The sequence below is a fragment of the Podarcis gaigeae genome (assembly GCF_964106915.1).
Source record: "Podarcis gaigeae genome assembly, chromosome: 10".
In the NCBI taxonomy this organism is placed as follows: Eukaryota; Metazoa; Chordata; class Lepidosauria; order Squamata; family Lacertidae; genus Podarcis; species Podarcis gaigeae.
In genome coordinates, this window is record NC_139686.1 from 22,982,102 (window position 1) to 23,100,717 (window position 118,616).

The window sequence follows — 118,616 nt, forward strand, 5'->3', positions numbered from 1 at the left end:
AAAGCATATATATATATATATAAATATTTCCCACACCTTTCCCCCCCCTTCTCTCCTCCCACAAATATCAGGAATAGATATTTTGAATAATTTAAAACTATCCTACTGAGGATTCTATACCCATTTTAATTTCTTTCAGAGAAGCAAAACTTATATATTTTATTTATACCACAGTCTTGTGTGTGCATAAAAAGTCACATAGGCAGGATTTTGACGTTACTATCTTGAACAGCAATTAAGTGTGTCACGCAAGGTATTTTATCAAACACACAACAGGAAGAAAGAACCCGTAATTAAAGTAAATGCACATTAAGAGTGCTATATACCACCCAACTGGAATGTATGGTGAAAGGTTTATTAACTCTACTCCAGACAGCTAAACCAACTTAGGACCAACTGATCACCCACTTTGTGGATGTCAAAGCAAAGTCCTTTCATCCTTGTTATATACTTAGTGTGCATGAGTATCTAGCCTGAGCTGACTTTGTGATATATATTAAAATACACTATAGGATAATGACACCTCTTTGCTAGCCACTTCCATGCTAACTGATGGGATTCACCTTAGCATATTGTCACAAACTGACTTTGGCCACATCTGTATATTTGTCTGTGGCTGTGCCTATGGCTCTTCCCTCCATCCATTGCATACCAGCTTCAGCACAGAGAGCCTGGTTTGCATCATCAGCATTTCCCTTTACCTAAGAACCAAGGAACTTAGGGCTAAGATTAGTTAACAAACCAAGATAATAAGCTTAATACCAGCAAGGATCTTCATGCCAAGACTGGAACATGACCAGCAGAGAGGAGAGTCAAGGAAGGAGAGATGGCTATCCATGCTTTCATTACCATGGGTTATGAAGTTGCGCCTGTGTTGCCATTGACTTAAAATTACTTTTTGCATGCTTTTGATAATATTGGATATTAATACGATTACAGCCTTGGCTTCTTGTGCCTGTTCTTCATTCTATACATCTATTTTCAACCTATGATGAATCAGCCCCTCTTAGGCAACAGGATCAGGGCTGTCTTACCTATAGGCGCTAGGGATGCGAGGCACCAGAGGGCGCCGGGCTGAGAGTCCAGGGCCTGAGAGTCGAGTCCTGGGAGGAGCCTGCCTGTTGGTTGGAGTCCCACGCGTTCGGAGGCAACCGAGCCAGCGAGACACTGAGGTGGTTGGCAGGCTCCGCCCTCCTGCGCGCCTAGGACTGAGCAACCTTGTGGGGGCGGCGGCCAGGCGGATCTTTGCACCCCGGCGCCACATATGCTTAAGACAGCCCTGAATAGCATTTTCATCAAAGAGCTCAGCAACCTCAATTTCCCCAGTCTACAGATTGGTATTTGTCACGTGGATCTCATAGCTTGTGTAGAGGGCCCCAATGGTATCCATGGGAAAAGAACCAAATCTACCAGCAAAAGATATGTGAATCAGCTCCTTCTGTTTGATTGAACCAAGATGCACTGGCACTCTTGCTCCAAACACATTAGTGGAGGGTGTGTGTGTCAAAGTATACAATGTGGAGTGCGTTTTCAAAAATCAACAAAGCAAGGTTAAACACACTGGTGAATCAAGCAAGGGGGTAGACCATCAGTTCATTCATTAATACCTTAAGACAGTAAATGCAATGAAGCCACACCTCCACACAAATAACTGCTTTCGACTGTCTTTGTGCCACTGCTTTAGCTTTAATTTAGTCTAAGTTAAAAAACAAAAACGGGAAAAAATACACTCCAACAAATAAAATAATTTAGTTAGAATTTCCACTCGTTATTATTACGCAGGTTACAATTAAGCAATGGCTGTAGGACAGTAAATTACACCTCACAACTAGCAATAAAATTAAAATTCTGTAAAAACTAGTGCCTGGATGGCATGTACCGTCGTTATCAGTAGGAACACGTACAAATGCAGAGGTTGCATCTAATGGTGAAATCTAAGCTTTTGTTATTCTAAAATGGTCCTTTTTTTCATCACAAGGTTAACACTTTATTTGTAGGCTTTATCAAGAACCCAAATGCAGAGGGTGGTTTATGACAAACTAGTGCTGGTGTTGTGATATCATCCTGGTTGGCCTCTCCTGCTCGTCTCATTTCAAACTACAGACTTGCCGCTTTTAAGTCTCATAAGAAAAGCGGCACTTCTGCATTCGTGACCTTTTGGCAAATTAACACAAAAGCTTAATCTACCACCCCCTCCTCCCCAGCTTAAACACAAAGGGAGTTTTCACAAGTGATGTTAAGACTGCCTTTCAAGGCCAATTTGCATGTTACTATCAGTCGGGGCTGGTGCCCATTTTGGTGGGTAGGGTGGAAGGCTGGGAGACCACCAGTAGGTGGAGCCAGAGCCAACGACAGGCGGAGCAAAACTAATTCCGGTTTTGTCCCCATCCTCTTCCCTGCTGAGTTCCGCAAGAGCAACACTGACTCTATAGAGGATGAAGATAACAGGCAGTGCTACCTTCTGGGCTGGTTTGCAAGTAAGAAGGCAAGCAGGGGCTGACTGAGAGCAGACTGAGGTTGGTGGGGCAGTGCCCCATTTGCCCTAACAGATCAGCCTCAACTAACATTGCATTTCAAATGAATACCTAACATGTCTAAAGAATACACTTTAAAAATACAGTGTGTGGGAAATGACTTTTTTAAGGGAAGAAATGAATGAAGTGAATGAAGCATGTCTGGTACCATGTATACCTTACATTTCACTAACCTGAGAACCAAGATCAGCTTTAGCTCCCCATCAATTGTATACCTGGTTGCACACGTCGGCTGGCTCTCGTGTAAACTGCAGAAAAGCCCTCTGCCTCTTTCCTGCCACGTGAATGCTGTCCACTGGCTTACCGTGTCCTAGAGGATGCTCATTTTAAAATTGAGGCACCAATGAGGAAGTGGATTGACATTCCCATCCAGTGTTTCATAGCTAGTTGGGTCAGCCGTGGACAAATATAATCTTGAACAGACTTGTCTCCACCCTTTCTGAAGCTGAAGCAATTAACTAGGCTCACCCCTTGGGGGTATGTGCAGCATCTGAAAGATGGTGCATTTGCTTCTCTCTTTTTAAATGGTAATGATCAGTACTATTTTTCTAGAAAAAGAGGAGCTGGAATACACTATGAACACCTCCCTTGTCCTCTTAGAATGGCAATGGTGCCCACCTGAGAGGTGCCGGAACTGAGCTCCAATGAGTTCTGGATGCAAGTATGCCCTGGTAATAATGATGAGAATTAGGAGTGGAGAAATGCTTCAATATGAAAGGCTCTTGGTTTTCTGCAGCAGAGGATGGGGCCAAAGGGAAGGTGACCTACTTGAAATAGCATGGAGGCACATTAAATGTACACATTCCATGTTCTCCCCTTGTTGGCATACACCTTTCGGGTTAGAAGCAGAAGAAGAGGAGGAGGAGGAGGAGTTGGAGTTTGGATTTGATATCCCACTTTAACACTTCCCTAAGGAGTCTCAAAGCGGCTAACAATCTCCTTTCCCTTCCTCCCCCTCAACAAACACTCTGTGAGGTGAGTGGGGCTGAGAGACTTCAGAGAAGTGTGACTGGCCCAAGGTCACCCTGCAGCTGCATGTGGAGGAGCGGGGAAGCAAACCCGGTTCACCAGATTACGAGTCCACTGCTCTTGACCAATACACCACACCGGCTCCCACTGTAAGGTGGGGAGGAGGCAGAAAAATGGAATGGCAATGGGCTAGCTAGGGGCTCTCTGATGTTCTTTCATCACAAAACTGGAGCCAGTTGTGTTTATTTAAAGCATTTGTACATCACCTTTCCCCCACTGCCTGAGGTGTAATTTCAGTGTCATTAATGCAGGTGTTGAGATGTCCTCACCATGTAGAATCGTGTATTCATGTCACTTGTGAAACTGCCTTAAAACATTTCCATCCCCTCCTATTTCCACCTATCAATTATGAATACCAAGTAAGTCTTTACTTTCTTTTTTAAAAAAAGGAGAATGTTTTTTCTCTCTCAGCCTGAATGAATACAAATGATTATATCCTTGGTTTTTTTTGTTAGTTAGTTAGTTAGGGTTTTGTTTTTGTTTTATAAAAGGCCATCATTTCAACTTTGCGAACATCAGGATGAAGAGACATTTTGAAGCTTCAGCACCAGAAGAACAACAAGGGAGAGTGCAGAGAACGGCTCCATTTGGAAGCACAGAGCAATATTTAACAACAACTATTATTGTTCCTGTTTGTTAACAGGTGGCTCCAAGTCTTTTATTTGTGGAGTCTTAACAATGGTTTCTTTAAAGTAATTGCTTGCACAGGATCAACACGGCTTCTTGTGTATTCAAAGTGACACTTATCAGCAGCGCACACGGCCCACCTTCTTGGGGGTGTTTGAAACCATCAGACTCTTGCAGTCTCTCATGAGAAAACAGCTATAACTCCATCTTGCAAACTTTCCTTCCTCAAACATGGAGTCTCGTGCATTGCTCTGTTAGGGGATGGCTTTGCCATCTCTTGCAGCGCTTGGCTTCTAGACCAGAACTGTCATCGAAACAGTTCCAACCAAAGATCCCAATCAAAGACACACAAGCCCAATGCTTGTTACATCTTCCCAGGTTTCTCTCACCCTCAAGATCGAATTTCTCTCTTGTGCTGCCGCCAATTCTGCAGAGTTCTTTCTCACTGTGCCCCAATTCTCTTGTATTGTACACACTCATTCCTCTGACAGAAGAACAGGGCTCCTGCTGATTTCCTGTGAGTCTAGCTTCCACGGGAAGCAGATACACTTGGCAGATTTGCAGCGACATGGCAAATCAGCTGTGGAAGTTCTGCACAACGGTCTGTTTCTGAGAGAGGCGGAGGAGCTCCTCTCGGATTGCTTTGATGAGAGAGGCCGAAGAGTGACCCGGCTGCAGGTCCTCAGTGGAGCTGGTGTTGTAGCAGAGCCCCGGGGCCTGGTGGTTGCTGTGTGGAAGCTGCACAGGAGGAGCTGAGGGCTGTCGGGCCGAAGTCCTCGGCATCTGGAATACTGGTGAGGAGGAATATTCTTGATGTCCAGGCGTATGTGTCTGGGGGAAAGGCACAAAGGGTTACTGCGTTTTCTGTTTGGGAAGCGTAGGTGAAAAGATGAGGAGGCAGTAGACCAAACAAACAAAAACCAAGGCAGAGAAGAAAGCAAGTGAGTTTCTCTTGGATCTGAAACGCAAAACTGGAAAAGTTTGAACGCATGCAATTATTTGGGAGGAATGTTGGCGCTCCTGGAGTCTCAGGGCTGCTCTACAAGCAACTGTTAAAACACAGCTTCCAGAGAGGAGCTGTAATAGCCTGTTGCAGTAAAAAGAAAGGAAAAAAACCAGAGTCTTGTGGCACTTTTAAGACTAAAACATGTTAGGAAGGATGGTGTAAGTTTTCATGGACTAGAGTCTGCTTCATCAGATGCATATACAAAGTCAGCAGGTATGTATAATGACAGCAAGCTAACTGAGAGAACAAAATTAGAATGAACTGTTGTAGTTCTATGAAAAACACAATTATCATCATCACCACTCCCATTATTACCTGCTCTTTAACAGGAGGTCCTGATGTCAAAGCCCAGGGGGGGTGTATGTATAGATAGACAGATAGAGACAAACACTTTTTGAAAAAAGGCCTTCTTCAGTGGTCACTAATGTATGGGTGTGTGCATAAGTGTGCCAGCCTGGCATATGCACAAATAATAAACGCAAAAATATTTCCAACAACCAATCTAAAGTATTTAAAATAAATCAGATGTAATAACACCCAGCTGGACTGACTATAATAATACATTTAAGGCCAAATACTTGCCTCGTAGATATCAAGACTGACTCTGAAGCAAAGCTCAGTCAGTACAACATGAGACTCTTAACCTCAAGGTTGTAGGTTCAAGCCCCACTGGGCTGGGCAAAAGATTCAGGCAATGCCAGGGACTGGACTATTGACCCTCATGGTCCTTTTCCATTTCTACAATTCTATACCCTCCAGGATGAAACATGTATCTGCTGTGGCCCAACTGACGAGACAGCAAGGAGTGTTGTGTTTCCCACAGTCAGTACTGATTCATGATGTACATGCGTGGATGCAGAGGGGAGGCATTAAGAAGTGATCGCTGTACTTACGTTACATGTATGTAGGCTTATTTTGCATACTGTCTACATTTTTTGTGCTTTGCTTCTCTCTGACCTCATTGCTCACTCCCCCCACCCCGCTACAACTGTGTGTTTGTGTGATTTTATACACACACCCCAAATTAGGATTAAAACATTCATAAATCTGATGAAGTGGATTCTAGTCCACAATTGCTTATCCCATAATAATGCTAACCTCCAAGGTGTGCCAAAAGGCCCTGGGGTTTGGTGCGGGGCTTGTTTTCAGTGACCTGGAGATTAATGGCCGTGCAGTGGGTCGGAAAGCACCATCTATTTGTATCAGGAATTTAATACCTAGACTGTTTTCACATCTGCTTTGAGACCACAAAAAGGCGACCACGTCAAGGTGCATGCCTGTTATGTATTTTTGCAGCAGGGCTGACAGCGTCAATTTATAACACGCCATCTGGCTTGTCTAAAAAGAGCCACAGACTCGAACTTGGGAAGAGGGGAATTAATTTGCTCTGAAAAGCATGAAGGTGAGTAAGATGAAGGGAAGTCATAACAAAAGGACGGTCGTTGGGTTGTAATAAGTAGCCTTACCAAAATACATTTAAATGGGCGATGCATGCACTGATCATCAAAATTAAACAATGTTTGCACACCAACCGCGTCCGCTTCAGGTCAGAATACTCCCCTGTGCTCTTGAAAGGAGAGCACACACAAACCCAAACTGTAAGAAGTTGCAAAAACTTGCCCAGTACAGGAAAAATAGGCCAAAGGAAGAAAGAACCAACAAAGGGCTGCAAAGCAACACTGAACCAACAATATTAGCAATGGCAGGGCATGCAAAAGCAGCAGAAATTCAGCTAATTGCTGTGGCAAACAAGTACAGAGGAGTTTAACCCAGTTAGAACCAGCAGGTGGTAGAGAGAGAGAGAGAGAGAGAGAGAGAGAGAGAGAGAGAGAGAGAGATACTCAATTATGTGTTTCTGAGGACAGTACAAATATATGGATGTTTGGACCTTGGTATCAGAGGCTGTGGGGCTCAAACCAGGCTGCCTATAGCGCTGACAAGCGAAGTTTCGCAGATGTCACACAGGAAACCAGAATCCTCCTGGGCCACAAAGTCAGGTGATGTCACAAAGCCAATCCAGTGCCGCCACCTGATCTAAAGCTTTCAGATAAATTGATTTCCCTGAACTGGAGGGAAGCCACCAGGTTATCTTCTTGCACCGCACCAGTCTTGGGCCTGCCCATCGCCTACCTCCTGCCCTCATCCGCCCAGAGCACTTGCCCACCTTTCGGCACCAGCTGGGCAGCTATGGTTTTACATGGTGATAAGGAAACTATACAGGGCACAGGAGAATGCGTGTTCCCCAAGGCCTGCTGCACGTTTCCTTGTAGAATAGCTCCGGTGCACCTAAAGCCACCATCGTGTCTGCTGAAATAACAGGTCTCTCACAAGCGTCTTCTCCCAAAATAGGAGTCGTGTCACCTGCAGGGTTAATACAAAACATACTAAAGGGAGAGACGGTGGGACAGATGGCCAAATTTGTCTGGGGTGTTCCAAATCTCTTCCCTTCCCCCTTCGTTGCTTTGAGGCAACCGTGTAATGTTGCACGAAATGGCAAGATTGTAGGGTTACAGAGCAGAGGAACCTGTCTTATACCAAGTCAGATCATCTGGTCTATTTAGCTCAATACTGCCTGCACTGACTGACAGCAGTTGCCCTGGCGATACCAGGGATTGAACCTGGGACCTTCTGCATGCAAAGCAGGTGCTCTGCCACTGAGCTATGGCCCTTCCACAAAGGCCTCAGTTTCACTATGGTTATTGTGGTACACCACTTACTAGAAGTTTGCCTCCATGACCCAATAATAGGGACCAATTGCCCATCCCTAGCTAACGTCATGTCTGATCAGCAGCAGTGTTGAGAGTTCCAACTTTTCCTTTGGGAAGCCAGGAATGCATTGTGATTTATTCTTTTTCTGAGTCTCTTTAAAAGTTATTTCTCCATTTTGGGGCTCAGATAGGGTGGGTGGAATGGGGACACCATTATTGCTTGCAATAATGCACTTCAGGCGGTACTGCGTCTTCCTTCAATGAAGGAAGGAGCTGAAGAGACAAGACAAGAGAGAGTTGGGAGAACTCACTAGTGAGCTACGGCTGATTACAAAAAGGAAACAAGCAATGTTTTGGGGTCTTCTCCAAAAGGTGAAGGTAGCATGACAAAGACAGCATTGACCGTGTTGTGCAGATTAATCCCACTATTACTCAAGTAGGTTCAAGTGGGCTTTGATCATACTTAAAAACTTTAAACAAAAAACAAACCACCCCATGTGACCCACCTTTTTTAGGTTTCTTAATTTCAATGGGTCTGCTCTTGAGAAAAACTTAAGGCCACCCCATGTTCTAGAAGTAGTGTCTTGCCCAACTGGTTTCTAAAACTACAACATCCCTGTGCAAACACATGGCATTTTGTTTTGCTGTGCTCAAGGCAACTTCAACTCTCTAGCCGATGTTAGGAACTGACAAGGCTCCATTAACATCAGTGAGACGATCTGTGTCTTTGTTGCTGTTGCTGTTGTTGTTAGTGCTCTCTACCTACAGTGGTCTCATGAGACGATTTCAGGGGAGCAGAGCCCACCGAGAGCATGGATCAGGGGTGGGGGACCTGCGGCCATCCAGATGGTACGTAAGAACGTAAGAAGAGCCTGCTGGGTCAGGCCTTTCTCACAGTGGCCAAGCCAATGCCTAAGGGAGGCCAGCAAGCTGGACACGGGTTCCACAGCGCTCTCTTCCCACCTGCGATTCCCAGCATTCAAATCTTGCTCGAACGCAACTGGTTTGTTAAACATCCCTGGTGTTGGACTGCAACTCCCATCATCCCTCACCACTGGCCATGCTGACTGGGGCTGATGGGAGCTGGAGTCCGGGCAACATCTGGAGGGCCACAGGCTCTCCATCCTCTGGGCGCAGAGGAGATAAGCCACGGGTGATAATGAAGAAGAGAGAGAAGCAGAGTTTGGGGGCTGGAATGCGAAAGTGACAAAAGCAGCGGGCTGAGGTCAGAGGAGCAGGTAGAGATGTCTTGAGAGGAATTTCCCCAAGCAGCACAGGATGGAAAAAGGGGGGGAAGAAACAGCTGAACAGAACACTGCTTCGGAAACTATTCAAACATGAAGCACAGTACTCACTGCTTCTCTCCTAGCATATTCATCCTCTCCACGATACGGGGGCCACCCGGGTTCCCCCAGCTGGCCATGCCCTGCTCTGCCTGAGGGGATCTCCACTTGTTGACCTCCGATCCTGCTAGCAATTCCCACCTGAGTGAGGTGCTGTATCTGAGAACCTTAAAAGCAAATATTTGTTTGTTTTCTGTTTTGTCTTTCCATGCAGCAACAGAAGGGTGAAGGGCAAATGAAAACTGGCAGCAGCAGGGGATCAAAACAAGTATATGGGGGGGCGGGGAGTGGCGTGTGAGGAAAAGGAAAGTCTGACTTCATTTAATCAAACTAAAGCTTTTTTTCGTTCTTTTAAAAAAAGCTCCCAAAGGAAGGACAACAAAAGGACCCATTTGCATGCATGTCCTTTTTTTTCCTTTTTTCTTTTGCAAATGGGAAGGTGTTTCTGTGTGGTAAAACATTAGGGTTCTGTTAGGCATGGTGGAGGTAGACAGGTAAGGAACAGACCAGGTAATACCTCTGGCCCACTGACCCTATAAATACTGCAAGTATTATTAATGTGTAATTGAAAAGAATGTGTGTGTGTTTTAAGGTTTGCATGCTAGTGATTTGCCCTTAGTGGAAGAGCAGAAATATTTGCTTACTGCAAGACACTTAGCTCTACAGACGTAACACCAGTTTGCCTATAACTCCTGGCTAGTTGTGAAGTTGAGACCAGTATCCTGGAGATGTCCTCAAGCCTGCTTCAAATACTGGAATCAGTTATGAAATGTGTACATTTCCTCTTTAAACGAAACAACCTCCCTTTAGAACACATAGAAACTGTTGTGTTTACAAGTTCCACATAACGTTCATTGCACATTTGCAAGGAGCCGATCTTTGAGTGTGGCAGCAATGGGTGCTTTGGAAGTCCCTGCCTATTGAATTTAGGCAGGTGCCCTCACTATATCATTTTAGATGCCCACTGAAAGCCACCCAGATGTGTAACTTAGTATTTAGAACATAAGATAAGCCTGTTGGATCAGGACATTAGCCCATCTAGCTGAGCATCCTGTTCTCACAGTGGCCAACCAGACACCTGTGGGAAGCCTGCAAGATGGGCATGAGCTCAAGAGCAGTTTGCCCACCTGCGATTCCCAGCAGCTAGTATTCAGAGGCATAATGTCTCTGGCAGTGGAAGTAGAACGCACATATATATGTGCACTGTAACTGTGCTCAGCTAAGAATGCATTATGTTAGGTACCGTACCATTCCTTTTATTAGGAGACCAATGAGCACCTTCTATAAGTAGCTTGATCCATCCTGTTCCTCCCTAGGTCCATGCACACAGGATGCACATGCTCAGAGTTGAAGGGGACTTCATTGGACTAGATGACTCTTGGGTCACTTCTAACACTACAATTCTCTTGGTTCTATTATTCTAGCAAGCTCCTTGTTTGCATTCTAGATGCAGCCACATCTGCTCACAATAAATGCTTGAGTTGTGGAATGGGGCCAGCTGCTTATGAGAGAGTCACTGCAAGTGCGCCATAGCTTAAGGAACATTCAAGTACCTGCAGTGCTTCCAACTGGTCGCGGCCGGGCCACGGATGGCATTTCCTCCGGGTAGATCCCCCTTGTGGAATACTGAACATCAGAAGGCTGCTGGTCTGGGTGCATTAATTCGACCGGGGGAAGGAAACCTGGGCCCAGGTTTTGCCTGTTGGTAGATCAAGAACAAAAGAACAATCCCAGAATGACTGACCTCCGGAGACAGCAGCATTCCATATTCCAACCATGCAATGTACCACTGCTTGCTTTACTGTGTGCAGCTCTCTGTCCACTAAGGACTCTTTAAAACACTGTGTGTGTGCAGCTTCTATAGCTCTGCCCCATGTAAACACAGAGCTATGGCTGCTTCACATGCATTACATCCTCTGCTTTAGCCTGAAAGATCTAGCCAGAAGTCCTTTAGGCTTAGAAAAGATTGGAAACAACACACAAAGCTGACAGATACTGTTCCTGGCAACCCTGAGATCACTGTTTTTCATAATTTTTTAATAAAAAATATAGAACTGCTTTTAGCTGTTGGTTTTTAAATGTTTTAAATGTTTTATGATTGCTGTGTCTAAGCTCCTTCTGGGGGAATGGTGGAATATAAATTTTAAAAAATAAAACAATGATATATAGAGCAAGCCTCCATTGTAGTGCCACTTCTCGACTGAAAACATCCCGTAGCCTTTTAAGGACAGAGGAAAGGGAAGAAGTGTGTTGTAGAGCTGCCACAGTTGTGGCCAAAGCCTGCACAGGCTGGGAGTGGTCTCTAATAATTATTCACAAACTTTAAATATGTGCTATGGTACGTATTTGTACATTTTGCCTAGCTGCTGAGGAAACCTGCAACCCAATGTATTATTGAATAAAACAATGGAGATTATGTGGGAGATAGGGCTTTCCATTCACTGCAAGATGGAGTAGGTTCTCAATTTTCAAATCAAACTCCAGATTTAAACATGCTTGCAAAACATAGTCCCTAATTCAAGTGTTTTTAACATTCCCAGTTATGGACACCGCTGCTGTATTAAATGCATAAACTATTAAATAAGATTTACAGCTATTGCCTGACAACTGGCTAATTCAACTTTTTAGAGTCCGTCAAAATCAAATTTTAAGATCTGAAAATGACAGCATTTGGTATTTGGGCAAATGTGATCAATTTTTTGCGCAAACTGGGTATTTTAGCTCTTATTCGTCTGTTGTGCTTCTGACAAAGAAAATTCCATTCATTCATTCCACTGATTTTTCTATTCCATTTTTCATTAATGATGATGGTGACTTCTTCCCTCCTAACATTATTGCTTGTTTTGAATTTGCCTCTTTGAAATTTGACTGAGCCAAGTTCTAGGAGAAACACAACAATTAAGAGCTATGCAATAAGCATGTATTTACCATTTTTCAAATTTCAGAACTTTGATTTCTGCTTGCACAATCAGAAAGTTTAAATGCAGAATATCGACACTCCCCCCACCCTGGTAGTCCGCTCCCAATTTTGCATTGCATTTCAGTTAAGTGCTGTCTAGGTGTTGGAGCTTCTCTGTCTTACCATACTGGAAAGGAGTTACATGAGCAATACATGCAGAACCCAGCTTGGTTCCAGCCCACTGATAATCTTAATTACATTACTGCAGAGAAAAAGACCAATTTGTTTTTCCAGTCACTGTTCCAAGAACTGGTTATTTGAACCACTTGACTGTGACATTGATTAACAGTTTGGTATCACGGCAACTTTTCTTCCTCCAACCCTAAAGTTCACCAACTCCATTAAATTCAATGGGGCTTCCACACCAAAAATGAATGGGGTTCAGATAACCAGACAGCATTCATAAGATAATGACTGAAAGGGCTTGCTCACTTTCTCTTTTCAGTAATGAAGAATAAATCGCCATCCAAATTGCCTAATCCAGAAATAGCTGCCTACTCTGAAAGAAGAAAATCTGAGGGCTGTTAAGTGTTTTATCGCAATTGTGGCTGGTGCAGTTTAGGACAAAAGGATGCTACGCTGCCTTGTTATGAGAACAGCAGAAAATTTGATTTTACTCCCGCATGCTGTCTCAGTGTCATGTGTGAAAAAGAAAGCAGCTTGTGAATGTTTGACACAAGCACAAAAGCAAACCATGCAGTATCTCACATGATGGTCAGGATGCAATTAGTCCAGGGGTCACCAAACTTATTGCGCCTTGGGCTGGTGTCTCCAGCGCCGATCGTGCGGCAGGCCAGAGGGTGGGGGAGTGCGTGCCCATACGCGTGCGCAAACGCTATTTCTGGTGCACTTGGGTTGGAGGAACACTGGAAATAGCTTGTGTGCATGTGCACGGGCCTCCTCCACCCGGGATGTGCACCAGAAATAATGTTTGCACATGTGCAAATAACATTTGTGCATGTGCACAAGCTATTTCCAGTGCTCCTCTGACCCAGAAGTGGGCAGTCGCACAGAGCAGTGCGGCGGCAGCAGGGGTCACCGCGGGCCAGATAAACGATTCCCTCAGGCCTTATCTGGCCCGCGGGCCTTAGTTTGGGGACCCCTGAATTAGTCATTACACAATGCACAAACCTAAGTTGCCACACGGGGCGCTCCCTTATTTCTGCCACAGATCACTGGCCACCATTGGGAAGGGCACAGCCTAACGACATCACATGAGATGCTGTGTAAAACCAGACATCAGCAGGAAAAGGGACTGAACCATGCAGCACCTGTGTCCCCCATCATAATGTCTAGTTAGTACCTCAAAATCTGGCACAAGATCAGGAAGAAAGAAGCATCTGTAGTAACCATCTCCCACAGTTGCTGACGATTTCTGGTCTACTTGGAATAAAAACATCAACTAGCAGAAACGCATGAATCAAACAAACTGTCAGGGAACTACCTCTGTAGCAGGCCTGGAGCTGTTGGAGGGGTCATTCCAAATTCCATGTATCTCTGGAAAAAGACCATGCATCAGAAAAAAAAAAACATTTTAAAGAGGGATTTAAAATTAAAACGATCCATGGCTCTAAGTTTCTGAACATTTCTGAACAAATGGAGATTAAAAACCACTTATTGATACATCACAATGGCTGCATTCAGACATACCACTAAAACATGGCTCAGTGATATCAGTGTGCCTAACCTCCTCCCAGGATCTGCCAAGAGATTGGTCAGAAGCATTTGCTTTCCCTTAACCCAGGCATAGGCAAACTCTGGCCCTCCAGGTGTTTGGGACTACAATTCCCATCATTCCTAGCTAACAGGACCAGTGGTCAGGGATGATGGGAATTGTAGTCCCAAACATCTGGAGGGCCGGAGTTTGTCTATGCCTGCTTTAACCCCTACTTCTTCTGTCATCCAAACAGGGGAATGCAGTTTAACATTAACTAGGGTTAGTTTTAAATCATGGCAACTTCAAACCTTAGGTAATGAAGCTGGCTTGTTGAAACCAACCAGTTACTACTAGCTAAAACCCCTGTTTGAATGGCATGGGAACTCACAATTAAGTAAAACGGACAGGGAGAATTTCTAAACACCCTCTCTCAGCAGTACTGGAGGGGATTAATCAGCCCATAAACAAGTAATCTTGTTTTTAGAAAGATGCGCTCTGAATTCTATTTGCACAACATTCACTCATAGTAATATATCTGAATTTTCTGGATTCATAAGCCGTTACATTATTTGCAGGGCTGTAGGTCTCTTCACCCATACAGCAAATCAGCAGCATTCAGCAAAGCGGGGCAAGGTGGGGGGTGCTGTTCACATGGCTTCCCAATGTTAGGATCACTGTCGCTCACTGAGACGGAGGTGGGTGAGGCAGCAGGGAAGTCAGCATGGTGCAGGCGCGATGGCGGAGCCAATCTGACTCTCCCACGGCTGTGCCTGCACTGCACCTCACTGCATCGGCCCTGCTTGCAAATTTTCTGCTAACTGAGCGTGGCTACACTTGCTTGCCCGCCTCACCTTTGTCACCACTAACAACAGAATTAGTTTTATTTCATAAAAATTTATATGCCACTTGTAAAAAAAGCTCAAAGTTAGCTGTGGTAAGGTCTACAAACAGTGGGTTCCCCCTGCTTGTAGCACCCTTATACAGAATGCATGCCTGGAGTAAAATATATATATATATATATATATATATATATATATATATATATATATATACACCAAGATTCAAGAGTGCTGGAAATCCATGCATACACAGTAGAATTATACCTAAACCACCCCAAATCTTGGGGAGGGAATGGGCTAGGTATCTGAAGAGATAAAAACCATGAAAGCACAATGGCCAAAGTAAGGATAGGCTCTAAACCTGCACAGAGGAGTCTTGAAATGACCACCAACTGGGCTGCTTACTGTGTGTGTTTGACTGTATGGTGACCCCCACTGGCTGCTGGGAGTGTCCCTCGCTGCTCGAACAGGAGTGTTTGTGGGCTGCCCCGCTGACCCTCCGGAGTGCGTGATGGCAGCAGAATTGGATGCTTGGCTACTCGGGGCCACCAGGGCGAAGGCATCATCCAGGAGAGAGTGCATTGTCTGCCGGGCCTCTTCAATGGATGGCTGAGGAGGGATGTATTGGGCAGGGTGCGGGGGGAGGCCTGAGTACTTCCCCAAATCAGTTGAAGAAGGCGTCTGGGGTTCGGCAGGAAGGTCAGGATCAGACTGCAAAGGTAACAGGAAGATGGCAGCATAAGGAGGAAAGCACGGCCTGAACAGCTGTTATACTGTCAAAGTTCCCAGTGTTTCAAGAATGGTTTTACGTGTTGCAATGATGCCGTCTGTGTGTGGCATTTTGCACATCTACCTGCAGACATTACAAGATATGCATGCAAATCATTAATAGAGCATCCCTTTGGTGGTGAGTTGTGCATAATCCAGGAACCACTGATGCCAACAAGAAACTGCAAACCTCTCGCTCAACTTTGGGTTTGCAGAGTGAATTGGTCCACACTGAATGAAGACTTCTTGAGTAGCCAGTTACACCTGCCCTACTACTACTACTACTACTTTTATTATTTATACTCCGCCCATCTGGCTGGGTTGCCCCGGCCACTCTGGGCAGGTATACTAGATAATGGATTTGAGAAAGGGCTATGCAGAAGACGTTTGTTGTGAAAGCTCATGGTTGCACAAGGCCGTAATTCACAGTGGGTTCTTGCATTATTCAGACTCAAGCCAGCAAGGCTAGTGCTTCCTGAAAGCCTTTCCCACAACCCGCAACTTATCATACAAGCAGAAAGAAAATGTTGCCTTCCAAAAGGTTTTAAACATACAATATATGCAGAGTTGTTGACTCCTGGAGGTCTCTTGTAAGTCCCATCGCTGTCAGTTGTAATTAGCCGGTCCTTGTCAGCATCCATGGGACTTCCATTAAGCTGATGCCTCCGACGCTGCTTCGGAGAACGTTTGGCTCGAGAACTAGGTAAAAATAAAAAGAAGGAAAAAGCAAAACATCTTAGGGCTTCCTAGGAGTATCCCAGTTGGGGGCAGGGCAGTTCTGAGCCTTTTTTCAAGATAGCATCTTTCATAAATTTCAGAGTCTTTGTAGAATCTGAACCAAATAAAAGCTTTTTGATTTGCTGAGTCTTTATAGCCTTTTCAGTTTCCATTTGTCTCTGGAAGCTCTATGCGGGGACTTTTAATCCACTGTTGCTGTTTATTGCTTTTATTTGTTGTGTTGCATTGCTTTTATTGGTGCAATTGGCTCTGAGAGTTTTGGCCAAATCTAAATAAATAGATAAATATCACTGACAAATAGCAAGCAAAGGGATAAAAGAGCCACATCACACGGAGCTGTCACCGGTCAAACTATAAAGCTGAATTAATGGTGTAAGTTTATCTTAGTCAGCTAATCAGTAATCTGGACACAAAGGCATCATTTGCACATAACAGAAAAACATGATTTAGTAGGTGTGTCCCCACCAGGGATCCCACATTAAACCAAACTGGTTAGTTTAATGTTAAGTCAACTTAAAACATTGGCTTTTGCAGTTGGGATATTACGTTAACCAGTATGTTTTCTTTTTAATAAATATTTTTTATTAAATATTTCTTAGTTTACAAAAATTCTCCTACTTAGTCTTTAAGCTCCTGTTTGTTTGTAGCATGCCGAAGGGGCGTTAACCAGTACGTTTTAAACAGAATTCCTAAGTTGAAATTAGGAATTTCAACAAGCTGAAATTCTGAAACTAAACTCAGATGTCCTTCTCCTGCCGATTCAGGAAGCGAGGGGAATGTGGAGTGTGCAAACCTTACATTATGAAGGTTTGCTCATGTAGTACATTGGTGGGGAACCACTAGCCCACGGGTCATTTTCAGCCAGCCACACCCGCCTGTCACTTACCTGCCACTTACATGACATTAGGTGTGGGACAGGTAAGGCCACAGTTGCAAAGGAACATTCAGGCGCTTAGGGGTTGCGTCCTATTGTTCCTTTGCAATCACGTCTTGCTGTGAGACCATCCTGGCTACGAGTCCTGGAAGACCCGCTCCCAGCCTTGTAGGTCTTTTCCCACCTGGCCTGGGAGAGCAGGGCCCTGACTGACTCCAGCTACAAAAGCTGAGGCCGCTGAAGAGGCCAGAGACCACCTTGGCTGTCTCTTAGTGCAGACCCAGGTCCTCAAGCCTGAACTTCCACAACAGCCGCCCACCATGAACAGGGCTGGAAGCCACAGTAGCAGTTATGTTCTATGGTTGTGATAATACTTTTATCCTCTTGCTAATTATGCTGTTTTAAATGAGCATTTTATATTTGACTTCCTTTAAACGTTTACAATAAAAAAGTACCGTATTTTTTGTTAAATGTGCATTCTGTGGTTGACTTCCTGTCCAATCTCCACATCCTTTTGTAAAGCAGCATGCTTACCTTGTTATCTTTTATGACAAGCATTTGCACACATTCACATTTAACAGAGAAAGAATTCCATCCCCGGTTGTCTCTGTGTTGCTGTTACCTCTTTCTGTGTTCTATGAAGACAGTAGGCATATTGCCTCCAGGGTCCAAGATCTTGTCTATCTGCATCTGCGCCTTGCGGTACATTCTCTGCTGCTCTTTGGTGTCGATGATAACCATATCATCCACGATCGGAAACTCATAGTGTCCTTTGCGCTTGGCTCGAAGTCTGATCTTGTTGCGATGATGCTCAATTTCAGATTTATGCCTCAGAGCTGTTTGTATCTTAAAAAAAGAAAGAGAGGAGCATAAACGTTTTGGGACGCACAACTTCTCTCTGCTTTGATGGAAAGTGACTGTGTAGAGCTTGGAAGCAAAATGCTGAATGGACCTCCAGCTTACACCTCATTCTCCAGCTTGCAATTCATTCACACTCATTCCAGGTAGAAGAATTTTTACATACTGCATAATGATTAACACAGCATGGGTAATTAAGAGACAGAGGGGAGGAACACACAATGCTAATAAAAATGTTTGACAAGCTGCAAATTATACTTCCTGCAGGTTGCCATAAAAGCCCAGCAGCAAGGAAATTGGAAGAGATCTATGCTACAGTTATCTGTGAAGCTTACACAGTGAAAAATGTGTGGGTGTGCATGCATGCATGTGTGAATGCATGCTTACAGATTAAAATTAGAGACTTTGCTTCTGCTTAGGGGCTGTTATAAGACCAAACAATCTCATGGTTGGCACATTCCCACTAAATAGAGGAGTTTATTTTGCAACATTCACGAATATTTGGTATGTCTGGTAGAAATATGAACCTTGTATTCCACTGTATTTAAAGCCATTCATTCTTTTTAATGATTTCTATTATTGTTTTATTATCTTGTAATCTTATTCTTCCTGTTTTTAAATATAGATGGGGTGAACCTACAGAATCAGTTGCTTGCTGCAATCAGCCCTTTGGAACTTTCTTCTCTGTTAGGGTGGTTTACTTTTAAGGAAAGGGCTGCTGTTGTGACGTTTTTAATGTAGCAATGTGTATGTGATTTTTAAAATATGTACTGTATATATTTTAACTGTACTAAAGCCTAAGTGTTTAAATAAAATATACTGCCTCTGACAGCGGAAATGGGGTGTGGGTGGGAATTAAGAGACACAACTCAGAATACTTCCTTTTTTTGTGCGTAACAGTAAGAACTATCCAACCCGGAGGAAAACACCTCTACTCTGCACTAGACCTGACTTCTCAGGGTGCAATTCTTCTGTGTCTGTTTTGGGACTGACTTGTCACATGATCTATACTGCAGAGATTCAGAATTATCTACCCCAGTGGAAGCTGAATGGAAGGAGGCAAAATCAAAGCATACAGAGAGGCCAGGTTCATCCATTTCCCCTCTTCCCCCATTTTTAATCTTCTCCTTTCATCAGTGTCTGGACAAAGGCTTGCCGAGGGTTTATAGCACTTCAGATTTGTCTCTCTGTCTGCTGTTAGTAGGGACTGGCAAACGTTCCCCCTCTCCTGGCTGAACATGGGCACACACAATAATAAATATCTGCTTTCCCTGCCCTTCCCTTTCAACCATCCCCTGCAGAACTGGGATTTACGCTAAGGAATTGTTGCATGGAAGAAACTGCTCTTAGAATGGAAGAAGCTTACTTCCCTCTGCTGTTCACACTCCTGTTTCCCTAAGAACCCACACACTTGCATGGCTTAGTTCAGCAAGGTAAGGCTGTGGTCACATTCAAGAGTAGGATTACTAAAACACAGGTGCCCAGGTTTGAAAGAGGAGGGCCTGTGAGCCCTGAGATTCCCCAGCTGAGCTCTAGACACTCCAAGTGACACTCAGAAGGTATATCATGGCTTGCAGCAAACAATTCTGAGAACTGTGGTTCAGTGAACCTATTAAGTCATTCCCTTTCCTCAGGGAATCTTGGGAACTGTAGTTCTAAGTGGGAACTAGGGATCTTTATTAAATGACTTTTATTATGTCACACCCACACCATACATTTAAAATGCTCTTGTGCCGCTTTAACAGTCATGACTTCCTCAAAAGAAGCCTGGGGACTGTAATACATTAAGGCTGCTGGGAAATGTAACCCTGTGGGAGGTCTCACCAGCCTTAAGAAACTATTGCTCCCTGGTTCTTTGGGGGAAGCCATGACTGTGAGAAGATGCATAAAAGTGCTTTACTTGTATGGTGTGAAAACAGTATTTTCTATATGTCCATGGTGTATCTATGCTCTTAGTGCAGGGCGCTTTCACAGGCTGTAAGGCAGTTTACTGAAGGGATTGATTACCTCCTTGTTAATCTTGTTGGTCTCTGCTACTCGGTCAGCAAGTGGCTGGTTCTGAATTGGAGGTGCTGCGATTGGCTGCATGGCAATCAACTGGATCTTGCTAGGAACCCTTCGGCTGACCTCTGAGGAACGTGACATTCTGTCCACATGCTCAAAGATGGAGGCTGAAGAGTGTTGCTCTGTTCCATTGCTGATCTGCGGAGGGCCTGAATTTTTAAAAGTATGAATGAAAGGTAGTAAATATTGTTTCAAGCCCCAAAGAATGGAAGGTTTTTGGGGGGGGGGGAAATCGGCATCAAGAGATTGGCTCACCATCTGAATTACACCTTTTGAACAAAAGCAAATTACCACAACACTAATAACATGAGTGTACAGGGTTGTCACACACACACGAGAGAGAGAGAGAGAGAGAGAGAGAGAGAGAGAGAGAGAGAGAGAGATTGTAAGAAGACAGGCAAGGCCTTTAGATCATTGTTCTGTTCTCTGTGCTCATTCTTTGCTTAGAAGTTGCTTGTAATGTTTTGAACTGTTCAGCGATTCTCTTGTTTTCCTGTACTGTACACCAATTTGGGGGCCCTTGTTTAGGGCACAACAGCAGTCTAGAAAGGCCCTTAAAAATAAAAAATAAACGGCTTTGTTTTCCTCTGGGCGACTCACACTGTTACTTGAATATTTTGAAGCTAGTTCTGCAGTGCTTTCAACATCTCTCAGTCTCTCTGTCTCAATCTGTCTGTCTGTCTGTTTCTCTGTGTTTGTATCACCCTTGCAGCTACAGGTTTAAGTGTGGTGTGGGGTAGAGGAGAGCTGAGAGCAGGAAACTCTTCTATTTTGTGGATGGAAAAGGGCCTACAATAAATACACCGAGAAAGACAAATAGAGGGCAGTTCAAACGCCGCACACAGTACAAGTTAATTAATTCCTAGAAGGTTTATCCACTACAGCCAGAATCGCTCCTTATGCCAAAAATAGTTTCACTGCACTTTCCAGGGCTTAAAAGGTTTTCCTTATAGAAGCCACATGATAGTTCTCAATGAACAGCCCATTTAATCTTCGACAAATTGAGACGATGATGAGATTCAAAAAGGCTGGAAAAGGCTAAACTGAGATGGACAATACAATGCTAAATGTATTACATGAATGAGTCTTGTGTTCTTTCCTGCTTTGATGTGGTTTAAGGGCTAAATATGTGCATATAACAATGCCCCAGAGTTGTTGTTGTCATTTTAAGGAGCACAGCAAAGCCTTCTTTAGAAATAGGTAACCACACACATGAAATTCTGTAGGGGGGTGAAAGAAGCATTTGGAAATACCAGGAGGGAAAACAGTTCAATCACTTCTGGCTACCCCATTCTATTTTTCCCTTCTCAAACAGGACTTGTTTATGAACAGTGGGGCACGATTACACCCATTAACATGCATCCTATAGAAGGGAGAGGAACAGTTCAGCAACCGAGCCCATGTTTTGCATGCAGAAGGCCGAGATTCAGTTCCTGTCGTCTCCAGTTGAATAGTCAGGTAGCAAGTGATATGAAAGATGCCAACAAGAGAGTCGCTTTCAGCCAAGAATAGGTAAAACAGAAGCAACTTCCTATGTGCATATAATTAGTTTATCCTTTACTGGCAGATGGGATGCCTTTAATGGTTCCCATTGGCTATAACATGAGGAAACATCCAAAAGCCAGCCCTAGCTATTAGGCACTGAAAGCCAAGCCCTCTCCACACACATTTACAATTAAGACTCTCTCATCTTAGGCTTATTGCACATTTTTAGGGGAAACTTACCCACTCGGTTTACTCCTGGAGCATCAAGAGAAAGATAAAAAACAGTGTCATTATATTTCAGAAAGTAGTGACAGAAGGAGAGCCAGATGCTCCCAAAAAGAACACAGGTATGTCAATTTCCAAATTTCAACAAAAGGGAGTTGATTCAAATGTTTAAAAAAACAAATGGCACAAGGTTTTTATGAGTGCACACTACCAATGCAGAAAGAATGCATGCTTCAATGATGCTTCACTGTGAGATGCACAGGGGTTTTTTTGAGTTGTGACTGCTTTAAACCACCTTTCACCACCACCGCCACCTGCATTCTGGAGAAATGCACTGCATGTTGTTTTTAAGGACTGAAACAGATCTGAATGACTACAGCACTGGGATAGAATACCACACAATTGTACAGACATCATGGCCTAAAACTCTGTAAGCTGTCTGTTGAGTGTGGCTTTATTCAACTGCATCATTTAAATGTATTTATCTGTTCTGTGATGTCAATTTGCCTTCTAGCCGTGTGGTATATATTATTAATAATAATAATAATGGATGCATTTCAAGCTGCGCCCAGACAAATGACTCAGCAGATTCCCTATTCCTGGCACACCTGTGTGAATGGAGACAGGAAGAAGAGTGTGGTGCGTGAGGAGGCAACATACCAGACTTGTTGACTCTGTGTGGCTTCACTTCATTTGCAGCTATCTGTGGTCTTGCAGGCCCTTCTCCTGTTTCTCGGCCACTGGACTGCTCACTTGCTGTGGAGTCAGCATCTGATGGGGAAACTCTGCAGGCATCAGATCCCAAACAAACAAACAAACAAACAAACAAACAAACAAACAAACAAACAAACATTAAAATGGCTGTATATTATTTTGCATGTATAGATTTTACCTTTCTTCCATGACAGAACCCGAGGCGGTACACAGTGTGTTCTCAGGTGGCTTCTCATTCAGACACAAGACCAGACACAAGACTTGTTTAGCCTCTGTAAGCTTTCTATTCCTCTGCATTGTGTTTTTAACTGATTTAATGCTATGCAGCCTGCTTTCTGTTTTCTGACTCTATAGTTCTGTTTTATTAATTTATGTTGTTGCATTTTTACTGTGGTGGTGATTTTTTTTAAAAAAATTGTTCTTGTTTATAATATAAGCCACTTCTATACCTTGGTTGTATGCAAGCCTATAAATAGTATCAATCCATCCATAAACTAAAATGGACCCTCCATATACGGAGGCAGCCAACCTCTAGGAACTGGGCTCCCTGTAGCTCCCTCCACATGCTAAACATGCACTGGCTAGTGCTGCTCTCAAGACTTCCATGTGCTGAGCGCATGTGACTCTTAGCAGATACCCACCCTGAGAGCATAGGCATTTGGGGGGAAGAGCTGAGCCAGCACAAAGGTGTGGGGCCAGGAAGCACTTTCTCTTAATGGCACAAAGGGGGCTTTTGTGGCTTGCTAGTCTTATGGTCTCCATGAGCAATCCAATTTGGAATTGAAATGAGCATTTAAGAGGTGAACAAGGCAGGGATTGAAAAAAATCACCTTGGACTTTAACTATGAATTGACTTCTGTCAGTTTACCCACCAGGTTGTAAAGGCTAGAAAGATCAGACAGTTTAGCTGTGCAATCACGTTTAGTGCCCACATGCCCACTGCCTATCCTGGCTCATCTCATACTTCTAAGTGAAAAATCACTACAATTAAGAAGCGCAGCAGAAGAATCTAAAAAAGGAACGAGACACAAATCCTGGTGGATTAATGTAAAAGGCAACTTCCTGAGCAAAGGCTATTCAAACTGAGAAATAAAAGCCCTTATGAAGCAAAAATAATCCCCCATAACTAATTAACTTTAATCCATGCCAAGCAGTTTCTCATCAACTGAACTGACCTCCCTCTGTGTCGGACATTCTTGGATGGCTTTGAAGAGATCTTTGCTTTGGGGCTCGGCAGGTCACCGTTTTCGGAGGGTGTGGTGTCCTTAATTGGTCCCGGTAGAGGAGTTGGCTCATGTATGATCAGGATGTCATCTTTGTTGTGCTGCCCTAAATGCTGCTTTGCAAAATCAAAGCCCTTCACACTGGGGGCTTGCAGCTAGAGTGTTAAAAAAAAAATTAAAAAGGGAAGACAAAAAATAATAATGAGCCAACATGGTAAAACATGCAAACTAAAATCTGGCTGGTAAGTCCTGCAGGATGACATAATACCACGAAAACAGAACAGAAATACATGAACTACCAGGGGTGGGGGGTAGGGAGAGACACCCTGAAAGTATGGGTGTGATCTGGATTTTTGTTACACAAAGTGAAACCACTTCTGCTGTCCAAAATCAATATCTTGTGAAAGAGGTCCTGAACCGCCTCTTTGAACAATGTCCAGAAGCAAAGCCCTAAAAAAGGGACAAACCCCACAATGAAATACAAAGTGTGTGTCTACAATGTGCAGAGGCACCTCTCTCACACAAAAATAGCTGGAGAACACGTTCCCTAAAAGGCAAATTGTGGGGAAAGGAGGAAGATATGAGAAGGTGCTACAGAGATGCCCAGAGGCTTGAGAGGCCATTGGGCACCATTGCCTCCTCCTGCAATTTGGCATTTCTGCTTTGGGCACACCTTCCATTTGCTCATAATGAACTAGTTTGCATATCACACTAAGATACACTTTCTTCTGAACCACAGCTTAAACTCAAACAAGCCTCCATGTTCATGGTACAAGCGACATTACAGCACAACATGCTGCCTTGTATGAAGCTGGATTGTGGTTTGTTTGAAACAAGTGCTAGTGCAAGAATGGTTGACCACAGGGGAGGAGAATGGAAAGAAACTATGCGACTATGGGGCGCGGTGCTCATCTTGCTTTCAGGCCAAGGGAACTGGCGTTTGTCCACAGACAACTTTCCGGGTCATGTGGCCAGCATGACTAAACCCCTTCTGGCGCAATGGAACACCGTGACGGAAACCAGAGCACCCAGAAACATCGTTTGTCTTCCCACCACAGCAGTACCTATTTATCTACTTGCACTGGTGTGCTTTCGGACCGCTAGGTTGGCAGGAGCTGGGACAGAGCAATGGGAGCCCACCCTGTCGTGCAGATTCAAACTGCGGACCTTCTGATTGGCAAGCCCAAAAGACTCAGTGGTTTAGACCACAGCACCACCCGCATCCTATAGACTGGAAAGAAGGGCAGAGTTAAAGTGAGTGGCAGGTAGAAACTACCAGTTTTTAAAAAATGGCAGTTGGGGTGAGGAGTGGTTGTGAGAGACAAAGTGAGAGGCAATGGAAATCTATGTAGAAAGCTTTAAACTCTGTATATACTACATTCCTTAGTAAGATATATGTTTACATTACAGTGGTACCTCTGGATGCAAATGGGATCCGTTCCGGAGCCCCGTTTGCATCCTGAAGTGAACGCAACCCGCGTCTGCGTGTCGCGATTCGCCGCTTCCACGCATGCATGTGACGTCATGTTGACCGTCTGCGCATGCGCAAGCGGCGAAACCTGGAAGTAACACACTCTGTTACTGCTGGGTTGCCGTGGAGCTCAACCGGAAAATACTCATCCCGAGGCTACTTCAACCTGAGGTATGACGGTATAACATTGCATTCTGGTCAAGGTAGATGTTAGGTAAGCCTATTTCACCACAATGTCTTGTGTATTTGAGTAAGAATATAAAGAGTGAGCCCTACAGCTCTCTATAAAGTCACTTACATGGTGTTACCAAGTATTTTAAGAGAAGTCTGGGCACAGCAGAGTAGCTGCGGGACTGACCTTTGTGACCACCTGAGGACAGGACATTGTAGGGGACCCCAGGAACTTCACATAAACAAACCACGATCCGGGTTGACCCGTCACAGCAAACCAGACTATGATGTTGCTGTGCCACATGCAGCACCCAGACGAGTAAGGGAAGCCACACACGATGTGGGAAGCATGTTCATGATTAACAAACTGTGCCTTACGAGTGCAAGAGTGCAAAAACAGTTCATTCTCATTTATTAAATTAAGCGGGGGGGGGGGTGTCGTTCTTAATGCAAACCTGAGATTTCCAGAAATGCAAACATGTACACATAAATCAAATACACAGAAATGTCATTCACGTGTTCTATTAGTTATGTTTGTGAAAAATAGCATGGAATCTTTATTTTTTTCAGCCACACAACATTAAACAAAACGAGTTGCTTACTGCTGAACGGTATGGTGTTCCTCCTACCTTGTCTGTATTGCATAACAGGTTGGAGAAAGCTGCACTCTCAATCTCAACCAGCAGATGGGGATAATAAGCATTAAAGGCAAATATGCTTTCTGTCTACTTCCTTGCATATTATGCAGACAGCTAATGCAATCAGGCTTTCGGGTCAATAGTACAGACACAAGTGGCACCCTGCAACAAAAATCTCCATCCCTTAACAGGAGTGTTCCTCTTCAGGATCCCAGCCAGCTAGACATATTTTCCTGTAGGAAATTACAAGCTCTTAGGGAAATGGTGGAGAACCTGTGGCCTGCAAGATGTTGTTAGATTTCTAACTCCCATCAGCCCCAGCCAGTATAGCCAGTGGCTGGGAATGATGGGAGCTGCACCTTGAGAGCCACAGATTTCTCACTCCTGTCTTAGGGACTTAAAAAAGTCAATTTACTCTTCTCCATCCCAATTTCCCATTCTTCTTTTCCAGCCGACACCATGAGAGCACTAAGCATGCACAGTCCTTATGGATGGCGGCTAGCAGATTGAGGTTGATCCTGACAAGACAGAAGTACTGTTTTAGGGGGACAGGAGGCGGGCAGCTGTGGAGGACTCCCTGGTCCTGAATGGGGTAACTGTGCCCCTGAAGGACCAGGTGCGCAGCCTGGGAGTCATTTTGGACTCGCAGCTGTCCATGGAGGTGCAGGTCAATTTTGTGTCCAGGGCAGCTGTTTACCAGCTCCATCAGGTATGCAGGCTGAGACCCTATCTGCCCATGGACTGTCTCGCCAGAGTGGTGCATGCTCTGGTTATCTCTCGCTTGGACTACTGCAATGTGCTCACCTTTGAAGGTGACCTGGAAACTACAACTAATCCAGAATGCGGCAGTTAGACTGGTGACTGGGAGCGGCTGCCAAGACCACATAACACTGTCTTGAAAGACCTACATTGGCTCCCAGTACGTTTCTGAGCACAATTCAAAGTGTTGGTGCTGACCTTTAAAGCCCTAAACAGCCTCGGTCCAGTATACGTGAAGGAGCATCTTCACCCCTATCATTCTACCCGGACACTGAGGTCCAGCGCTGAGGGCCTTCTGGAGGTTCCCTCATTGCGAGAAGCAAAGCTACAGGGAACCAGGCAGAGGGCCTTCTCGGTAGTGGCACCTGCCCTGTAGAACCCCCCCACCAGATGTCATTTAGAACAATAACTACCACTTTTCTAAAATGTCAGGTGTCTTCTAAATCTGAAGGCAGCCCTATTTAGGGAAGCTTTTAATGTTTGATGGATTACTGTATTTTAATACTTTGTTGGAAGCCGCCCAGAGTGGCTGGGGAAACCCAGCCAGATGGGTGGGGTATAAACAATAAATTCTTCTTCTTCTTCTTCTTCTTCTTCTTCTTCTTCTTCTTCTTCTTCTTCTTCTTCTTCTTCACTGGGTTTGTTTTCCTTGTGGGAGGTTGCTCTTTTTTGTTTTTTTAAAAAAGTACTTCTGCATATCCTAAGATCCACCCCACCGTGCTGATACATCCGTCATGCTTGTCAGTGGGTCACAATTTGCTATGAAAATGTGCCATTACCTCCACTTCCTCTTTTCACACTAACTTAATGTCACATTCAAAGTGTGCTTTTCCAAATTTACACCCACAATTTCCTGACTTGATTCTAGGAAACTTGCAATTTTGATGATAAAAATTATCTTATCTGTTATACCCAATCCCTTCATTGCTTTTATTAAAAAACCAAAAACCTGTGCTTTTTGTGACTGTTAATGTGTTCAACTAAGACAGGGAGACCTGGATTTGAATCGCCACTTAAACACCAAGAGACATTGAGAGAATCATGCTATCCTATTTCACAGGCTTGGTGTGAGGGTAAAGAGGCAGGAACCCGTATACACTACCCTAACCTTTTTTTTGAGACATGATAAACATGTGATAAATAACAGAAGTGAGGGCCGTGGCAAAACATTGCACTGTGATGTTCTTCTGTTTGGAACCCACAGATTCCAATCTGTTTCTTCCTCCCATAAGAATGGCCTGCAGGGTCAGTGGCCACGCAGATGTCTACGGGAAGCGAACAAGCAGGGAACAAGTTCAGTTGGTAGCGCATTGCAGGGAGTTGGACTACATGACCCTCGTGGTCCCCTTCCAACTCTGCCATTCTGTGAGTCTGTGTGCAAATAGCACACACGTTTAAGGTTCTGGTTTTGACCTTTAAAGCCCTATGCAGCCTAGGACCCACGTACATACGGGACCACCTCTCCTGGTATGCCCCGCGGAGGACCTTAAGGTCCACAAATAACACTTTGGAGGTCCCAGGTCAACTAGGGCCAGGGCCTTTTCAGTACTGGCCCCGACTTGGTGGAACGCTCCGTCACAAGAGACTAGGGCCCTGCGGGACTTGACATCTTTCTGCAGGGCCTGCAAGACAGAGCTGTTCCGCCTGGCCTTTGGTTTGGACTCAGTCTGAACCTTATGTTTCCCTCCCCTTATGGTCTTGATTTATCGGCTACTTTTAAAATGAGGCTGCATTTTAAGTTGCATTTTAACTGGAGAACTGGGGGTGCCATTGGTACATATGGCTCTGACCACAGCACCCTGAGAACCTCTGAATGCCATCACTGTTTTCAAACTCATCTGCTGCTTTGAAAGCTTACAGACTACTTCTGGTTTCCCTTCAGACTGGATCAGGCTACTGAGCTTCATCTTCTCTTCCCTATTAATTGGTTTCGCTTCTCGCAGGAGCGGCTGTGCAAACACTGGACTGGTGCCTGGGTGCCATGGTGGGCTGGAAGAGGGGAAAGGGAAAATAAACTGAGCTTGAATCCTGGCAAGGCAAGAGGCTCTGTGGGTTTGTGGTTCTTGTATCGGATAATCTGGGTCAATTGCCTACCATGGAGCAGGTACATAGTCTGGAGGTTCTCCTGAATTCAGGTTTGTCACTGGACTTCCAGATGGCCTCACGGTTTGGGAGCATCTTTAACCAGCTTTGGCTGATAAAACAGCTGTGATCATTCCTGGAACAGCTTGACCAGTTTAGCCCAGGCAATAACCTCTGTTTTAGCGGTTAAGACTACCGCTGTTCTTTTTGTTCCTTCAACCAAGCCTTTGGATAATTAATATTCTACAACCTTTTAAATATGTTTGTGCTATTGTTTTGTTCTTTTTGTTTTAACTATTTATTTGTGTTTTTATCTTGCGAGACGCCCTGAGATCTTTTGATGAAGGGCGGTTTATAAATCTAATAAATAATAATAATAATAATTTAAAAATTCTTATTTTTGTTCGCTGCTTTGAGTAACAACACCTTTGTGTAAAGGAAAAGCAGGATTTATATATTAATCCTGTACTCAAGTATTGGTACAATACGTAGGCAATAACTGTGTAAGATAATTTACTTATTTTCCTGTAGATATAGGTAAATGAACATGTGCTATCTACGCAAGTATTATTTATATACGCGCTCCCACGTGCAAAACACCCTTTTGTTCTGCTTAGGATATGTACAAACTGATATGGAAGCTGCCAAAGCACACTGCTTAATGAGTAAGGACCCATATCTGATCCCAGGAATAATAATATTTCAGCTTTGGCAGCTAATCTGTGAGCAGCTCTGGAGACCCTGTAAAAACGTCTTGGTGAATTATGACCTGGCAAAAATGCTAGTGTACACAGTTCTGAAAAACTGGTGGTGGTGGGAAATAGGAAACACACCCACCCACAAAACGGAGCTTGAAGAAATGCTTTGAATCCAGTTGTCTTTTAAAAAATCTGTAGGAAATTAAAAGCCAATAAGCAAAGCACTTGTGCGGAAATGACTTCAGTTTAGGGTCAGCAGAAACTCAGCCGCAGACTTTATATCCCAGCCTGATCTTCAAAGTGTGATAATAGATGCATGCTGCTATTCATCAAGGCAACAGAGAGAATGATAAAGGACGAATAAATAACAAAATATCTACATCTTTGCATTCCTAGCGGCATCTGCAAAGGAATATATTTTACCATGAAGCACAATGTTGAGTCTTTGGTCAAGATACAAAAATCTCATTTGTGCCACAATCCTATGCATTTTCACTTGTAAGTAAACCCTACAGTTCAAATGCATTCATTCAATCATGAGAGTTGGAAAATGGCTTAGGAAGGGAAGGAAGCATTCCAACAAGGACCCTGAAGGTCAGGCCTGGGGCTGTGGGTGCCGTGAGGGCTGTAGCACCACCAGTGTCGACCTTCGTTGAGGAAGAAGAAACAGAGGGGGAAGGACTGACTGAATTGTGAGAACCTGGATTGGAAGGAGGGGATCTCCACTTTCCACCCCAACTTCAACCTTGGGGGAAGTGGGAGCAGGGATGCCAACCTTCTTCCACAGCATAGAGCCTCAGTGGAGGCTGGGGAGGGTCTGATCAGCCATCAGGGGTGAGTGAACAGCAACTGAACTAGAGCCAGAACAGCCTAGAACCAGATGCCACCTTCACAGACCCACCTGCTGCAATGGATCACACCCTCGCAATCTCGTTTTTCCTGCAAGGCAAGTACTGTGAGTGACCACGCTACACCTAATCTTTTAAAGCTTGGTAGGGGAGACAGGGAAACTTGTTGAGACATCTCCATTGCTTCTGTCCATTTCTGAACTTCTTGCCTTGCTCTCGGACTCCCAACCCATCACTCCTGAACACTGCATCTCCTGCCAACTCTGGGCAGTTGCTTGCCTGACTAAAGATCTCATTCTTAATTACAAGCAAGACTGTCTCTCTGTGTTGGATGGAAGCAAGGGGGTGGGTTGCTCAGCCCTGATACAGAGTCATGTCTGCATATCAGCAGAACATATTTGGCAATTCTCATATGTGACTGATTTGGGATGAAGCTTCATCAACTCAGAAAAAATCATTTCATCTGAAAACTTTTGTGTGTGCGTGCACATGCACACGCACCGTTGCCATTTAAGAATATTCATCTAGTTAAGGAAATGACATATTTCCAGGCTGAAAATAGGAGAGGCAAAAACTGAAGTGATTTATAAATGTCACCGCTGATTTAATTTTATTTCTCAAGGAAATGAAATCCTTATCCAACATGACAAAACAGATCACATCAAGGTGAAGTTCTTAAAATGCATGGTGACTTACAGAGTGGATCTTTAATATTTTACGTAGCTCTTGGAGCTAAAAAGGCTGCTGTGTCTCAGAATCTACTGGAGCAGTAAGGGCTGAGATTTGCCCACCTTTCAAAGCACCCATGTCAGAAACTCACAGCTAGTTTTATTATACTGTTCCACCTACCTACAAATAGATTCTTTATAGGGTACATGAAGGTAGCTGTTGAAAACACTGGCTCCTTTTGCACTATGCAAGAGAAAGGCTATGACATGAATTATCGTGTTTTACTCAATATGAATGTTAAGGGATAGTTGGACAATAATTAGTGATAATTAGTAATAATTTAGTAATAATTTATGAGAGAATATTGTGGCTCTTCAAGGTACTTCATGTTTAATACTCACATTCTACAGATCACAGAGTCTACACTTATAGAAAAAGCCACAAGTCTATGCTAATATCCAAACGAAGAATTTTACAGATGCACTGAAGGAAAGGAGAAAAAAGTATATAGCATTCCAAAGCAAGAAAGAATAAAAGAGTGAAAAATGAACAAAGCTGATTCAACTATTTCTGGTCCATTTGTAAATGCGAAAGATCTCTGAAGCATGAAAATCCGTTAGCAGTTGGTGAACCTAAGCCTAAAATAGTATATTGTTCCAGGAGGAACCAATTTTCTTGAAGCCTGAGTTGACAGAGTACTTTGGGGATCTGAATGGAAGTGGTTTTGGACACTGATGATAATACAGGAAGAGTGGGCTCTCCTTCCTAAATCTAAGCCTTATGAGGAACGGTTGAAGTAGCTGGACATGTTTAGCCCGGAAAAGAGGAGACTGAGAGGAGATATGATAGCCATCTTCAAATATCTCGCAAGGAAGATGGAGCCAGCTTGTTTTCTCCTGCTTAGGAGGGTAGGACTCAAACCAAGGGCTTCAAGTTACAAGAAAGGAGATTCTGACTAAAATCAGGAAGAACTTTCTGACAGTAAGAGCTGTTCAACAGTGGAATCTCCCTCGGGAGATTGTGGACTCCCTTCCTTGGAGGTTTAAAGCAGAAATTAGATGGCTATCTGTCATGGATGCCTGAGTTGAGGTTCCTGCATTGCGGTTCTATGATTCTAACACACACATCTTCTCCTGGAAAAGATGTGCAAGTCCCTGCTCCAGACAGGTACCTTATTTTTCGCCCTATAGGACACACTTTTTCCCCTCCAAAAATGAAGGGGAAATCTGTGTGCATCCTATGGGGCGAATGCAGGCTTTCGCTGAAGCTTGGAGAGCGAGAGAGGTCGGTGCGCACCGACCCCTCTCGCTCTCCAGGCTTCAGGAAGCTATCAGCAAGCCTGGGGAGCCCGCGGGAGTTCCCGCAGGGCTCCCTAGGCTGCGGATAGCAGCCTGCTGCCCGGAGTGCGGGGCACACTGAAGCAGAGCGCCCCGCGCTTCGGGCAGATATCTGCAGCCTAGGGAGCCCCTGGGGGGGGAATAAATTTTTTTTCCTTTATTTCCCCCCCAAAAAACTAGGTGCATCCTATGGGCCGGTGAGTCCTATAGGGCAAAAAATACGGTATATATGAAGACGGAAATTTATCTATTTGTGCGATTTCATTTATGCTATAATTTGCAGGTATCACAAACACTTTCAAATTGATCAGGATGTCCCCTTTCCACTTGTTTACAGGACTGGCACTATGGTCTTAATGCATGTAACACATGTATTCAACTCAAAGCTTCCTAGGTGAATTCTGTAGTTTGCATTTAAAGGAGCTACTTCTTTTTATTTATTTTTAAAAGCCCTTATCCAAAGCACTGCAACTGGTTTCAATATGTGATGGCATTTAGAACTCAAACCGTACGCCTGCCTCTCCCAGGCGGAATTCTGCCTTGAATTATCAACACAGACAAAGGAAAGCAGAGAACACAGAAGTCACTGGTTCAGAAGTTCGTCGAAGGTTATAACTGTGACTGACCTCAATTCCACCATTCAGACTCAACAACGAAGAGAGAAGTGCGGGCTGTCGTTCATTTGTTCTGGTGACTTCACAACAGTAAACACTTTCTACCTCTCTCATCTTTCACATGATTAATTAAGGACAGCAGAGAGTACGGCACATAGCGCAGGACTCCTGCAGCCTACCAGTCTCTGGGCACAAGAAGACTGCGATGTTATGACTGCAACTCACACAAAGAGCTGACAATCATGAGTACTGTGGTCAGTGCTTGGATCTATTCTCCGCAACCAGGGTGGGGAACTGCCCGGAATGTTTGCCTAACACAGCCTAAATAGCTGGAGCTTCTGCCGCACTGCTGTATGTTGCAATCACATTCACCTAATTGTGGCCCAGAGCTCGTGTATGTTTTGTACACATATTTTTTCCAATTCGCCCAACAATCTAAACAGCTGTGTCAGAAATATTTCCTCAGAAGTGGCTTCTGGTCTCAGTAACTCTCACACTAACAAACACATGCTCAGTGAAAAGGTATCACTCTAATCCAGTTTTTCCTCTCAGACATGGAGAGATATATCGTCTATAAAGCCGCTACTTATCTTATTTATTACCGTATTTTTTGCTCTATAGGACGCACTTTTTCCCCTTCAAATACGAAGGGGAAATGTGTGTGCGTCCTATGGAGCGAAGACGCCATAGCCCCGCGACCCTCTCCCAGCTGGAGAAGTGACACATGGCTATGGCAGCAGCATCTCTGCTGCGCCTTTTCGCTGCTCCGTGACCTGCTCTTTGGGGCTGGTGGTGGGCTTCCCCCCGCCAGCCCCAAAGAGCAGGTCGAAAGGAACCTGAAGCCTAGAGAGCGAGAGGGGTCAGTGTGCACCGACCCCTCTCGCTCTCCAGGCTTCTGAGGTAGCCACCTGAACACACCTTAAACAGCACCTTGTTTTAGAGTGGGAAAACAAGAGGGGGAAAATTCTCCCCCTCTCTGCGCAGCACCTCCTGCCGCTTCGCTGAAGGGGCGCTGGGCAAAGAGGGGGAGAATTTTTTTTCTTGTTCTCCCCCCTCTAAAACAAGGTGCATCCTATTGTCCGGTGCGTCCTATGGTGCGAAAAATACGGTAACTATGGCAACCAAGTCGAACAACAGTTGTTTTCTTGCTCTCTCTTTCTCAAAAGTATCATATGGGGAAATATATTTCAATATTTTAGTGACATATAGTTTCAAAATGATGTTGACGGGGTTCCCTGGTCATGGGGAGCATCCTTCAATTCCCCAAAGACAGTTTGTCCTGAGGTAATACATCAGAGGAGTTTCCCCTCCAATCTGTTGCCCAACAGCCTTGATAACTCTAGTTTCCCCAGAAGAAGGCGCTGGAGACGTGGAAAGAAGCGTTTATCACATTGATACCAAAATCCGAAACTGAAAAGGCACAACTTAAGAACTACCGCCCCATCTCTCTTTTAAATGTGGATTATAAAATATTTGCAGATATTTTAGCAAGTAGATTCAAAAAAGTTTTAAATGAAGTAATTCATAAGGACCAGGCAGGCTTTCTTCCTGGAAGACATTTGTTTGCTAATACAAGGAATATTATTGATATTTTGGAACTTTTACCAACAAACATTAATACAAAAGCAGTATTAATTTTTATAGACGCGGAGAAGGCCTTTGACAACATCTCTTGGAAATTTATGAAGAAAAATTTGGAAGGAATGGGAGTGGGCCGGGGTTTTGAAAATGGGATAGAAGCAATTTATTGAGAACAAAAGGCTAAATTGATAGTTAACAATGTGATTACGGAAGAGTTCAAAATTGAAAAAGGAACACGACAAGGCTGCCCTATCTCCCCATTGTTATTTATTTCGGTCCTGGAGGTGCTCTTGAACATGTTTAGAGGAGACCGGATGGTCGAAGGAATTCAGGTCAGAGCGAAACAATATAAATTGAAAGCGTTTGCAGATGACCTAGTTTTGACCCTACAGAAGCCAGAGGCCAGTACGAAAAAAGCACTACAACTTATTCAAGAATTTGGTCGGGTGGCGGGATTCAAATTAAACAAGCAGAAAACTAAAGTATTGGGGAAAAACTTGACAGATGCAGAGTCAGAATGGTTTCAGAAAGAAACAGAGTTAAATGTTGTGAAAAAAGCAAAATACCTAGGGGTAAATATAACATCAAAAAATCTAAATCTATTTGAGGATAATTATGAGAAATGCTGGTCAGAAATTAAGAGAGATTTAGAAAGTTGGACTAGATTGAAACTTTCTTTGTTAGGCCGAATCGCCGCTGTAAAGATGAATGTATTGCCAAAAATGCTGTTTTTGTTTCAAACACTACAGATTGTGGACAAAACAGAGTGCTTCCGGAAGTGGCAGAGAGATATTTCCAAATTTGTCGGGCAGGGCAAAAAGCCCAGAATTAAGTTTAAGATACTAACTGATGCGAAAGAAAGAGGGGGCTTTGCCCTGCCAGACTTAAGGTTGTACTATGAATCAGCAGCTTTTTGCTGGTTAAAAGATTGGCTACTTCTGGAGGACACTGATGTATTGGATTTGGAAGGTTTTAACAATGCGTTTGGCTGGCATGCATACTTATGGTATGACAAGGTTAAGATTCATAAGGCTTTCAAGAATCATATTGTCAGAAAAGCAGTGTTTAATGTCTGGACAAAATACAAAGACTTATTGGAAAATAAAACTCCATGGTGGCTTTCACCACTGGAAGCTAAGGCCCGGAAAAGGCTCAATATGGAGGCCAAATGGCCAAAGTATTGGGAAATATTAGAAAAAGATGGGGACAATTGGAAATTGCAGAGTCAGGAGAAAATGAAAGACCGAGATTGGTTACATTATGCCCAGATTAAAGAAGTTTTTAAACTAGACAAAAAGTTAGGTTTCCAGGTGGAAAAATCGAAGTTAGAAACAGAACTGTTAGAGCCTAAGACTAAAGTACTTTCAAGAATGTATAACTTGCTGTTGAAATGGAACACACAAGATGAAACGGTTAAATCGGCAATGATAAAGTGGGCACAGGACATTGGGTATAATATTATGTTTGAGGACTGGGAAAAGTTGTGGAATACTGGGCTGAACTTTACTGCATGTAATGCTCTGAAAGAAAATGTAATGAAAATGATATACAGATGGTACATGACCCCAGTCAAACTTGCAAAAATATACCACTTGTCTGATAATAAATGTTGGAAATGTAAAGAAAATGAAGGAACATTCTTTCACCTTTGGTGGACCTGCCCTAGAGTGAAGGCTTTCTGGGAAATGATATATAATGAGCTGAAAAAGGTATTTAAGTATACCTTTCTTAAGAAACCAGAGGCCTTCCTTTTGGGTATTGTCGGCCAAGGGGTGTTAAAGAAGGATTGAACTTTTTTTATGTATGCAACAACAGCAGCAAGGATACTTGTCGCAAAGCACTGGAAAACCCAAGATCTACCCACACTGGAAGAATGGCAGATGCAACTGATAAACTACATGGAACTGGCCGAGATGACTGGCAGAATTCGAGACCTGGGAGAAGAAATCGTAGAAGAGGACTGGAAAAAATTCAAGATTTATTTGCAAAAATATTGTAAACTGTATGAATGTTAAGCAGGATGCTTGTTTTTAGACAAATTGGCACCACTAAAACAGACGAAGTAAACTATGAAGATAAGATAAACATAAGGAAAAAAACAATTTTTTAGATAATTATTAGGTTAAGTTTAATTTTTTTCTTTAAGGATTGGAATAAATATATCTAAAATTTGAAACATATTATTGAAAATCAGATAGTAAGGATGGAGACAAGGGAATAAATTGTTGTTTTAATTTTATTAAATTAGAACATAGGAGCGCGAGATGTGAGGAAGTCCAGAAGCGATAAGAAAATGTGTCAGCATATGCAATGTTTTTGTTTATCTGTTTGTTGTAATTGAAAAACCGTTAATAAATATTTTAAAAAAAAGATAACTCTAGTTTCCCCAGAACGTTCTCACCCATGTCTGGCGCTGTTATGTACTGAGTTGAATAGGATCCAAAATGCAGCAGTCTTATTGGTCCTAGAACAATAGGATCCAAAATGCAGCAGTCTGGTTGGTCTCAGAACAATAGGATTCAGAATGCAGCAGTCTGATTGGTCCCAGAACAATAGGATTCAGAATGCAGCAGTCTGATTGGTCCTAGAACAATGCAGCAGTATGATTGGTCTGCAGGAGCCACCCAATCCAGCTCCAGATGGAAGTGAATCCACAACCTGATTGGCCTACAGGAGAATTCCGGAATTAGCCAATCACGTGCAGCCCATTGTGTAAATAATGTATATAAAGCAGATACTTTGAGGGGACTTTCATTCCTCCTCACCACTATGAGCTGAATAAAGAGCATGAAATCCACTCTCGACTCTGAGTATATTTCAGGCGCCATTACCTTCTGTCTTTGCTGAATGTTGCTCATGGTGTCCGGCTGAAATTCCAGCTTGTCAGAGCGGCAGAGCTTCCAGTATAAAATAATGATGATCAGCAACACCACAGCTACTGGGACTGCAACACCAACAATAATCCAGAGGTTGTTCTGCGACTCTGGAGGTGACTCTTTGACTCTGTCCACAGCTGCAAAAGTAAGGGTGGAAAGCGTTAGAATACCCTAGTGGTGTGTGATCATAAGATCTCATAACATCTAATGTATGTTGATTTTTTTAAAAAGTAATGGAGACATGGATGTTCTTCCCACATAATCCTCATGTGGTCACTAAATGTTTGGTGGGGAGAGAAAAGACTTTACATACTCAGGAAAAAGACTTTTTTTTGCATGCAATTATACCTGCCAACCTAGCAGTTCGAAAGCACCTCAAAGTGCAAGTAGATAAATAGGAGGGGAGGTAAACGGCGTTTCCGCGTGCTGCTCTGGTTCGCCAGAAGCGGCTTAGTCATGCTGGCCACATGACCCGGAAGCTGTACGCCGGCTCCCTCGGCCAATAGAGATGAACGCCGCAACCCCAGAGTTGGCCACGACTGGCCCTAATGATCAGGGGTCCCTTTACCCTTTACCTTATTACTTGAGTGAGACAGAGCATGTCTTTGCTGCTGTGTTTTGCTTTTGGGTGGGCATGCTATTGCCATGTGACAGCTACATTAAAATACTGGCTTTCTCACTTATTTTATCTGGGAAACATGTCACATTTTTGCCATGTAAAATGAAAAAAGCAAAAAGCTTCAGAATGAACCAAGCAGACCTCTTTCATTGTATTGAATTGAGAGGGAGAAACACATGCACCAAGACTAACCCCTAGACAACTTCAAAATGACCCAGGAAGTTCCTTCTCTTGATAATGCAGAGGGGGCTTCCTGGCTTATTTTGAAGCTATTTTTCTGTCTCCCCATTCATGTCTAAATTTCTCTCTAGCAGTCATCAACCATAACACTCACTTTACTTACTGGCTAAAATCACTGAAAGGCAAGCTCATATCTCACAAATGTGTGCTTGCACATTTTGCTTCGTAACTTTCATTTTAAAGGAGCTAGACATTTTAAAAAATGATAGAAAGCTTAGATTCTGCTCCCCACCTACTGGTTCTGGATCTGGGACAGATGTACACTCTGTATCACTCACTCAGTAGTCTTAGAAGCAATTGAATTGAAAATCAGGTATGATCTTGATTACAGATCTTATGCATTTACATGTATGGAGCTCACATTCACCTTGAGCAAATCACATGGAGATCGAGAAACAGGGAGAGCTGATGCACAGAGATTGAAGCTATCCAGTGTGACACCAGCCAATGTGTGAAGATTACTTGAGAAAAGGCTACAGTGATAGGTTTCTAGGCCCGCCATTCCTAGCACTGAATCCTGAACCTCTGAACTGTTGCAAGACATCTGACAAATGTCGCTTCTCTACTCACAGTAATGGGGCAAGAGAAAACAACAAGCACACAGCTATTAACAGGACAGAGATGGCTGAGTGCTACATTGAAAAAGACAAGGAGGGAAGGGAAACACCAGCAGCAGAGGAGAGAGAAGAGTTTTAGCAATGTGATTGGATGGCCAAATGGACAGATGTTGTTCAATGTGGTGTGTGTATATGACTGGAGAGGTCCATGCCTTTAGGGCGTTGAGAATTTTCACAGGCATCAATGGCCGCTGCTGGAGGATTTCAATGCAGCTAGTCTAGAAAAACTGTCTTCTGGGCTGCATGTTGACATGCTTTCTTGATTTTTTAAGCTCTTATCATCTTTAAGAATTTACTGAAAGGGATATTTATTTGAATAGCAAATAATATGATTACAAAAATACAATAAAATTAAATTAAGCTTCTTCTGTAAGTCAATGCAACCGCTACCTCTTCTAGAACTCTGAATAAGGTATCAAAATATATTAATAAACAGCTTAATAACAAGCTTAAAGGCTTAGTCGTCTTCCCTATAGCTACTCTTACAAATGTAGGATGCGGAGCAAGACAAATCCTTCACAGTTTTATATAATAAAATTGTTGTCTTTAGACATATTTAAACTATAATCTGTTTTCATCCAAACAAAAAAATATTCTACTGCCTGTGAAGGGAAATAAAGCCACTTGTAAATATCCACAAATCCTTATAATTTGTGCAGGCATTACTTGTCAGAGAAACAAATATAATACTGCCTCTCTAATATCCCAACTCCTCTGGAAGGAGTGATGGGAGCCAATAATCTGAGGCTGAATTCTGAGGCTGTGGGTAAGTGGCTCCTATATCTGGGAATAAGGCCTGCAACTCAATGGCTAGAAGTGCTTTTAACCAACTGTGGCTGCTTTGAAAGCTATGGCCATTCTTGGACCTGAAAAGCCTTGCCACAGTAGTTTGTGCGTTGGGTTACTTGAAGAATGGATTGCTGAGGTGCTCTTATGTGGGGCTTCCCTCGCAGGGCTTCAACTTCAGCTATGAAGTTCACTAATGATAACGGGCCACTCACTATTTCTCACAGCACTCACAAGGTTGCTGTGATAAGATGAGAGAGGGAAAACCACGTATTCCACCATGGAGGTCCCTGGAGGAAGGGCAGAATACAACTGCAATCAGTAAATAAAATAAAAAACAAACCTTCTCCCAATGCTGCTTGCCCTGCAGGAAAAAGCACAGTTCCCGATGGAACTTTCTTGAAAGAAAAGCAGGACGCATAAGGAAAAAAATAAATAAGCAAACCAAAAAAGGGAAATGCATTTTATGTGAAGATGGTTACATAACCAAACCCACACATAATTAAGCCTTGTGAGCCTTAGGGGTACTGAATCCTCCAATGTAGTTTACATATCCCTGCTGTTTAAAGCTATTTTTAATGTGAGGACAGCTCAGCTTCACACTGTTGTATACGCTCTCCTCTCCTCTTTCTGATATTAACTGGAATCACTAATTAATCATGACGCACAGCTGATATACGTAAGCTAGATTGACTGATATGTAGAAAAGCTTCAGCCCTATGAATAATGTTTGAAAATCAAGGGAAATAAGTTGTAATATATGTTTCCCCAACTAATTTTGCCTGAAGTCACGTCTGTTATAATTTCTTCAAGGGGCATTCATATCTTATTCCTGCGCCCCCCTAAAGCAGTTCCCTCTTTTTTGTTGTGATGGCAGATTTTACATACAACCAATGAGATACTCTGCTTTATGTTACCTTAATTCCAGTCTCCATAAAAGGTAAAGGTGAAGGACCCCTGACAGTTAAGTCCAGTCTCAGATGACTCTGGGGTTGTGGCGCTCATCTCGCTTTACAGGCCAAGGGAGCCGGCGTTTGTCCGCAGACAGTTTTTCCGGGTCATGTGGCCAGCATGACTTAGCCGCTTCTGGCGCAACGGGACACCAAAACCAGAGCAGAGCACAGAAATGCCGGAGTGGTACCTATTTATCTACTTGCACATTCTGGCGTGCTTTTGAACTGCTAGGTTGGCAGGAGCTAGGATGGGGCAATGGGAGCTCACTCCATCACGGCGATTCGAACCGCCGACCTTCTGATCAGCAAGCCCAAGAGGCTCAGTGGTTTAGACCACAGCGCCACCCGCATCCTTTCCAGTTTCCATAAGCAAACCCCAAAAAAGTAGCATAACAGGCGAATGAAGACAACCGTTCAGATATCACACTTAGTTTAGTGGGGCAAGAACGGACCACGGAGAGTCTCAGGCTCCCCCCACCCCTGGCATGGTGACAAGGGGTGACAAATGGTTGCATGTGTCGACCCCAGCTTCTTTGAAAAATGCTGAACGGATCACTTATCACTGTGTTTCTTAGGAAGACTCACGCTGGGCCACTGGGCCTTGAATGCGGTATCCTAGAATGATGGCAGCCCTCTGAATATCGACTCTGTTAATCAGGTCAGATGTCTTCACAGCACCAAGCCTTTCTCCATCTTGGTCCTCCACAAAATACACCAGCATAACTGGGCTGTCGGCTTCCTCTATGCGTGACACGTTCACGATCTGAAATGGCACATCAACACACACATCAACATGCACAGAGAGCCAGTGTGGTGTAGTGGTTAAGAGCTGTAGACTCATAATCTGGAGACCCAGGTTCGATTCCCTGCTCCTCCACATGCAGCTGCTGGGTGACCTTGGGCTAGTCACACATCTCTGAAGTCTCTCAGCCTCACTCACCTCACAGAGTGTTTGTTGTGGGGGAGGAAGGGAAAGGAGAATGTTAGCCGCTTTGAGACTCCTTCGGGTAGTGATAAAGCGGGATCACATGACTGACATTACTACACAGAGTACTGATATAAGAGTAAGAAAGTATCGGTACCTGATCTGCTTATTCTCCCCAACTCACTGCTTTTGTATTTTGGTACAGTCATACCTCATGTTGCGTTAGATTCATGTTGCATCTTTTTGGCTTGTGAACGTGTCAAACCCCGAAGTCTATACTTCCGAGTTTTGCCGCATGTGTGTGTGCAGAAGTGTTCTGTGCGCTTCGCGCATGCACAGAAGTGCTCTATCACACTCTGTGTTTGCACAGAAGCGCCGCTTTAGTTGTGGAATTTTCGGGGTGCGAATGGCACCCCGGAACGGATCGTGTCTGCAACTAGAGGTACCACTGTATTTCCAATTGCAAAGACAAATTCTAAACTGTAAATTGCCTTGAGTGTTATAGTTCATCTTGCCAGCCAGACCATATTGTCTGCCTCTGGCCATTTCAATCTTTGTTTGCCTTTTCTGGAAGCTGCCTACTAGTTTCTTTGGATCACAACATTTGCCTCTGATGCCAATGGGCCTTGAAAATGCCCTGTATTTATCATAAAATGGCATATATAGCTTAAATTATGTATCAAGATTTACTCATTTTACAGCTCTATACCTGGCTGCGTTATAAGACACAACTTTGATGCAGAGTTACGGTCATGATTAATCCACAGCCTATGTGTGCAACGACATCAACTTTCAATATATTTCTTAAGAGATGCCCATATAAAATTGCAAATAAGACTTTCCATTCTTTCTGCTTTTGTAAAATTAAATCTAAAAAAGACATTAAGATACTGGACATTTAAATGGGTGGGTTTTGTTTAGAAGCAGAAGAGGAAAATTCTGTATCAAAAACCTGACAAAAGATGTTGCTGTATGGGAAAAACAACAAAGTCTAGAGACTGTATCCAACAGTGCCTTTGTGGTATGTGTTTCCACTTGAACAAGTTGGGACACAACTTCTCTCTGACTCCCTCCCCACTTATTTAAGTCCCCTGTCCCCCCCTCCCGCGCGCAAAAAAATCCCTGTTTCTTAGTATGAGGTACCTTCTGAAACAGAATGAATTATAGCACAGGGTTGCAATGGGGGACAGGGGATAAGCGGCAAAATTTGGGTGCCACTATTTGTACTTTTGTGCTGGGAAAACCCTTCTCACTAAGTAAAAATCACAACTGGATATAATATTAACAAATGCATTATGGTATAAGTTTTAGTGGACTGGTTATGAATGAGATATAACAATTACTGAAAAAGCATTGAAGATTCCAAAGGCACCTTATAGAATGACAAATTTATTGTGCCATAAACTTGCATGGGCCAGAGACCATTTCACTGGACACATGATGTAATCTCATGAATTAGAGGGGGTGGGTGGGAGGGGGGAGGAAACTGAGCAAAGTGTTATCAATGGTTCAAAGCTGTATGAACTTGTGTGGCATTACATAGCACAAGGTCAGTTCTATGTTAATTTCAGTAGAAAATTATTTTTGATATGCCTTTTCAACAAAGCTAGCTATTCTGCTATCAAAATCTAAACACAAGAAGAATGCATGTTGTCTATGAAATTATTTTCAGTTAGCAATGTTATTTACAGCACTGGTAACATTTCTCGAAATGTCAAATTTACAATGGGATCACTGACAAACCTTTAGTTATGGCAGTGCTTCTGGGCTTTGCTGTAAATATCAGCTCCACAAACTTTGTGTAACAGGCTCTAACCATAAAAAGCAATAGGATTCTAAATTCTAGAAATTATGCTTCTTCGGAAATACATTTGGGGTAGCTATTTATTATCTGATTTCCTCTCCACCGTGCCAAACTCTCTTCCCCATACCAACTGAAGCTCAAACCCTAAAATGTAATTGAGGATGAAGGAAAGTACATTTGTACATTTAAGTGAAGATAGCTAGGGTACTATTATATATAGTTTGTGACAGCTCTGTCGTTTCTGGTTATCATCACTGCACATTTAGGTCTATGAATATTGCCATGAAAAATATATTTGAGTGCTTCAGACAGGTATATAGATATAAAAGATTCTCTTGTCATTTTACTACTAGTAGTACATTCCCTCCAGGTTGCTAGCATAGGGTATAGAACAGATTCACCTTCCAATTTATTAATTTTCATATCTATACCCCACTACATGACCAAAACAGGCTAAACTAATTGTTGTTATATCTGAACAGAGCCAAACTGGCAAGTTTAAACTATGTTTTATTGAAACAAGCCAAGATAAAATGGTGTTTTCTGACCCTGGTTTCAGTAAACTATAATTTAAAGTACAAGCAGTCCCTGGTTTAGGTGCAATGACAAACTGTGGTTTGTTTCAACCTAGAAACAGATGCTTCCAGTTTCTTCCTCACAGTTGTTCTGGAGGCAGCGTGTGTGAGCACTCAAGCACAAGGCATGAACAGGCTTAGAATCACAGAATTATAGAGTTGGAAGGGACCCGAGGGTCATCTAGTCCAAACCCCTGTAATGCAGGAATCTCAACATACAGTCCCCCCTCCAATTGAAAACCATTCCAGATCCTGCTTAGCTTTGCAAATGAGCTAGCAGTTTTATGGTCCGCTTACCTCATGTTCTGTAACACTAAACTATGGTTTAGCACCACATCCAAACCAGAACACATTACTCAATTAATATATAGGACATAACACAGAAGCAGAATGATAAATCTCAAAACTGGGATTAGAACAGAAGCCATTTATTTCTTGCCACTTTTCCATAAAATGCTCAGGGTGACTCACACAAAATTCTAATATAACTTCAGCACTTGAGGGAACATATCACCAAATCTCAAAACAAAACTGTGAACAGCAAACCAATAAAGACACCAAGAAATTAATAATGGTTAAAAGTCAGAATAGATTTAAAACTCAACAGTCTCATCAGCGTGGAAACACCTTTCAAAAGCAATAATTTAAGAATTCCAGCCTCTTATAAAAACGGGTTAGGGCATATGAAGAATGATTTGGGGCACGAAGCTGCAGTCTATAAAGAGTCCACTACTGGTCATCCTAATGGACATGCATTCGCAGATAGAAATTTTAATTGCCTATCTCTGCTGCTCTTCCTCCAAACAACTTTCCCGTGTTTGAAATGTGGTTTGTATTCAGATATTGCTCCTGTGTAGAGGAGCATGTGACAAAAGCTTTAAGAGCGTTAACTGCACCTGTACACAAACTTATCCCTACCTCTCCCATCTCTCTTCCTCCACTACCCACTGTCTGTTTTGGATTGTAAATTCCTTAGGAAAAGGTCTACTGATGTCGATTTAACACTGTAAGGCACTGGGCACACTGATGCCACTGCTGTGTAAGGAAAAAATTAAATATCCTGGAGCAAACATAATTAAAATACAGACGGCAACCATTTTGCACACGTCCTATTGATGTATGGCCTCTCCCACACGTGCGCCACTTTCAACCCCAGAAGGGGGCGGAGGAGGAACAGGGGAGGAACGGGATTATGTGCAACCACTGAATGTAACCCCCATGCAAACGGGGAGTTGCGCGTACCAGCTAGAAAATGTGGCTGAAGGTAACAGGCCCAGAGTGTAGGCAGCACGCTTAGCAAGTTAGTGGAGGTTGGGTGGGAAATCTTATTTATTTGATTTTAACAGAGGTCCTAATAACCTGAAGCTGAGACCTATGAACTTTTTCCAGCCCTGAGCAGAACAACTCTGTGCCTCTGTTTCATCATCCATTGAATAAAAGGTCACCAATTTGCTACTTATATCTAAGGATGCTGGAGAATGTCAACCAAAATGGAAAGGGGAGCAGAAACTGCCAATGTTTGCTTATCTGCCCAATGTCAGGAATGGAAATCAATCCAATGAATATAAGCAGCATTTGCAGTTATTGCAGCTTTTCCATCCGCAAACAATATGAAATTGATTAGGTTTCCCCTGGCCCACTATCTGCTTTGTGTTTCCTTTGAAATGACTGGAAGGGAGTAACACAATGACAACATCATTCACACAATTTCTGTAACTAGCTATGCAAGTTACTTGATTTCACCGCAGCAGGCAATTGAGATAATGTAGCTATTGGCAGAAGATGAAATGCAGCAGAACAGAAACAGGGCTCCATGTGACAAACAGAGGGCAGAACAGAAAGCGATGCCTTCTTACATTCCCGACTAATATATGAGGTGAAATAACTTGCAGCCAAATTACACAGAATATAGCAAAAAGGGAGGAGGAGGGGAAAGAAGTTTAAACTTCTGAAGAATCTGGCATCTCTCTGAAGTATTCTGTTAAGTTACATACCGATTCGTGACCATCTGTTTCACCATTCAAGGAAACATTAACAGGGCAATGTTTTCTAGCTTCAGCTTGACATGTGTTAGGAAGAAAACAACCCCTGATATTTTCTATGTTTGGAGAATGAGGAGGAGTTGGAGACTGATGGAGCACAGGAGAGGAAGGAGAAGAAAAGTAGCAAAAATGTCATCTATTTGAAGCAAGAGTGAAAGAAAGGGAGTAAGCAAAACCCCCACTCAGTACAATTAATTAAAATTCTGCTTATGCAAGCCAAAGTGAGGAACGAAACTCCGCATTAAGCCTCAACGAATTAAAAGATAGAAGCGCCAATAAAATGTAATTCTGAGGGTTGTTTGTGGTGTTCAGATCAACAACTCCTGTATGATTTATGCTTTCTCCCCCATGTTAGGTTTCCATTTCAATTAACTTTAATACCTGCACAACGTTGTTCCCAGCAAAAGTTGCCCTTTTCCATATCCGCCCTCTGCCCAAGGCCTCACTTAACAACTGGGCTAACTTCCGCTCCATCTCAGCCTGGAAAACTTCCTCTTGAATTTTCTGGTTGACGACACCAAGGACAACTACATTGAAACAAACGTTCAGGGAGAAAATAAATATACAGGAATAATGGCAGTGAACATCAAGCTTCACATCATAGGCAATTTCTTGTTAACAGAACACCATGGTGAAGCAAGGATCTGATATCCTTGGGGTGTTGGGAAGCCTTAGAAGGATGCATCATTGCTAACTGATGTTCTGTGATGTGTATCATTTACATATAAGTCTGGAATCTGGTTAGCCAAAGTTCTTCCTTTTTAGTCACACTTGATCTTTTTTTCTCACTCCAAAAGAATAACCTAGTCCTTGGCATCTACCCTTTGTCTTCGTGTTCCTTCAAAAATAACCTGGCCTCTGACACAGCAACCAAAGAAACAGTTACAGGCAAACTAAATATACAAAGAGAAGAATGGCAATTCCTATTCTTGTATCTAGGAAACTAGGGTCTCCTCAGAGGACTAGTAGAGGGAGAAGACCCCACCCCCACCCCACAGCAGATCTCTGCGCTGTCAGTGTCTCTAAGAAGCCCAACCCTTTCTGCCTTAGACTGGAGTTCTCCACATCAATGGCTGCAGTTCTTTGCTGGTTCTCAGATGCCCTTCCTTGTCACCCCTAGGGCCACAGGAACCACCTGCACTGACTCTGCTCACCCCGGTTAAGTTCCCCATGAGACGAGGCCTTGGGGGGGGCCCTTTTGAGGGCGCTTTGTGAGGATGGGGGTTAATCTGCTCCTTGCCATGCAAAACCGCAGCCACCATTTTTAAAATTTAAAGGAACTTTAATGATGGGTTCTTTATCTTATCTGGCTAAGACCTTCCAACAGCTTGACTTCACCCCCAGATGGCATGTGCCTCCGTTGTCTCCCGAGACAGACAGATGCCAAACAGAGGTTATCAGTTGAAGCTATTTAGTCTTACAGTTGTACTTACCTGTTCTTACCCAGGAAGATTTCATCAAGTGAGTTGTGTTCAACTGAGGGTAATAAACAGCTGGAGGGGAAGAGGGGGGGAAACAAGGGGAATGGGTGAAGAAACATGTATTAAAAAGACCCAGAAATCTAACAGACTGGAATCAAGGGGCTATTTTATAATTCATACTGAGACAGTCAAATAAATTGGCCAAGGTCCTGGGGAAAATCAATTGGCCAAGATAATAATCACTGCCAGCTCTACATTCTGACCATTAAACTAAATTAATTAAATTCCCACAGAGCTATTATATGCTTGCATAATGGGAGGAGGGGAAGGAAGCTAAAGCACAAAATTAGAAAGCTTGTTATTTTATTTGCAAAGTAGTGAAGCCTCCTGCTTGGATATACACAGTGGCAACCCTAGAGCACCACCTTCGGGAATAAGGTATCTCAAGGCAATAGAAAAGCAGCAGCAACAACAACAAATCTTATGTTTTTCTTTGCATAAAACGAGAACTGCTTCTGCTTCTAACCGTAAATTTCTACAGTGGAATAATTTACTCTTTATTCCTTCCCTTCCGAAATGAAACTTCACTGTTCTATTCCCCAGAGCAGGGCCCCAGCACACTTTAAGACTGTGGAGTCTCAGTGAATTTACAGGCAAACTAGACCCGATTGTGGAAGCCCCACGGCTGCTTTTTCTCCTGCTGTTTTTTTAAAGAGTTTAATAGCACCCAGAAGGCTGAATCCCCGAGCACTTCCAAGCGGCAGTTTACTGTGGGCTCAGGGCTACTCATTTCCAGACTTTTTTTTTGCTTAACATCCACACAAAGTTCGAAGTCAAACAAAATACCAGCTCACACTTTTAATTAGTTCAACCCTGATTTCCCCTTACTGAGAAAAAATCCGGTAAGAAAAAAATAACCTTTTATACATCTGCAGTCACAACTGGCACTGGAAGCTCCTTAGTGCGTTGTTGTTTTTTAGTAGATGTGACATGTGTGGTGACTTTTCAAGGAGTGCCCTTCCTACTTCCATTTACTTCTCACATGCGCAGATTTGCACAAGTCATGTGCATTGCTTAGTGCGCTGAGTGGAGGTCGGAGTGGGGGTGTACATGTGTGCCAGGCTTTCTGCAAATTAAGACAATCCCTCTCTTCAAGCCTCCTTCAAGTGACCTTCAGCTTCAGCTTAAAACACCTCAAAATCTTGTTGGTAATACAGCAAAGGAAAGGAGCCTCTTATTGCTGTTTTTTTCCCAATCCTCCTCAAGAGACTCCTCCAGCAGGAAGCCCCTTGTCACCTCTTTTCTCCCCCAATATTTCTGATGCTTAATTTACTAGAAAGATCAGCACACGCACACACACACTCAGAGCACTAAGCAGCCCCAGTTTAACTATTAAAGATCTTGCCATATCAGAATTGTGCAATCAGAATTTTCATCAGTTTAATCCTGTAATCTAAGGGGAAGGGACTGATTGGAAGATAATGCCTCCTTATTGGACATGGTCCTTATGGGAACCATGACGCTGGAGAGGAAGGGACAGTAATTTTTTAAAGAAAAAACCATTTTAATATTGAAGACGTTAAAAAGATGGGATGATTATGATAATAATACTAATAATAATCATAATACTAATCATAATCATAATAAACATGTTAAAGAAATAAGCAATAAGGGTCAACAGGAAAACAAGATTTTGCTGTTTTACGTGAATACTCACGTTCTGCAATCTGTTGCACAGGGAAGCCCATGTAGAAACTGAACTCCACCACAGAGAGGTTCCTTAGCAGCTCACTGACTTCGGACCCATTCAAGAATCTGTGTTTCTCTTGGATGGCAAAGACAATTTGCACAGGGCCCTGCCGAAACACTGCTCTAGATTTACCCAGGGTTATATTCAGTATCTGAAAAGACCGGGTAAGAGCAAAGCAAAAAAACATTAGCCCTGCTCCTCTTTCTTTGATCCACCATTCTAAAAATACAATAGTATAAGGCAGCCAATAAATCATTAAAACTGTAAAATTAGAGTCCAGGAAGGCTAAAAAACCTACTTAAAATCTTAATTGAAGGCAGGCGAACCTGACTATGCTGCTATCTCCGTCGCCATCTTACCGGAAGTCAATAGTCACAAAGGACATAAGTTAAACAAAAGTTAATGGAATTTTCTGTCTGGCTGAGACAGGGTTACTCTGATACATCACACCTATAGCTGCTTGATATACTTCTGGATTCTAGCATAGTGATTGTTCCAAAAGCAGTATTCAGAATTTTCTTTTCTTACTGTCTAGGCAAAATTATAAAGTATCTACTTTGTCTAAATATTCTATATGCTAGTTTAGTGCAATGGCTAAAAAGCTGATGTGTGAAATCAGAAAGGCACCAACTCAAGTCTCGGTTCTGTCATGAATGGCCTTAGAACAACCATTCATCTGCTGGGAATAACTGCAGTAATAAGAACCAACATCACTGTCGTCATCTTACCTGAACACTGAAGTTGGAAATACCCTGGTGATGTTTTCTCACCTCCCCAAATGCAATTGTCAGCCCTTTTTCAATGTGCTGGCTGAAGTTACAGAACCTAACGTCAACACTTTGAGGCACAAACTGAAGCACTAGGAGTAGAAAACAAATATTTGTGTTACTAGATGTAAGGTTAGCTCGAGAATTACAGGATACTCCAATGCCCCCCCCCAATCCCAAACAGTCACAAACACAAATCCTGTTCCTACCCACCAAAAATCTCATGCCAAGTTCAATGAACTTGCCTGATTCCCATCAGTACCATATATTTTCTTGATTATTTATTATGCTATACAGTACCTGAATGATGGAATACTTTGGCACTATGTTTGTACACTTTCCTTTGCTTTTGGCCATTGTTTATCCTTCTGCTCTTATTTATCAACACTAAAACCTGTATTTACACCATTCAAGCACTCAAAGTACTTCTCCACACAGTGCATATTTAAACTATAGAATTTGCTACCACAAGAGGAACAGGTGGCCACCAACTCGGATGGCTTTAAAAGAGGATTAGACAAATTCATGGAGGATAAGGCGATCAGTGGCTACAAGCCATGATGGCAATGTACTGTGTTCAGTGCTGGAGGAGGCAGCATGCTGCCTGGGAGTCACAAACGGGGAGAGCGCTGCTCACAGATCAGGTCCTGACTTCAGGATTCCCATCTGGTTCACCACTCTGAGAACACTGTGAAAAGCCAAAGGCAGGCAGGCAGGTGGAACTTGATGAGGATAATGGGATCTTTGCTGTGCTGGGGTGGGGCAAGAGAGGGCATTTGGGGAAATGAGTGAGGATTATGGGATGGAAGGAGGGAGGAGAGGAATGGGCATGGAAATGGGGGTAAGGATGCAAAGGGGGACTGAAAAATAGAAGCTTCAGAAACGTGCTGTGAAGGTGAAAAGGAGAATGTCTAAGGCAGACTTCCTCAACCTCGGCCCTCCAGGTGTTTTTGGCCTACAACTCCCATGATCCCTAGCTAGCAGGACCAGTGGTCAGGGATGATGGGAATTGTAGTCTCAAAAACATCTGGAGGGCTGAGGCTGAGGAAGCCTGGTCTAAGGGGTGGGGCTGGCCAGATATCAAGGGAGGGTATTGGCTAAGGGATGGAGCTGATGGGTAGGAGGGATTGGCGAGTGAAGTGAGCAGGAACACTGGCCTTTAGTAGCATGAGAGAGATATAACACACACACACACACACACACACACACACACAAACTAAACCATATAACTTGGGGAAAGAGCCCATGTTTGTCCCACAACAGATCTCGAATCAATAATATGCCAAGTGATTCTTTTCTTGTGCGCAGCGCAAAAACACAAGGGTGATACAGCTCAGCTTACCAGTCTGCACGTGAAACTTGCGGTCTGGAACAGGGAAAGAAGGTTGTAGCGATGAGATGAGAGGTACCTGCCCGCGTAGAAGGCTGCTGTCCATAAGAGCATTGATGACAGCAATTGCCGTGTAAACAAAAGGACCTGAGGTCACCAGAAACGAGAATTTGGGAGAAAATCTATAAACCTATTAAAAAGAAAGAGGGGGAAATGAGAATTCCAAAAATCCCAGAAGGAGCATTATTTATTGCACTACAAAACAGAAAGATTGTATGGGGTGGGTGTGCTGTTCAGCAATGACGAGGTTACACAGGAGGGGTACAGTGCTGAATCAAAACCAAGTCAGTTGCACTTAAATCCTGCTGCAATAAATGGGACTGAAGTCAGAACTAATTTTCATATTGATTTCAACAGAACCTGAGTGCAATGGGGCCCTAGTATTTTCGCATTGTGATAAAGGAATGGAATCAGTTACAGATTCAAGGGCTGAAGCCTCCTTGTAATTGCCTTTCTTTAATTTCTACCCCCTCCTTGGCAGCATCTAACCCAGTCCCCACAGTTCTATCACAATCTACCCCCCCCCCTCAAAAAAAATTAATGATAGAGCACAGGCTTTACATGCAAAAGGTCTCGGGTTCAATTTCTGGTATATGCAGATGGGGTTGGAAAAGACTCTGATCTAAAAACCTGGAAAGAGGGGCGGCCCATTATTATTATTATTATTATTATTATTATTATTATTATTATTGACACCTCTCTTTGTGCAAACTCAGTCCAAGCTTAGTCATAGTCATAATTAAGACCTTTGTAGGGCTAAAAGGTGTGAACCCCCTTTCGCTGCCAGAAGATGTTAAAATGAAAGCATTATCACTTTACATCATCATCATCATCTCTCATATTGTTGAGCCATGAATGTTAAATTACAACCACACACCTCAGTTTTCTGAAGTGTACTTTGCCATGGTGCTGCATTTAAGAGAACTACCCTCTGCACAACACATCATAAAAATGAAACATCTGTGAGCAGTAAATGCAAGATGTAAGGAAAGAAAAACCTGGAACGCACATTATTTACCTGTGGTTTCCCTGTTCATAAACCTGTTTATGTGCCGAGCCTTACAGTAAAGTCAAATCTGTTAGCAGGGAGCAAGTTTCACACTAGGGAATGCATTTCCAAGATCTCTGACAACAATTCATTAGTGTAGGTTATTAAGCTGCACAGCAGTCAATTTCAAGATAGCAACCTTGGCAGTATTCCATCACAAGCCATGGGTCTTTTTTCTTGAGGGAGGTGAGAACACCCCAGACATTAACGTTGCAGTTCGGAAATAAAGCTGCCCTCCCAAGATGGCGAGCCAGCAATGGCGTCGTCCAATCGCAACAGAAACAGGAATAAGTGCACAGAAATAGGTCCTCTCTTTTTAGCATTATAAGGGATTGCCAGGAGATGAACCCAAGTTTGGAAGGTTCTGTGGATCATTCTCCAAAGAAGAACAATTTTAAACCACAGTTTGCATTGTAAATGAATGGGAAATTGCTCATACTTTAAAAAGCAGCATATTCATAATATCGTGACCCAGTGAGACAAATGGATTGAAGGCCTTGTCCTGGGACTTCCTGGACTGGCAAATGAGGACAGTGCATGCCAGTTATTATATCAATGCATCACAGCCACAGCATTACACTGGCGCTGCAGAAAAATGCAACAGCACTATCGCTGAGGAACAAGATACCAGTTAAGTGGACGATATATCCAGTTACACCCATATCTCTCAAGTATTCCTGTGATGCTGTATGATGAAACAAATTATCTGAATAATTAAACAAATTATTAATAGCAGCCACGCAGCACACTGTGTGTTTGATATTGCTTACCTCCAGTTCAAGAAGCCTCCTAAATTCAGCTCTCAGGATTTCTTTGATGGATTCGCTGATGTTTTCTACTATAGGTTTCCGAGCTAGAACTAGAAATTTGAATCAATGAATATATATATTATTTGTTTAAACCATGCGCATACAGATCTAAAAAAAGTGATTGCAGAGAACTACAGGGAGCTGGAATTTCCACCCTTATCCATATTTCATTTTCAGTCAGAAACGCTAATAGGTATTTTGAAACATAGCAGCCCATCAATCCTGCATAAATAAGAAGCATAAATAAGCATAAATAAGACCTGTGTTGGTTTTTTTTAAAAAAGTTTCACCTCATAGAGCTTCAATTCCCATTGTTCCCTGGAAAGAGGAATTGATTTTTAAACCACTCTGGGAATTGCAGCTCTGTGAGGGGATTAGGCAGTCTCCTAACAACTCTCAGCACCCTGAACAAAGTTCCCAAGATTCTTGGAGGCAGTGGTTAAAGATGATGGGAGTTACAGTGGTACCTCAGGTTACAGACACTTTGGGTTACAAACTCCGCTAACCAGGAAGTGGTTGTTCCAGGTTAAGAACTTTGCCCCAGAAATCGCACGTCAGCAGTGCAGTGGCGGCAGGAGGCCCCATTAGCGAAAGCGCGCCTCAGGTTAAGAACCGTTTCAGGTTAAGAATGGACCTCTGGAACGAATTAAGTTCTTAACCCAAGGTACCACTGTATAGTCCAGCAACATCTGGAAGGCTACTACACTCTACCTATTTGCACCACTCCTGGCCTGAGACAGAAAACATTAGTATTCAGTAAAGAATTGAACTGAAAGGCAGCGTATGAAATATTTTAAATGAATAATATTAGTACTGCTGTGCAAAATAAACAGTATATGACATTCACAACCTGGAAGGACACCAGTAGTTCACGTTCCTTGAGCAAAATGGCATGAATTTGTGGATTTTAAGGAACAACTTTTAATAACACAAGAACAACAACAGATCTGGGTGGGGTGGGAAGTCTTACCGGCTTTCACTATATATTTATCAGGGACCGTGATGTCACAAACGTAGGGCTGTCTGGTTGCTGGAATGGTAGCTGGAATGGTTGCCACTGTAACTTCTGGAGTCGTGACCAGTGCAGAAGTGGTAGATGCTGTAGATGATCTTGGTGTACTGCTGGTAGTTGTCAAAAGGCCTATTGTGCTGCTAAAGGTGGTGGCAGTAGAGATTGTCATGCTGGTAAACTCAGTTACACTAGTAGTTCTGGTTGGAGGTCCAGATTCAAGAGAGGTCATCACAGATGGAGGCGTCACTGTAGGTGCAGATGAAGACACCATGGCCACTGATTCAGTAGCAGAAGCGGTACTGCTCGCACCCGTAGCCAACGGTGGCATATAAGGGGTAGTTCTAAAAAACATTGTGGTCTCAGTTGCCTCAGTAAATGGGGAAACCGAGGCAAGGTTAGCAGTAGCACCAGCATCCTCAACAGTAGTTGTGGTAATAGTAGATAAAAGGGATGAGGATGTCAAGATGGGGGTTGCCTGCAGTGAGGTGAACCACGAGGTCACATGCGTTTCATCCTCCAATATATTGCTGGTGAAAACAGGCTCTGGGACAGAGGTGGGAAGCACCAGTGTAGGGACGGTTGCATCGATAGCTATGGGTGATGACTCAAACTGAGAGGTAGCTTGTGTGGAAGGTGAGGTAAAATAAAATTCAGATTCCATCACTAAGATTGATGTTGGTTCCAGTAACCTAGAGCTCGTATAGAGACTTGATGATGGCACAGTTGTAGAACTATGTGGGACTGAAACGGAAGATGAGTTCAAATTAAAAAATGAAGTTTGCCATGAAGAAGTCTGGGGTGCCTCTATGCTTGTGATGTCAACAGCTGGGAGCTCAGCTGAAGCCCAGCTAGAAGAATTGTCGAGAAACACAGATGACGGAAGGAATGTCGGCGAAACATGAGGTAAAGATGTTGTCAAATCACTTGGCATTATCAAGAATGATGTGGCTCTAGCAGATGACAAATGTGAGAAGCCATTTGGCTCAGAGGGAAAAGGTGTTGATGGAAGGCTGGATGGAATGTCTGATCTATTTACAACAGGCTCTTCTGTGGGAAAACCCACGAGTGTTTTGCTAAGGAAAACAGTAGATTCTGATGGCATTAATTCGGATATTTCCAGACTTGAGTTCCTGATTGTCATGGATGGTGTGTTCACATTTTCGGTGAAGGCAGATTCAAGGGGAACCGTGGCAAGGAGAGAGGATAGTTCTACAGCACTAGACATAACCATTTCAGTTACAGAGTAGGGAAAGCTGACAGGATCACTCTCCAGTGATGTTATTTCATAAGACCGGCCATAGGAAGGGAAAACTGATGTAAATATTATGTTTTTAAGGCTAATGTCCACAGCATTTGACATGGAGATTTCTGTAAACCTTGAAGAGAATGATACAACAGGTCTTGAGGGGAAAGTAGTATCGAAGACTTCAGGAGGCGGCTCTTGCAGGTCATAAAAGTCACTAACTACGGATGTAGGTGGAGCAACACCGTTTACCTCAGAGGCCGTGAATGACGGTGTCTCAACATAATCACCTGAGCCCACATCATTTTCTGAAGGTGCCACTGAAAAGACTGGCTCTGAGAGAACTGAGGTGAAGTCACAGTAAGAACATGAAGCATATGGTCTAGTGGAAGGCACTGGGCTTGCGATGTCACTGAAGAACTCAGCTTGAGTTTGTTTCTCTGAACCGTCAGGCAAAACTGATGCTGTACTTCTGGATAATTGAAAGGAAAGCTCGTGTGTAAACAATTCCTCATTAAAAGAACTACTGGAGGCAGTCAAAAGTGTAGCTGGGGAAGCAGGGGGAGAAACAAAAGGAAGCAGAGCTGAAAACGTATCAGTCCCTGTGTTAGTTAACAAAACAGGAATTTCATTCAAAACGTTCAGGACAGACGAGCTTCTTAGAGTTCCTGTAACACTACTGCTATTAATACTATAGCGAGCTTCTGTGTGTGTGTCAGTACTTGTCAAAATGTCTGGCATAATTTGGGCAACCTCACCGAGCTGTCTCAGGAATAAGGATGACCCTTTCGCAGTAGCATCCGAAAGCAAAGATGCTGAGGATTGCGCAGAAAACAACAAACTCTCTCCAACCGTTGCATCCACTGCCTCAGATGCAACAGAACTTAAGTACGTAGAGGACATCAGCAAGTCTCTGCTCGGAGTCAGAGTTACATCTGCCATGTCAAAAGGCCTTGAAGAGGGCAGAGGAACATGGGGGACAGAGGCAGCCCTTTGCAATGTTGTTTGCAGTGTTTCCAGGTAGTCCAGTGAGGAGATGGCAGGTAATGAAGGCGCTAACAGCAAAGTTTGCAAGGATTCTTTTGTTGCTTTCACTGGGAAGGAACCTGAATGATAGTCCTCTGTAAAAGATTTCAATGAAGGGGTCTGTTGTGCATTTGGAAAGGAGCTGATCAATCTATCATTACTTAAGACGGCTTCGTTGCTTGTTACCGAAGTATCCAACAGTGGTACATTTTGTCCAGCTGAGACTCTGCTTGTTCCTTCTTGGTCCGATGAGGTCACCTCAGGAGAGGTTACAGGTGACAACAACCCCTCAGGAAACACACTATTTGCCTTGGGATCCGTTGTGCTTTTTGTTAAGGCTTCGTGAGTCATACTGCCCATGGTGCTTTGACTCGGCAAAAGAGAAGAAATATTCTGCTGTTCCAAATATATGTCATCTATTAAAAAAAAATTGAAAGGCAAAGGTAAGTTGTTCATGTTAAGCAAAATTACTATTACTGTAATACACTGAAATGTCAAAATGCAAAAATCAGTGCAGAGGACATTCCCAGAGACATAACATTTTTTTTTATTAAGAAAGGGTGGAGTGTTTGACCGTAATACACTTACCCGTGGGTTGTGTTTTAAAGTGCTTTAAAACTTTTTATTTCTGTAAACTGTATTGTGAATGCTTTCCCTTTTTAGCCTTACCCATATATTTTACTGAAGACTCAGCCTAGCAGCAAGTAGATCAGATTGCCATAAGATTTTATATCTCCTTAGTAGACTTTGCCACAGTCCAGATGTGAATACTAGTCAACAATCATTTATTCAAAGGCCAAAGTATTCCAAGTGCTGGAGGACATGAATGCAAGAACACTTCACATTTATGAAAAGGCAACTCATAAAGCTAGGAAAACAGAAAGCAACTGCGTAGTACATACTCAACTGTTGTAAAGAACTGCACTTCATACTTCAAAATTGTAGCTTTTACTTGGGGCATTTTTGCTTTTTGGCATTTAGCTGTACAGTGGTGCCCCGCAAGACGAATGCCTCGCTAAACGAAAAACCCGCAAGACGAAAGGGTTTTCCGATTTTTTAGCGGCTTCGCAAGACGAATTTCCCTATGGGCTTGCTTCGCAAGACGAAAGCCCATAGGGAAATCTCCGGGGACAGTGGGGAAGCGCAGCGCGCCTTCTCCTCTGTTCCCGGACCTGTCCTAAGGCTTGCGGTGGGAGGTCCGGGAACAGAGGGGAAGGCGCGAAGGGCTTCTCCTCTGTTCCCGGGGCTTGCGGTGGGAGGAGGGTTTTTCCTCCCCACCGCCAACATTCAGAACAGCATTCTGAATGTTGGCGGTGGGGAGGAAAGCCCTCCTCCCACTGCAAGCCTTCAGGACAGGTCCGGGAACAGAGGGGAAGGTGCGCAGCGCTTCTCCTCTGTTCCCGGGGCTTGCGGTGGGAGGAGGGTTTTTCCTCCCCACCGCCAACATTCAGAACAGCATTCTGAATGTTGGCGGTGGGGAGGAAAGCCCTCCTCCCACTGCAAGCCTTCAGGACAGGTCCGGGAACAGAGGGGAAGGTGCGCAGCCTGCTGCCCCGCGCGAGGGGCGCTCTTAAGCAGAGCGCCCCTCGCGTGGGGCCGACATTCGCCGCTTGGAGAGCCCTGCGGGGAAGTCCTGCAGGGTTCCCCAAGCGGCGAATGTCTGCGCCGCGCGAGGGGCGCTCTTCTTAAGAGCGCCCCTCGCGCGGGGCAGCAGGCTGCTATCCGTAGCTTGGAGAGCCCTGCGGGGAAGTCCTGCAGGGTTCCCCAAGCTGCGAATGTCTGCGCCGCGTGAGGGGCGCTCTTCTTAAGAGCGCCCCTCGCGCGGGGCAGCAGGCTGCTATCCGCAGCTTGGAGAGCCCTGCGGGGAAGTCCTGCAGGGTTCCCCAAGCTGCGAATGTCTGCGCCGCGCGAGGGGCGCTCTGCTTAAGAGCGCCCCTCGCGCGGGGCAGCAGGCTGCTATCTGCAGCTTGGAGAGCCCTGCGGGGAAGTCCTGCAGGGTTCCCCAAGCTGCGAATGTCTGCGCCGCGCGAGGGGCGCTCTTCTTAAGAGCGCCCCTCGCGCGGGGCAGCAGGCTGCTATCCGCAGCTTGGAGAGCCCTGCGGGGAAGTCCTGCAGGGTTCCCCAAGCTGCGAATGTCTGCGCCGCGCGCGGGGCGCTCTGCTTAAGAGCGCCCCTCGCGCGCGGGGCAGCAGGCTGCTATCCGCAGCTTGGAGAGCCCTCTGGACCTCTTCTGAAGGCGGGTGGGGGGCAAAAGTCTTTGTCCCCCCTGCCTGCCTTCCCGGGGGATTTTAAAATGCTGGCGGGCGGCAGCGCTGCCGCCCGCCAGCATTTTAAGATCGCCCCGGACAGCGGAGAAGTCTCCGCTGTCCCGGGAAGGGGGGGGAAAGCAAAGACTTTCGCCCCCCCACGTCGGCCTTCAGAAGAGGTCGGGGGACAGACTGTCCCCAAACCTGGTCTGAAGGCGGTTTCCATAGGAACGCATTGATTGATTTTCAATGCATTCCTATGGGAAACCGTGCTTCGCAAGACGAAAAACTCGCAAGACGAAAAGACTTGCGGAACGAATTAATTTCGTCTTGCGAGGCACCACTGTATATGGTAACGCAGGAGCCATGTGTGGCAGCAGGAATAAGCCAACAGTACTCACAAACATTCATTTCAAAAACACTATTGATTTGATCACCTTGCTAATTACTTAAAACAACGTAGGCCCTTATATATCAAGGAAGGGAAACTTGTAGCCCTCAAGTTGTTGTCAGATTCCATCTCCCATCATTCCTGAGCAGTGGCCATGATGTGGCTAAAGAGCCACAGGTTCCACACCCCTGGACTCACTCCAAGCAAGAGTGCCTTCAGGCAATTCTCTGGGGTAAAGCTAGTCTTCCCGTTTGGACTAAACTTTCAAGATACACATTCTTTTTTTGGTTAGCTATTCTGACTATAAATGAAGTTGATGCACGCCCATTTTAGGTTCGTGGTCTGACTGTATCTTGGGTTCCCTAGAACAAAGCACTGAATCGGTGAGCCACTGAATTGCAGGTTGCAGCATCTACATAGGCCAGAGGTAGGGAACCTGTGGCCCTTCAGATGTAGTTTGACTACAACTCCCATTATCCCTGACCAAAGGCCATGCTGGCTGGGGATAGTAAAGGTAAAGGGGCCCCTGACCATTAGGTCCAGTCGTGGCTGACTCTGGGGTTGCGACGCTCATCCTGCTTTACTGGCCGAGGGAGCCGGCGTACAGCTTTTGGGTCATGTGTCCAGCATGACTAAGCCGCTTCTGGCGAACCAGAGCAGCACACGGAAACACCGTTTACCTTCCTGCCGGAGCGGTACCTATTTATCTGCTTGCACTTTGACATGCTTTCGAACTGCTAGGTGGGCAGGAGCAGGGACCGAGCAACGGGAGCTCACCCCGTCGATAGTTTCAGAAGGGCCACAGGTCCCCTAGCCCCTGGCCTACACAGAGTCCAAGACCCCATTTGTCCAGGCTGATCACTGGACTCTCCTGGACAGGCAAGAGCACATGGGCTTCCTTTTTCAAGCTTACCCAAGCAATAAGACCTTCCCAAGCTGTATGTTATTCTGGTATCTTTTGGTTGTTCTTCGGTCCTGACCTTTGGCTTGGTCTGTGTGCTGGTTTGTCCTTTAGCCCTGACTTGCTCTCCTAACTTGGAGCTTTAACACACACACACACACACACACACACACACACACACCCTGATTCCGATCTCTTGGAACAACTCTTGTCTCTTGGTCATTTCAAACTGCTGACCATTGCTCAGCCCTGATAAGACTTGAGTAGAGAATGGATGCAGCTGACTGAACTCCAATATACGAATGCAAGAGAGCAGCAAAACTCTTTTCTGAACAACCTACTGGGCTATTTAAAATAGAATTTCCCCTTATATCCTAGTAACCTAGTTATCCACAGGGAAGCTTTTCGCTGACATAAAGCCTTAACACAGGCAAAAGAAACAACCACCACCATCACCTTTCACTGCTCTTCAAATTGTTCAAGTCAACACAGCTTTTGGTACCAATTATCCAGTCTCCCTAGACATTAAATGTCAGGATCTTGTAAAATAAAAATAAAATCGGCATCCTAGAGCTTCAAGGATTGTTCAAGCTGAAATCCTTTATGCACTTGTTTGAAAATAAGCAGTGTGGCCTACTTCTAGGTGAACAATTTATTTATTATTACATTTATACCCCAACATACACAGCACTGCATATGAATATAAACAAATTTAATTCAGATATTAGTGAGGCTTTAAAGGAAGTTCACTTCAAAGGAAATGTCTGCCTGCTTCACAACGTAAAAGCATGCACACAACCAATGTACGGATTAAAAAAAACACAAACTGGTCTAAATTTGACTCTTAGTATCCTCAATCCTGAATCTTGGTTTTTACAAAATCATGTTGTGATGGGATAATGAGCTGCTTGTGCGTAAAAGCTTGATCCCGCTGGGGTTTGGCCGGTCATCCAAACCCAGGCACTAACGGAGCCCCCAAAAGCATGACTCCGTCAGTCGCTGGTAGAATCTGACAGTGGGCGTCTACGGAACTTACGCCAACATAAAAGCTGTTTGACGGACATGCGCTTTCGTGACTCTCTGCGTGACAGTTTCCGGCGAAGGGAGGGAATTCCTAAAGGGGGTCTAGTTACCTCTTCACTATTCTCACTAGAAGCGTCTGAGAGCCTCCCCTCCGCTGTAACTCCTGCACTCCCCCTGCTGGTTCCTGCTTCTGCTGCAGAGTCTCTCCTACTCTGCTGGAGCCTGTCCAGCACCTCTAACTCCGATGGCAGTTCCCTGACATCCACCTCCCCCCCAGGCCCCCCTTCACCCCCTCCCGCCTCCTCTCCCACTGGCGGTGAGGGCGGAAAGCCCCTGAAAGAGCAATCCTCGTCATCAGAGGATTCAAACACTTCTAGCCACGGCGTCCCATCTCTCTCCCCGTCTTCTTCTTCTTCGTCGGAGGCAGCTTCCTCACCCACCCCTGACTCTGGGAACCCTTCAAACTCTCCCTCCTCATCGGTGGTCCCAAAGTGTTCCCTTCTAAATCGTGCCACGGGTTGCGGTTTTCTTGGGAAACGCTGATGAAATGTTTCTATTAAGATCTCGTCATTCACTACCTCTGCTGGCACCCAAGTGTTTTCCGACTCTACTTCCCCCTCCCATTCTACCAGATATTCCACCTGATTCCCCTTCCACCTGGAATCAATGATTCCTGCCACGTTCATGTCGCGCTCTCTCTCTTCTATCACGAGCGTTTGGGTGGCCTCTCTCTCACGCTCCCCCCACTCACGTCCCTCTCGGTACGGCGACAGTAATGACCTGTGAAATACTGGGTGTAATTTCATGTGACTGGGCAGTCTGAGTTTGAATGCTACTGGGTTGACCTGCTGTATGACCTCAAAGGGTCCCAATTTCTTGGGTCTCAATTTCTTACTCCCACCCTTGAACGGTAGTCCTTGGGTGGACAACCACACTCGGTCTCCCACCCTTATGATTTCACCTTCCCTCCTATTTCTGTCTGCTTGCTTCTTATATTCTTCCTTGGCTCTCTCTAAGTTAAGTTGAAGCTGACGGTGGATCGCTTCCATCTCTTCAAAAAAATGTTCCGCTGCCGGCACGCTCCATCTCTCCCCCCCCTCTCCTGGGAATGCCCGGGGATGGCACCCATAGTTTGCCAGGAAAGGACTCATCCCTGTGGACACATTCTCCGCGTTGTTGTAGGCAAATTCGGCCAGCGGTAGCTTATCTACCCAATCATTTTCTCTGTCCTTTACATAACACCTCAGGTATTGTTGCAAAATGCCGTTTGCCCTTTCCGCTTGCCCATTAGTTTCTGGGTGTCGGGCAGTGGAGAAATTGAGTTCTACTTGCAGTAAGCTCATAAGTTTCCTCCAGAACCTGGAAGTAAATTGTTTGCCTCTGTCACTGACCACCCTCAAGGGGGCGCCATGCAACCTGAAAATATGCTCTACAAACAACTTGGCGGTCTCCTCCGCTGTAACCGCATGTGAACAGGCTATAAAATGACACATTTTGGTTAATAGATCTACCACCACCATAACAGCTGTTTTGCCTTTGGATTTTGGCAGGTCCGTCATAAAATCTATGGATACTGCCTCCCAAGGCCTTTCTGGCGTGGGTAAGGGTTGTAATAGCCCCGCTGGCGCCACCCTCTCTCCTTTTGCTCGCTGACACCTGTCGCAACCCCTAACATATTCCCGCACGTCCTCCCTCACCTTGGGCCACCAAAACTCCCTGGTAACCAACCACATGGTTTTGTGCTGTCCAAAATGTCCCGCTGTGGGGCTGTCATGCAACTGCTTGAGTACTCTGCCCCTCAGTTCCCCATCTGGTATGTACAGTGCCCCTTTGTAATACAACGCCCCGTTCTTTTCTTCAAATCCCCCTGTGTTCTCTTCTGTCCTCCTGAGTTCTCTGAGTTTCTCTTGGGCGTATTCATCGTTCTCCGTACCTTCCATCAGTTCCCTTTGCCCCACCAATGCCGCCCCACACACCCAGCGGTCTTCGGAGATTACATGCCTTGCCTCAGGCGCTCCCTCCCCCTCTAAGTACTCAGGTTTCCTGGAAAGGGCATCCGCTCTCACGTTCTCTGAACCTGGCACGTAACGAATCTCAAAGTGGAATTTGGAGAACTCCTGGGCCCATCGCACTTGTCTCTGGTTCAGGACACGGGCTGTTCTCCAATATTCCAGATTTTTGTGGTCAGTTCGGACTTGAACCTTGTGTTGCGCCCCAATCAGCAAGTGCCGCCATTTCCGAAATGCTTCATGAATGGCGAGCAGTTCTCTGTCGTACACTGTGTAGTTCCTCTCGGATTTGTTCAATTTCCGCGAAAAGAATGCACACGGTCTCCATTCCGACGTATCCTTTCCCGGCTGGAGAAGCACGGCCCCCACTGCTCGGTCTGACGCGTCAGTCTCCACTCTCATTGGTTGTTGTAGATCCACGTGCAGAAGCTGTTCTTCCGACGCAAACGCCTGCTTTAGGCGTTCGAACGCCCGCTGCGCTTCTTCCGTCCAAACAAATTTCTTTTTGCTACTAAGACAATCTGTGATGGGCGCGGTCAAATGGGCAAAGTTTTTGATGAACTTCCTATAGAAGTTTCCGAACCCCAGGAACCTTTGCACGTCCTTCTTGGTCTTTGGTGTTTTCCATTCCAGTACCGCTTGAACCTTGCTGGGATCCATGGCCAATCCCTTGTCAGACAACCGGTACCCCAGGAATTCCACCTCCCTAGTATGAAACTGACACTTCTCCAGTTTCACCCACAGCCGGTTTTCTCGCAGTTTGCTCAGTACCTCTCTTACATCTCGCACATGCTGCTCCTCATTCTCTGAGTACACCAGGACGTCATCTAAGAACGCTACGCAGTTCTTGTAGAGCAATGGCCCCAGGACGTGATTCATGAATGATTGAAAACAGGCGGAGCCTCCTTGTAATCCGAAAGGCATAACGAGGTACTCAAACGCCCCCAAGGGGGTGAACATAGTGGTCTTCCACTCATCCCCCTTCCTCACACGTATCAAGTTATATGCCCCCCTAAGGTCCAGCTTGGTAAAAATCTTCCCTTTTCTCACCTGTGTCAGAATGTCATCAATTCTAGGCATAGGGAAAGTCACTGGTTCTGACACTGCATTCAGGGACCTGAAATCACACACAAGTCTGGGCTTGCCCGTGTGTTTTTTGTCCACAAAGAACACTGGACTGCCCCCCACCGCTCGTGACTCTCTGATGAAACCTCTCTTGAGATTCTTGTCAATGAACTCCCTTAACTCCTGCATCTCACTGTCTGACATTGCATACAGCTTCCCCACTGGCAATTGTGCTCCTGGGAGTAAGGTAATTTGACAGTCAAAGGGTCTGTGCGGGGGCAATTTATCCGCTTCCTTTTCGCTGAATACGTCAATCAAGTCAGCGTATTGTGGTGGCACCTTCCCCTTGTCCATCACTTCCACCCCTGCTAGAGTGGCCCTGCTGCCTGCCTGGGCCTCTCCCTCCTTGCAGTGTTCTAGGCAATGTGCTGATCCAAAGGAAACCACGCGCTGATGCCAGCCTACTAGCGGATCATGTAGTGCCAGCCAGCTCATTCCCAAGATAATAGGGGCTCCTCCCAGGGTGGCTACGTTAAACGCTATCAGTTCTGTGTGCCGTGCCACCCTCATTATCATTGGTACAGTCTGTTGGCTCACTTCTCCTCCCAACAGCTCCCTCCCATCAATCGTGGTAACCTGCAAAGGCTTACTTAATGGGATAGTCTGTATCTGGTGCTCAGCTGCAAACTCCTTACTCATGAAATTACATGAGCTACCTGAGTCCAATAGCGCTCTTATCTTTAGTGGGTGTCCGTTTGCCCGTTCCAGCAACACCTCTATCACAAGTGCTGGTCTTGGGGGTTCCGGCGTGGGCACATTCACTACTCCCTGGCCTGGCTGCTGTGCCCTGATGTTGGCAACCAGGCGTTGGCTTTTACTTGCTCCTTCATTTCATCCTCCTCCTTCCCCCCAACAGTTCCTGCCATCCCTTGCCATTCCTTCCTTTGCGGACAGACTCTGGCAAAGTGACCTGGCTGTTGGCAGAGATAGCATCTCTTGCCGCTCTTTCCCTCCTTCTTCCGCCCTTCACTGGTGTTTGAAACTGTGCGCGCGCGCGCTGCTCCAAGTTCCATCGGCTCTGCTGGCGGGAAAGGCTGCTCCGGAATCTCTGGAATGCGGAAGTCCTTCCAACGTTCCCCCTTTCCTTCCCGCTTTTCCAAAGCTCTAGCCTCCTGGCGTGCTCCTATGGACAGCGCTGATTTAGTCAGCTGGTCCATAGACTCCGCCCTAGGCGCCCGGGAAAGTTCATCTTTCACTGCCGGAGAGAGACCTTCTTCAAATAGCATTTGAATAGGTTCACTAGCAAGGTTCCACCCCAGTCTATGAATCAGCATGGTGAACTCAGTCCAGTACTCACGTACAGATCGGCTCCCCTGTTTACAAGCCATCAACTCCCTGCGCACCATCCCCTGCTCAATCTCGCTGGAAAACATCAAGTCCATGGCGCGAAAAAACTTCATTGTGTCCTTTAAGATTTCATTATTGGCTGCCATCAGGGGGCGAACCCAGTCCCTCGCCCCTCCCTCTAGATGGCCAATCACGTACGCCACTCTAGAGTTCTCATCGGGGAAGTCATCAAACAGTAGATTGAGAGCATATTGCATCTCTGTTCTAAAGGCTTGATAGTTCCTGGGATTCCCCCCAAATTTCTGCACCAATCCAGGCACCCTTCTGGCAAGTGGGGTGGTTTTCCCCTTATCTGCATCTTGAGCCCTCCTCTCCTCCAGCCTCGCCGTTTGCAGTGCGAGCTGGACCTCCAACGCCCTGTACCTTTCTTCCAGGCTTGGATCTGCTCCAGCTCCAGCTGCCCCGGTTCCTGCTGGTTCACTCATGATGCCCTCTGCTTGCACAAACAGCTTTCGGAGACTGTCAGATTGCTGTGATGGGATAATGAGCTGCTTGTGCGTAAAAGCTTGATCCCGCTGGGGTTTGGCCGGTCATCCAAACCCAGGCACTAACGGAGCCCCCAAAAGCATGACTCCGTCAGTCGCTGGTAGAATCTGACAGTGGGCGTCTACGGAACTTACGCCAACATAAAAGCTGTTTGACGGACATGCGCTTTCGTGACTCTCTGCGTGACAGTTTCCGGCGAAGGGAGGGAATTCCTAAAGGGGGTCTAGTTACCTCTTCACTATTCTCACTAGAAGCGTCTGAGAGCCTCCCCTCCGCTGTAACTCCTGCACTCCCCCTGCTGGTTCCTGCTTCTGCTGCAGAGTCTCTCCTACTCTGCTGGAGCCTGTCCAGCACCTCTAACTCCGATGGCAGTTCCCTGACACATGTGAACCAGGGCAAGGGCATGACTAATATAACATCTGGTTTGTCCCTTAAATGCTATTTGGGATGCTGCTAGAATGAAGAAGCAACTGATGAGAATGAGATGCTGAAGTTAAGTGTGCATCTTTAGGTCACAAACAGCTTCGTAAGGAATGGAACAGGCTTTAATGTTAAAAAGTGAATAGAGTTTGTTAAAAAAGGTCATGACATCTAATTTTAATCAGCCTGTTGGTTTCCCTTGTTCCCTTTATGCTAAAAGTGACATGCAAAAGGAAATGCTGTTTTTCTTTTCTTATCATTTTCCAGGAAAAGACATTTGCCTGGAGCAGAAGCTTCTTATTTGGCCTGAATTTGGCCTAATGTATTAAAAAGCAGGCTTGATCACTGCTGTCAGAGTGTTCTACTTGCAAACAACCCATCCACATTGATCTCTTATCTGATGCTTCAACACACTGGGGTAGTTGTATCACTTGCATAAGAAGGCTGAACTCCTGCCTGTTTAACAGAGTTTGCACCCTGTACTTGGGTAATGAAATCGGTCCTCAGAACTCCATATTCCCCTTTCTTTCATACAGTAGCTGCCCAAGAAAACACTGCTTTCTTTCTATGTAAAAAGCAAAAAAGAAAGAATATATTTTGAGAAGCTAGCTTTTCCAGATGATTTTTCAATAGGTGTGGGTTGAAATTTTATAATGGACAAAGCTGTAAAATGGGTGCTTGCCAGTGCTGAAGAGTTTAACAAGCAGAGAAAGCGAAGCGTTCTGCCCCACCTGAACCTGGCTTTGCATGAAAAGAAGAGTGACAAGAGAAAATTGCTGGGAATAGATCAGGCAACCTCATTTTTTTGTGGAGAAGAATGCTAATGAGGCCTCAGCAGAGAGATGCTTTAGAGCCAGGAGCAGTGAAGAGGTTGCACTCTTCTCCTTGTTAGCCTTGGGGAACATGTTCTTGTTATGACAGATGGCTATTAGGCATGTGAAATATAATAGCCTCTTATTCATTCCAGTGATGAGAAAGGGGATGGGCAGGGTATCATGTGAATGCTTTCAACTATATGCACTCTTTGATGCTTTCAGAAATGCTCCCTTTTACTGGTTGCAGCCTATCCTTTACACTGCATTGCTTCTACCATCTCCAATATGACCTTGGGGTTTAGGGTTTCCTGCAGCAACATTTCAATTATTTACCTGGCATGTAATAGAACTCTGCTATATTGGAAAATTATTCTCCTTCGACAAATGCAAAGCAGTGACCCTTCCTCCTTCCCAAGACTTTTCCCAATTAGAGTGAAATAAATGGCTGGGAGAGCTGTGGAAGCAATTAAATGGATCCATTTCCCATTCCCATACACCGATTTGCTAAAGGACTAAACCAATGCTGAATCTGAAGATATGGGGCATTCTTCAAGGAAAAAGGTTGATTATACAGTTATAAAAGAATCAGCATAGGCACTGCAATACTTCAGGTGATTTTTACACCTAGCCTTGAATTGTCTGATAGGCAGCCACTCTCTCAGGTCTCAGGCAGAGGTCTTTGACATCACCAGATGTTAGATCCTTCTAACTGGAGTTGCCATGGATTGAACCTAAAGCCTTCCACCTCGACCCTCTCCTGTTCTATTTCCTACCAGAATTAAAAGTGCTGATACTGCCTTAGAACCTGATTACTTAAGAGACCACCTCCTTTCACATGAACCTGTCATATATTAACATATGCCTCACAGGTTCTTCATCAGGTGCACCTGCCGTCAGAAGGGAGGTGAGAGGAAACAGGACCTTTTCTGAGGTGGTACCCTGGCTTTCAAACTCTCTCCGTAGAAAATGTAATACAGTGGTACCTTGGGTTACATACGCTTCAGGTTACATACGCTTCAGGTTACAGACTCTGCTAACCCAGAAATAGTACCTTTGCTTCAGGATGAGAACAGAAATCGTGCTCCAGTGGTGCGGCAGCAGCAGGAGGCCCCATTAGCTAAAGTGGTACTTCAGGTTAAGAACAGCTTCAGGTTAAGAATGGACCTCCAGAACGAATTAAGTTCTTAACCCAAGGTACCAATGTAGTTTTGTTTTTAACTCTTGTTGTCTCCAACTTTTTTATTCAAAGGTGGGTCCCAGGGCCAGTAGGGGGGGACCCACCAGAACAAATTTTGGGGTGGTATAGGGGAAGGGGAAGAGGAAAACATTCAGCCACACAAACAGAAGTCCTTGCACTGATAGAACTTTCTCTCTAGAGCTACGTTGCGTACAACCTGATGTGATTAGTTTAACCATACATTCTTTGGCTAACTTACAATAAGCTTTGCACACTGTGGGGATGATCCAAATGCTTCCCAGAAAAACAGTAGATACCTCATATATCTTCCCACCTCACCCCACCCCATGCCAGTTTTCCTAAGGCAGGTTGCTTTCAAGCCATTAAAGGGGCTGGAGCCTCACATCCATTTAGCAGTAATGCTTCAGCTCCACAGAGGCTGAATCTCCCATGATGCCCTGATAAACACATCCATTAAAAAAAGATGATGAATGGTGGAAGAGTGGGTAATTTGGCACTCCTGCCATAATGTGTCCCAGACTATTAATTTTTTGCGTTTTTACACATTCAAGTTCTGCGGTTACCCTTAATGGACATCCTGCGCTAAAAGGTTTCCATCAGCATGGAAAGAAAATTCTTAGAAACTCTGCCCATCTATTGATTGCCAAAAAACAAACAAACCAGGATCCAGTAGAGTTATGTTCCTGACACGGCTATTTATTCCATTTCTGCTGCAAGCTTGACTGTGAAAAAAGGAGCTCACCACCCAATCAACTCTTCAAAAAACACCCTCATTGTAGAGACAATTATACTGCATCTCCCACAGTACCATATTTTTTCTCAATTTCCAACCCCCTCCCCAAATACATCAATAATCAATTCTGATAAATCTGTGTGAATTTTGAACCCAGGACTAGGTATTCATTACATTAGACTGGCTTGCATGCTGCTAGGCTTGGGTTCAAAAAATGCTGTGCATCCATACAGCTCACTGGGTGACCCTACAACCAATCAGCTATCATGGGCGGGCCCTGGGCTGGTAATCTGAGGTGAGCAAGCAGCTGTGGGACCAGTCTGTTGTCAGAACCAAAGAGCAAGTCAGAACCCAGGAGGCAAGACCAAGCTGCAAGCCAGAAGTCAGTGTCAAAGACATAGGCCTATGTCAGAACTCAAGAAGACACTATGCCTACAGCGATTCTTAACTAGGACTGGAAGGCCTCAGACATTCCTTCTTGCTCAAGAGGATCCAATAGCCAACCAAGATATGCGGTCAGTCGAGGGCCAAAGTACAGAGGTTCCTCGGAAGATAATTCATTGTAGAAACCATTGCCTCATGGTAGGAATTTTAAGAAGAACTGGGTGGGTAAAAGAGGATCAATTCTAAGTGATCAATAGACTACAAAGCCACAGACAATAACATCAACATTAAACCCAGCTAACCAAAGGAAAGTTTGGTTTTCCACTCCTTGCATCTTAATTCCATTCTCTGCTATGTCCCCAATCATTTGAAGAGGACTTCTTAATAATCTCAAGACTATTCAGATGTTGCAACACTTCATCAAAAGTCAGATTCCCCTTCCCCGATCCCGTGTTTTATCTGTTTCACTATTAACAGGCACCAAATTGCTCCAAGTTGCCAGAGGAAAACAAATCCAATTTTTTAACTCAATGAACGGCACTGTCTGTGGTTATTTGCAGTAATACATAAGCATGCTTAATGAGAGCGAAGAGAGAAGAACATTCAATTTAAAATGTCAGTGCTATAACAAGAGAATAATTTCATTTATCAATCTAAGAATTTTCATGTTGGTTAAGGAAGATCCATGTAATTGTCACTTAGCTGGAAAAGCTACTACAAATTCATTGCACTTTAAAACATTTCAGTTTAGGTAAGTTATTAAAAAGTTGTCATATGAAAAGCAAGTATTTTGCAAGCTAATTATCATTGTTAGTAGCACTGAGAGTTATCATAGGCGAAGGTAACTACCCGCCCCCACCGCCTTAAAATAAGAAATAAATGCTCTACATTTAAAAAACCAAAACAGGTGCACTGAATTGGGAGTCTGGTTCAGAAAAGTTTATGCCGTAATTAGGAATAGAAATATCTGTTAATTTCAGTTCCCTTAGCTCTCCACATTTTTGCAATTCACAATCAATTCCCTTAGAATTGAGCTGTCTGTACTGTTCAATTTATTTAAAAAGTGGGTGGGAAGAACAATAGGATACAGTTATTTTTGTGACTGTGATTATACTGTATTTAGATAAAGTTATTATTTATACAGCTCCCTCAGTGCACATGGCACATTAAAGAAACAAAAATGAAAAAACAGTCCCTGCCTCCAAAAATTCACAATCTAAACTTATGACAGGTGATGGTGGTTGTGGCAAGAACAACAACACTGTAAAACTGAGATAATATAATGGAATGGCAACAAGGGTATAACAAAAATCATATGATTTTCCTTGTGCACACATCCATTTAATTATCAAAGGGTTGTATCCAATATTAGTCCTACTTAGAGTAGATTCATTAAATTGAATGGCTATGACTCATTCAATCAATTAATTTCAGTGGTTCTACTCTAAGGACTAACAACCTAAATACTTAACTTTAGAAAATGTTTCCAGATCACAGCATTCTTTTGTCACTACAAATTTTATTGTAAGTTAAATTTCTGGCCATACATTCACAAAGGCAACCTGATGCTGTCTGCATGGATGGTTACCTGAACATCTATCAATACATGGTTGAGCATTATAATGTACACTTAGACATAATCTTGAGACAATACTGATTCAATGGGTAGTTCAATTAAGCAGTCATTGTGATTGATTGCAACATTGCCCCAGAGCAGCCAAGTTCTTCCTTTTTGCCAAAGTCCTTTGAAAACTCATTCATAAAAAATATCTATCTATTCATCCAGTTCTGCACTATGCTTTTAAGTCATTCATAATTTACTTACAGGGCATAACATTGATTGGTCATTAATATTTAGCTGCACAAAGATCTGTCAGGTGAAGTTTTTATAACCCAAATAGTTCTGACATTAAATCACAGAGCTGTAAGTAGGCTCATAACACACAATCTCCCTTTAGCCATACCTTGTGATCCACCGTCCCTCATGTAACTCAGTAGGAATTTATTTAGCTCCTTGTAAATGGTATTTCTAATTAATGATACACTTTCCCAAAAATTATTGGCTATTCATTAACATGGACCAACATTTAACATGCAAATGAAGTGACCAGAGAGATACAACAGGCAACAATTTATGTGATCACATTATCCCAATGTACGCTTCTTCCAGACACTACATTCCTAGATAGAGCTGGGAGCTGTTTGTGTGTTTGTGTATGTGTGAACTGGCCCCTAAGCAGGGCTCTGGATTTGGGGGCTCTCTGCACAGGATGCCCATAGACCGTCTGCAGGTCCCTATCTCAATCCACCCTCCCAAATTGCTTGTCCTCCTACCAGCCAAACTGAGGCTCCAAAAGAGAGATTAGAGCATAAGTAAATTGTTCCTTCCATCTCACCCTCACCACGGGAGATTGGAACTTGCCAATAAAACCCTGAAAGGGAAAGGTCCCTCAAAGGAGGAGAGGAGCAGGAAATCTCACTAGCTTCTTTCTGAAACTGGTAATTGGTGATCACCTCAGGTCTGTGTAATGTTGAGAGGAGTCTAACAGCGGTGGACTCAACTGTCCTGAAGTCAAAGAAAGGAAATTTTACCAGCATATGGGTCCACTGCTGGGTTGATAGTCTCCAATGGTCTTTTCTTGATACTGGTCCAACCACTAGGATATTTAGAGTTTTTCCTCTATATCCTGTACATTAAAAAAACACCCATGTTTCAGAATAGGTTACAAGCCGTTTGCCATATTTGGCAAAAGCTACAGCTTTCGCCAAATACAGTGTTCATTTTCTACCTCAGAAAGAAACAGCATCCACAACAGCTGAAGAGAAAGTGGCCTGTATGCGTTTCTGAGGAAAGAGTTCAGAAAATGCAAAATTGCTCCACAGCTGAAGGTCAGCCTTAAAATATTGCCATCAGGGGCTTGTCATTACAAAATCAGGATTGAATTATACATTAAAATCCTCTCTCTTTTGGAAGGCATAAACAATACAGTGGGGGTGGAGGGGAAAATCCCACCCACCCACCCACAGCAGGCGGTATGAATTTTACGTTCTTAGACTGAGGACTGTGGCAGGCTTTTATTTACTAGTATCCAATTTCTAATAAATAGAGCAAGTACTGTTTGTGGCTTTGACTCCTGGGAGACCCTTCACAGAATTTGCTCTGAGCATCACATCATTTCCTGGCAACCAAAAACCAAGAGGAAAGAGCGGCCTGCCTTTTTCTTTCTACCCACACAACTAGTTTTATGATTTCACAATAAGGCTTCGGTATTAGTAAAGACTGTGGAGCTTTCACTTCACAGATGGTTCAATTTATGGCTTTGTTCACCATGAGGACACAGCCTCAGCCGCCTGGCATACTGTGTGCTCCGATACACGTAAAAATGCAGCAGATTTCAACTTGCAGAGCGTGGGTAGGAAAAGTAAAGTTGAAGGAGAACAGTTATTATTCGCCAGCAGAAATCCCCCCTTTAACAAAAAATACTTGGGAGTTATTCTGCAGCTAAGTTGGTTGTGTACTAACTAGACTACATTAAGAGAGTCTGGAAACGTTAAATCAATTCAACCGAACCAAGCCACACTACATTGGGGAAAAAAGTGCAGGCAAAATTTTGATGCTTTTAAAAAAGAAGCTTTTAAACTGCCCTGATGTTCTTTTCTAATCTGTTTGGCTTTCTTTTGCCATGGCCTGAAGCAACTGGTGTTTCATGTGAATGTGCTGTAGATACAGACTGATTATGACAGATATTCCTAACCAAGAAGGTCTATGTAGAGAAAAGGTCTCAGTTGCAGTGTTTCACATCTGTAAAATGAATGTGGGGGGTTTCTTTTAAGAATGCTTTATAAAGGCTTAATTCTTTAATATACAGTCGTACCTTGGACCTCAAACGCCGTGGCTCCTGAACAAATCGTCTCCAGGACGATCAAACCCCAGGAGTGAGTGTTCTGGTTTTTGTACGATTTTCAGAAGCTGAACATCCGGCGCAGCTTCCGATTGGCTGCAGGACGCTCCTGCAGCCAATTGGAAGCCGTGCCTTGGTTTTCGAACGGTTCCGGGAGTCGAACCGAGTCCCAGAACTCATTCTGTCAGACAACCAAGGTACGACTGTATCCTGATCAAGGGAAGTAACAGTCCCACTCTATTCTGTCTTGGTCACCTGCAGTACTGTGTCCAGTTCTGTGCTCCACAATTTAAGGAAGATACTAACAAGCTGGAATGTGTGCAGAGGCGGGTGACCAAGTTGTTTAGCCTTGTAAAGAGGAGACTGAGAGAAGATATGACAGCCATCTTCACATATTTAAAGGGCCATCAAATGGAGCAAGCTTGTTTTCTCCCACTCCGGAGGCTAGGACCCAAACCAGTGGAAAGGAGATTCCAACTAAACATCAGGAAGAACTTTCTGACTGTAAGAGCTGTTCAACAGTAGAACAGACTTCTACAAGAGGTGGTAGACACTCCTTCTAAGCAGAGGTTGGATGGCCATCTGTCATGTATGATTTAGTTGGACTAGATGACCCCCTGATGTACCTTCCAACTCTACAATTCGATGATTCTATACTACATGTAGCTGAATGCAAGTGGTTGCCCAAATCTGGCTTTGATCCGAACCCAGGAAGTTCAGAAGACCCAGATTCAAACTGGATGTGAACTTTCTGGTTTTCAAACTTCCTCTCTGAAGAACTCACAATTGCTCTAGAATAAGCTACCCCACCCAGAGGCCTCCACACCCAAGTTATTGTAAGCAATCAGAGAGCGGAAGGGAAGGAGGGAATGCCCTGCTGCTGTTCTCATCGAATTGCTGAAAAAGGTAAGGGGGGAAGGAAGATAAGGGAGTATTCTCAGCCCTGGGGGGGTAGCAGAAAAAGCTTTGGGGTTGGTGGAAGGGTGATGGAGCAAAACCTTCTGAGTGCTTGGTTTACCTCAGGAAATTTCAAGGCTTTCCCCCAACCGTGGTAAGCAAGAAACAAGAAGTGCCAAACTGAGGAGAGACTTAGAGAATTTGCCCATCACTAGAGACAGACATTATGTTTTTTTCACAGGTCCAAAGGAGGTTTTCACCAAGAGCACAATGTGTACATAGATGCTACAGTTGTACTCTGGTAAAGCGAGTTTTAAAGAGTTTTGTGCCATTTCAAAAGCCTTCAAATTTGACAGAGGTGACAGTGGGTCAACAGGAATGTCTGCATGCACCATGGGAAATGGCGCCTCTCTCAAAATACTTTAAACTCTTTAAAAAACAACTGCCTGCCTTCAGCCTTAATTGGCCTCTCCATCTGTACCCACGGCCTCAAGGGCTAATCAACAGTGCCACACACAGGGTTCACAACATTTGAGCATGCTCAGTCGAGTCTGAAGCCAAGTGATGACATCACAGGGCTGGCAAATCCCTGTTTTTCAGAATGGTTCATGACTTACAATGCATTTTCTGCCTTAAGCCTCCCCTCCCCACTGCCCTATAAATTCCCAGTGCTTGAAGTTTGTTTCAAGTCCTGATTCAACTGCCTTTATCCAGACAACAGACTTCAGTTACTGGCATTCGTTATGACATAGATGTCTGAAAGTAATCACGGTTTTCATGAATAATATCTTACGCTGTGGCCGCTCAACGCTTTTAACCTTGTACACCATTGCTCAGAATGCAGGCAGCAAGGCGAAGGAATAATTAGGGCTTCCCCAGATTAATTCTGGAGGAAATAAATGCTTAGCAGTGCTTTCTCAGCCTGTGTCTGTCTGTCTGTCTCTCACACAAACAATATTCTCCCCCTGCCCCCACTCATTTGATTCAAACCAAGTATCCATTTCCCAATGCATAGACGGCATTGGGGAAAGCTCCAATTACATATCACTGGGTCAAGTGCAACGCAATGCACTTACTACCAGAGTGCAAGCCGTCTAGTTTTTAACAAGAATATTGTTGTGACAGGGTTCTTCCCTCTACAGAGCCAATGCGTGCTTGCTTCAAAGACAGAGTAAAAAGACTGCAGCACTGAACAACTACACAACATTTTATTCCAGAGGTGCTTTAGCCATGATTACCTATGATAGGGTGCAGTGGTGTAGCATGGGAAGGTTCACAGGGGCGGTTGCCCAGGGAGTAAAATTGTTACAGGCGCAAAATTTCAACACCCGGTGCTGCCTCACTACAGCTGTGTGCTTCCATCACTGGACTCCGTTGAAAATGGCTTCCTCATGTGAACCAGGAAGTGACCTCTCCAGACTCTTCTTATCTTTGCAGATGCGATTTTCTGGGTGATGCGGAATGTGCCATTGGGTAGTTGAATGTACATGCATACTCTGTCTGTTTCCCTCCTTCCCCCCACCCCCACTGCGTAGCCCTGGACACTGGCAACCCATGCTACGTCACTAGTAGGGTGGTGTTCTCCTTATGTTTCTGACTACTAGTCTCAGTCCTAGCTTGTCTAGCTTGGCCATGAGTTGCCAAATGTGTAAGTGATTCTCTGCAGGAACCCTTGGGGAAACGCAGCAAACCTGATTCTTAAACCAGCAGTGTGCGCTATGACTAGGAAAAACAGCCGGCAGTCTCCAAACATGTGAAACAATAAGTTGACCCCAGCAAAACAGTACAAAAAGGGTGACCTCTGACCAACGGATTATTTGGCAAAGTTATTTTACTTCCAACTTAAAAGCTATGACTAAGCTGCTTAGTCATAAGCAACACACAGGCAAGTCTTGTGCTTTGAGCACTTTCCATTTCCCCATCTGTAAAATCAGTTCATCTCATTAAAGAATTACACATGAGCAAAAAGAAAGGAAAAGGCTTTGTCAAGCTAGGCAGTACAGTAAGATTAACATGCTCTTGACCCATCTAAATAATGGGGAACACCCTCCAACAGCAGCTGAGAGAGGTTTGCTTTTAAATATTTCACGTGAAGATGGTTGTTAAGTCATTATTATTTAACACCTGAAGTCAGTGCAAGCCTAGCCTAAGCTACTTGCTTTGGCTGGAATTATACAATTGGGAAAGACTGTCTTTGGCTGTCCATTCAGCTCATCAAGCATGTAACAGAATTAACCACCATAAACCTTGGAATATTGAGGCCAGGCGAACTCAAAGGGAACACACCATGGAAACCTCTTAATATTTCTCCCTGTGTGGAGAAAACTGAAATCTACAAGCAGCAGAAACACCATGTAATAGCCTGCTTGTGCATATAAGGCCACAGTGTTTAAGGAAGCTGGATGGTCAGTCTTCCATTTTGGTGTTAAATAGTGATGCCAAAAAAACAAGCAGAAAGATTTAAAATATTTTAAAGCTAAACATCTTAAACCTAAAGTCCTCTTCTCTTTTGAGGCTGCACTTGCTTTCTCACCAGTGGTGGTTATGGCTGATAGAGACAAGAGAAAGGTCATTTTCCATAATGGCATCCAGGATGTGGAAGGATGGGAATGACCTCCCTGGGCCAGCGCCTCTGATCCCTTCATTGTTAGCTTTTAAGAGGGCATTAAAAGCTGTTTTGTTCCAGCAGACATTCTTTAGTTAAGGGGTGGGGGGCACTGTAGTGTTTAAAGACCCTGGAACCTGCACTCGTCTCCTCTTTTTATTGTATTATGCTGGTACTGCTTTGGATTTTAAATAGTTCTGCCGTTGTGTTGTAGAACCGTTGTGGTTTGTTTTTTTTAGCAACTCAAACAAACCACATCCCAGTTAGAAACAGAAACAGTGAAGAAGAAAACAACAACCTGCACACCTAAGATATAAATGTGTATTTGCTTTCATGTGAATTCATTAGTGAGGAATGATATATTAAATTGTCAAATATAAATTGTCAAAAGTACTTCACCTTGAGCCTGCTTTGCAGAGAAAGGTGGGGTATAACTTTATATTAATAACAAATAAATAAAAGCCGCATAGGAGAGAGCCAAATAACTCCGTTATCTCTCATTTTGACTTCTGTGTTGTAAGTCAGTCACCACCAAGCCGGGAGAATATTGATTAAATTCCTCAGCCTTTGGGTCACCTTTTAAAAAGAACTACCATTGTAACTTCTTTGATTAACATAACTGTTATCTAGCGCAGCCCAGGAACATTCTCAAAATATTTGGTCAGAGCTAGCTCAGTTTCTAAAAACCAGTGAGATAACAAAAACTAAAAACCTGACAGAGTTTCCAAGCAGTTGTGCTGATCACTAAGAAGAAACACAGCATAAGTAAGGCAGCTCTTTTAACTGGGCCAATGAATAATAAAAAATGCTGAAAGTGCGAACTTTGAAATTATATAAGGCTTCTCTATATATGTGTTGAATACTAACTACTTCTGAAATAATCACAGGATGTGAATATAGATGCAGTCCAGGGCAGATATTTGTTTTAGATACACAGTTAAGCATTCTTCAAACCAAAGGAATTAAACAGGTTTGAACAGAAAATACATTAATGATTACAAACCCAACAGCCCTTCACTAATTAATTTCTTTTCTTACTGTGCATGTCTTTGTGCAAACCAAAAACTATCAAGGGAAGGAGACGAGAGAATTAAAGCTTAAAAGAAAAAAAAGTTGGAGCATAAAAATAAATAAGTCACCAATTATCACCCAACAACAGACAATTATAAGGCTAAAAGCCTAAACTGCAATATCTTGGAAGTTCCACTTAAATCAAATGTGCTCTCCAGGTAAAAGGGGCAAATATGTTTTATCTTCCAGTTTCTGAAGGTGGGCAATAAGAATCCAGTATAAATCACAAGCAAAAAAATGAAAGGTTCCTAGAAATTGCCAAATGTCACCCCCTTCATACAGTAGATTTTGCTGCCCCTCTTTATTTACTCACATTGCTGTCCTTCCAGTTACGAGCTCTTCAAAAACAAAACAGGTTCAAAGAGTTAATAATGGTTTAGAGACCAAGCTACAAACCAGGAATTCCCTTCATTTTAATCTCTCCTGTGAGTTCTGTAGGTGTTCCTAAAGCTAATTCTCTTCTCAGTCTCAGTCCTATCTGCATATGGGAATAATAAAACTGACCTACTGAGTCTGGGTGCTGAAATGTAAATTTCCCACAATGCTCTCTGGCACAGCTTAACCCCGCGAAATTTTGCAGGAAATTTAAAAGGGGTCTGGTGTTGCTGGCTTGTGCTTTGAGGGGCTTGGTGCTGCTGTGTAAGTTTCCCACACAATGTGTCTGACATAGCATCTCTCTGTGGAATTGTGGGGAAATTAAGTAGCATCCCCCAGACACGCAGTGTTGATTTAAATCACTGCTTTTAACCACAGAATGTCCTGGAGAGACATTATACCGGGGGTGCGGCCAACGAGACCACAATCTGCTTAAACAGGAATGTGAGCTGCGGATTAAGAAATCCAGACAAAACACAAGAATAAATTAATAAGGTTTTGTCTTATGGGATGAAGACAACCAACAACGACTGCCATTTGCTTCACCACAGTTCATAATACAAAGTAAAGTGGGGGACACATGCCAATAGCTCCCCCCCCCAAAAAAAAATCTGAGATGCAGGAGGTAATTTCATTTGCAGGAGAAAACCCTCTTACTCAATTTTTATTGGACATTTGATATATCAGTATCATCTATACATACAGAATGGCTGTATCCATTTTTGAAAAATTACTAAGAATCTTACACATGGGTGGTTAAAAACTTCACCGTTTTTGTTGTTGTTTTTAGAAAGATTAACAGCTAAAAAAGCTTCCGTTTCCAATGCATCCTGCCAATTCAGCAAGCTTAAGAAAAAATTAAACAAGAGACTTAAAAAAATGGAGCCCTCAAGTGCCAGGATTCAAGCCTTCAGCATTCCCTAAAAGGCCAGTTACATAAATTGGAATCATAAATTGTTACTAGCAATCTCATTAATTATAATACAGCTACCTCATGTATTCTTCCAAGTAAATGAACCCAAACTACTAAATGTTGCCTGTCAACAAGGCTGCTTCCCCTGGAGTGCCAAATTATTTTGTTTTGATGGCATTTATGCATTCAGTGAGGGGACGCAGGTGGCGCTGTGGGTTAAAGCCTCAGCGCCTAGGACTTGCCGATCGAAAGGTCGGCGGTTTGAATCCCTGCGGCGGGGTGCGCTCCCGCTGCTCGGTCCCAGCGCCTGCCAACCTAGCAGTTCGAAAGCACCTCCGGGTGCAAGTAGATAAATAGGGACCGCTTACCAGCGGGAAGGTAAACAGCGTTTCCGTGTGCGGCTCTGGCTCGCCAGAGCAGCTTTGTCACGCTGGCCACGTGACCCGGAAGTGTCTCCAGACAGCGCTGGCCCCTGGCCTCTTGAGTGAGATGGGCACACAACCCCAGAGTCTGTCAAGACTGGCCCGTACGGGCAGGGGTACCTTTACCTTTACTTATGCATTCAGTGCAATGGTAGCTCTTTTCATTTGCAATGTTGCCCTGCTATCATCTGCCTTCTTTAATTAAGGGGGGCGGGACCACCAACACTACAGAGTGCAAATCGTCTACGCCCCAGATAATTTTCAGCTTATAACTCCCCCTCCCCTCCAAAGCACATCCTGGTTCATTGGGTCGAGTCGAGACCACAGATGCAATGCTGTAACCAGTTACCTGAGGTAAAGAATTGACCTGTGCTTCCATGCACAGCTGTGAGTTCAAAATGACTCCCAGGCTGTGCACCTGGTTCTTCAGGGGCACAGTTACCCCATTCAGGACCTGCGAGTCTTCAACACATGTCTGCCCCCATCCTCCAAAACAGTACTTCTGCCTTGTCAGGATTCAACCTCAATCTGCTAGCCGCCATCCATCCTCCAACCGCCTCCAGACACTCACACAGGACCTTCACTGCCTTCACTGGTTCGGATATGAAGGAGAGGTAGAGCTGGGTTTCATCCACATACTGGTGAACACCCAGCCCAAACCTCCTGATGATCTCTCCAAGCGGCTTCATACAGATGTTCTCACCCCACAAGTGAGAGCTCAAAGGTCTGAGCACTCATCCCCCAACACCACTTTCTGGACAAGGCCCAATAGAAAGGAGCAGAACCACTGCATAACAGTGCCCCCAGCTCCCAACTCCTCTAGACGGTCCAGAAGGATGTCATGGTCAATGGTGTCAAAGGCCGTTGAGAGCATTACACATGCGCAAGATAGACCCTTGGAACACTAGCAACCTAAATGGCCCACTCAGTAAACGTACCCACTACAATGCTGGTGTAACATGCCTTCAAGTTTCAGGTGCCAAGCTCAGGGCATTATATTAGCACACAAAGTCCAAGGATTACACCGGGGGTATAAATAATAATGGCACAGGTAGTATATTTGCCTATATGCCCCAAAGCATCCCATTTCTGAGAGTCTGAAATACAATGTAATCAAAAAATTATTCAGAACAGGAGAGACTCAAATCAGAAAGAGTATTTTCTTGGCAGAAAACTTAGCATACTCTTCCATGAGGCATGAACAATATGCACATTCCTCTGAGGACAATATGCAATATTGATTGACCGAATGAGTTTAGCATAACCCAGTTGTTGCCCCTTGCATTCAGGAAAAAAACATGATTTCATATCTACTCTTCTTTACTGTACCATGGAAAGGAATGCACCTGGGAAGACTGCAGGTAGGACTTATGAGGCAGCTCTGGAAGAACTGAGGCATTGTCCTCATCTAACCACACACAGTTGTGTTCCTTACGTGGGGAGCAAAGACAGACCCGGTGCGTATTTGCTCAGTTCTAGCCAGTGACTGTCATAGAGAGCATGACCTAAATACCCTTAAAATTGCGGTCATGACTCTCTGGGGAGTCTCCTAATGAGGGAACAGCAGACAGGAGGGAGGGCTGCACAGAAGGCTCACTCAATGAGCAGAAGTTACTGGTGAGCTACTGTGTTTTCTTCTTTGCAGATTCTGTGCGGTCCTCCACATGGGAGCCGAGTGAGCTCAGTTACCCAAATGAGGAAACAGAGGACTATCAAATGAAGAGATTGTAAGATAGCTTTTCCAAAGCTCATTTCACATCAGATCCTGGAAGCCACAGGCCATGTGGCAGATGCCGGTAATAGGAACATCTCTGGCAAAGGCAGCTGATGTAACCACAGACCTAGTGCAGTGCTTTGAGATAAGAGCATCGCTTTTAGGGCCACCGCAAGAATGAAAAGCAAAGCCCTTGGAGGTTTTCAGTGAAATCTACCTGCGTCCGTCCACCAGTAGGCACCATCGGCAGAAGAATGAATTTTCTGTCTGCAGCCCCCACATACTCTCCAAACCTGCTCCGGAGGGCCGGGAGACCCTCTGGAGCAAATTAGAAGCACGTAACAAGGCTACGGGACGCGGGTGGCACTGTGGGTTAAACCACAGAGCCTAGGACTTGCCGATCAGAAGGTCAGCGGTTTGAATCCTTGCGACGGGGTTGCTCAGTCCCTGCTCAGTCCCTGCAATCCCGTTGCTCAGTCCCTGCTCCTGCCAACATAGCAGTTTGAAAGCACAGCAAAGTGCAAGTAGAGAAATAGGTACTGCTCCGGCGGGAAGGTAAACGGCGTTTCCATTTGCTGCTCTGGTTCGCCAGAAGCGGCTTAGTCATGCTGGCCACATGACCCGGAAACTGTACGCCGGCTCCCTCGGCCAATAAAGCGAGATGAGCGCCACAACCCCAGAGTCGGTTACGACTGGACCTAATGGTCAGGGGTCCCTTTACCTTTACCTTTTAACAAGGCTACAGAAAGCTAGGTGTAAAAGAAGTGAATGCACACTCACACAACACTGGATGTTGCCCATGCTCCAGCCTATCCACATCAGTGACTAGAGAACAAGTGAAGTTCATTCCCTTATGCAAGTGGTTACTGAACCTGTAAAGAAAATTAGCATCCAGGAAATTAACTCTGCCTCTTACACATAGGGGAAATCCACCGATCAGAATTACTCATGGAAATGAACACACAGTATGATGTAATTCACAGAAAAGAATGCACCATACTATCAACACAGTATCCCTTAAAATGGACTTGAGATGATGGTAGTAAGTGAATAGACTAGAATATCAAATGAAAAAGGCCACTAAATGGTCTATATTATATGCAACCAAAATTGCTTCATTTTGTATCCTGAGCCACAAAGGCTGTCACCAGCAGAGAAATGCCTTGTTCAGACTTCAGAGAAGAATTTTGTTTTAAATTTGTAATCTCCAACTGCAGAAATGATAATTTCAATGAATCCCAAATTATGCCTCAAACTGCTATTTTCTCACAAAAATAATGTCCTCTTTTTTTTTTCTTTTTTTTTGAAGGGCCTAAAACATAAACCACCCCGTAATAAATTCAATGACATTTTTGGAATGCACACTCAGCCAAGCTACCAAATTCTCACAATTAAGAACAAAATCCTAGAATGGACTGTGCTTATTGGCAGCCAAAGTGGCCTATGGGAAAACAAAAAGCCTCCCACCCCTTATTTAATATCTTTTGCCAAGCAATACTTACTAGGAGACTGCAAAAAGGCAAATCTAGGTGTAAAAAATATCAGGTCTTACATTGTTTTGCACGTGTGCCATTTTTGAATGGGAGGAAAGGACACAGATAGTGTGTGCCTGGTGCCCTGGGAGTGGTGAGGTTCTTGGCTTGTTGCTTAAGGCTTTCCGCCACCTCGGGTGCTGGCCATGGGCTTGGTCTCCTACCTCCCACTTGTCTCTACAATAGCAGTAGCTCTTAGTGTCTGCTGAGCCACTGCTATGAGGGCCACACTGATTGCTAGGATCATGGGTTACTGCCACTACAAATGCTGTTAGCTTGAGTTAAGGAGTAACACATAACAAGTGTGTAAGGGCATATGGAAGCAAAGAATAGGCGTGCACATACACACAATACAGTTTCTATTGCCTCTTCCCAATCCAGCACCACCACCACCCCCCGTTCATTTAGATCATGTGTCTCACGTATAGCAGAAGCATGATTGGTTGGGAGAGAGGAATCTTTTCCATAGCTGCACCAGTGCTATGGAACACCTTGCCTCATGCAGTTTAGAACGCTCCATCTTTAACTGCTAGTGACCAGTTTGTGTAGACTGTTTTTTTTAAAAAGTGCTACTAGTTTTTTTAAAAAAATTGTCAGGCTATATTTAATTTATTTTTATTTAGAATATTTATAGATTCCCCCTTCCTCAAAAAGAGCTCAGGGCAATAAACATCAAAACAAATAAGCAAAGCAGAACAAACGTAACTAAAAATATGTGCCAACTTTTTTTTCATAAAAAGTCATGAACACACCAGTAGGAAGTGGTTTATAACACTTTTAACCAGCCAGCTGTTAAAATATCTTTTAAAAGCCAAGGAAGTGGGGGCTTGACTTTTTTTATATCACTTGATTGTGCAGGGGAAGCTTGGATAGCAGATTTTGGAATTCAAAATAATTCTATTTTGCTGGTACAAATCAAAACTGAATTAGGAACCTTTTCTGTATAAACCCTCCCCCTACTGATAGTCATTTTAGACAAATAAATGAAATAACTATTTACAACCACTTTTAGATTCTTAGAGGACAACTGAATAAAAATACGAAAGATGAAATATTTTCTTTTTCCGCTGCCCCATAGTCAGCTCCGGGAGGTCTTGGTTTAATCACTCATGAACGGAGAGGATGAAGAACTGTGCAGGCAGCCTTTGACAACCTGGTGCCCTCCAGATGTTTGAACTACAACTCCCAAGAGCCCTTGAGTTGTAGCTCAAAGTATCTGAAAGGAACCAGGTCGGTAAAGTTTTGCATAGGGTACAACAGTTTCTTCTATGACCACAGAATGTGTTGTATAAGCACCAACAGTGTTTTGTCTCATTTATACAATGTGTTTGCTTCCCCACTTCCCCATAGGGTAACTGCTGCTAAAATGGATCTAGACACCGCAGAATCGGGTAACTTGGTGATCTGCAAATCCCTGAGATCTGTTCTCCTTACCCAAATTGCCCAAAAAGTTGAAGAAACAGATATACACAATTACTTTGCTTCATTAATTTCCAGGAGACAGTAGCTTGGACAGACATACTGGATGCGTAGCAATGGGCTCAAGGATGAGCACAGGAAATACATGTATACAGTAGCTCACATGTGGTGGTAGGGAACTCATGTGAGCAAAAACACACAGCGGTATGAGCAGACACACCTGGCAGCATGGACAAACTTCAGCTGGGTTAAAGGAAAATGCAAATTTAGACCACTACATAGAAAGCTGAAGCAGCCATGTCAAGAAGTCTCCTCTTTGAAAGGACAAGGGTGTTTCAACAGTCAGGTGCACTTTTGCTAACTTTCTTGGCATTTACAAGACCATGTTTACTTTTTTCATTAGCTTTCCTTTTCAGTCAACAGATCTGTAGCTTTTAACTTTCCTAAAAATAAACTGCCTTCTCACAGCATGGAGAAAAAGACTGAATCTTAAACCAAGGGTGGGGAACCTGTGGTTCTTCAAAAGTTGTTGGAACTCCAAATCTCATGAGCCAAAGCCAGCACAGCCAGTGGCCAAGGGATGATGGGAGTTGGAGTGAAACAAAATCTGGAAGGCTACAGGTTCCTCATCCTTAACTCAAAGGTCAATGATTTGTCTGTAGTATCTCTCAAAAACTCCGTCTTGGTGCTCAGAGCAGGATTAATTCTAGATGGGTGGGTGTTTTCCAAGCTAGGGAATGGGCTGGTACCCACCTCTACAGCATCTTAAAGTGACTATACAACTGGGCTGGAGACTGTTACATATATATCCTACTTTACCCCTAAGGCAGCCTACATGGCTCTCCGCCCTGCCCCCTTTGATCCCACAAGCCTCTTTCCCCATTTTATCCTCACCACAAACTCTGTGAAGTAGTTTTAATGCTTTATGCATGCAGATAATGGCACTCTTTGAAGAAATTTAAATACTAGTTCCGAAGAATTCAATCTTCATGCCAAATTCTGGACAATCGATAAATTGCACCAGTAGCCACTGGGCAAAGAAAAAGGGGTGGTCTTTGAGGGCAACAAGAGATGAACAGTGAGCACTCTAATCATGTTAATCCATCTCCCCTCAAACATCTTCCCACAGCAGTAAAAACCACCTTGCATGGTTCCCAAAGAGAATTGTTGGTCTCCGCTGAATTCCTTCTGTTGTTGTGTTATCATTTAAACAGGGGGATTTTCCTTGCTAAATTCTTAACAGTGCATTGCTTACAACTGCCCCTAACTTGAAAACTGCGGGTGTCCTAGTTCTGCCAGAAGAGATATAACGAACACCCTATGAAAAGTATCAAGAACAGGTGGATGGAAAGCTCCAGAGGATGCAACCCTAAGAAACAGAAGCATTTTTGAAGTGCAAAGTAAAAGAGGGTTACTCTTAAGAATGTTAAGAGCAGTCCTGCTGGATCAGAACAAAGGCCCATCTAGTCTTGTTCCCAGAGTAGCCAACTAGATTGCAAGCCTACAGGCAGGACGTGAGTGCAGAAACACACTCCACTCTCATCTCCCCCAGAAACTGGTACCGTCCATCAGCCTTAGAACCCTTACAAGCAATAAGCCCCTTTGAATACAGTGGGATTTGTTGCCAAGCACACACGACCTACGATTACAGCAGGGAGAGCCAATGTTGTACCTTCAGACATTGTGGGCTACAGCTTCTATTCGCCCCAGCCAGCATCACTAACTGTAGGAGTTGTAATCCAGAACGTCTAGAGAGCACCATACTGACTATCCCTGAATTAGGATTTCAGGGTTGTTAACAGATGTAACGCAGGAGATCTGTGAATGGCTCCCCCAATGTTTTTTTGGAGTGTTTTAAAGGTTGAAGAGGCGCGGGTGGCGCTGTGGGTTAAACCACAGAGCCTAGGACTAGCCAATCAGAAGGTCAGCGGTTCGAATCCCCGCAACGGGGTGAGCTCCCGTTGCTTGGTCTCTGCTCCTGCCAACCTAGCAGTTCGAAAGCACATCAAAGTGCAAGTAGATAAATAGGTATCACTCCAGCAGGAAGGTAAACAGTGTTTCCGTGCTCTGCTCTGGTTCGCCAGAAGCGGCTTAGTCATGCTGGCCACATGACCTGGAAGCTGTACGCCGGCTCCCTCGGCCAATAAAGCGAGATGAGCACCGCAACCCCAGAGTCGGTCATGACTGGACCTAATGGTCAGGGGTCCCTTTACCTTTTTAAAGCTTGAAAGCAGCCACTAAGTCAGGGGGATGTGCTTTTGACTGAAGTAGGGAGGATTATTTAATTTCCTCCCGCAACAATTCATGCCCTCCCAGAACTGCTACTGGCCAGCAAGTAAGAGCGGGTTGCAGGGCTAAGATATGCAGGCATATTATAGATGCCTCTGTATTTACCCAGGTAGGAGTCAAGAGCAGGTTCCCAACAGAGATTTTTACAATGGGGGAACAATGATGGGCGGGGGAAGGATGAACAACCCCTTTCCCCGGCACCACTGCTCTGTTCAAGTAAATGTTTATTACAGTCAACCAGCTATTAAAGAAGTACAAAAAGTGAAATCACACCCTTGGAAGATCAAAGCTTAGGAACTAACCATTGTAGCAGGTCTAAGACATATTACAAGATTCCAGTATTTTGCCTCTGATTAAATCACACACACACAACCCATACCAACACCATTGCTGTTTTAAAGTGTGTGGGGGGTTTTTTTTGGGGGGGGGGTCTTTTAAAGGGTGGGAAGAGGCAGTTCCAGATCTTCCATGTCACTGTTGTTTCAAATCTTCAATAGCTTTTATATTGCAGCCAGAGAAAGAGCAGCTTCAGGGAACTTGCTTCTCCTACACTGACAGAAATTCACACACCCCAAGCTATTCTTGGTCCTTTGGCTTACGGGTGGAGTCAGAACACCTTTTGTGGCAGACTGTTATTTCTGGCGTGGAGGTGGGAGCACAGAATCAAGCTTCTTCTCTGGATAGCAGATAGAGCCAGGCTGGTTTTCTCTTGCCATGAGGTTCTTCCTGGGAGGAAGAGGGTTCAGCTTCCCAGTGTTCCTTAGTCTTTTGGCCAATAGATGAAGCCAGAGTGAGCTTCTCTTCTGAAGACGAAAACCATGGATCACAGTCCAAGTTTGAGAAAGGCAAATGTTAGTTTTGTGGTGTAGATGTTTGATGTCGTCTGCCAGGAAAGTTGCTAAAGTTATCAAAGTCACATAACTGAGAGGAATACAGTGTCTGGGAGTGAGAGTAGCTCAGTAGAGCATGAGACACTTAATCTCAGGGATGTGGGTAAAATATTTGCAGGGAGTCAGACTAGATGACCCTTGTGGTTCCTTCCAACTCTACAATTCTATGATTCTATGTCTAAAGGCACTGGAATATCTTTTTTTTTTAATTAAAAAAACCACACCCCAATAATAAACAATAGAAAGTAACTTAAGCAAATTCGTAACATCATTTTTTTATTTTTTCCCTTTAGAACTACAAAGGAAGCTAATTTATGCAACACTAATTCAAACCATATTATCATCTTAGCAAAGATTATGAAATCTTTTGTGGGCTTTACAAGCCAAACTGCAGCATCTTAAGCAGCATATAAACCTCACTGATTCAAAAATAGTTTTAAATAACTGGAAATAAAAGCAAACAGCTAGGTTAAAATCGCACTAAATTCAAAGGCTTTGAAAGAAAATGTGATGTATCACCTAAGGTTAAACTTTTAAAATCTAAAGAGTGTGTTATAAAATAATCAGATAACAGTTTTCTGTAGTTACAACTTTTCATTTTATTTTAATGCAACTTGTGTGTTGATGGAATTTCTGGCAGGTTGAACCAAAAATAAACTAGAATGACCACAAAAATGCAAAGTGAAGTCATGGAATGATTTTACTGGTTATCCATGAGGCCAATACAAATCTTCCCTTTTCAGTATTAAAGTGTCGCTAGCAACATGCGAGCAAGCAGTATTATGGTTCAGTTTTAAATTTTTAGCTTGCACTTCAGGTCACAAAGCAATTTGTAGGGCTGTTATGTATTACAAGAATAAGCATACACATGACCCTTCACAATGACCTGGACCTTTCTGAACTAACAAAGCGCTTTCCAGCTGAACCACTAGGTAAAAAAAGTCTTCACGCTTATAGTGGAGAGGATGTCAAAACGTCTCAGCATGGAACCAAAGCTTGCCCTACAGGGCAGCAACCAAATTTACAACAAGAAAACTGTTATTAAATGAAAAAGCAGCCCTTAAAAAAAGAAAAGAAAAGGAATTATGGGTACTGCATCGTACATGTTCAGAGACTTCGGGGGGGGGAACCCACTTACAAACAGTGTAATGCTTTGAGAACTCAAAAACAAAAAGTGTTGATAATTTATCAGTTCAGGAAGGGCCATAAGCTCAGTGGCAGAGCAGCTGCTTTGCCATGTAAATGGACCCAAATTTAATTCCCAGTAGCACCAATCAGAAATCTGTTGCGGGGGGGGGGGGGTTCTACTTGAGATCCTGGAGAGCTGGAGCCTGTCAAGTGGTTGTGAGGAACCTCAGGCCCATGCCTCTCTAACCACCCCCTCAGTACTCTTCCTAGGCCGCACCTCTCTCCATAGGCCACGCCCCTCATTGAACCTGCTCTGTTCCCTCCTGGGCTCTTTCGCCCGACTAGGAGGTGCACTTGAAGCTGCAACGATAATACCTGTTGCTTGCCTTCATAGACAGGACAGGTGAACCTCTAGCTTCTTCATGGCTGGAATGTAGCCTACTGTACAAAGGGAGGTGTTGCATCTTGCTGCTCCGCCCACTTTTGCCTCAGGCCTCAACCACCTCTGGCAGGTGACCCCGGAAGGTGCCTTACAGGGAAGTGCAGCTCTCAGGGCAAAAAAGGTTCATTGCCCCTTGAGGCACACAATACTAAGCAACATTAATTTGTGGTCTGGAGCCATATAAGGGGGCTTCCTCTGGTTTCACCCACCACAAGCCCAATTGCCTGACATTTTACAGCCATTAGCAGTGTTTCTTTTCTGGGGGGATGCATATCCCCTAAACATTTTGTGAATCTAAGTTTGGCCTCATTGAGGGCAGTATTTCAATAGGAATAGAAAAATGAGAGTACTCCAAAATGTGTTTTTTTAGAAAAAAGGCACTGGCCATTAATACACATCATATGTGACCACAACAGAACAACACGAAGTGTTGGTTTCTGTCAAAACTACAGTAAGCCAGGTGTTGGGGGAAAGAATATTAGTCTTCCTTCTCTGAAGTCTCTCAGCCCCACTCACCTCACAGAGTGTTTGTTGTGGGGGAGGAAGGGAAAGGAGAATGTTAGCCGCTTTGAGACTCCTTCGGGTAGTGATAAAGCGGGATATCAAATCCAAATCCATTCCATTCTTCCCCAACCTGGGGCGCTCCAGAAACTTGGGACTTCAGCTCCTATCAACCCCATGCTGGCTGGCGATGATATAAACCAGAGTTTTCTAAACTGTGTGCTGTGACACATCGTGTTGGCTACAGCGTGCACGTGTGCCATGCAAACGCTCCCCACACAGCTCCTGGGGCTGGAAAGGGGTTAGTTCAACCTCTGGTTTGCTAGTAAAAGCAGGTTGGGAAAGTCTAAAGTAAATGGTAGCCAAAGTTACATATTTCTGAATCCCACAGGTTTCAAAGTTAGAGGCTTCAGCACAGAGTTTTAACACTTTTTAAATTAATGGGGCTTAAAAAACCTGCTTGATCATGGTTAAATCGTGCTGCGGTTCTGATTTGCTTCTTTAAAATAAAATAATAATAATTCCAAGCCCCAAGACAAGAAATACAATATGGTTAAGACAGCCTTGGAAAAACAATGAGCATATTACTTAACTGACAGATATACTTTACAGGTAAAGCAAGGTGGCAAAGTCCTCTGCAACAAAAGACTTGGATAAAGTTCCCCAAACATGTAATAGTCTTTTTATTTTCATTTTTTGGTCAGACACAGTTGTGGCAAGTGTTTCCCAACAGGGTCAACACAGAATCTCTCCAATGGAAATGAGGCAGGCATCATGAATATTCCAGATGGCACAAATGAGTAACGCAAGAGTTTTGTATTCCATTATTGCAGCCTGGCAGTCAGCCACATGTCTGGAGCAAACAACAATTACTTCTGGATAAGTAGCTGTCCAGTCCTGCTGCTGAAGTTGTCCTATAAACACATGAGTGGGCAGGCTGGGGGGAAATGGTCTGCAAGCTGCAAGTATAAACAAATTTATCTGTAAGACTTGAGCTATGGCATCAAGTTCTTCCCAGCCATCCTCTACGCAATCAAAACTGATTGCTAAAGCTGTACTATGCAGGAGCCAGTAAAAAAGTACATAAGGTGCTACTGGGTGCAAAAAAAGTTTAGCTAGCAAGTTCATCTTTTGCTTTAATGGGTGGGGAGGATTTAGCCCTTATAATTTTGAAGTTATGTTTGACAGTGTGTGGGCAATGCCTGCTGACATCTCAGAAGACAGAGCACGTGCTAGCAAATTTCTCTTTTCTTAGCACAGAATCTGAACTGTCTGGGTGCAGATTTTAATCTTATGCACACCATCCTGCAATGATTAACTTTCCTCACATAAATTAAAACCGAAGGTATCTGAGGATCTATAAAGTCACACCTCTCTACAACAAACCTTTTGCCGCCAGAAATAACAAAAGCGAGTGGCTGAGACCATCTGCCACATCTTTCCATGTCTGCAAAGTTATGCACTAAGAGTAGAGCTTTCCAAACTGTGTGTTGTGTGACACATTAGTGTGTCAGCTGCAGTGTGTAGGTGTGTCATGCAAACGCTCCCTTGCGGTCCTCCCAGGGCTGGAAAGGGGTTAGTTTAACCTCCGGTTTTCTAGGAAAACTGAATTACTACATTGCAAAATAATGCACATCTAAAAAGTGTGCATTAAATTGAAAATTTGGGAAAGCTCTGCACTAGAGTAATGGGTGGGGAACCTCGGGGTGGGTGCTGGGACAGACCAAATGCAGCCCCCCCCCCAGCTCTCTCAATCTGGCCCTTGTACAGTGGTACCTCGGGTTAAGAACTTAATTCATTCTGGAGGTCCGTTCTTAACCTGAAACTGTTCGTAACCTGAGGCGCCACTTTAGCTAATGGGGCCTCTCGCTGCTGCTGCTGCGCCGCCGCACAATTTCTGTTTTCATCCTGAGGTAAAGTTCTTAACCCAAGGTACTATTTCTGGGTTAGCGGAACCTGGAACCTGAAGCATCTGTAACCCGAGGTACCACTGCATTTCTCATTGGAAACACAGTGCAGGGTCAATGGCTGAATCAGAAAAATAAACTAAGAGATTACATGCATTGAATAATACAAATGATGTAGATGATTTCGTTGAAATATGGCATCCTTTTATAAAAAGTATTTATTGATAACCCTGAAGAACAGCAACCACAGAAATCACAGATTGGACTTGGGCAAACTTAACTAGACTGATCTGTCTTGGACAGGGGAGGGGATTTTGTATCTTTTCCCTTTATTGCAATTGTTATTATATATTGGAAATCAATAAAACTATATATTTTTAAAAATCTGGCCCGTAGAAGTCTCCCTAGAGCCCACATCCCTTACAGACCCTGTTTTGATCCCAACTCAATTGCTTTTGTTTGGCTGGAATGTGTCCTTGGGCAGAGATTACTCATCTCACTTATCTGTATGGCGGATGGACAAATGTCTGTGAATGCAGAAACCTCTGCGTGGAGCCAGAGCCTTTGCCTTCTGGCCCCCAGATGTCTGCCCATGACAGAATGTGGCCCTTAGGCTGAAAAAAGAGAAAGCAGAAATGTAGGTATGTTACCTTTCATTGTATTCCAGCCCTAAGAATATAAAGCCTTCCTGTTAAAAGAGATGTGCCTTCTATGAAATAAACTGCTAAATGTAAGAAGATAAAGCAAAACGCCTGGAGAAGGATAAGCCATGGTCAATGAGGTGCCTTCCAGATATTGCCAGACTCCCAACCCCCACCCAGCATGGTCAATGCTCAGGGATGATGGGAGCTGGAGTCTGACCACATCTGGAGGGCAATGCATGGGCTATCTATGGCTTAAGCCACTGCTTTCCCCCCTAAATTAATGTTTAGGGGTACTCTCATTTTCCTACTCATATTGAAATACTGCCCCTCAATGAGGCCAAACTTAGATCCACAAAATCTTTTAGGGGTATGACTACCCCTGTGTCCCCCCAGAAAAAAAGCACTGGCTGAAGCTATACTAGCTGAAACAAAACACCATAATATCGAAATATTAGCTCTCTATCTCTGCACTGAACTAGTATGGAAATGGCGGGGGGGACGGGACAAGTTACCGTAGCTAAAATTCAAGTGTGCCCCTCTTTAAGTGGCTTGTGGATTGCAGCATATAGAGGGCAGATCAACGGAGTCAGAGCCATTGTATCACATCTTGCCTTCCTCCCCTTAAACAGATGAACTGGAAGGAAGCAGGAACAATGCAGTTTGGTGCCAGAGTGCAAAGCTTTGCTTTATATTAAAAGAGAACAAAACAGGAAGCTCTGGGTTTACGTAACCATGCAAGGCACCGCAGTGACTGGCACCGCCTAAAGACCTGGAAAATGGCAAAAGACAGGCAAAAATAGCATTGAAATGGACAGAAGATGCCAGCTGACGTTCTGTTGTTGATGTACCAAAATCAGGCCATGACTACTGGAAAAACAGCATAACAGAACCAAATATTACCAGAGGTCTTGAAAAAATGTTCTCCAAACACTTAAAGCCATTATAGCACACTAACTCTGGAATATCCATATTTACACACAAAGCAAAACAGCCTAACCTTCATCACAGGGTTGTGATAAAAGAAAAATGAAATAATAACAATTCTGCTCAATTTTAAATCTAAAGAAGCATTACTGAAACAGGCTTAACAAAAATCAATGTTCCAGGTATAATGGACTCCACAGGGCCTTTATGGAAAGAAACTGGCTAGTTCAAATAGATGCTGGTGATGTAAAAGATAAAGATAAAGGACCCCTGAATGGTTAAGTCCAGTCGAAGGCGACTTTGGGGTGCTGCGCTCATGTCACTTTTCAGGCTGAGGGAGCCGCCGTTTGTCCACAGACAGCTCTTTGAAGAATATAATGTGGAGATGTCCTACAGTGTCTTCTTTCTGGTCAGAAATTATTGTTCATGGTCCCCCATGCTGGTAAAATGTGGACTAGATGAGATAACTGTTAGCTGGTTGACTGACCAAGCTCAAAGAGCGCTCACTAAAGGTTCCTCGTCACCCTGGGGAAAACTGGCAAGAGGGGTTTCTGTCCTGGGCCCATTGTTTTGCAACATCTTTATAAACAACCTGGATGAAGATATTGAGGGGATGCTCATCAAATTTGAAGATGATACCAAACTAGGACGGATAGCCAATGCAGCTGAAGGCAGAATTGGGATTCAAGATGACCGTAACAGATTGGAGAACTGGGCCCAAACTAACAAAATGAATTCCTATAGGGACAAATATAAGGTTCTACACTTAGGCAGGAAGAACCAGCTGCACAAATATAAGATGGGGGATAACTGTCTTGCCAGTAGTAAATGTGAAAAGGATCTAGGGGTCTTAGTAAACCATGAGCTTAACCTGAGTCAACAATGTGTGAAAGAGAGAGGGTGGAATTGATGGTTATCTTTAATGTGAGCTGACAAGGTTTCTTTTTCCCCATTTGTTTTGTAAGCAACTATATACAGACAGAAAGATAATCTTAATAGCAGAAATTGGTGCAACTGCCTGAAGTCTTTAAAAACTACAGCCAGGGTACTAAAACCTGAACTCTCCACATACAGACCTCTCAATTGATTGATTGATTGATTGATTGATTGATTGATTGGTTGATTGATGGATGCATGGATGGATAGATACACAGATGTGAGAAAACTCTGTACTAGACCTCAAGAAAATCTTCTCAACCTAAACTGAGAAATGTCCTTAGGATAGCTCTCTAAACAGCCTCTCTAAATTAGCATATCATCCTAGCTATGCCTTTAAGACACTGACAATTAGAAAATAGCAGGTGCCTGTTTCATACCTTTACAGAGTTACTAGATAAAAAACATGCTGGCTCAGTCAAATAATCAAGGGAAGCATAATGCTTTGTTCTAAATCACTCAGAGAAAATTCTGCCTTTCCTCATAAAACTTCCATAAAATCCAAAAACATCTGCTTGAGATTTTACTCCATACAAAAGGAAACTGGCTTAACGGACATCTTTTCTTAGAGGAGCCTCAAAACGTCCTGTTTCTGAATCACTTCTTTATAAAAAAAAATTAAAGAGTCCATAAACTAAAAAATACCAACACACAAGCCATGGACTAAAAATAACAAAGTTAAATCTAGACAGAAGATTCAGTTATAAAGTGACATAACGTCAGGCCCAAGCTGCATTTTTACAATGCAAAATTAATTCCTGAAGGGACTCCTTTAAGTTGACTGGAGGACACATTCAAAAAGCTCAAGAACCTTTTCCATTTCTCATCACTGTTCTGAATCAAAATCACAGAAAGACAGCTATTGTCCAACAATGGAAGGCAGAGTCTTCAAGGATTCCTTTTCGCCGTGCTTACATTAACACAGACGTGTGCCATATTTATTTCATCTATATCCTGCCTTTCCTTCACAACAGAACTCAAGCTGACATACAGCAGACACCCAGATGGTCTTTCTTCCATCCAGGCAGATCAATTGGAGGGCACCACGTTGAGGAAAGGGGAGCTATACCTCCCCCCCCCAAAAAAAAATCACCAATAGAGAACCCATATTGAGTATATCACAGTAATTTTATTAGTAAGTTACTATTTAACCCGTTGCTCGGTCCCTGCTCCTGCCAACCTAGCAGTTTGAAAGCACAACAAAGTGCAAGTAGATAAATAGGTACCGCTCCGGCAGGAAGGTAAACGGTGTTTCCGTGCGCTGCTCTGGTTCGCCAGAAGCGGCTTAGTCATGCTGGACACATGACCTGGAAGCTGTACACCGGCTCCCTCAGCCAATAAAGTGAGATGAATGCCGCAACCCCAGAGTCGTCCGCGACTGGACCTAATGGTCAGGGGTTCCTTTACCTTTATTTAACTTGGGGTAGGGAATAGGATCCAGCCAGCAGCTCAAATCCTGACCTCCCCCATCCCCTGCAAGCCACTTTGACAAGGGGGGGGGGTGTTATTCCCCTGTCAATAACCTGATGTCACCATGGCATCAGGTGACCCAACTTCAAAGGAAAGAATCAGGAGTGTTTTTGCACCAAGAAGCAAAGGAAGGTCCAGCTGCAAACCTCACGAGATTGACTCCACTAACGACAGGGCATCATATATTGTGAATTAACCTGGGGAATTAATTACTCTGAGGCACCTTGGAAAGCGCAGCAAAGATTATACAAATTCATGCTGCCTGTTTTAATAAAATGGCTGTTAGCCAGCACCATGAAGTAACGGTAAAGGTAAAGGTACCCCTGCCCGTACGGGCCAGTCTTGCCAGACTCTGGGGTTGTGCGCCCATCTCACTTAAGAGGCCAGGGGCCAGCGCTGTCCGGAGACACTTCCGGGTCACGTGGCCAACGTGACATCGCTGCTCTGGCGAGCCAGAGCCGCACACGGAAACGCCGTTTACCTTCCCGCTGGTAAGCGGTCCCTATTTATCTACTTGCACCTGGGGGTGCTTTCGAACTGCTAGGTTGGCAGGCGCTGGGACCGAGCAGCGGGAGCGCACCCCGCCGCGGGGATTCGAACCGCCGACCTTTCGATCGGCAAGTCCTAGGCGCTGAGGCTTTAACCCACAGCGCCACCTGCGTCCCTGCACCATGAAGTAATCCAGACTTATTCTTCAAGTGTCTGGAAAGCTTTTGCTGCTGAAACTGAAGACTAAATGACTAAATGAGAGATTGCCACTATGCTGGGTTTGTTGGCTTGTTGTTTACTCTTCTTGATCCAAGTGGGATGGGTTCATGTCAGCAACTGAATACTGTCTTAGGTGGTACATAAATGGAAGGCAAAGACATACCCAATGAATTCAATTACCGTACTTGACAAAAGCCATCAAGAAATTTAAACGAAACAGAGGGAAACCACATTGTTCAAACTCTCTTTCCCACCTCAGTGAGTCATCTGTGCTCTCTTCTCTTATCCCACTTTGATCCTGCAAGCTCTCATGCAGCAGCTACAGTGCTTCATTCTCAGCTTGTATTAAGCCCAGGTTCCCGATTATATCTAAATCTGTGTACTTTGGTTTAGTCAGTTAATAAATCAGGATGATAAGCCAGAATCAGAGGAATGCTTGGCCCCAACATTCATTACTGGCTTCATAAACCATATAGTTTAAAAGCTGGGAATGATTGTGTGAACCAAGCTTAACCCTGTTTTAGTGACTTTCAAGAAACGAAAATGCTACAACTGCAGGGGAAGAACCCAAGAATGTCTACGTTCCTCGGAGTCTAACTTGCCATGGTGTACTTAAGGCCATTTTCTACGTCACTTTTAGATATAGCAATGGGACACAGGGGATGGAGGCAATGGGTTAGTTCGGATGCAATCCCAAGCTGTGGTTTGGGGCTGTGCACCCTCCTCTCCCTTCCCCTGAGTGCCCCATCACTTTCCATTTAGTGCCAACCCATAGTGTGCCCTCAGTAGCAAGCTGTGGTTTGCTCAGGGGAAACCAGTGTGCAAGGGGGAAAGTGAATGGGAGAACAAGGCTCACTCATACAGCACCGAATGATGGTTTGGCAAAATATTGGAACTATCTGAGGGTCATAGATATGCCAAAATCAAAGCCTTTGCAGGGGAATGCATAGTCCTTTGAACTGCAAACGCTGCAAGGAAATAAAAGCATTTCACATATTGCCAACGACTTTGAATCCAAAAGAACTTGGCCGGCAACTAGTGCCATGAGCAGCTAACAGCTTTCTCGAGAAATTTAAATTAAGCAAAACCGCCATGCTTGATCTTTAAGTGATTTACCACCTACAGAAGCACCCCATCTTAGTGCTGCAAGATCAAATGTATTTTATTCTGTTGAGGAATAGCAAAGAGATTACCTCAGGCAAAAACCAGAGCAAGAAAAAGAAATCTCCCTATATCCTGACATGCAGGAACCTATCTATGATCTCAAGCTTTTCACCAGCCTTAGAGGCTTGTGTTTTAAAATGTACCAGATTAATATGAAAAGGAGAAAAGCAAATCACACTGATCAATGTGATAGGCTGCTATCATAGGTGCCCTGAAGGGTTCATCATCTTTAGGTACAAAGGATCTCAGAGACTGGCTGTGCTTGAATGTTGAAACAAGGGCTCAAAGTCCCCCGGGAATTTCTAAAAAGACAAGCAGAGATGCTGAAAGCCAGGTAAGTCCAGGAGCCAAAAGGCTGGTGGCATAGTTTTCAAAGATGCTAACATCAGCAAAACTGATTCTGCACTTCTGGAAAATAAAGGAGTGTGTGTGTATGTGCTCTAGGTTTTTTGGCTCCCCCCCAAAAAAAAACACCAACTTAGTGAAGATATCTACATTAGAAGGGGTCCATGAAGTGATTATTGCCTCGTTGCAGGAGAGGCAGGTCCTGCCAGCCCTAAAGGAGGTGGTGGCATTGCCTCCCTTCAGAGGAACTCCCTGGACCTGGAAGTGTTGAATAACTACCACCCAGTCACAAATATTCCCATGAGGTAAAGGTGCCCAAGAAGATGTTCAACAGCAGGCAGGCAGGCATGGAAGAAACAGGTTATACATTCTAGCTTCAAGCCAGGTTTGGAACTGAAACAGCCTTGGTCACCTTGGTTGATGCACTTTGTAAGAAGAGAAAGAGGGGGCAGTACGACTCTGCTGGTTCTCCTTGACCTTGCTGCTACTTTTTATCCTGCTGACAACAGCATCCTTCTGGACCAGCTCCAAAAGTTAGGTGTAGGGGGTACTGCATTGCAGCGGCACTACTCCTACCTATGGGGCCTTGTCCATTGTAGGGAATGGGGAGCCACTGTTCAGTGCAATGAGAACTGCGCTATGGTGTCCCGCAGAGAACCACCTTAGAAGGTCACACCTAACTCTCCCTCTTTCCCTCCCTCTCTCCTCAAACAGGAGAGGCAGCTGACCGGAACTGCTGTCTGGGGCAACAGACTGGCTGTAAACTATGGATGCAACCTCTGCAGGTGCAGTTTGAGACACAAAGGTGAGACGCACTGGATTGGTTCCCTGGTTTTATGAGGAAATATTCAACTTGTGCACAGTAGTGCATGCATGCAAATGGCGTTTGCCATATCCCATCTTCAAGCAGTACAGGGATGCTGCATGTGTGGATGAGTGAGGAGGGGCTACATAGACTTGTGCTCCTCCAGACACTGGGACAGATATGGGGAATAGGACATGGAGCTTGGTTTCTCCACACACATGCAGAAATCCAAAAAGATGTTGGCCAAACCTAGCAGCCAGAGAGATTTACTTGGACGGGAGGAGACACGGAGACCTGAATCTGCCTTGGAGAAGTCAGTTCCTGTTCTCTTCTCTCTTTTTATCACCTTCCAGGCAGTGCTCAAGCCTACATGAATCATAACCTTAGAGTTCTGAGTAATGCCTCTTGCAAAAGACTACTGGGTACAATTTGGGCTGAGAAAGTAGGAGTCGGAGGAGAAATAGCCAAGTCCGTAGCAGCCCACAAGTGAGGAAAGGAAACTAGCTCTTGCCCTGTGCATGAATCCAGGTGCCAGACACCTATTTTTTAGGTGGCCCACAATATAGTTTTTCACACTGTGTCAGAAAATGCTGCAGACCCAAATGTCTTTCACCACCTCTCTTTTCTGTGCTGTCTTATGGAGTTTATTCTGGGTGCATAAAAAAATTAACTTCCAGATGGGTAGCTGCGAGGGATAGTTCAAGACATTTGCTGCCCAACGGAAAGGACAAGATGATGGCTCTCATTCCACAAACAGAAGCTGATGAAAATGACAGTTTCTTCCAACACTGGCAATGGACAGCATCTTCCACAGCACCTAAGGGCAAGAGGCCAGTTCAGGGGAATGCTGGCCCTGCCAAAACTGCCACCTGAGGTGGTTGCCTCTCTCTGCCTAACAGCAGAACTAACCTTAGTCTACTGCAGCAAAAAACAAAAAGTTTTGCAACATCTTAACGTTTAAGAAATGTATTGTGGTCTGTAACTTTTGTGGACTGCAGACCGCCTCATTCAATGCGCACATCAGATGGTGTTGCCTGTATGCAGTCCATTTTATCTGACGCATGCGTTAGTTCATGGGTAGGCAATCCAAGGGGGCTGGATCCGGCCAAATCGCCTTCTAAATCCGGCCCACGGACGGTCCGGGAATCGGTGTGTTTTTACATGAGTAGAATGTGCCCTTTAATTTAAAATGCATCTCTGGGTTATTTGTGGGGCATAGGAATTCGTTCACCCCCCCCAAAAAAAAGTTCACCCCCCCAAGGTCTGAGGGACAGTGGACCAGCCCCCTGCTGAAAAAGTTTGCTGATCCCTGCATAGGTTGATATGGACTGCAGCCCACAAAAGTTCATAGAATCATAGAATTGTAGAGTTGGAAGGGACCACAAGGGTTATCTAGTCCAACCCCCTGCAATGCAGGAATCTTTTGAACCCATGGCTCTGTCTAGGGCATAATAAATTTCTTAGTCTTTTAAGATGCCACAGGACTCTTAGTTGTTATTAAAAAGGGGGAAGCTAATCCCATTGCTTTTCTTGTCAGCTGTGGCACAGATACTCACTTGCAATACTTCCATCACAAAGCTTTTCCCTTCAAAGCAGAAAAATGCACCATGATATGAGCAATTAATAAGTTCAGTTGGGGGTGTCAGGGTGCAGAAGTGCAGGACTTCAGAGTGCCCACAGCGCAACACAACGGTGCCAAGAAAAATACTTCACAGGAAGCGCTGATACTTCTTAGTGCTGTCACTGCAACTCTGAAGACTTAATTTGACAGTAAAGAAAATATTATCCGGAATATGTCTAACTAATAAAAATTCCACTCTTTTGCCAAGTGGAAAAAGTGTCCCTCTCAGCAATAACAAACCTGCTTCATGTAGGGCCGCAAAGCTAGACAACTCATTTAGTGTTAAGATCAACAAAAGCTTATGAATATCCATGGGGCCAGTTAACTTGGCTGGTAATTCCCAGGCAGTGGGGTGTCAAAATGATGAATGGGAGCCTCCTTCAATAAGTTCCTTTTACTAGGTAATTTCCATGGAGGGTGTCGGGACATTTTCATCAGCCAAGGAAAAATGGGAGACCAGTATGGTCCTATTTGAATTAATTTCGCCTGAGCCAGGAGGAATTTTCCTTGCTGCTCTGGCTACAAAGAGACCGGCAAGTAATTTTTATTAAAAGGTCCATTTCTGCCATCCAAAATTTCTGTAATCCAAAAACTTATTTAGCACACATTTCATGTATATGAGAGATGGAAAATTGTTTTTGCAGTACTGAAAAGAAAACTGAAATATTCCATAGGCATTTTAGTTCTACAAATGCACAGCATTAAATTGTCCCTATTTAACAGATACAATACCAATTTTCTTACTTCACATACCAATAACTGGTGTACAATGAATGTGCACAAACACTAGGCACGAGCACAATAGGATGCAATCGGCTGAAAGTGCTGACAACAAAACACAAAAGAAGGCATTCTAATAACTTTGTTAACACATACCGAGTTTTGAATCTCTGGAAAAATAATAATATCCAGAAGTTAAATTTTCAGTGAATACAAAGATGTGCAAAATGTTTATCGTTATTGGTGGGCAAATTTACAGTTACAATTTGCATAATGTGAGTCACCAGGCACCACGGGAATGCAGATTTTCTCACACTGTGATCCCTTCAATCGACGCCACATGTACCTCCTGTGTAATAAACGCTGGAGATCAAGCATATGACATTAAGGCAGATTTTTGAAGGCTGCAGAGTATTCTGTGGTCTGCAATCTGTTCGGTCTTCTCAGCATCTATCAATGGTGACATTAATTGCCTGGAAAGCAATTAACGCAATTTAAGGGCTGGTCTCCAGCCACCACCAAAATCCAGATCAATTCAGTGGTTTTTATTTTTTATTTATGTATTTATTCTCTGAAAAGTACTGTACCCTATCGCCAGATAGGGGAAAAAATATATAGATACCACGTCACCAGTAAGAACTATAGTTGGAAAATAGCCCAAGGCACCATGCCTTCACACGCCAACAGGATTTTCAGCACAGGAGTCTGCAGTGCAAGAGACGAACAAAAGGGATGACAAGCTGTAGAGACAAATTAACTATCCTCTGGTGGATGGCAACTTCTTTTGTCAGTCCTTGCTTTTTATGTATAAATACACAGTGGTTGCAGAGACAAGATCAAGAGCACAATTCTCTAAAAGTCAAGGGGACTGAGGAAGAATGTATCTATATCTATCTATCTATCATCTATCTATCTATCTATCTATCTATCTATCTCTATCTATCTATCTATCTATCTATCTATCTATCTATTATCATCATCTATCTATCTATCTATCTATCTATCTATCTATCTATCTATCTATCTAAATAATTTACAGGCCATGCTCTTCATAAGAAATACAGCATGTTAGTATCCAACATACAAAATTAGACTAGCTTTGGCTACAGCCACACTAGATCTGAAAGCACTAGGATGCCACCGATAAACAGTCATGGCTCCCCCAAAAGGATTCTGGGAGCTGTGGTTTGTCAAGGGGTGTCAAGAGTTGTTAGGCAACCCCTACTTCTCCCTGCTCACCCCCAGCTACAAATCCCAAGAGTTCCCTGGGAAGAGGGGTTGATTGTAAATCCTCTTGGACAACTGTAACTGTTAGAAAAACAGGGGTCTCCTAACAGCACCTCATTCTTTCTCTTCATGAATGCCCCTTTCTCTTTTTGGGGGGAAATAGCCACGGTGCAATATTATGCCTACCTCAATACAAATCTTAACCACGGTTAATTGGCTGCCAGTTCATTTCTAGGCCCAATTCAAGCCGCTCGCATTGGTGTTTAAAGCCTTAAACGACTTAGGCCCCACATAGCTGAAAGACCATCTAAAGATCCTCCTGGATGCTAAAAGCAGCGGGGGGGGGGAGGCTTCCTGGTAGCTCCACCTCCCTCAGAAGTTTGGGGTGTGGCATGGCCCAAGAAAGGGCCTTATCTGTGGTAGCCCCTAAGTTGTGGAATTCCTTCCCCCCAGAGTTGTGTCCGGCTTCTTAACCTGTAAAACTTTTGGAGGATACTGAAGACACACCTCTTTACCCTGACCTTTGGCCTTTGAGATGTGTGTTTTCAGGGCAAACCCTATTCCAGTGACTGTACTCTGGTTTTAACTCTCAATTTTACATTGTCACAACCTACCTTGGGACCTGCTGGTGAAGGGCAACACAACAATAATTTGCAAACCTTTGGAAAAGGCAAAGAAATGAGGGGTCAAGAAATACTCTGCTAATCGGGAATAGGCTTCTGAGAACATCCTCTTCACCAAAACTCCATGTTCCAAACCATGGAACCATGTGCCACACCATGGAAATGAAGCCATGGGCGCACTCAATTCACTTCAACTGGGGGTGCAGCTGTGAATGTGCATCTTTTTGCCCCCACCAGGCAAAGCTGTGATTCTTGCTGCAGCACATTTAAGCAAGACTCTCTCTGTGTCCTAAATTTCTAAGATTTCCCCATGGCTTAAAACTTGGCAGCTGTTGCTTTGTTGCATAACTGGAAGGGGAGGGAGGAAAGAGGTGGTGTCCATGCTCCAAAAGATGCCAAAATTAAAATATTAATAACCTACCCAGCATGAAAGGCAGAATAATACAGTATTAATACAGCACATTTCACGAATTGGATTTTCTGGACGGGGAAAGGATGTCTTCCACGATGAATCTGTACGAATAGAGTCTGGAATTTGTAAAGATGCTAGATTCCAGAATATGGTGTATATCTTGTGTCCTTTAATCCTTTTCCGTGGCACACAGCAGCCACTAAATTAAGAAGCAATCTCACTCTAGGGATACGCTATATACATAATGTAACAGATACAAACCGTCTTCTTGACAGCTGAGGGGCTCTGTGTGCATATGATACCCGAATCTTGTTGTATACAGTTTATTTTAGACACAGTCCACTGCAACAGAAGACTTAAAGAAATCCTTGATGGATAGTTTGCTTTTACTCAGAAATATTTCACAGCTGGTCCCAAGTCTCTATGCAGCAGCATATATGCTCTGAGGCGAAAAGCATTCCCAACATAGTCAGCTGTGTCTGTGAATGATGCCCTCTTGTTTAGAAAAGCCAAAACAGTGCTTTCCTGAAATCACATTAAGGAAAGAACAGTGTAATCTCTCTCTCTCTCTCTCTCTCTCTCTCTCTCTCTCTCTCTCTCTCTCGGTGTTAGTTCTTCGGGCAGCCCAACATGGTTTTCAGATCTTGAGAATCTGCCTTCTTTTCCACCCATAGGGATTTTGCAACTCTGATTGATCCTCTTAGGAGCAACTCAAATTGGTTATGTGTGAAGGTGAGGATGTCACCTGTAAATAGCCTCCTATGAAGGGGCAGGGAAATATCATGTAGCATAGCAAGGGCACACATTTTGCAGGCAGTCAAGCCAGTATTTGAAATTAGCCAGGTGCATTTTGCACCTGGCTTTCAACCAGTGAAGATATTTGGGCACTAGAATGGCACCTGACATCTCCACCATCTGGAGGCACATACCTGGGAATCATTGGTTTTGGAATAATATCCTGCAGAATTCTACCAGTTATGTTTTATCTGTACAATCAAAATAAATTTCTGGAACCAAAATGCTTTTTCTGTGAAGTCTGAGCAGGAACAGTCAGTCACCATGAAGAAAAAGATGTTGGAATAGGCCAATGTGTATGTGTACTGTCCCTGGATCAAGTGACTTTTCTTCTGGGAGCCAGTGTGGTGTAGTGGTTAAGAGCGGTGGACTCGTAATCTGGTGAACCGGGTTTGATTCCTTGCTCCTCCACATGCAGCTGCTGGGTGACCTTGGGCTAGTCACACTTCTCTGAAGTCTCTCAGCCCCACTCACCTCACAGAGTGTTTGTTGTGGAGGAGGAAGGGAAAGGAGAATGTTAGCCGCTTTGAGACTCCTTCAGGTAGTGATAAAGTGGGATACCAAGTCCAAACTCTTCTTCTTTTCTTCTTAACCTAGGCTCAGGGTTGTCATCTGAACTAGCCAGGAGTTTAACTGAGAATCAATCACAGGCAGTCCATCATCTGAAAAACCTTAGAGCCATATTGCCCCCAAATGGCAACTAGACATTCCATTTTGGTGACGATAAGCTTGGTTTAAGGAGCCATTTGCCCTCTAGCTTACACATCTGAGTTTCTAACACTAAGTCAGACATTCATGTACTAAGCTAATGTACTAAATTCTCAGGTGTATGGGTTACTGTTCCAAAGCTAGACTGCTTCTGCGCATGTGCAAGTAAATCCTCACATTTGTATACCATAAAAAAATGTGATGTGGGGATCGGGCTTCAGTCACATGCTGGGGTCCCCCACTATTCCTACTGAACCCCACAAAGAATGAAACATTATGACGGACCAGAATTTTTAACACGAAAGGTGCACTACAGTCCATCTGTAATTTCAGTGTAAGAAAAAGAGGTTCCAGGGACTTTTAAAAACATATATATAGCTTGCTGTGTGTTATCGACCTGCATGCAACATGAACCACCACAATTTGAAAACCCAGACTAAAATATAAACCCCCCATGAGCCGCCTTATCAGCAAACAGCCAACTGTCACTTATAAATCTTGTTTTGTCGGCTGGTGCAGCGGTGCTTTTTGTGTCCATGTGCGTCAAGAGAAAAATTATAGGTGTTCTGTTTTAGGCTCTGTGGAGAATGCAAGACAATGCCGGGGGTGATGGGGAAGGATCGCTGCTGTTGTTGATCAGCCCTCTATTTCTTTCCACTAAAGTGGCCCATAAATATAATGTCTTGTTGAGGTCAGCAACTCCAGACACTCTTGACAGCCAAGTAAAGCCTAGCAACAACCTAAAAGGAGCAGGTAGGATGAAACACACAAGAGGGCCTGGTCATCCTTTAAGGTGACAAACAAACAAAATTCTGCAATTTTGCCCTGGCAGCTTGTGCTGAACAGTCCTGTCTACGGCTCAGCCATACTGTGTTTTCCTTTCCTTTCCTTATTATTTATTAAATTTGCATACAACCCTTAATCCAAAGATACCAGGGCGGTTCACAGCAGGAAAATAAAAAAAATGAGAATACAAAATACATAATAAAACAAAAAACAAATTAATAGCCCCTTCCCACAAACCTATTTAAAAAGCCATACAGGCAGTGACCACGTTAAAGGTAAAGGTAAAGGGACCCCTGACCATTAGGTCCAGTCGTGACCGACTGTGGGGTTGAGGCGCTCATCTCGCTTTATTGGCCGAGGGAGCCGGCGTACAGCTCCCTCGTCATGTCGCCAGCATGACTAAGCCGCTTCTGGCGAACCAGAGCAGCGCACAGAAACGCCGTTTACCTTCCCGCCAGAGCGGTAACTATTTATCTACCTGAACTTTGATGTGCTTTCAAACTGCTAGGTTGGCAGGAGCAGGGACCGAGCAAAGGGAGCTCACCCCGTCACAGAGATTCGAACTGCCAAGCTTCTGATCGGCAAGTTCTAGGCTCTGTGGTTTACCCCACAGCACCACTTGCGTCCCAAATTGATGTGATGGCTGACGTACGGGTCCTTTTGGACCCAGAAGACAGCAGAATAGGTGTGGAATGGAGGGCAACAGGGGCGGGGAATAATGGGGCATGGGATGCTTATACCTGCTCCAGCAGGAACTGGAACCCCTGCGCAAAATGGCCCCCACCTTCCTCGCAGTGCAGGGCCCAAGGTGACCCACCGTGTAAATAAAAACAAGTGCCGCTTAAAAAAACACAATATTTTAAAAACTGATTAAATAATTAAGTAAAATTAACAGCACTAAAAATTCTTACGCGGGTGGCGCTGTGGGTAAAACCTCAGTGCCTAGGACTTGCCGATCGTATGGTCGGCGGTTCGAATCCCCACGGCGGGGTGAGCTCCCGTCGTTCGGTCCCAGCTCCTGCCCACCTAGCAGTTCGAAAGCACTCTTAAGTGCAAGTAGATAAATAGGGACCGCTTTATAGCGGGAAGGTAAACGGCGTTTCCATGTGCTGCGCTGGTGCTGGCTCGCCAGCTGCAGCTTTGTCACGCTGGCCACGTGACCCGGAAGTGTCTTCGGAGGGCGCCGGCTCACGGCCTCTCGGGCGAGATGAGCACACAACCCTAGAGTCGGACATGACTGGCCCATATGGGCAGGGGTACCTTTACCTTTACCTAAAAATTCTTACAACCATTTTAAAGTACCAGGGGGACAGCGGACCAAATGAAGAACATCCACTCTTAGAAGTCGCTGCCACAATAGCCAATCAGTGGCCAAAGGCCTATTGGAATAAAAAAAAAAAGTATTTGCCTACCTGCAAAAGGAAAGCAAAAAGAACCTAGCTTCCCATGGAAGAGAATTACACAATCTGGGAGCAGTCACTGGGAAAGCTACTATAAGAATTTAGTCTCTCTTCGGGCAAAAATTACAAATACTATACAATAGTTTGTAGAGAGCACTGCTACTTTTTACTTAGTAAAGTGTTTTCAAAGCACTGTTTGAAAGGAGCATTTCAGCCATTCAATGTTCAGCGAAGTTCTTACTTGGGAAAAGGGTAAAGGAGAAAGGGAAATCTTCACTATAGACTCATGTTGCAAAATCTGATTACCCAGCAGGAAAAAGGAGGTTTGCTTTAAAATCAATACATATGCCTCAAAACTGAGCTTCCATAGTATACATTTTCTTTTTCTTTCTTTTTTATTGAATGTATTTCCCACCCATACGCCCAAAGGGGCCCAGGCTGGCAACATGGGTTTCCTCCTTCCAGAGGACGCAGTTTTACTGATGACACCATATTCCATATCACTTCATAGCGCAGCCTAAACCTTTTTCCTTTAAATGGCACGGAATAGACATCACTAATTATATGAATGAACACATGTAGTGAAGATTGAACTTTAAACCATCATTGCTGTTAGCAAAATTAAAGATACACAGAGCTGCATATAGATGGGGTTGGTGGGCATAAAGTAATAAAATAATCCATATTTGAAGCAACAGAAAAGACCAGTTATTATCCCACTTCTAAAAAATGATACATAAATTCACTCGTAACTAGAGATTAATGGGAAATTTAGCCCTGTAAAAATCAATTAAAAACAACAACCACTCTTGGCAATCTGTTATTTCATTATTTGTCCTGTACGATTAATAACCTTCCTTTGGGTTAATTTATATATTTAGTAGATCCCATGCTACTGTATCTTTTATATTGTGTTTTTAAGGTTGTTGTTTAAAAAAAAATATCGTTCCCACTTTGAGAATTCTTGTGAATTGGGGGGGGGGGGAGAGATTATAAATTTTCCAAGTTAAGTACCAGTAAATGCATACCAAATGATCTTTGATTCAGGACCAGTGTGAATTTGTTATACCGTATTTTTCGTCCCATAGGACGCTCCGTCCCATAGGGCGAACCTAGTTTTTTGGGGGGGAAATAAAGGAAATTTCCCCCCTTTATTTCCCCCCCAAAACCAGGTCGGGGAAACCAAACCAGGTCGGGGAGACAACGGGATGGCGGTGCTGCGCCCCCCCCCCCCCGCTGTCCCCCGAGCTTGTGGGGCTGGCCGGTGTCTGCCCGAAGCACGGGGCGCTCTGCTTCAGCGCGCCCCACGCTCTGTGTAGCAGGCTGCTATCCGCAGCCTAGGGAGCCCTGCGGGAACTCCCGCAGGCTCCCCAGGCTTGCTGATAGCTTGCTGAAGCCTGGAGAGCGAGAGGGGTCGGTGGACACCAACCCCTCTCGCTCTCCAAGCTTCAGCGAAAGCCTGCATTCGCACCATAAGACGCACCCAGATTTCCCCTTCATTTTTGGAGGGGGGAAAGTGTGTCCTATAGGGCAAAAAATACGGTATGTTATAACTTGTAAACTGAAGGTATAAAAAAATCACTGTGGGTTGTTTTTTCCCCCAAAATATAAAAACTTGAACTAAATCAGTTTTTAAAAATAAAAGAAAGAAACATAGATCTCGGTTCTTTGAAGAATCCTTAAACATTATCTGGTTTAAAATGATATCTGAATGCAACAACTAAATATCAAAGTCTATATTCACAATCTATTTAAACTGAATCCAAGACTATCGCACACTGAGTGGTGTTCAACTAGATTTTACTCAGAGTAGGCTCATTTGCATTAATATATGTGACTAAATTAGGTTCATTGAGTTCATTGGGTTTATTCTGAGTAAAACATACCGGTAATTGAACCATTGCCATTACATGTGAATCAAGCCAAACTATGGTTTTGCCATTCATGCCTGCCATTCAGGCTTGAGGTAAACACTAATTCCCTACCTAAAAACCCTCATTTGACCAAATCATTGTTTGCTGTTACATCCAAATCCTGCAAACAATGGCTTGTCTAAAATGGAACTGGAACCTGCAATTGAAATGGATTTCCAGTTCCAGGATGAAAAGTAACTATGGACAGTTCAGATGTAACAGAAAACTGTGGTTAGACCAAACCAGAGAGTTAAGAAATTGGGACTGTAGGAAGGAAGCACATGTGTGTGAATACTATTAGTATTACTATTAATATTACTATCTTGGCTGAGAGTCCTGGAAGACCTGCTCCCTGCCTTGCATGCCTTTTTCCACCTAGGCTGGGAGAGTGGTGCCTGGACTGACTCCAGCTACAAGAGGTAGACAGACTATTGCGCAGGGATATTGTTTGTGGAGGGGGACATTGTTGGGAGTTGTTTTTGCTATTATTGATTTTAGGTTTTTTGTATCTTTCTTTTAGATCTTATGATTTTTGTGGAAATTTGGTTGTATATTTTTAATGACTACTTTTGTTATGTTGGAACTGTGCATTTTTTCATGTTGTAAGCCACCATGAGCATGGTTTGAACTATGGAAAAGTGGCATACAAATAAAATTATACATTATTATGCATTAAGTATTATTATTACACCATCAGCAGGTCTCAGGGTGTGTTACAAGCATTTCAGATTCGGTACTAAAAACAGTTAAAACAAATTTACAGTCATGGGAATATGTTGAATCCTGGAAACACACATCTCAGGTATAAAACACCAGGCTAAAGAGTTGCATCTTCAGCATCTGCTGAGAACTACATAGTGAGGGTCTTGAATACATCTTTGTGGGAAAGGAATTCCACAACTTAGGGGCTGACACAGAGAATGTCGTCTCCTGGGCTGCCACTCTTGACCACCTCTGAACTTCTGAGGGCAGCAGAACTACCAAGAAGGCCCATTCTGATCCCAACACCAAAGATGAACTGTAGGGAAGAAGATATTTGGGACCTAAGTCATTTAGGGCTTTAAAAACTAGCAAGAGCACCGTGAATTCAGCCCAGAAATGCAGCTGTTTTAGATCAGGGTTATATGAATTAAAATCATGGTCTTATGCTAAAGGTCCCATGGTCAGCGAGTTAATGCTTGCTTTTATATGTAAAGTGAACAAACTAGAGACAAAAAAACCCTCAATTTTTAAATCAAATGTTCTTGGGATTATTATGAATATAGAATGTCAACCCAACAGTACAGGTGTTTAATTTCTGTATCATGGAGTGACACTAAACCATAAATACAAGTAAAAGCCCTACTAGGTATACTTTCATTCTAGTAGCAATCAATTAGTTTGCATGCCTATTCAGAAAAAAAAAGTTTTACAGATCTCGAAACTTTATCACTAACTGGTATAAGCTGACAATTTTATTCTATATAACACAATAATTATTCCAGGATTGGTAGATATGAGGTAACTCTTGAGATAGCTGAAAGATGATTCAATCTAATATAAAAGTCGTTAGTTTTGCTAATCGTAACACAGTACAGCATTTTAAAGTAGAATACGACTTTGTTACTGGTTAAATGAGGCAATGAAATAAGCAAGTAGCTTATATAGAAATTGCCAGTTTCATCAATGTGATAAGCAATGAAGCAGCTCAGGCAAAATACCTTAAACATGTTTTGGAAACAAGGCATGAAATATAACAATGTCATAACAGGAATGAATACAAGACAAGACAGCTCTTTAAATGGCATCATGCTGAACAGGAAAGTACGACGATGAGCTTTTCCTCACTGCCAGATTTATAATTACACAGCAGAAGAAACAAATTTCACCAGCATGTTAAAATAAAATAAAAAAAGACCAAGCAAAAACAGAAAAGTCATGAAAGTCAAGAATCGTCCTCAGTGGACAAAAACAACAACACAGCCACTGCTAATGTACTGAAAATACTTATTTCGGTGAACTGGTGTTTTTTCTCCTGAACAACCTTGCAAACATCCCAAATATACAGATAAATCACAAGTCTGGATAAACAGGAGTCCGTTTGCAATGTGGAAATAGCAGAGGACCACAAAGAAGACAGTATATCCTTGGCTTCAAGATTTCAGTCTTAACTGGGAAGAGTAAGCAAGCCAGAAAAAGTTACCAGAGTGGAATATAAGGAGGCAGGGCCGAGGCAGAGATGACCTATCTAGTTATTTTTAGTTGTGAAACCAACCTATTGAGTAATTATTTGGGGTCCCAATATTTAACCTTTTCTTCGCTTTAGGTTAACAGAAAATAAAAATATTTGGAAAATTAGCATAAACTCACGCACCCCATCAAAGAGACTACAGCAGGCTTCCGAGTATCTCAGATTTCTTGTTGAATGTAGATTTGGATTGCCTCTTGGCCAGGGTACTTAAAGAAGGAGCTGCAATTGTACATAACACACTGGGTGCCTCATATCTTCCTGCCTCCTATCTTCTTGAGTTAGACTACCATCCTTAAGTTACAGTAGGACAACATCTGCACACACTGGGCTTTATCCAACACTCCTGCTCAGTACAGACCCATTAAAATTAATAGCTATGACAATCTTATGTTCCTTACTTTTTCCTCCTCCTTTTTTCTTTTGTATCATCATCATCATCATCATCAATATTCATCCAATACATCAAATAAGTTTTATAGAGCTTTTGGATAAAGGCTCTTACCATTATCTCTCAAATCATAGAGCAATCAGTAACACCAGATCCATTCTTGGCCTTGCTTTCGACAGAAAGCGATGCAGACACCAGAGTATCTCCGAACACCCTGGTCTTTCTATTACTAGTTGTGGCAAGAATAGCAATAGCCAGTCAATGGAACTCTTCCTCACCTTCCTCACTTGGTTACTGGTTTGGTAAGGTCTGGGATATAGCTCTCTCTGAGCATACCACATAACAAAGAAAAGCAACTAGGGGAGAATCTAAATCAGATTATTTTTATGCCATGTAGATATGTTTGTCGGTCAGTTGGTTTATGGTATAAGGTGGTGTCTATACGCCCATCCTGTGTTTTTATAGTAGGGTCCAAAAAATGTATTGCTTGCATAGATTGGTTCATTGTTAATCTATGCAAGAAATACATTTTTGGGGGCATATAGACACCACCTTATACACACCACCTTATACCGTAAACCAACTGACCGACAAACATATCCACATGCTTCTAGCTACCATCCCAAACAATCCATTGTATATAGCCAGGCCCTACGTTACAGCCGCATCTGTTCCAACTCCACAGAGAGAATCTCACCTAAGAGATCTACAGCAAACCTTTTTAGAACTAAAATATCCGCCTGATGAAGTTAAACAACAGAGCAACAGAGCCAGACTGATACCCAGAGAGAACTTGCTGCAAGACAGACCCAAAAAAGAAAATAACAGAACACCACTACTAATCACATACAGCTCCCAAGTTAAAACAGTTCAACGCATCATCAGAGATCTACAACCTCTCCTAGGCAATGACAGTTCTCTTTCTCAAGCTATGGGAGGAAGACCTTTCATTGCCTACAGACAACCACCCAATCTTAAACAACTCCTGATCCACAATAATACAACAACCAGAGTTAACATGGACACTGGTACCAGAGCCTGCAATAAACCCAGATGCCAACTTTGCTGCCACATACACCCAGACAATACCATTACTGGCCCCAACAACATCAAGCATACCATCTCAGGACTATTTAATTGCTCATCTTTTAACATTGTGTATGCCATCAAATGCCAACAGTGCCCTTCAGCTCTCTACATTGGACAAACAGGCCAAACCCTATGCCAAAGGATAAATGGACATAAATCTGACATAAGGAATCACAAGACAGAGAAGCCAGTAGGAGAACACTTCAATCTCCCAGGACATTCTATACAAGATCTCAAAGTAGCTGTCTTATGACAAAAGAATTTCAGAAATAAGACTGGAAAGAGAGGTTGCTAAATTGCAACTTATTACCAAACTTAAAACCAGGAAGAGACCTGGTCTGAATAGAGACATTTGATTCTTATCTCATTATACATGATAAAGCTATTTTAGCCATCTCACCCCTTGCTTTTTCCTGTAAGACCAATTGCAGTCGTAACAGTCGTCAACAGGTTTACCACACCTATCAGCCAATCACCCATTCCCACCACCCTTCTGAGTAATACCCCTCCCCACCCTCTCACTATATACCGTATAAGGGTCTGATGACTTCTGTTTCAGCGTATCTGAAGAAGTGTGAATTCACACGAAAGCTCATACCAATAACAAACCTAGTTGGTCTCTAAGGTGCTACTGGAAGGAATTTTTTCATTAGTATATTAGTTAGTTTAACCATCTATACAATTCCCCTTTATTTCACAGTCTTCAACAGTTGGGAGTTCTTGTTTTCTTCATATCAACGCTCAAGCAGCTACTAAGAGATGCACCACCAGTTCTTATGCTCCTTTAATTTTAATGGGTCTACTCAGAGGATAACTTAGAGGGATACAACCCACTGCTTTCGTGGAGGTAGGGGTAATCATATCAGCTTCCCATGTGCATCCAGCCTTGCTGCCCACAAATCACCAGCTCTCTAGCTCCACTGTTCCCACACCTGTCTTCACTGCAGACAGCACAAGCACAGAGAACAGACTTTGCACAGCAGCAGGAACACTGTCGGTGGAGAAGTAAATTTTGATATATCAAGAAGAAAGGAGACAGGCGTTCTGGTAAAGGAGACTAAAAGAGAATCAGGAAGAATAGACGGAGCTGACAAAGGAAGCTGGAACTTCTTGGATGCATAGGAAAAGAGGGATGGCTTGCAAAAGCAATGCATGGCAAACTCTGAAAGACATAAATTACCTAACAAGTCTTAAAAAAGGAGCACCACCCATCTTTTCTATGCAAGAAATAAGAACTATTTCCACCTTATGCAACAGTAATATGTATGCAATGGTTAACACACATTAAAATTTAAAATATATTTTTAAATATTGCCATACTCTCCGATTGCATTTGGCCTCGACACTGTCTTTCAAAAAGGTCTGGATACATTTCCATTCTCTCTAGAAATGGTACAGCCCAAATCCCTACAACCATCAAAGAGAAGCCCAAGACCCATTATCTTTGCCGAGCCTTCTCCCTCCCCAATAGCTCCAACCCATCCCAATTTTCCCCAGCCTAGTGCCTAGAGCTACCACCCCCAACCTGGTGACCTCCAGATGCTTTGGACTACAATGTCCATCAAACGCAACCAGCATGGCCAACAGTCAGGGTGATGAGAGCTGAGGTCAAACCACAGGGTAGCCCCCCATGTTCCCTCATCCCTGGCCTGGAAAAACATGTGAGGAGGTCAATTGTCTTCAGCATACAAACTTCAGGAATTAAATATCAGAAAACAACCTGCTGAAGAGGGGTGATCCTCAGCTTTCCTCCTCCTTATACAAGGCATTCAACGGAATACATCCTTGTTCGCTCAAGCATTGGCAAGCTCTTGCATCACCAGCTCACTTGCTTTTGGTTATCTGCTCTTGGCCTGTATGGTGTGTGTATTTCTTATATAACTTTATGATGTTTCATTGTTTAAAATTATCGTTCACTGTGAAGAGGACAACTGCACCTCTTAGGGAAGAGAGGCAAAACCTAAAGCAAGGGGCCTATGCTCCTTCAGATGTTGTTGGACTGCAACCTCCATCATCACTGACACAGGTTGTACTGGTCGAGGCAGACAGAAACCATCAAAATCTGGGAGTGCTAATGGTTCCTCATCCCTGGCTTACGATCAACCGTAGAGAAGGTCTGATCTCATATACCTACCAAGTTCTATTAGTGGTAGCATACAGTGCACAGTTCCCTTTTAAAATATTAAATGGCAGAGTATACAATTAAGAGGTCCTTCAGATACCCTAAGCCTGAGCTGTTTAGGTCAAAACCTAAGGGTCGAAAATTGCATTTTGAATTGCGCTCAGATATAAACAGTATAGCAAGCTGAAGGGACTCCACACTTTCCAAGAATAAGAGTGCAGATAGATTATCTACAATTCAGAGGTCAGAGTTTCCTTTGCTGAGAAATTCTTATGCTTTGCTTGTATCTAAGGGAAGTTTTTAACACTGACATTATGTTTTAAAGACCAAGAAACCAAAATTACGTTTTAAAAACCTCATTATGACTTTGGAGAGGCTACTTCATTTTTTAAAAAAATTCACAGGGCTTTTCCCCGTATCATCTGGCTGGACAACGTTAGCAACAAGAGCCATGCCACAATCATGAATATGCCCATTGTCATACTTTCCAGTTGATGTTAATGAAATAGGAAAAGTCAGCTGTGTCCTCCTAATGAACAGTATATTTCCAATGACACCTTCGATGTTGAACATCTCACTTGCGTGCTTGAAAACCATTAACTCCAATATAGCCATACACGGATGTATCATTTATTTAGTCCACATGCTAAATCTGTCAAAATTACCTCTGATTTTCACCTTGTGTTTGACCCAGTTCAATGGCCAGTAAGATTAATGGAATGGTCCCTTCCCTTACTGTCATTCTTTTGGTTAGCTTCCATGGATAAAATGCAAATACTAAGGAAGTAACAGCACAATTCTAACTACATCCATTCAGAAGTACCGGTAAATCATATTCAATTCAGTGAGGCTTACTCCCCAGTAACTGAAGTTAGGGCTGCAGCCTAAGACAGGAAAAGATGACCAAAATGAAAAATATTGAATACTGCTTGGCTATTAATAAGAAATTAAGCTTTTGTCAATGGTAAAATTACTCTTTCCAGTTATTTCTCTGGATGGCTGCTGAAAAAAGGATTTATGATGTACTATTTTATTAATATCTTTGATAAAAAAAGAAAGAGATAAACTTGATTTCAACAAAAGCATACACTAGCAGGTGGTGACTGCTCTCTCAACTATGTTTTGTGAACTTTAGGATAACATTTTCCTTTTCTTAGAAAGAGAGCAAATAGAAGAAAGGGGGGTTCTTCTACAAGTGGATGTCTGCATACGGAAACCATTTGCTGCAATTTAGCAACTGCATTATAATTCTGTATATTTTTCTATTATCAGATGAAAATAGTCTCTGCAATTTCAAAGTACTGAAAAAATACTAACAAAGCACAATAGTTATTGTTTCAATTGAAAAACCAGACCCATTACATGGTGTTTATTTTTTCTGAAGTGAGCAGTGTTTAGTCTTACAAAGTTGTATAGTGGATTACCTTCCTCATTTCCAAACTCTGCGGTTCCACACTGAGCTCCCAGTGAATATATCTGGAATCCTAGAAATGCTACTACAAGCTAATACTAAAACCTTCAAAAGTGCCAAATCATTCATATTAAAAAAAAAAAAAAAATACTCCACCATTCCCCAGAAATAAGCAAATCTCAAATGGGCTTCAGCCGTACATCAGCTTTCAGATGACGTCATAGAAGACTGGATACCCTATTTCCAAACCCATTTCAAGTTACAGTGGAGCACAATTCTTATATTTTAATTCAATTCCAATAGACCCATCTGCTACATTTTTATTTATTTTTTGCTAGGGGGGTGTTCAGTTATGTAACCCTAAAAAATATATGAGTTTGTTATTAGGAGTGTCTTTCATTAAATAAAAATAAAAGATTGCTCTGGCTTACTTGTATATGCTCAATGATAAAAACATCCAGAAAAATATCTCTGTGCACAGAATGTGCCCAAAATGACACACTCCCTTTTTATGTGGTGCATAAAGCGCACACACACACACACACACACACACACACACACACAGCACAATAAAAGAAGCTGGTCAGGTTTCATTGTCTTCACATCTTTTAACATTATACTGGCTATTCCCCAAAACACCACTAAAGTGGAGTGGGGGGGGCACTTTTTATTGAAGGGGAAAAAACACAATTACAACTAAAAGAAGAGACAGAGAGGGTTGATGCTTAAAAAGTGGCCAACTGCAACATATCCTGGCAACGCAAAACAGGAGAATTTGCAAGAGGTTGCCAGAGGGAAGCTTATCTTGGCCTCCAGGGTCCCAACAAAAGAAGCCTGAGAGTAGCACCTAGACGCCAGGTAGCATCCGCCCAGGACTGAAGCCAGCCTCCCCGCATCCCCTTACCTGCTACCGGGGAAGCCAGAGAGGCCGGCAGAGACAGCAGCAGAGGCAGCAGAACCGGGAGACCCGTCGGAAGCACCAGGCGGCGGGCAACGCACCAAGGTGGACCCGGGCAAGAGAGCAGCAGCGTGACCAAGGCAACCATGAAGCATGTCATCCCATCCATGGCAAAGCCAAGCATCAAGTCATCATCTCGGGCCCCCCGCGCACCCCCCAGAAGAAAGAGCCGGGAGGCCTCCCCGCTTCCTCCTTGGAGCATCCAACACCGGCAGGCAGGCGGGCGGGCGTCAGAGGCATGGGGAGGGGGTTACAGCCAGGCGCCCCCCTCCCCGGCTCTCCAAGCCGAGGCAGAACCACCACCACCACCTCCCGAAAATTGTTGTGAAATAAGAGGGGTCGGAGCAGAGGGGAGAAGCAGGTGGAGGGGGGAGAGATGGAGGGAGGCTCCGAAGAACAAGTGGGGGGAGGCAGGAGAGAGAATCAAAGTGAGAGCCTGAACTATGGAGCGGGAGGAGGAGGAGAAAAGGGAAAAGAGAGCCGAAACGGAGGGGACGGAGTGAAAGGAGAGGCGATCCTCCTAATGAGAGGGGAAAGTGGATCGGAGTATCCCGTTGCCGGGAGATGCGGGGGGAGGGGGGGGAGCGGGGAGGCGTGGGAGGATGGAGCCGGAGCAATTGCAAGAGATGGAGAGGAGAGGGGGGAAGCCTGCGCTGAAACGGGGAGGGGGGGATGCAAGGCTGGGGGAGAGAAAGAGTGGGGGGGAGAGGGAGGTCTTCCACTGGGGTGGGGAAAAAAGGGAGGTGCACACAATTGCAAGGGGGGGAATCTAGAGAAAGGTCACATGAGAGGTGGGGGGGGGGAGAGCTGTGCGTAAAGGGAAGGCGAGAGCAGGGCGCCGAAAAGGGTTGCCAAGGAAGGGTCTGTAATGCCAGGAGGGGAGCAGGCAGAGGCGGAGGAGGCGGCGAGCGGGTCTGCGACGGCTGGGCCGCGGCTCTCGTCTTCTTCCACAAGCAGGCTGGCTGGCCGGCTGGCGGGGCGCTGCTGCCGCTCGCTGCTTGGCCTTTCCCGGCTCTTCACGTGGGAAGGCGGCGCTGGCTGAGGGGGGGGGGGAGGCTTCGGCGGCGCTGTTGCTAACGGGGAACCTCCCTCCTCTTCTCCTCCTGGCTGCTCCCTCCTCCTCCCCCCCGGCCCCTCCTCCGAGAAGGAGCCCGTCCTCCGGCTTCCCGGGCGGGAGGGAAGAGAGGAGAGCGCGGCCGGCGGGCGAGAGAGCGAGGGGAAGGAAAGAGAGGAGAGCGCAAAAGAGCTCGGAGACTGGAGAGGGCAACACCTGCGCGCGAGCGAGCGTGTCTGTATGTACGCGCGGGCGGGCGAGCCGGAGAGGTGGCGCCCAGCTTGGAAGGCGCGCGCGCGCGCGCGGCGCAACCAACTCCTTGGCAGGATAGTGCAAGGCGAGCGAGTGCGCGCCGGGAAGGAGGCGGAGTACAGCAGACGTTTTCATTAACAACACCCCCCCCCCGGTTCGCCTCACAACTTGGGGGGGGGGGAGTGGGGAAGGCGGGCTCCTAAAGGGGGGCCGTCGTGATGTCACCAGCTCCGGCTCCGCCTCTCCTTCCTTCCCTTCTTCCCCGCTGCGGTTCCGTGCGCTGCGCCAAGCGGACGCGGGGCATGGGAAGGAGGCGGGAGCGCGCCGCGTGGGGAACTGGGGGTTGGGGAGGGGGCGCCCTTCAGCTGCGCGCAAGGGAAAGCGGGAACCTCCTCCTTGCGCTG

General features: G+C 44.0%; 1 protein-coding gene across 5 annotated transcripts; it reads right to left on the bottom strand.

The window, feature by feature from the left end:
* Window positions 1-1,666: 1,666 nt before the first annotated feature.
* KIAA1549 lies at window positions 1,667-118,285 on the bottom strand. 5 transcript variants are annotated; one of them, XM_083699791.1, is made up of 22 exons: window positions 116,853-118,283; window positions 54,112-56,838; window positions 53,103-53,191; window positions 51,237-51,414; window positions 49,856-49,986; window positions 49,095-49,278; window positions 47,390-47,449; window positions 46,338-46,483; window positions 41,196-41,373; window positions 37,351-37,532; window positions 25,923-25,967; window positions 23,604-23,806; window positions 22,375-22,499; window positions 21,730-21,744; window positions 19,948-20,153; window positions 17,705-17,928; window positions 16,025-16,169; window positions 15,108-15,413; window positions 13,651-13,703; window positions 10,801-10,946; window positions 9,260-9,414; window positions 1,667-5,021 (listed from the first exon to the last, which is right to left on the bottom strand). In XM_083699791.1, the coding sequence occupies exons 1-22, from the start codon at window positions 117,106-117,108 to the stop codon at window positions 4,767-4,769; spliced, it is 6,009 nt and encodes a 2,002-aa protein (XP_083555917.1). In that variant the 5' UTR covers window positions 117,109-118,283; the 3' UTR covers window positions 1,667-4,766. The 5 variants fall into 5 exon arrangements, with proteins under 5 accessions (XP_083555917.1, XP_083555921.1, XP_083555918.1 ...); XM_083699795.1 differs by lacking the exon at window positions 9,260-9,414 and having other exon boundaries at window positions 116,853-118,285; XM_083699792.1 differs by lacking the exon at window positions 21,730-21,744 and having other exon boundaries at window positions 116,853-118,282.
* Between the last annotated feature and the right edge of the window lie 331 nt (window positions 118,286-118,616).

Coding starts and splice junctions, on each gene's coding strand:
- KIAA1549 (XM_083699791.1), bottom strand. CDS start 117,108: ATGCTCCAAGGAGGAAGCGGGGAGGCCTCCCGGCTCTTTCTTCTGGGG. Junction 49,987..51,236: donor CAAGTTTCACGTGCAGACTG/GTAAGCTGAGCT, acceptor TTCTACTCCTAG/TGCTTCAGTTTGTGCCTCAA. Junction 41,374..46,337: donor CTGGGAACAACGTTGTGCAG/GTATTAAAGTTA, acceptor GTGCCATTTCAG/ATCGTGAACGTGTCACGCAT.